The sequence below is a fragment of the Panthera onca genome, chromosome B4, assembly GCF_046562875.1.
Source record: "Panthera onca isolate mPanOnc1 chromosome B4, mPanOnc1 haplotype 2, whole genome shotgun sequence".
NCBI classification, from domain to species: Eukaryota; Metazoa; Chordata; class Mammalia; order Carnivora; family Felidae; genus Panthera; species Panthera onca.
Genome location: NC_138345.1, coordinates 122,955,245 through 123,099,423, shown reverse-complemented (window position 1 = coordinate 123,099,423; position 144,179 = coordinate 122,955,245). Strand labels below are relative to the sequence as shown.

General features: G+C 41.2%; 1 protein-coding gene and 1 long non-coding RNA gene across 2 annotated transcripts; both read left to right on the top strand.

Moving 5' to 3' along the window:
- Positions 1-26,523: 26,523 nt before the first annotated feature.
- Positions 26,524-108,416, top strand: CB4H12orf42 (chromosome B4 C12orf42 homolog). Its single transcript, XM_078449209.2, has 7 exons — positions 26,524-26,626; positions 45,679-45,763; positions 46,729-46,796; positions 103,603-103,890; positions 107,793-107,902; positions 107,947-108,159; positions 108,226-108,416. Exons 1-7 carry the CDS (start codon positions 26,524-26,526, stop codon positions 108,262-108,264), a joined length of 906 nt encoding a protein of 301 aa, XP_078305335.2. The 3' UTR covers positions 108,265-108,416.
- A 23,102-nt stretch (positions 108,417-131,518) lies between these two features.
- On the top strand, positions 131,519-143,478 carry LOC132695455 (uncharacterized). Its single transcript, XR_009617823.3, has 3 exons — positions 131,519-131,591; positions 136,565-136,665; positions 142,958-143,478. It is a non-coding gene; the product is annotated as an uncharacterized LOC132695455 (long non-coding RNA).
- Positions 143,479-144,179: the final 701 nt, after the last annotated feature.

The window sequence follows — 144,179 nt, the reverse complement described above, 5'->3', positions numbered from 1 at the left end:
CAGGATGATTGGAACACAAGTGTCTTTTCTATTGTTACAGTTACAGTCCTGCTTGTGTGAGAGCAGGTTTTCAACCATCAAATACCCACCTGCCAGAGCAGCCTAAAATATTCCATTTTGTTCCCTTTATTTTTGCTTTAAAATATTTCTGTGCTTTCTATGACCATTCTACAGGTTTCTTAGGCGTGTGCTAAGTGTTTTCTTACATAATGTGGACGTTTGCATTGAGGTATCATTTTAAAAGGAAAATCTCACACAAAAGGCTTAGAAATAAGAGCCCAGCGGGAGACTCAGAACCTCTAATGAATGAACTGCCACCAGTAAAAAGCCCCAAATCCTACCCCACACTTTTCCTCTGTGGCGTGTGTCCAGTCCATCATTTCATATTCTCAACTCATAGACCAGAGTCGTTACCTTGAGGAAAAGAATGAACTGGGATATTGCTTTTGCTGAACAATAATTGGCTGTTATATTAACACGATGCTCAGTAAAATGGAATTGTTGGCCAATTCTCTTCCATTTCAGAAGGTTGTTTCATGAAAGTACTGCAAATCTCTCCTTGATTAGCCTCTTTCAATCAGTTTTGGGTTTCTTTTTTTGAGTCATGACCTTCACAGGACTCAAATTCATTTCTCTCAGTTTAAAGAGATTTGAATAGAACAAGGGATCTTTTAAAAAATAGAGTTTTCTCCCAGATTTATTCCATTCTTGCCTCTCAGAGCAACACCTTTTTTTTTCTTTAAGAACTGATTTAATAATTCAATACCGACTCTAATCAAATTCAATACTTCATTATACATATATTTATCTCTCTGGCTCCATTGAATATATTTCAGATACAAATGGCATAATTCCTGACCATCTTATTTCCCTCTTTGGAAGATGATCGTACCGGGTGGATAGGACCAGAGAATAGGACTGAAGCTTTTTGTGATTAGTCATTCCTTCTGGAAAGCTCTTCTCTCGACAATTTTAGCAATTTATGTGTACCTTGCACAGACATCCTTGTGAACATTCAGGCAGCAAGCACCCTTCAGTTATGAGAGGGAATCATACCCCAGTGCTGTTTACTGGCACAGTTGTTTGGGAACAGCACTGAGACAATTCGACTGTATGCGAATATTTGCTTTCTCAAGTTGTTTTTACATCGTTCTTTCGTTATTTCTGATTGTCTGTTGATATTAGTACATCTTGTTTTCTAAAGCATTTTAAAGTTCGTGTGTATTTGGTCTTACGCTGCTTGTTGCCTCTTTACCTCTCTCTACATTCTTTCCCTCCCTTCTGTCTTTTTCTCATTTTATATCAGTCTCTGGATCCGGCCCCCCCCCCCCATGCCTTTATGTTTTTGTTTATGGTGATAACAACCATGTAAATGGGTGCGTATGAAGTACAGTGCACCTTTTCGCCTTTCCAACTTTTCCTTTGATTTCTAAAAAATGCAGTTGTGGACGAAATATATATCTGTATATAAATTTTGCACAGCTCTTCATAATTATGGAAGCTTTTGTTGCAGAAAACTCTCCACAAGTTCAGTTTTGTGCCGGAAAACCCCTTGGGTAAAATCCCTGCTCGGGGGACGCTGCAGAGATTTGACATCAAGTTTGGGCTCTAGGAGGCAGAGCTTGGGCAGTGCATCCCCAGAGGAGGCCCAAAATGGAAATCACCAAAAGTTGATTCTCAGATAAGGTTCTCTGAAAATGCAAAGGTCAGGCCAGAGAAGCCAAGTTCAGCGAAAGGGGTGGACATAAACACATCCAGAGGACTAGTGTGGGCAGAATTGGAGAATTTGGGGGTCCAGCCTGGAGGACTCTGGGCAGGGGCCATTCCAAGAGGTGGGGTCACTGGGATACTTGTCATCAATGGCAAGATCTCCTAAGTCTTACTCTGCCTCTAGTCTTTTTTATCTCATAAAATTTCCACATTTGGGACCTCTCTAAATGTGATCTCTCTAAAATGTATCTTTGCTTGAAAAGTCACACCTTGGCTTCAAAGCTTCTACAGCCCCCCCCCCCCCCCACCAACTGAGTACAGAATAAATTCCAAACTTCTTTACAAATATATAAATATAAATAAGTTCTTTTGCCATCTAATCCCTGCTTCCCCTCTAGGTTTTTTTTCTGCCACTAACCTTCCTTTCTTCTCTCTGCTGCCATTTCTCTGAATTATTTCTCTGAATTGCGTGTGGTTCTGTGCACATGCCGTCATCTTTCTGCCATCATATGTGTTGCCTCCCCACTTGTCAGTCTGGGCTAGGTTTGGATGGCACTTCCTTTAGGAAGTCTTCTGTGGTTTCCCAGGACCGGATAAATGACTCTCCTCTAGTGCAGCTGTCTGGGACGCATCTATTGAATTCTCTGTTTCACTGATGGGTTCAGAGAACCAGAAGCACATGTAGAAAAAACTCCGGACTTTTGTCAACAGTAGACACTGTGATATACAGTAAGTTATATAATATGGCTACCAAAACAAAAAACAAAAAACACCCAAAACCCCAAACCAAAAACTTAATGGGATGTTGCATATAGGAAACGAGCTTCTTGGATCAGTTTTAAGAAGTTTTCCTGCACTCTGCTTGGCAGTTGGCGGTAAATCATCAGTTTTTACTGCAGTACATACGTGGGTTGATGCCAGATCCTCTTGCTGTATCCAAGTAGCGGCTTGCAGTCTGGGGCTTGTTGGAGATCAAATCATCTTGGTAACATTGTGTTTTGTCTAAGAGTCTATAGGCTTTGAGCGAAGGCTGCACACCCCTGTCTAAGCAGAGCACGTGCCTGCTGATATCAGGCTTTTCCCATCCTTGCTTTGGAATCTCAAAGACCCGTGCCTAGATGTTGATTATTCTAGAAACCTGATTTTTACAGGTGTGAAGATTATTTTATTGAGAAAACAAAATGTTTTGCCAGTCAGTGAAAGGAGAATCTGGTTAGGTAGTACTTTAGAAATAGATCTGGATTGAGATTAATTTAAATACCATTCCCGTGCTAACTATATAAATAGCTATTCCAAATAGCTCTTGGCTGTAAGGGCAGAGTAGCAAAGTTATCTTTTAAAAATGTCTTTGACAACAAAGTTGGATGAGACCAGAATCAGAGTTCAATTCCACAAATTTGTTAGTGTCAAGTGACTTTATTAGATGTTTTTTTTTTCTCTTACTTGGATCTCATGTAATAAGATACAGTCCATGAGTTCATTCAGCCAACCATTGGCTCATCTATCCTTTTATCCACTTACCTCCTCAGGCCTCCCACCCACCTATCAATCTGACCATCTTTCCTCCTATCCATCTCTGCATGCGTCCATTTATCTACCCGGTAAATATTTGTAAGCATCTACCCAGAATAAGGCCTTCTTAGTTACAGAGGGGACTGAAAAACAAGCAAGACAGTCTCTGTTCTCAAAGTACTTAAAGGTTACTCATGGGCTCTTAGATCATTACAATGGGGACCTGGATAGAGATAAGGAGAGAGAGTGTGTCAAGACAGAGGACAGACTATGAATGCTGCTTGGAGCTGGGAGTGTGTGAAGCATGGTGGGATAAGTGAGGTGTGTGTATGCGGTAGGGGTGGGGGTCTGGGGGGGTTGTCTAGGGGAGAATGGTGGCTCTGGCTGGGAAGGTGGTCTGCGTAAAGACACAGAGGGACTTAAATGCCAAACAAAAGAGTGTGGAGAACCTTTGGTGATTTCTTACCAGGGAAAATAACGTGAAGAGTAAGTAGTCTTTAGGAAGATCCATCTGGTCAATTTGGGAGAGGGACTGGAAGAGAGAAATAAGAGAGAGATAAGAGGCAGAGAGACCTTTTAGTGCTTCCAGATAATTAAGTTTACTTTGATTTGGGTCACTTATAACACATGGACTGGGCCACAGTTAAGTTAGGGGACTTTCCCATTAAAACTACTCAGGTACCGGTCATATTTCAGGGATAGAAGATAGAAGTTATGTTTATGTTACTCTTTTTAGCTGACGTTTAATGTTGACTTTCTCCTCAATGTTGAGGAGGGTGATTTATTTAGTCACAAGAATTGTTCTGGAACATTGAGCTGGAACATTCAGGTAGCTTTTGCTTAGGAGGAAGACACAATTATCAGGCACAAGTTTGCGAGTGGGGGAAGGAAAAGTCCTTTCTCTTAGTAAAATAACATCGACATTAGAAACCAATCTTTTGTCCTTGCACATACTAGTTGTAATATCTTTTATGTAACTACTGTGATAACAAATATTTGACTCATTAGTGATGTAGTTTTGAAACACAATGCTCTGTGTAGGGAAGGCTAAAAGAGAAATGAAGAATTTTGAATCCGTTCTCAAGGTCACCAATATAAAAGAAAACAAAATCAGAACCATGCAAAGTACGGAACAGTAGATTCTTCTTACCGAGTGGCTAGGATGTTTGTAAAGTTACTTCAGGGCAAAATATCTTTGCTGTCTCGGGAGCAAACTGTTTCAGCTCCCTGCATACAGCAGTAAACGGCATGTGTGTGAATAAACTTGCTCCTTTTTGGGGAGAGGACAATTTTAATGCTTTCTCCAGTATCAAGAAAATGTCTTGTCCCCACGAATTTATTATTCCTGCATAGCCCCATTGAAGACAATCTAAAACCTCACTGCAGAAATGTTACCAATGGATTTCCAGCCTCCCAAGAAAGTTGTCCTAGTATGTTGAGCTCGGCCCAGGTCTGTGTGTCATCCCCTAAAATGCACTGAACCTTTTGGTTCATAGAATTCTCTCTCAGATCTTGAGGGCTTGCCCAGCTCCTCACATCGACTGAAAAACTCTGCGAGTCAAAACCCTTTTCCTACATTGCATTTATATCAACTTCTGTATTACCTTATATAAATGTACATGCCTTTATTGAAGAGCACACACGTTAATTATAAAAGAACCAGCAACCCAAATGATACCCCAGCTACACACATGAACACACACTCAGTTGCAAAAAGGCTGGTAAGAAACATGTTGGGAGTGCCTAGGTGGCTCAGTCGGTTATGCGTCCAACTTCTGCTCAGGTCATGATCTTACAGTTCTTGAGTTCGAGCCCCACGTCGGGCTCTGTGCTATCAGCACAGGCACACTTCGGATGCCTTGTCCTCCTCTCTCTTTGCCCCTCCCCAGCTCGTTCTCTCTCTCTCTCTCCCTCCAAATAAATAAAAACTAAAAAAAATAAAAATAAAAAAAACACTTTGAAACAAAGACAAAGGTGTCTCAGTCATTACCACAAAGTCATCAGGACCCATCAGAAGAACAAGAATACTTGCAAGAGAAGACAGAGGGGGTTTTCTCTTCCTGGAAACGGGCGAAAAATGAATAAAATTTGGCACTTTCTCAGTGTAACAGCTGTGCCTGTCTCCACAGAAAAACACCATCAAGCAATTCGTGAATTCATGTTAAATAATTGCTCTTCACGTAAGGTGACCATTGTGTTCTGTCCCTCATTATGAATATCTTGTGGTCTGATTTTCAGCACATTTAATCCTGTTCAAAACCAAATTAAACTCTGAAAGCATATGTTACTGTAAAGTATGAGTCACAGACTGTCATGATATTTTGCAGAAGATTATTCAGCAGCTGTCTTAAAAATAAAAAAAGCAAAGAGCTACATCTACGCGATGCTTGCTATGTGCCAGAGGCTGTATTAACTGATTTGGGGCCAACGTTAGGGGAGTGTGGCTGGGGACACATGAGGTCTGCATTCAAGGGGTCTGGGATTCGAACCCACAGCATCACCTCCTATCAGAGAGGCGCGCTCACCTGATGGAGGACCTGCTTCACTCTCCAGAAAATGCAGGCAAGAGACCATCTGGCTGACCCCCTGGGGAGGCCCCACATTCCTGGGCAGTGCTGGGAAGAGGGGAGACCATCAAGAATAGCCCACCTAGGGGCACCCGGGTGGCTCAGTCCCTTAAGCCCCTGTCTTCAGCTCAGGTCATGATCTTGTGGTTCGTGGGATCCAGCCCCCTATCAGGCTGTCTGCTGTCAGCATGGAGGCAGCTTCAGATCCTCTGTCTCCCTCTCTCTCTGCCCCTCCCCACTCACTCTCTCTCTCTCTTTCAAAAAAAAAAAAAAAAAAAAAGAACAGGCCACCTAATGGCTGTGGTGTTTCAGTCTGTGGTTTTCTACCAGGAGCAGGGTTGAGTGGGTTGAGGGACATGTGAGACAACGTGAATGTGAGGTTATAGAACGTATTAATTTCATTGACCAGAATCTACAAGAAAGGAAAGGGGTCCCTGACACCCAGGCATTTTTAGACACACATGCTTGAATTTACAATTTAAACAATTACTCCCCTGTAAATATTGATTTGTTTTTATTGCTTCTTCTTGATTTCCATAAAGTAACCCCCGCCTCATTCAGGGGAGTCTCACAGGGCTGTCTAACTCTTTGACCGAAGGAGGTGGATTCATCACCGTTTTTATAACCACTATCATTATGGTGCCTGGACTACCTTCGTTGCTGGCCATGCAGCCCTCTCTCGGGTGACACCGGGTACATACAACTCCAGTGTGCTCCTGACATCTTATAGAGCCATTCGGTCTGACATTCGTAGGTTTCCACTGCCCTTGTATATTGTGCTTGGTGAAGCCTGGCGTTTCCTCAGATTATTAAAGTTAATTTCTCAGATACATCTTTTTTTTTTTTTTTTTTTTTACATTTTTTATTTATTTTTGGGACAGAGAGAGACAGAGCATGAACGGGGGAGGGGCAGAGAGAGAGGGAGACACAGAATCGGAAACAGGCTCCAGGCTCCGAGCCATCAGCCCAGAGCCTGACGCGGGGCTCGAACTCACGGACCGTGAGATCGTGACCTGGCTGAAGTCGGACGCTTAACCGACTGCGCCACCCAGGCGCCCCTCAGATACATCTTTAACTTGATCACATTCACATATGTCATGGTAAGTTTTATTTACCACATGAATTCCCTAACATCTACTTCATCAGACTGTGATTAAAAGAGCTAACTGGTGTAGATGCTTGGCACAGCGTAGGTGTTTGATAAATGCTCGCTTTTGTTATTAGTCACTGGAGATCACAGCGCCAGCAAAGGAAGGAAGAGACAAATGAAACATGTCAGGCTCCAGAGCCCAGGCTTTCCCCGCCTCACACACAACTCGGCCACTCCTGTGAACAGAAAAGCCAAGTTCACTCTTTGATATGGAAGATTAGTATCTCTCAAATTTTGTTCTGGCTCATCTGATAAACACCACAGCACGTGTTTGTATTACAATCATATTTATTTGGTTATCACTGTTTAGTTGAGGGAAAAGAACCTCAGTGTTTAGCTTCAAGGCTCTTAATAATAAAGGGCTTGATGTTCAAAGTATTCTCATTTTGATTCTGACGTACGACATTTTACTCGTGCTCATTCAAAGGTTGAAAATTTGGACCTAGTTAAAATGTTAGTGAGCAGAAAGAGTTCCAGAACATGCGCTTTATAAAGCTGGGGTATCAGATGGCGTTTGCTGCCTTGGTAACAAGTCCAGTTGTGGCACCTGTGTTTCTGTGTCATCTACTTAATTATGCTCTACAAACTCAGAGCACCCTAGTTAGTTGTGAGGTCTCATTGCATTGGTCATTCAGGCCGTTACCAGGGGAAACACTATTGGGCTCCTCCATGACTTATATTTAGAGTAGGAGTAGGGTATGGAATTCCAACAATCAGTTTTATGTCTCTCTCTCTCTCTTTCCAATTGTGCTTATCAGAAATTTACTTTCTGTAATTTTACTTTTGGATAGAACTCCATTTTATAGTACCTGGTGGTGCTATATCAGATGGAAGAAAATTAGAGGGTTCTGTGAAGAATATACTGCTATAGTTTTGCATAATAAAATCGACAAGTAAGTCTTCCTTGATCATTAGTTTGCTTATTGGGGCAGTCGGTTAAGCGCCTTGGCTCTGATCACGATCTCACGGATTTGTGGTCTGTGTGCTGATGGCCTGCATTCGTCTTCTAGCTGATGGCACAGAGCCCGCTTGGGATTCTGTGTCTCCTTCTCTCTGCCCCTCCCCTGCTGGTGATCTCGCTCGCTCTCTCTCTCTCAAAATAAATAAATAAATTTAAAATAAATAAATAAAGTGTTTGCTTATTAAGAAAGATTAATAGGGTCCAATATATATCCTTGTTAGAATAGCGTTATTACTATAAAAGATTGATTTAAAAAAATTTTTTTTAATGTTTATCTTTGAGAGAGACATTGAGAGTGAGTGGAAGAGGGACAGAGAGAGAGGGAGACACAGAATCCAAAGTAGGCTCCAGGCTCCCAGCTGTCAGCACAGAGCCCAACTTAGGGCTTGAACTCATGAACTGTGACATCATGACCAGAGCCAAAGTCAAATCGTTGACCGTCTGAGCCAGTCAGGTGCCCCAAGATTGATGTTTTATTTTTAGGTATGTAGCAAGTTGATTAGTTGTGTATTCACTTGATATAATGGATACAACTGGTAAAGGAATCTGTAGTTGTGCAATGCACTAGAATAGACGGGAGAGTATGGGAGTGACACAGCAGAGTATTTTTCTGTACTTCTATCTTGAAGGGAAATAAAACAATAGTGAAAGCTAGTGGGGGTATATTTTGAGGAAAAATCTTAATTCAAATATGCCTGATTTAGTAGCTGAGTATCCCTGGGACTGCCAGCTAATCTTTCTGTTTTCTCACCTGGAGACAGACTGTCATACCTACTCTGTAGGGTTGTTGAGATGTGTTCAGTCACTGCTGATCCTACTTTCTCCTTAACCTGGTGCTTCACTTTCAAGACAGGGAATGGATATGAGCTTAGAGGCTCTTTTACTTTTAGCCCTGATTTGCTGATCAAAGGTTGCTCTGAACTCTAAGAACAAGAACTTCTCTGGGAATAATTCTCACGTGCCCTGGTCTCCCAGCTGTTCTTGCTGGACAAAGTTACGACCCCAGATGTCCTCCTCATAGCTCTTTTCTAGGCATTACTTAGGGCTAATATGGTAAACACGGGCATATGTTTCCCCATCCACCCTGGAACTTGCTTGTGCCCATGATAATCATGGTGCTCTTTCCCAAGAACCCTGGGAAAGCTCAACATCCTGGTAACATTCCAGGGAGCCGCTGCCAGTTGATCTGAGCTGATGTTCAAGTTGAAGCTGATTTTTTGTGCTGACCAAACAGCCCTGCAGGAAAAAATTTACAGCATACAAATTTGAGCACAAGGATCTTGACTCAGAGATGGGCACACAGATATTTTTACCTTTTATTTACACAAGCATGGAGAGATTAAATGAGTTGCTCAAAATCCCAAGATGGTTGAAGAACCAGGATTAAAATTGGGGGGCTCTTGATCTCAAAATTAAGGCTCCTCTCAGTCTAAATTTTCACATTTTTGCTTATTAAATTAAATTAAATTAATAAAATAAAATAAAATTAAATGAGTTGCTCAAAATCCCAAGATGGTTGAAGAACCAGGATTAAAATTGGGGGGCTCTTGATCTCAAAATTAAGGCTCCTCTCAGTCTAAATTTTCACATTTTTGCTTATTAAAAGGTTGTCCCACTGCAAATGAATGGCTGCAGGAAACAGTGATTCGGAAGTCTTTGTGGGATGTCCAGCTATAGCCTGGATGACAGAGAAGGGGAGTGTTAGAGGGGGGCTCAGAGATCAGCTGGGATGTTGGATTAAATGATCCTTAATATGTCTTCCGGGCCCCAGATTCCAAGATTCTCCTAACAGGGTCCCTGAAGAATGCAATTTCCTAAACATGAAACATTTCAGGAAGTAACTTCCATGTCTGGGGCTCATTTGTAATTAGCCATGCAAGACTCTAAATAAAATTTGGGTTAATTAGCTTTTGTCTGGTTGCATGAATCACAGTTAGCACTTCTGACCATGTCAGTGCATTTGCTCATGGAAACGTTGTTAGCAGACTTGTGAAAACGGAGATTTGGAAAATAAGGATTGCTATGTCAGTACCTCATGGTTTTAAAGTCAGGGAGCTCCTGAATGCATGACCAGATATCACTTTCTTTTTGGTAGGGAAGAAATCTTACTCACTTAAATACCATTTTTAAATAGGCTGTATAAGAAAGTTGGCAACTTGAGATAATCCTAGAATACGAAATTTCAGAAGTGTACATCTGTCCATTTCTGACAACAATGAATGTTAAGTAGATTTTCAAGGTTTTTTTTTTTTAATGGATAACACAGTCTTGTTCTTATTGAACCTTAAAAGCCATAGTGAGCCTCTCTTGTCTCCCACCTTCCCTTTCCTGTGCTGTAAATCTAACTTCCGCCTGTCCTATTGTTCAGAAAAAAGCAGCCATATTGTGCTGATTGCTATAAAATTAAAGCAGAAAGAGAGAGGCACAAATGTGGGAGCCCATCTTACCAGCAGGGATACCGCTATCTTTTATTTTGCATTTTGGGAGGGTCAGAAAGTCATGACAGGCATCTGACCTCTGATAACCTCTTCAGTGCTTCTGTGTGCAGTTTTTGGGGGAAGAACTTAATTAAATACAATTGAATTTCCCTGCTAACATTGCCACTGAAAAGACTCCTTTTAAATGGCTTGGTGTTTGCTGGTGAGGAACAAACAAAGATGCTTCTTTTGTTCCTCAAAGAAAAGTTAGCATATGTTAGTTAAGGATTTGTGATTTTCTTTTGACTAGCCTGGCGGGTTCCTAAAAAATTCAATGAGTCTTCTGAAATGGGACCCACAATAAAAGATAAAGCATATGAAGAGCTAAAACCCTAACTCTTCTTATTCCTGATAATTATTGTGAAGGTTAATGCTTTTAAGACTTTACTAGGTTTGTTTATGCTCAAATAAAAATGATGATCTTAGATTTATAATGTAGTTGCTAATACTTGGCCACAAAAAATATAACTTGTCCATCTCCCGCATTCTCCAGCTACCAGAGGAAGAGAAGAACTGCCAGCAGATGTATTTCTAGTACTTTCTGTTAGGAAACTGTTACAAGAGGTGTTGAGAAAGAACAGTTTTTGGTTACAAGCAATTTCTCATGTATAGTAATTGTTGATAAGAAGCTCATCTGCAAGTTACACATCAATAAAAAGCAATAACTACATAAATATGTGGCTTAAAATCCATTTTCCCATTGTTATTCTTGGGCTTCTGAAACCAAAGGAATTGGAGAATCAATTTTATAATCATGACCTACAGAAAGAGTAAACTATTTTATTCAAGTTGCGTCTTGGTGCTTATTTTGAGAGGAATCAGGTTTATGTCTTAGATTCAAAGAATCTTTTAATCCCACATGATTTTGTTTTCCTTGAAGAGAGGATTAGAATGAGGAATTGGTGCTTTTGAATTTAAAGTTGACTATTGTGTGTGTTAAGCCCACTTCCTCAACTCACACCCCCTTCCTCTGTTTCTGAGCTTTCTCAGGTCTCTCTAATTATTTAGGGGGTGAAGGAAGTCACCACTTGACCCCGCTGACCTGTCTGGCTTCTGTATCATCTCTTGTTTAATACCCTTGGTTGAACTCCTGAAAGTAGTATGTGTTATACCCATGGCTTTTCTTTCCAGATCACTGTGTCTCCAGAATCTAGTTTCTGTGTTCACCCATGTCCCATGTACTATGTACCCCAGCTGCAGTCACCAACACTGGGGCTACCATGTAAGTTTGGAAGTGAGTATCCTACACAAGCTTTCCAGGACAAGGGGCTAAGTGGAGGCTGAAATCCAGAGACATTTCCTGGCCACACCAAACCCTGTCATAGGGATGTAACAGTCCAGAGGGGTCAGCGTTTTATTTTCTGTTTTTTTTTTTGTACTTTGCCCAAAGGCTCCATGGTGCTAGCTGTGGCTTTGTCAACAATTCCCTTGACCCCAGTCTCAGCCTTTCCTGTCTGATCTTATTCTTCCAAATCTAGGCCTTTAAAAAGATAATAAATAAGTATCTGATCAAGAGTGAAATCATTAGCAAACTGGTGGGGCCACTCTAGAAAACAGTATGGAGATTTCCTCAAAAAATTATAAATAGAACCACCCTACGGCTCAGAAATTGTACTACTAAGTATTTACCCAAAGGATACAGGAATGCTGTTTTGAAGGGGCACATACACCCCAATGTTTAGAGCAGCACTATCAACAATAGCCAAAGTATGGAAAAAGCCCAAATGTCTATCGACAGATGAACAGATAAAGAAGATGGCATATATACAATGGAATATTACTCGGTGATCAAAAAGAATGAAATCTTGCCATTTGCAACAACGTGGATGGAACCAGAGTCTATTATGCTAAGCAAAATAAGTCAGAGAAAGACAAGTATCATATAATTTCACTCATATGTGGAATTTAAGATACAAAACAGATGAACGTAAGGGAAGGGAAACAAAAATAAGATAAAAGCAGGGAGGAAGACAAACCATAAGAGACTCTTAAATACAGAGAAAAAACTGAGGATCGTCGGAGGGGTGTTGCGTTGGGGGGATGGGCTAAATGGGCAAGGAGCATTAAGGAGGACACTTGCTGGGATGAGCGCTGGGTGTTATATATAAGTGATGAATTACTAAATTCTATTCCTAAAAAAAAAAGTAAAGGTACAAAGCTCAAAAAAAAAAAAAAAAAAAAAAAAAAGAAAAGAAAAGAAAGAAAAAGAAAGTTCAACCTTGTGCAATATTTGGTTGCATGTTAGCAACGGGTTTGTGAGATGCCATAGTCCTGTATGTGACCTGCCAGTTAGAACCATGGATCCAGCTAGTAGTGGTGATTTCTGTGAAGAAGACAGTCTGTGTTACCTTTGTTAAGAGAAAATTATCCAAAACTTGGAAATAAAGTAGAAGAATGAATATACAAAGAAAAAAAGAGAGAGAGTGAAATCATTAGTTTTTTAAGGGGACAAAATTTGTTTGTAAACTGGATCCTGCCCAAGGTTGTTAAAATCTTAAATCACCATGGGATTGGATGGGTCATTTTTCTGTTTATTGAGCAAAATTCTAGTTGAGGGAAGGAAAAATCAAGGCTGGAATCCTTAAAAAAAATGCCATGTCAATTCCTTATCAGATCAATCCTGCCTCCCATTCCACAGCCCAGTTGCTGAAGTCCTCAGAGCACAGGCAAAGAACAAAGCCTGTACGACCAGGCAGACCCATGTTGGAATCCCAGGGCCACCACTTAGTGATATGGCCTTGGGCTGTCATAAATCCTCTGGGCTTCAGAGTTCTCCTCTACAAAATAATGATAAGAATAGGCGCCTCTCCGTAGTTCTTTGGTGGAGGATTAGGGGAGCTATTGGAGGGACTCACCTCCCATCTTGTGGGGAGTTGGGATATTCTCACAATGGAGACGTTTCCCCATGCTGATTATCTGCTAGTGATACTCTTACTTCCTCTTCTTCAACTAGATTTTTTTTTTTTTGCTCAAGCTTCAGGATTCATCCTCTCTTCCAAGAATTGTCTCCTGATATTTTCGACCTGACTAAACATTCTTCTTAGCTCTGGGTTAGTTGCTCCTCTGGTATCTTAAGCATCTTTTTTATCATAGATTTTATCCTGCTGTGTTGTAATCTCCCTGGGGGACACTTGTGGAGGTTATGCTTCATTTACGTTTACATCCTGGGTGCTTAATGTAGTGCATAGCATTTCGATAATTATTTGGTAAACTCAGTTGTCTGGATTTCAACAGCTGGAGAAATGTTAAAAAAACAGCTATGGCAGCTGGGAAGCGCATAGTATGGAGTAGTGGGGACTGAACCATTTTCCTTGCATATTTCATTTCTAACAAGTATTCGTTCCTCATTCTTAATTTCTGGACAATTAAACTTTCCAGGTTTCTTCTTGGAGAGGAACTGACCTATTTCCAAGGCTTCAGTTACCTCTGGTCCTGATCCTACAAACTTTTCAAACCAGTTACCTACTACAAAGCTGAGTAGATCAGCACCTTGCTGAATGGAACTCAACATCGCCTGGGAGCTTACTATAAAGGCAGAGGCTGAGGCTCCACTCTAGACCTCCTGAGTCAGGATCTGCATTTTAACTAGTTTCCCAAGTGATTTCAATATGCTATAAAATGTAAGAAGCGCTCGATTGGTAGCAAGTGCCTTTAAGAACAGTGTATTCCTTGAATATCCTTTATATAAACGTATTTGTCTATGAAGAATCAGGAAAAGGTATTAGGATTGTTGGAAAGAGTATGAGATAGGACACTGATAGATCAATGAGCTCTTGGTCAAAACCAGGAAGTAATTCTGTGACGAAGAAAACCTCAAATAAAACACTCCATATTAGATCAGAACAAGGCAGACAATCTAAATATTTTAAATGGTTTCAAATAAGTGAGAAATGAATTTTTCAGCTTAATGTCTTGATCTTATGCTTGGAAATAACATGTTTATATTTTTAAAGAAAGGCCACATTTCTAGGGAGAAACATACACACCCCATTGTGGCAAACACATTTTTTTTTTTTTTGGTAGCAGTTAAATGATCTAAGTGAAGATTTCAGAGCTCTCTCCTAGTTTCCGTTTTCTGTTCCAATCCCTAGGCAAAGCAAGTATTTGCTTTTAGCATAGTTGATACCCAAGCACTTTGCAAATGTTTCCACAAAGCCAGCTGCCCTTTATAGATCCCCCTGGGAACCTTTCTTTTGGTTACTAACCCTCAAGCGCCCACAACCCCTGTTTGCGAAGGTATTTGTCATATGGGAAGGGCTCATGAATCTTCAGATCTTTTGCGTGAACATGTTCAAGACTCCAGTCTGGAAAACTTTTTGCTTTGGCTCAGATCTTTGGGCTCATCTGAAGACTAGGTCCTCCAGCCTAGTCATCGATTGTAGCCCTTGGAAAGAAAAAACTAAACCAAACAACACCTCTGTAGTATGTCTTGGCTAACTCTTATAGGATCGAAAGTTCTGAGAAAATTCATCTTGAAAGCTTTATTGGATTCCAAATATAGTTTTGGAGCAAAGTTTCTCATTATGAGTGTTGGGGCCACATGGAATCTTGGGTTTACTTGCTTTGTCTCTTCCCTAGTTCAGTCCTGATTTTCCCCTGGGGCGGTTCATTCATTATACCTACCATTGAACCTCATTTTTCTTCTCTTTCCTGAGTGCATTCAACGATGGACCTTTAAATTGAATAAAGGACTATAGTCAAACGCTGGGGGAATCAAGTTGCAAGATTGTCAGTGACAGAGACCTGGTAACTCCTGAGATGTAGTGGCTGTCCAAGAACCTGACTGTGGATTCAGGTTTTACTGTTCACACATCAAATAGCTATTTCAATTATGTAGACGGTGTGTGGGTGTACGTGTGCATCGATGTGCATGCCTCTGTGCGCAAACAGAACAAAAACTTGAACTCTCCAGCACGTACCACCTGTTTTCACATCATTGTTGTTACGAAAGGGTTTTCTTTCTTTCTTTTAATTAGCTGAGCTGTCCTATTTTTCAGTAACTTGCCTCTTCCCTAACATATGGGCTGTAACCGTATTTCTTTTCATTAGACCTGGGCCTTGTTTGTCATTTATACCATACTTTTGCCTTTCTCTTTCATTTTGAAAGAAAGAGAGGTTTTTCTATTATTTTAGAGCAAAGCACCTCTGGTTTATGTGGCGACTCTTGTGGCTTTCTAAATGCACTTGATTTAGCTTTCAATGTGTAATTACTGCCAAACAAGTTAATTGCTTTATAACTGTCCAAAATTCCCTGGTTTAATTTTGCTTTCATTTTCCAACCTTCATTATACATCCACTGTTCAACATAAACACAAATGATTGTTAATGAATGCCTAATGCCATATTCATTAGAAAATCAGGTTAATGACTGGCAATGAATATCCCAGCTCCTTTATTCTTTCAAGACATTTTTTTTTTGCTTGTTGATTACAATAGTGTTTTTGTTTACAAAGAAATCCTACCTGCATTATAGGCTTGCTTAAAACTTTAAGATAAAGCTTTTCTAAGAAATCAGATAACCCCAATCCCTGATTCTTCTTTCTGCTTATGGGTGCCTTTACCCTTTAGAAGGAGTCTCCTATAAAATGGAACAGTCAGAATGCACATGATTTCCTTGGACTGTCATAGATAGCCTGTTGGTTATCATGAAGCCTTATTGTTTGGAGAGCAAAAATCTCAGGATTACTGTGTATAGGTGTTTAGGTGGTGCACTGAACAACCTTAAGAGGTATCGTTTGCTTTACACTCTGAATGATGCCACCTACTTGTGCTACCATATAACTCAGAGCAGTGATACAAGAAATCTCCACTGAAATAAGAAGTGTGCATAGTAGTGTGGTTTGGGGCAGCATTTAGTGCTTGGTGCTGACCACCGTGGACAAGGGTTATCTCTACTCAGAAGACTACCAGATAGGGTTGGAATGAGTGGTAAGAAGTCCACTGAGGAGGAGAATGGAGGTACACATTGTGGAGATGGGCCTTACTCTCCACCTGGTGATTCTTGTTTTGTGAGACCCCTTCCTTTCCCCACAGATGTGGGGTTACTTTCCTAAGAAAACTTGACTTCTGGGTTTTGACGGCCATTTGTGTGCTGATTACTGAACGGGGGATTACATGTGGACCTAAACACAGAGCCCAGACTTTTGTCTCTACGTGCTTAGATGGACTCGTGTGGTTTCCTCATCTGTCAAATAAGGATGTTGGGGATGTAGTATTCCTTCTAGCTCTTGTGCTCTGTGACTCCTTTTGGGATCGTAATAAAGTCCATCTGCATTCTTTAAAACGATTGATTGGATGCTTCCCGTGTGCCTGGCACAGAGCTGATGCCAGGGATCCTGGCTTTGTGGGAAGACAAACAAGTGTGGCCCGATGCCCCCCATTACACCTGCCAGGAAGTACAAGTGTGACACACAGTACCAGTCATTGTCAGTGCTCTGGAATCTTGTGATGCTCCCCAGTCTCTTTCAATCTTCTTTCTTTCTTCTTCCATCTGGAACCTTCTTCTACTTCTCTTGTCACCTTCCTTTAGTCGTGGTCCTTTGATCTCAGAGACATCCCTGTCTCTTTCGGTTTTGTCTCTTTTTGAGGTTCTGCTCTCCACCAGCCAGATCTGCATAATCCACACTCCTTGGCTGCACGCATGTCTGTACTCCACGTGGCTCTCCTTCATCACATCCAGTAGTATTGAAATTTTGTGTGGTTCTTTGGGTTCTAGCTTCTGCCTTGGACTCTAATCTCCTCAAGGAAAGGAAGTGGTGGACTATTGCTTTTATGGTGTCTAGACATTTGCCAGTGTCCTGGTAATAGGTCTGTTAAGGTATTGTTGTCATGACAACAGGCTCCTCAGGCCAATAAAAGACTGAGGCACAATTTTAGCAATTATTAACTACCAAAAAAAAGTCAAGAACCCTGAAGATTGTGACTAATTCAACAAAAATAGTATCAAATTGAAGAGCAAAAGTATGAAAATGAATCCTGATGTTATCTTATTAAGGTTTGGTATTTTAATATTAAAATTACAAGATTCCCTACCTTTGTCACATCCTCGGGGGTACCTCTTCTGACTCCTAAGTGGACCTATTGCGAGTATATTTGTATCAGTCAGGTTTCTGCTCTGATCATTCTGCATAACAAACAACTCCAAAATCAGCGATTTTTCAGCATGAGGCATTTGTTTCTTATTTATGTTCACTGGTCTGCATGTTGGGCTTGGCTCTGTTGGGCTCAGCTGGGATCGCCTCAGGGCTGTGGGTTGGGGTCTAGTCTGTTACATTTGTCTCCTGGGTCTAGGAAGAGTAACTACTTCGGGCATGTTTTTTTTTCTCGGTAAGACGGAAACACAAGAGGCCAAGGCAAACTCTGCATGTGCATTTAAAGCCTCTGCTCATCTCACTGGCTAGAGCAAGTCACAGGGCTTAGCTCCACATCAATGAGACAAAGAAACATTCTTCATTTACTCAAGCGGGAAGTACTTCAAAGCCTCCCGGCAAAGAATGTAAATGTTTAAATCTATTTCATACTAATACAGTATAATGTTCTTAAAATACTTTGTCTTTCTCATTCATGCATTTGTCACAGTTGAAAATTTGCATTTATTTGTATTATTCTTTAGCCACTACCTGTGTTCACTTCTGGACTTTTGAAGGTAGGGATTTGTGTCTGTCTGCCTTCATGGTTGATCCCCTAGCCCCTAGCACAGTGTTCTGGACATATCAAGTACTCAACAAATGAAGAACCATTGTTCAAATGAATTAGCTTATGATCTACCTAAAAATCATCTCAGAAATGGAAATATATCTTTGTGAAAATTACTGAAGTGATACTAAGTGCCTTGTAGCAAATCTTTCAGAAATCCTCTTTTGCTATATTCCCATGGTGAGACGTGCAACCCTCTCCCATGCAGATGTGAGTTAGCAGAGGGGGACTGTGGAGTTTAATTGTTTGGGGTTCAGTTGCTTGATACATGGGAAAATATGTTCCTTTATATCTGTTTTTTTTCTTTTTTTCTTTTTTTCTTTTTTTTTACTTTTTAGCTGGGAAGGATTTTTTTTTTTTATTTCAAAATAAGGAGAATATTGAAACACATCCTATGGAACTTTGGATCTCTGTCTGGGATTTACACTACCTTTTTATCCTGTATACACAGATATGTATCCTGAGAAAATAACATTCATTTGATAAACAACTGGCTTGTGTCAAACAACTAGGAATCACAGCGCATCAGGTGTATGTGCAGTGCTTGTCCGTGGCACAGTGTGCGGAAACTAGGACAAGAGTTCTATCTAAAATAAGCAATAAAAATAAACAATTGAGTTCATTCATCATGCAAAAGGCTGACTGGTCAGTGATGTTCTCCCCCATCCCACCTTGTACCCACTGGTTCCTAGCGCTCTCCTCACGGTGAGAGCCACAGTGAGTGTTGCTACAGCGTGCCTATGCATGTCTATAAATGACTGCAGTGTGCACATGGAGATGGTCGCCATGGCTGGCCTGTCCAGTTGTCACGGAGCTGTGGTAGCTTCCCAGGTTTCATCCTACCAGAGCTGTGTTTACAAAAGCAGGATTGGGAGAGAAAGAACCTTTCAGCCAACACTTAAATTTGCATCCTAGGGGCTCCAGTTGCCTTCCTTTCCTTCCTATTTATCATGGAGGGAATGGCAATGTCTTTTGGAGAAGACCACAGAGCTCACTGACACTGATGACATCCCAAGCTCCGAATTCCTGCTTGCTGAAAAGTAGCATATGGGGACTGCAAATAGGATTCAAGGGCAGAAATCCAGGGATGCGGGACATCATATTTTAGGAGTAAGGAAAAAGACCAGAGGGAAGGGGAGAAACATAACCTAGTTGAAAAACATGCCCTGGTTTTCTAACTGTTCTTATACACCACTAAACTGCAAGCACAGGGATCTAGACAAATAAGGCAGCTGAAGTATGCCGTTTCATCCCTTATTTTTCCTTTTGAATTTCAGGCAGTTGACCTCTTAAGAATCTTTGCAACTAAAGGATTTCATGAGTCCCACTGTGTTGAGGACGGAAGAGACCCCGAGAGAGTCCCTGCGCTGCTGTCACTCCACCACTAGTACCTTAAGGCTCCAAGAAGGCAAAGCTTTGTGGGAGGGGACCAGGGGCCCATTCACTTGACAAGCAGTGACGCAAGTCACAGTGAGGATCGGAGGTTGTTAATTAGCTTATAGTACAGACACGTAATGCCTCTCAAGCTTACAGACAGGTGCCACCTGGGCACATACCGCCCTCTTCTTCCTGCAGCTGAAGTGAGCACCGGGCCACCGTGAGGTCAGGGACTTGGCACCAGCTGGATCCTCTTTCAGATTGTTTTATCCCCTCTTTTTCTCTTCCCCTTTTTTCTTTCCACGTTTGTGTGATTTCAGAGGAATACTAGAATAGGACTAGAACATTTTAAGATTTGTGTCTTTAAAAGATTTTCCTATTATTTGTCACTGTCTGTTTTATATTGACTATTATATGCTTTATTACCTATTATATATTATGTGTTCTATATTGTGCGTTGCACATTATATATTATATATAACATACCTTATATAATAGGTTGGGCATCCTGTCTAATATATGGCCATATATTATAGATCAAATGGTCCATATTGTATATGTGTGTATTCTAATTTTACACATTATATATTACATATACTGGCTGCCTTTGGTCAGGAGTCTGTTCTGAAAGCAACAGTAAAGAAAAACTCTTTACCTTCTAAGAGCCTGTCAGATAAGGAGGAATATAACCAATGGAAAATTAGCAAACAAACAAACAAAAATAAATCAAGTAATTGCAGGGAGTGAAAACTGCAATGCTGTGAAGAAGGTAAATTGGGGTAATCACGTCAAAGATTAAATGGGTGGCAGGGAGGATGTGGCCTTAGCGAGGGTAAGGTGGTCTGGGTAGACTTTGCAAAGAGGTGATATTTGAGCCTCGTCCAGAACTATGAGAGAGAGACACCCAGGTGACATCCTGGTTGGCAGAAAGTTCTTGGAGGCACACTATTTAAAGCAGAAAGAGCAACCCGAGACAGACTGGGCTTAGCACATTGAAGAGTGGACAGGATGTGAACGCACTGTAGTGGAGAGCAAAGGAGTGGATGAGATGGTAACAGGAGCCACTAGATCACACGGGGCCTCACGGCCGATGAAAGGAGTTTGTCTTCTATATGCAAGGCAGAAGCCATAATGAGAGTTTATTTTATAGCAGGAAAAGAAATAATCTGAACTTCTTAAAGTTCACGGGGCACTGAACACAGGTTGAATTTTAGGGAAATAAGAGACCTTGAATCCAATAAAGAAGTTACTGGAATATTCCAGAGAGGGGAGATGGTGACTAGGACTAGGTTTGTAGCAGTTGAATGAGTTGGAGGAGGTGGTTAGACTTGAGAAATATTTTGGTAGTGGAGCTAATAAGACATATGATCGAATGTGGGGTGTGAAGAAGAGAATAATCAGGGAAGGCTTTTGGATTTTTGCCTCAAAAAAAGGATGCATGATAGTGGAGGTGGTAGGAATCTTGAGAATAGATTTTTGGTGGCAATCATCAGTGGTTGCATTTGGAGAATGCTAAGCTTGAGATGCTTAGTAGTTAATGTCATATTAGTTAGAACTTAGTCTCATGGTCAGACCTCACTGCAAGAGAGGTGAAGGAATGTCCACTAACTGGGCACATTGTGGCTTCAAACTAGTGCTCTATTACAGAGGGAGAGCAGAGAAAGAATGTGAGGGTAGGTGCCTAACAGTATCTGCCCCAGAAATAAGTAATAAAAATATGACCCACAATATGGCTTCCAAAAATAATTATGTCGGAATGATTCATAGGTCAAAGAAGAAATAATGACGGAAAAGAAGGAAACTACTCAGGATTGAATGATAATAATTTTAAAAACGTGAGATGTAGCTAAAGTGGTTCTTAGGGGATAGATTTATGCCTTAAATGTCATGTTAGAGAAGAATGGAGGTTGAAAATTAAAGAGTGAGGCATTCAACTTAAGAGTTACTCAGACAACAAAATGAATTCAAAGGGAGCAGAAAGAAGGAACTAATCAAAGTAAGAAGAAAAAATCACCAAAATAGAAAACAAATGCAACTAAAGATAATTTAAAAAGCCAAAAGACTGTTATTTATTGGAAGGGGTGTATAAATGAGATAATCCAAGCAAGACTGGTCTAGAAAAAAAAGAGAAACAATATTATGAATGAAAAGGCAGATATAAGTACAAATACAATGGAGACTTATAAAATCCAGAGTCAATACTATATAAATAACTTGTGTCAACAATTAAAAACACACTACTGAGTCAATATTCAGAAATTTCCATAGCCTCAAAAATAGCATGCTAAGAGTTTTGTAGCTGAATTTTATTAAAATTTCAAATGTGAGATCATCCTTATTTGGAGAAAGAAAAAAAGCCCCCTAAGTTAATTTTTAAAGTTAGCAAAACATTTAAAATAAAATGGAATAAACTATGGCTCAATCTCATTTATGAAGAATATTAAATTAAGAACTAGCCAAATTATATTCAGCAATGTATACAATAAAATACCAAGTAGAATTTATTCTAGGGATGCAAGAATAGTTTCATGTCAAAGCATCAATTCGTGAAATATATATTAATAGATTTACAGAGTAAAGTCATAGAACCATCCCAGTAGATACTTCAGCATTAATTTATGAGAGGAAAAAAATCTTTTTAGAATACTGGAAATAGAAGGGAACCTCCCTAACTCGAAAAAAAATCTATAAAAATCTACAGAAAAATTAATTAGATTTAATGGTGTGTTTTTGGAAACATCTACATTAAAGTAAGGGAAAACAAGGGGCTCCTGGGTGGCTCAGTTGGTTAAGCATCCAACTTCAGCTCAGGTCATGATTTCACTGATCGTGAATTTGAGCCCCTTGTCAGACTCTGTGTTGACAGCTCAGAGCCTGAAGCCTGCTTCTGATTCTGTGTCTCCCTCTCCCTCTCGGGCTCTGTCTCTTTCTCTCAAAAATAAATAAACGTTAAAAAAAATTAATTAAAAAAAAGTAAGGGAAAACAAGAATGTTTACTATCTTTGCTTCTATTCAAAAATGTCCTGGGGGCCCACGGCAATGAAATACAAGAAAAAAAAAAAAAAAGAGGTGTAAGACTTTTTTGGAAAAAAAGATAATATCTATTATTTACCCTCAAAATCTAAAATTATACTCATATTACTAAAACTTATAAATTATTAAAACCAAAAGTATAAATTACTTTGGAAAAAACCTAACAAAATGTTTGTAAGACATACAAGGATGAAAGTACAAAGCATTACTTAAGGATATACAATGGAGGGTCTGAATACAGGAAGGGATGCTATGCTAATGAATGAAAAGATTATCACGGTACTTTGATGAAGTTAAAGAGCTGATCCTACAAGTTACATGAAAGATAAAAGACTAAGAGAAGAAAGAATTATGAAGAATAAGATATGGGAGCTTATCTGACCAGATATCAAAATTTTTTATAAAGCTACAATAAGACAATGAGCTATTGGCTCAAGAATAAGTTGATGGAATATAATAGAATACATAATTCTGATGTGTGAAAGAAGGGACATTAGAGACTAATGGAGAATGGAAGTGCTACCTAATTAATGGATCTGGACAACTGACCATTCCTACACAAAAAAAGTGAAATTAAATCCCTACTTCACACTATATAGCAAAGTAAATTTGGAGGGTTCCTGGGTGACTCAGTCAGTTGAGCATCTGACTCTTGATTTCGGCTCAGGTCATTATCCCAGGGTCATGAGATTGAGCCCTGTGTAGGGCTCCGTACTGAACATGAAGCTTGTTTGGGATTCTCTTGGGATTTTTGATAATGGAAGATTGAAAGGACATACATGTCCATTAACAGGAGAATGGATAAATACATTGTGGTCTATTTATACAGTAGACTATTGCAAGTAGCTTAGAGGAATGAATGAAAACTACATATATCATCAAGGATAAATCTCAATAACCTAATGCTGAGTGGAAAAATCAAGTTATAGAATTAACTCCATGTTTAGTGTGATAGATACTGTCATTTAGGGGATAAATTTATACGTCTTTGCTGTCCCTTCCCCGTTCAGAGTCATTTGAGATGTAGACTCACAAATCAGACAGATGGTGGTAAAAATATATTCCAGGTCAAAGATGGACTTAAGGACTTATTAATGTTTCCCAAAATATAAACAGATCATATCATCTTCTGTTCACAAATGGCAAATGGTCTTCGATTTCACTTCCAATAAAATCCAAAGTCTTTATTATGACTCCAAGACGCTATGCAGTCTGGGACCCACTACCCTTCTGACCTTGTCACTTACCCTTTTCTCTCCAGCCATTCACGACTTCAGCCCTTCATGGATACTTCCCTCCTAGTCCCTTTGCACTTATTGTTCTGTCTACCTGGAATGCACTTTGCTCCCTCCCTTCTTTCAGGGCTTGGCCCCACTTGCCTCAGAACCAGCAGAGCCTGGTCTGGAGGGACATGCAGGGCTGGTGCTCTCCTCGGTGAATGGATTTGAAATTACCCACCTGCTAGTCTGTGCCCAAGGATCTAAAATAACTGTGTCCAAATTCTAATTGCAAACTCTTAGCAATGAAAGAAAAGTTCCCATTTCCAATATATTTATATTTATTTATGTAACATATTCTACTCCATTCATTGGAATGTTATAACTATATTATAAATATATTATAAAATACGTATCCCATCAAATTTAAAAATAAATGGGACCAAAGTCAAAGCGAATATTATTTTTTCATGTCTGATCATGATCATTTCATACTACTTTTAATTAATATGCCAAGAAATATTATACACAAGGGTCATTGTTAAAACAGGATATAGAATCTTTATATAAAGTCTTCAGTAAGTCTTCTTACTAAATTTCAAATATTTTGGCCAACTTCTTGACAACCCATTTGAGATCATCATTTTTTTTTACCCTGTAATGTGGTGGATGAAGACATTATACTAGAAAAAAGAGAAGTGCTAACACAGCCATTTTCTTCAACTGATTAATTCAACAAATATTGATTCAAGGCCTGCTATATGCTAGAATGTAAACTTTGTAAGGGCAGGGTGTAGACTATTTGTTTTACTTTTGGTTGTATCTCCTTACTTTTGGTTGGACGCCTGATACGTATTAGATGCTCAGTTGGTATTTGCCGAATAAATGAGTGAATGAGCTGAGCACTCTGCTGGCGCTGGAGATAGTCTGGTGAGCCTTGGTCCCTGATTTTCTACTGCTGTGTTTAGCTGTTGTTTCTAGCATGACCTTGCTTTGCTTTGCAAGCTCCCCCATCTGTACCACCACTTCCACTGGTCTTGTTTCCCAGCATGTAACCCCACACTGGATGGGATTGTTCTACAGGGTTTGGAGTCAGCCTCAGTTGTTGCGTCCCTCCTCAAGGCATGGGGATGGAAAGGGGATTCCATCCAAAGAGCTTCCCACCAACTCCATCCTTCCAATGCTTGCTTTTCCTCATAGCATTGTTGGGATACAACTGTTGGTACTTGTGGAAAAAATTGCATTGCCTTCTGGAAAGTATGGTTTCAAGTGATTCCACATTTTCAACATTTAGCCAAATCAGTGATTGCACGCTAAGCACATATTTTAAAGTTATGTGCAATTCAAGGCTTGAATACAAGCTGTGGTGGTTTCGAATGGGAAAACATGGAGGAGAGTTGGTCATAAACAGGTTAGTAACTTGGAATGCATCGTTTCCATTGCAAGTATTAGGAATGAGCCAGGAAGTAGGTATGCTGTGGATGAGCTGAGGGCTGCAAGAAGTAAGGTAAATGTAGGGCAGGTCATGACACTTGTGACCTAGAAAAGAGCATCAGTTTCTCAGCAGGTGTGAGTCAGATTTGCACAGGAAGACATTTTCAGATCTTCTGTGAATGAGTAATTTGAGAAGTGGAGTGTCTTCATCTCAGCATGCCATGGTAGCAAGCTTGTTCTCTATCTCCTGTGTGATTTCGGCAGGAAATTCATCCTGCTGTGTCTGAGATGGTCTGGGAACACCTTTTATATTCAACTAAGTGCTTCTCCAGACGTTTAAGTGTGGCCCCTGGATGATTTTAGAAATGTTTGGCTTTTCTAATATCCACTATGAAAGTCTGAAAGGAAAAGAGAGGAATGTCCATTCACTTAGACCCAAAACCAATAGTAATTGGCCCAGATGATAACTGGCAAGTCAGTGCCCTACAGAAATGACACAAGGAGCTTATCTGCATCCCTGGAGGAGGTCCCACTAGAGACTCTGCTGGTGTCCAGGAACTGTCTCTGCCTGGATTCATAGGGTACGAGTTGTGTTGCAGGGTGGAATCATTGGCATAGAAACTGAATGAACACCCTCAGTTTTGCCTTTTAACAGACCTGAGTTGTTGTCAGTGTTAAATGAGTTGACAAGAGTTAGATGTTTCATTCATCCAACAAATTGCATTAAGTGAAATATGTACCAGGCATGGTTTTAGGCAGCTAGCAGTGAACAAAATAAAAGACTTTGACCTCATGGAGATTCCATTTCAGTGTGAAAGTCAGATAGTACATCAACAGGTCAGACAGTGGTAAGTACTATAGAGAAAAAGTAGGACCAGAGAATGGGTGCATGGGCCATTGTTGATAGTGTATCAGATAGGATTCTTATCTGCACTCAAGAAAAGCTAACTCTGGCCAATTAATCAGAAAAGGGAGTGAGCAAAATGAAACTGGGTGGTTTACAGGATCTTCAGGAGGGCTACGGAACCAGATCCAAGGGTGAGCTTCCAGGAACAGTGACTCCAAGTCCACTGCGCAGAACTGAGCTGATAATCTGCTGTCACCTCCACGCCTCCACAGCTGAGAACCAGATGCCCAGACCGCACTGCCGTCACTTCCATGCAACACTCTAACTTGCAGCAGAAGGAGAAAGAGCTTCCTACCCTTTCTTTGCATGTTACTAGCTCGTGAGTCTGGCTGCTGCTGTCAGTGTCTGTGCCTTGACAGTGTCGGTTAGTCAGATTTATTTCAAGATCAAAAGAGTTAGGGCTTTCTCTGCCCGACCACCGCTGCACCGCCATCAGGGTCATGAGCCGTGTGCAGCCTATCAAGTTGGCCTGGGTCACCAAGGATGTGTGGCAGGACCGGCTTCCAGGGACAGTGCACGCAGGTGCACATGCAGTTCATGGACGACAGGAGACACTCCATCATCTGCAACATGAAAGGCCCCATGTGTGAGGGATATGGGCTCACCCTTTTGGAGCCAGAGTGAGCAGCTCAGAGGTTGCACGAACCTGTGGCTGGGTCCTGGATGTCTGGGTTGACCACTTGGCTCACAGGGATGATCTGTGATTGTTAATAAAGTGTTTATGTTGTACGTTAAAAAAAAAAAGGATCAAATAAGTTAGGGTTAATAAACAACTTCAGCCAGGCTGCAGGACACAAAATCAACCAAAAAACCGGTTGTGTTTCTGCACGCTAGCAATAAACAATCTGAAAAGGAAATTAAAACAATTCTATTTATGTATGTATCCATTTACATACTTAGGAATAAGTTTAACCAAGGAAGCTTAGGTTTTATATGTTCAAAATTACTAGAAAATGCTGAAAGAAATTAAAGAAGACCCAAATAAATGGAGAGGCATCTGCATTCATAGATCAAAAGGCTTAGCATTACTAATATGATACCACTATCCAAAGCGATCGAGAAATGTAATGCGACCCTATCAAAATCTCAACTTTTTCTTTTAAGAAATAGAAAAAAGTCATCCTAAAATCCATGGAATCTCAAGGGACCCCAAATAGCCAAAACAATGTTGAAAAAGTACAAATTAGGAGAGCTCACACTTCTTGATTTCAAAACTTACTACAAAGCTACAATAATCTAAACAGTGTGGTACTGTCATAAAGACAGACATAAAGACCAAAGGAATAGAACTGACAGCCCAGAAATAAACCCTCCCAGATATGGTCAATTGATATTTGACAACTATGCTAAGACCATTCAATGTGGAAAGGTCAGTCTTTTCAAGAAATTGTGCTAGAATAACTGGATATTCACATGCAAAAGAATGCAATTGGACCTTACACAATATATAAAAATTAGCTCAGAGTGGATCAAAGACCTAAACGTAAGAGCTAAAAAGGTAAAGCTCTTAGAATAAAACAGGGAAAAATCCTCATTATTCACCCTCATTGCCATATTTATGGCCATGACTTCTTAAATACGATATTATGACAGGCGATAAAAGAAAAAATGAGTTGGACTTCATCAGATTAAATACTTTTATGCATCAAAGGACACTATCAAGAGAATGAAAAGACAACCCACAAAATAGGAGAACATATTTGCAAATTTTTATCTGATAAGGGATTAATATCCAGAATATGTAAAGAATTCCTACAACTCAATTACAAAAAACAAATAATCTGATTAAAAAATCGGCAAAGGACTTGAATAAACACTTCTCTGAAGAACTTATACAAATGGCTAATAAACATAAAAAAGATATTCAACATCATTAGCCATTAGGGAAATGCAAAAACAAAACCACAGTAAGATATTACTTTATACCCATTAGATGACCATTATTAGAAAAACAGAAAATATCAAATGTTGGCAAGAATACAAAAAAATTGGAACCCCCTGTGCATTGCTGGCAGGAATGTAAAATGGTATAGCTGCTGTGGGAATATGTCCAAATGAACTGAAAACAGAGATTCAAACAGATATGTGTGTGACAATCAGAGCAGCCCATTCACAATAGCCAAAACATAGAAGCAACTCAGGATCATCAACAGATAAAGGAATAAACATACTGTGATGTATACAAACAATGGAATATTATTCAACCATTAAAAGGAATGAAGTTTTGATACATGCTAACACACGGATGAAACTTGGAAGCATTTTGCTAAGTGAAAAGTTTTTGTTTTAATTTATTTATTTTGAGACAGAGAGAGAGAGAGAGAGAGAGAGGGTGAGTAAGGGGAGGGGCAGAGAGAGAGGGAGAAAGAGAATCCCAAGTAGGCTCCATGCTGCCAGTGCAGAGCTTAATGTGGGGCTCGATCCCATGAACCATAAGATCATGACCTGAGCCAAAATCAAGAGTTGGGTGTTCAACTGACTGAGCCACCCATGCATCCCCTGAGTGAAAATTATTGTATGATTACACTTACATGCAACACGTTGCCCCAAGGTCAGGAACTAATTGGGTGGCTTGTTGAATGAACACATAAACATTGGGTAGAAAGAAGAGGGGAACTCAAGGGCAGTTCTGTGGTTTTCACTCATGGAAAGAGAAAGAATGGAGCTGGTAAACAGGTCCTTGGACAGTCAAGTTAAGAAGGTCACTACATAAAGAGTAAGCATGTTCCAGGCAGAAAGAATGACAAGTGTAAAGTCCTGAGACAATAACAAGTCTAGGATATTGAGGGAATAGCAAAGCATCTGGGGTAGAGTCCCGAGGGGAGAGTAGTAGATGAAGTAAGAGAGGTAACAAGGACTTCACTCTTTGCCCGGCAGAGTCCAGGTTTATGCCTGTTGTTTCAGGATAATTATTAGTAGGCTCCCCTTTTATGCTAAAAAACACACTGAATTGGTCAAAGTCATTATGTGTGCGCCAGATCCTGTTCAGATTGTCTGTATGTGTGTGTGCAGGTACCAGTCCTAGTAAGTTCAGTAAGAAGCCATTGGGGATTGTACTCTGAATGAGGTGAGGAGCCGCTGGGGGGCTGTGAGTGGCAGGATATGATTTCCCTTTAACAGGACCGTTCATCTGACTTCTGGAAGTGACAGACAAACTAGCAGGTGTGGATTTCCCCCCAAGAGAGGGGGCTTCTGCAGGAAGCATTCCCAGGGAGCTGTCCAGACTCTCAAGACATCCTCCCAGGTCTAATACCTGGAGCCTCAGTCAACACTCCAGGGTACCTACTTGAGGGTGTTCAACCCACTTCAAAGATGCGTTGCTTTTGAGGGAAGGAGGGTGACTTCAGTCGGCTCTGTGTCTTTTAAGCAATCCCATAGTACAGGATGGGTTGCTATAATTGGGATCATGTCAACTCTCTTCTGTGATACACTTTATGCCTGAGGATCAAGGGCTCACATTAACAACAATTTCAGGAAGACTGTGAGTGGCAGCCTCCCTCACTAATGGTGGATGTCACATTGTTCAGATGATTTTGGGGTTTTAGAGTGTTGAGAAAGGATGAAATAAGCCAGAGATAACCAGGGGGCAGGACAAGATGGGTTTCCAAAAGGCCAATTCACTTCCAGAGTAGAGTTTGGAATTACCATCGAGCTCTTGCCTGTATTCCAGGTTCCTTAGCAATGTGATGCTGAGGATGCTGGCACCTGCTTTCAGATGGCTATTGCTAGACTGGGTGGCAAATGGAAAAAATGGTGAAGGGTGGTGATTATACAAGCAAACCCTGGGGTCAGTCTTGGCTTTGCTGCTTTCTGCTCTGTGAGGTAGGTCTTGCCTTCCTATGTCTTAGCTTCCTCATCTGCAAGATGGGATGATATTAGCACCAACCTCGAATGTTGTTGTGGGAATTGAATTCAACGTATCTCTCAAAATCAAATAAATGTTAAAAAAAAAAATAAACCTGTTGTCCTTTTGTTTTTTGACTCACGCTAACTGATAATGAGTCTTATAGACTAATGTATTGAAGGCTGGTTTTTTGAGACTGGCCCATCTCGATCACTGTGATGGGGGTTGCTGTCGTCTTTCTGTTTGGGGAAGTAGGTGGGTTGTTTCCTGGGGAGGGCTCTGAACGTCTATCAGCCAACACTGTTGGTTTTAAATAAAGCCAAGCTTAGCCTTTGTCTCAAATTTTCATTTTCATTTCAAATTTGAGGAAAATAAAACCAAACTTGTCAAATTTCAAGGTAAAACTTTTTTAAATCTGACAAGACAGGTAAAATTTAGAACCTCGGTAAACAGAAATGATGACATCAATTATCCTAAGAAAAATAAGGCAAAGATTCTCTAATATAGAAGGTGACATCATTACAGTTCATTATAATCATTAAAAAACTTTATTGAGTATGATCTGGATGTATTTATGAATCCCGTTTCGTCTGAGTAGTTTGCATGTTCTGTTAATGGGTTACTTATCACACAAGAAAGAGTACATCTCGAGGAAAGATATATTTGGATCCATTACTCATCATAAGTATAATTATTGTTTAACAATATTATGGAGGGCTAATGATGAGATGCAGGTGTTTAAACACGCAGTGCCAATAGATTTGACACGGTATTCAGTTCTAGGCATATACATTTTTAAAGGCTCCTATTCACCAGGGGGGACAATAAAACTCCACACAATGGTAAGTGTGTTTGCTAAAAACATGACGTGACTGGTTAAGTTTTAGTCTTTAGATTTTAAAATGGATTTTTTTTTCAGTGATACTTGTTTCTTAACTCGCTGGTCTATACTTTAAAATTCAGAGTAAAAAACAAAACAGAGCTATAATGATAAAGGCCACTTCTCTGGGCCCTTCCAATCATATCTGGAAGGTGTTGGGAGGTTGGAGGACCCACGTGCAGTTCACCCTCAGTCTGAGCAAATAAACTCCAAAGTGGTGTTCTGAAGTTTTGACAAGTACTATTTACCTGGAATTATTGGTACCTTAGAAAGGATGCAGCTTCACCTTCTAGCTCCCCAAGTGAGAAGACTGAGTCTGGAAAAGGTCATGATTTGTCCAAGGAAACACGGCTGGCAGACCACACTTTGTAGACTCAAACCCGAGCCTTGAATTGTTGTGCCAGAACTTTTCCTAGTGTGCTATGTTGCCTCTTGTCAAACGTGAGACTCTAATTATATGAATTCTTGATTAGTACACCCGATTGATAGACATTTTTAAGTATTCACTATGTGCCTAATTGAGGCTCTGGGATCTCTGAAATTCTCAGACTTGGTTTTGATGTAACTATTTTGCTCTTTATTTTCTTATGTGCTAATATTGTCTTCATTAAGTTCTGTGAGGGTGTTAATATGTTTTTGGCTTGTCTTGAATCTTTAGCCCTTAATTGGGAAGGAATAGAAGAAACCAACACTTACTACACGGTGCTTTACACTTGATATGTGTTACTTTTATGAAAAACTTACAAAGTTGACATTGCACCCTAGAAAAAGAGACGCTAAGTCATTTTTTAAAAACCTTTTTTCTTAATGTTTATTTATTTTTGAGAGAGAGAGAGACAGAGACAGAGCGTGAGTGGGGGAGGAGCAGAGAGAAAGGGAGACACAGGATCCAAAGCAGGCTCCAGGCTCTGAGTTGTCAGCACAGAGCCCAAGGCTGGGCTCGAACCCATGAACTGTGAGATCATGACCTGAGCGGAAGTTGGATCCTTAACTGACTGAGCCACCCAGGCACCCTGGGAAGCTAAGTCATTTGATAAGGTTTAAATATCTTTTAAGTGACAATGAAAGAGATTTGTTTACTTAAAAGTTAGGATAAGTGTCTGCCATTCAAACCACTTAAATTTTGTTGAATGAATGAATGATTGAATGAATGATTGAATGCTGGGCTTTGAACTCAGGTCTATGTGGCTCCAAAGATCTTTCCACAATATTTAGTTGCCTTCTTTGTATCCCCTAAGGTCAAGAATACAATGGCTTAAATATCAGCTAGCATATAAGCAATGGTTTAATAAATGTTTTTGCTTATGATGGCATATCAATTCCCTAAGGCTTAAAATACTTTATAGCTGTCATTATAGATTTCTTCTAAGAATAGAAACTATACACCTAAAAAAATTAATTTTTGAAATTGTCATTGGAAGATCAAAGGACATAACAATGGCCATAACAGGGCTGTGAATACTACTCAAAATCCTGGAGGCATGAACATGTCCTCCAGGGATTGAGGCAGCTCTTTCTGCACCAAACACTTCTGGTGATTTTCCGTATCCATGAAAGGGTCACGGCACCCAGACTCCATTTAAACATTTTATGTGGACATATGATGTTAGTTCAATAATAGCTTACATTGGCCTGGGTTCAGCAGCTTTTTGATGTCATTTAATCTAATCATTCAACAGTATTTAAAAGCATGTCCCCATTTTACAGGTGAAGAAAGTTGCATTCAAGAATGGCTAAGTAGAGATTATATCCTATAGTATAAGCCCACTGGTATGTCATTTACCTTGGTTGTGGTTTATTATCACATTCCTAGCTATTTGCTGACTTATTAATTAATTAATTCATTCATTCATTAACTCATTCATTTAAAGAATGAGTATTAGTTGTTATTACATCATAGGAAGTGGAGCCAGAGAAACACAAGTCAAATTGTTGTCAAGAGCACATCTACACTCCCTCATGTATCAAGAAATATGTGAACAAGAAATATGTGAACAATTATTCATTGCAGTCTTCCTTAAGGTAGTCTCAAATCAGAAACAGCATATATATTTACCAGCAGGGACTGGTTAAATGCATTCTCAACACTATATGATACCATGTCCTTTGAAAAAGAATGAGGCAGAACACCATGGGCTGAAGAGAAAGCATGCCTGTGATGAATTCATAAGTCGAAGAAGCAAACTGTAGACAGTATCATATCGTGACAAGGGGGACAAGGGCAAGATGTGTGTGTGTATTCACAACCTTGACCTCTCCACTGGTTTTTGGAAGAGAAAAGTGCCTTTGCTGCTTGGGCCCACTAGCCATGTCCAACTTTTCATTGGATTCATCCAGTATTGGCTCTAGAGAAGAACTAAAAGAATCCTAGGAAGACTATTGATTTTGGAATGAGCTAAAGCTATGAAGGGATAAAAGTATATTCAGGGGAGGAAGGAGGAAAGGGGGAAAAACTAAAGCTAGCATGGATTAAAATTTGAAGAGTTTCTGTTTTTGTTTTTTGTTTTTTGATTTTGTTTTGAGTAGGGGGGACAAAGGGTGTGAGAGAGGGGAAAAGGCAGAGGGGGTGGGTGGGAAGGAGGGAGAGAGAAATAGAGAGAGAGAGAGAGAGAGAGAGAGAGAGAGAGAGAGAGAGAGAGAAAGCTATCATGGTGTGAAGAGCAGGACCTTAGGGAGAAAGGGGAAGATGTGAGACACAATTTCAGAACACATTGCTATTTGCCATGCAAGGCAATACTTCTTTTATTTACTGATTGTTTATAATACTGATGTGAAGATTTTAACTTGCTTTCCTACTAGTTTTTGGATGTAGGGCCTGGCCTTGCTTTCTTTTGAGTGTGGCACCCATGCTGAAGTGGATGGACCACGACAAAACAGATTTATCTGGGTTCCATCGTGCTCTCATTTGTGTAAAAAAAATGTATGTGTATAATGGCACTCTATATGCATCAAAACTTTCTGAAAGCAACCCAAGAACATTTTTGTAATTTTAATGACTTCTTGAGAGTAGAGGGATCGTCATACTCATCTGTACTGTTTAAGATTTTTAGAGGGAGCACTCATTACTTTTATAATTTTAAAAAATATGTGTATTTTAGTGATACCACTTTATTTCTGGTAAATGGAATAGCAATATTAAGAGGAGGCGCTGCCCCAAGCAACAGTTATATTTCTTGCCTCTAAAGGCTTTAAATATGTAAGATTGTGGAGAAAACTGCTTCTGATGCCTATCTTAAGTTTAAAAAATTGCACCAAGACTTATTGGAAGGGGAGCAGTGCACAGACCAAAAGGAAGATGTAGCTAAACCACTAAGGGTTTAATTCTTCACAATGGCTCTAGGGAGTGTATCAGGGAGAATCTTTCTATTTTCAAATTGCAGAAAGGACCTGAGGGGTTCATAGCATCTAAGTGGATCTAGAAGCTGAGTTTGGAAAACAGCATGAAGGCATTTCTATAGGTTGAGAAACAAAGATATTTGCCAAGGGTTGAGGAGATGATGGAAGGTCTGTCTCTTCAATTTCTGCTGGGTGCTGCCTCCTGACATAGCGAAGAATTGGTTTGATGCTGAATAGACCAGGAAACAAAACAACCACCACCACCACAACCGCCAACAACAACAACAACAACAACAACAACAAACCAGACACGTGTTTATATTGGGGTCTAAGGGATCAATACACAGCTCTCATTTTTTCTTTGCATAATTTTGAACCAGGGAGAGACAGAGTAGCTGGCTGATAGACATCGAAATATCAAATAGGTTAGGAATGTGATTTAGGTGTGTGGCCAAAATGGGCTTTCTATTCAGACCCCCAGAATGGCAGCCTTGCCTGAACCAAGATGAGAGCTCTCAGAAATGGCAGCACTCCCCTGAAGGGTGGGAGACAACGGACACTTCCTGACAAGCTTCACTCATGACTAAAGGCAGACTGGAGTCAACCGATTTCTGTAGACCCCAGAGACGAAGGAGAGTGAACGGAGTCAACCACGCTCAATTCTTTCCTCCAAACTCCTCCATCAAGTAGGTCACTGCACCTGTAGAGAGCGATGAAAAGGCAGGGGTGATTTTTCAGGCAGAGTCTTCTCTCCAGTATAAAACTGAAGCATATTTTTTTTCTAAAAAAAAATCCTGAGAGGTTTAATGGGGGAGGACCTGGACGCTTCATATAAGAACTGGTGTCTTAGCATGAAGCCCTCTTGGGGCACCTGGGTGACTCCGTTGGTTAAGCGACTGACTTTGGCTCAGGTCATGATCTCATGGTTCATGGGTTTGAACCCCACATTAGGCTCTCTGCTGTCAGCACAGTGCCTACTTCTGATCCTCTGTCTCCCTCTCTCTCTGCCCCTCCTACACTTGCTCTCTCTCTCACTCTCTCTCTCTCTCTCAAAAATAAATAAACTTAAAAAAAAAAGAATAAAACCCTCTCATTCTGTTTGGAGGAGCCCCAGCCAGCCCACCCACCCACCCAGAAGTGAAGCCAGTCAGTTCACATGTCTTGGCTGCCTCTACCAAGCTCATGGTTATGGGAAGAAACCCCGAATTCTCTAATAAGAGAAGCACATTTGCACAAACAGAAAGAAAATTCATCAACTAGGCTTTTATTCACAATACAGGCATACCTTGCAGATATTGAGGGTTCAGTCCGAGACCACTGCAATAAAGTGAATATCACAATAAAGTAAGTCAAATGAATTTTTTTGTTTACAGTGCATATAAAAGTTATGTTTACACTATACTATACTCTGTTAAGTGTGCAAAAGCATTATGTCTAAAAAAAACCCCATGTTTATACCTTAATTAATACTTTATTGCTACAAAATGCTAACCATCTGAGCTTTCAGTGAGTTGTAATCGTCAGTCACAGATCACTATAACAAACATAAGAATAATTAAAAAGTTTGAAATATTATGAGAATTGCCAAAATGTGACACGAACACAGGAAGTGAGCAAATGCTGTTGGAAAAATGGTGCCCATAGATTGTTGTATGCAGAGTTTCCACAAAACTTCAATTTGTAAAAAATATAATATCTGTGAAGCATAATAAAGCAAAATGCTATAAAGTGAGGTATGCCTTTACCAAGAACTACCAGAATTTAAGGAAAGCCAATTGCACAAAAAGGACCAAGAAGACCCAATACAGAAATTGACATTCGAAGAAACTGACATAATTGAGAAGCCAGAAGAAACTTTTCACTTTAGGAGATACCTAATTAGCGCCTTCTGGGGAATGCTGAGGAAATCTATAAAATAAGAACAGCTCTGTCCTTGAAAAAGAAGCACGGAGCAAGTAGAAAGAGCTCATGGAATCAAACATATGCCGGCTAAAAGTAAGTAGTTTAACAGAAGACTGCAAGAAGAAGTTGCAAAATATTTCCCAGAGTGTAAGGCAAAAAGAAAAAAATAAGAAAAATTCAAGAGGAAAAGTTAAGGCATGGGGAATCAATCAAAAAGTGATCAAAGCAAACATAGAAAATAGGAAGTCCACAGGGTGGACCCAGCCTGAAGCACCAATGATTCCTTACTGGTGGATCTGTGAGTCTGGCAGCAGGAGGCTGTAGGGCCGCCAGGCCCAGGTACCGACACTTGTCTCCTTCCGTCAAGTTCTCTTATCATCCCCTCTCCTACTTCCATTGTTCCCATTTGACTTCTGTTTAACAGAGAGCTTAGTGATCCGCCCCAGGTCGGAGGCTCATTGTTAAGGCCTGAGCCCACAGAACTACCCTGACCAGTCAGTCCTAAGGAAACTTTGGCTTCAGGATGGTGTCAGAGGGAGCACTGCTGTAATACAAGTAGCCTGGGTATAAATCACACAGAATAAATTCTGGAAGCCCCAGGGGAAAAATTATTTGAGCTAAAGTTTAGAAGTTTAATATCTAAAACCAAATCCAATTATGAAGATGACTAAAATTGCGATTTTGTTAGATATACTTGTATGTGTGTGTTTGGAACAGTGGGAGCCATTTGGGCAGTTATTGCACCTCTGTGTGATTCATTTTCCTCCTCTGTGAAATGGGGAGAGGAAAGTACTGGCTTCATCGGGTTGCCATAAGGATTTGATGAATTCCTATGTCTAAAGTATTTAAAGCAATGCCTGGTCTATACCAGGTACTCAATAAAATGTTTGTTGCTACTGGTTTATAATGAGTAGTAGATCATTAATAAAAGCTACTCCTAAAAAAATAAAAATCTATAGAGAAGGACAAGCATGCTTTTTCTTCTAAAAAGCAGGTGACTCTTCATGTTTTGGAGGATCTCAACATTCTTGTCTGAAATTTTAGAAATTTAGAAATTTTTGAAATTTCCGAAATTTCACAACTTGATTTTCTTTTCATCCTCTTCATTAGATATGGGTTTATATATCAAACCTCTAACCCCTATTTCAAATAACTATTTCCCTCTGAGTTCCCCAAATTTATTCTGCATGATATATGCTCAGGTTGCTTGCTTGTATTACAGCAATGCTCACTCTGACACGATCAGCTTTGCCAAGAAGTGCTTTTCAGTCTTCAGGTTTTTGGTATTGTTTGGTAGGAAGGATTGTATTTATTTTCAACAGCACAGGATTAAGAAATAACACCTTACGAAAGAAAAAAAAAAAATCTCACGGCAGAAGCTTACCATCTGTTTGTGCAATGACCTCAATAGGTAACTCTGAATCCCCTTTGGTAAACTTCCTATTAGAATTCTGGCTGGTCTACTTCTTATTTGTTAGAAATAACTTTCACCAGAGGAAATTGGGCCAAAAACCTTGCCAGCGTATTTAACTCTTGTCCTTTAAGAAATTATACTTTGATTTTCGAGGTTTGACTTTGCTAGATAATGAAATTATCATGGTGGAACAAGCCATAGAAATAATAAATACAGTAATTCTTCTTTGCCTATTGTGTGTCTTTGCTATTCATAAATTTTAGGGCCTTAGATATTAGATACACTTACGTAAGGCCTCACGAACGGTAATTATCTTTTGGCCAAAGAAAAAGCCCAAACGAATGCTAAGCTGCATTATCGCTTGGCTTCTGACATGAGCTGATAATCAGATTTTCTTGCTTAAATCCATGGTGCTCGAACAATGCTACCCACTGTCTGTGCTTCCCGATATTACCCTTAATTAGAAAGAACAGAAACACAAATCTGAATTATTTCAAAATCTGGTTTCCATGGTCAGTGGTTTGAAGGGCTTAACTTTATTATCAATAAACCTGGCTTTATTGGCTAATGAAATCTGAAATGTGAAGCCTGGGATACAGGGAGTGTAATACTCTGATGTTTACACATCAAAATATCCAGTGTGGGCAAAGTGTTTTGTAATAAATCTTTGGATAATTGAATTATGATTCCTTTGTCCGAGTACAATCTAAAACAGCACTGAGGTCCTTCTATGCAATAAAAGTTCTAGGAATTAGCTTCCCACTTGGCTCCTTAGGGCCAAGCCTAAGGAGAACCTGAAAGGAACTTCAGTTTACGTTTCCTTAAGATGTGACACCTTTAGGCTTAATAATGTATGTACCCATAGCTGTCAAGGAGGTGTTGACCTTTTATTTATTTTCTTCCACTTTAGTAGGTTTTGTTTGACAAGTTAGGGCACATAGTTGTAAGTGTGTGATGGTCTGGCCTTGTACACATACACATACCTCCCTCAATGTATTAGTTTTAAATATTCACGTTGGGCCCTTTGTGCTACGTAGAATAGTGTTTGGGCTGGCATCTGAGGATAAAATGAGAGATCGGTTGTATTTTTATTTATGGTCATGTAAAAAGAAGGCCAGGATGCCTGACCCTGTTTGAAGGGCTAATCAGTAACTAAGTGAAGATGGTGACTTTGTTAGTTTCCTGGAAAACAGCATCAGGAAGCTAATTCCCAGAACTTCTATTGCATAGAAGGACCTCAGTGCTGTTGACAAATGTGTACACACATACACATCCCACGCACATATATACACATATGTCCTATTTTATACATAGCATATCTCTCTATATCCTGCTTCTCTGTGGCTGGTGGGGTCCTAAGTATCAGCGTGTTTGTAGACTGTGGCCTTGATCCCTTTCATTCTCCGTTTAATGGTATTTTTTTCCAAGACCTTATCTTTTCTTCTTTGTGAATATTATGCTTTTCCTTTCAACCCCTCATTAATATTTTCTCCCCACTCATCCCTTCATGACCTCTGTGCTATAGGTGCTTTGTAGTTGCTTCATCACCTAAACATTCATGGCAGCAGGAATTACTTTTCCATCTGTTTTCCAGAGGAAGATATTGAAGCTTAGAAAGATAGAATAATTTTCCTAGGATCACATATCCAGTAGATGGTGGAGGCAGGATTCCAACACAGATACCATTAATTCCAAATCCCATGATCTTGAGTACTCTGTTGTACTGTCCCACCAAATGGTATGTATGTTAGTTTCTTTTGATTTATTTCCTTTGTCTTCATTGCAGTTCTATTTCATTGGCTGGGCTAGATGCCCTCTTTCTCCAGTTACCAGGGACCAGACTGGATTGGATTTGTCTAGAGTTCAGGCTCCTGTGATTTAAGAGTTATCATGGAGCTAGGTATTTGCTTTAGATGGAGGTATTGGGGTAAGAAGCATCGCTTTTACTACTTCCTGGGATAGCAATCCTAAGTGCCTATGGCGCTCCTGGCAGGAAGTATCAGGAAGATGCCATTTGGAAAAGCTAGATGGATCCTCCAGGACTATGAAATGGATGACCACAGGGGGAAAAATACCATCTAACCTGGATAATATAGGAGACTGAGCAGTGAGGGGTGGCTGGTTAAACATGGTAGACTGACCACATCTACTTATCTCCTCTCCCTCTCTCCAAACGCCGCAGAATTAGCAACAGAACAAAGCCTCTCAGATGGTATGCTGCAAATGGGTCACACGTGGGCAGAGATATTAATCTATTTAGTCCTCTTGATAGTGTTATGAGGGCTGGGATAGCAAGTAAAGTCAGACCAGTTGGCCTTGGCCTTGAATAGTCTTATCCATTTACCCCAGTGTTCCCTACAAATGCCATCTACTTTTTGTCTTATGTGATTTTGAAAATAATTGGGAACCACTGCTTTTAAACAAAATGCATTCACTCACCAGAAAGAAAAACAAAGAGAGGAGATAACATCAAGTGAACAATTTGAACAATTCTTTTGAAAGCTGTGAAGTTGGCTAAAATGTGGTCGCTGACCTAAGAGAATGGAGTGATTCCCAACACAAGTCTACATGGGGGTCCTACAAGGAGAAGTGAATCAATTCATTCTACCACCAAGAAACCTGGGACTTGAAGGTTTCACATAGCGTCTAAAGCAGGAAAGGAGCAAGGGGCTTAAAACAAGGGGCTGGTGGCAGTCTGGATCCAGAACTCCACTTTTCCTTTGCTCACCCTTGCAGAGTCAGACAAGGATTTATTCTCTGGCAAAATTAAGGTAGAGTGGCTCTCAACCCAGGGACAGTGGGCTCAGAGATGAGGTGGACTCTCCAAATAGGGGTTTCTTGAAATTTTAGGTGGTAGTCTGTGGGACCTTCAGACCCTTTTTCCTGGTCTATCCCCAGAATTCGATCAACCAGACAAATATTTCCTGGAGCATTCTTCTGTGGAGAAACCAGAGAAATGCCCTTCACATTCTGACCTTGAGGGATCTGTCATGGGAAAGTCAAGCTCACTGCTTGTGATGCAACAGTGAAGCCGGGTAATCAACAAGTGAATCTAGAGTTTGCAGATAGCTTGTAGTGCCTTACTATTAAATATCAATGGATAGCCAAAATTGCAAATAAGTTTTTATAATTTTTAATTTTCAGAAGAATTTTTATGCTGATGCAACTGTTACTCAAGCTGTTAAGAGTATTTTTAGAGATGGTGACAACTTTGGGACACATTTATGATAAATTGTTTTGAAATATAAATTTTAGTATGTCTAGAGTTGATTTTTGCAGACAATTTTTCTAAAAATATTTAACTCTTCATACAAATCTGTTTTGTGTAAATCTGAATTTAATTTTAAATTTAAATTTATACAATGGTATTTTCAGGTTTCCTCTGGACATTTCTGTAATTTGTGAAGGTCTTACAAGAAACTAAAAGTGGCTTGATGTTTTTCATATAATTCAAAACACTTGTTATGCAAGTCCATGTAGATCTTCCTACCTCACTGCACATAAGGAGGCTGGTTTTAGCTCCTTACACTGTGGTTCAGTCCATATATCGACAACAGAAAAATACCCCTTTATTTTAGTTGTAAGGGTTTGTAGCAAATATCATCTTTTTCATTTGGGGGCTAAGGAAATGACCTAGGATTTTTGGGCCCAGCTAATTGGAGAATGATGTCAACTAAGGCAAAGTGGGCCTCATCCTTATCAGTATCAGTACTGTCTTTATCAGAATTGATCAGTTTTACCAAGAGTGAAATAAACCATTCCATGACCACAGAATCCTCATATCACAAACAGGTCCCCTGGGCACCAGGCAGAACAGTCAAGAGAGTACACTTCACCCAACTCAAGCCGTCCTATGCAAAAAGCTATTCAAAGCCAACATGTGCTTGCCTCATTGGTAAGGTGGTGGTGGTGGCCCCAGAGTCTGTAGTGTCCCACTGTCAAACCTTGATACTGGAAGTCTCAACAAAACCTCATGATATCCCATTGGTTCTGAATTTCAATCCCTGCAGCCAACAAAATGTAACGGGCTATTGTAATCAGATGTGGACATTTGCTTTATCCCTGAAGTCTGGGGGGAATCACTCAATGTAAACCACACGGATCAAGATTTGAAGTCATGTAGGGGTGCCTGGGTGGCTCAGTCAGGTGGCTCAGTCGGTTCAGCATCCCATTCTTGGTTTTGGCTCAGGTCATGATCTCATGGTTTGTGAGTTCAAGCCCTGCATTGGGCTGGGTTTCTCTCTCCCTCTCTTTCTGCCTCCGCTTGCTCTCTTTGTCTCTCAAAATAAATAAATAAACTTAAAAAAAAAAATTTGGAGTCACATGGATGCCTAAATACTTGTTCCTAGAAGTAGAAAAAAAGTATGTAGAGTCTGAAAAGTAACAAATGCCTTCCCCAGGGGTGATGGTAATGGAGGCTGTACCCCTCTCATTGAGTGAGAAGTCAGCTTTGGGCTAGAGAAAGCGCCAAAGTTTTAAACGTAGACTGTCCTTACACTCAGTTTTTCATCGACGTTGGCCCGTCACAGTGACTGGCTGCAGTGCATTTTACTCTAATGCTGAGTGGGAAGAGATTAAGAGCAGTGATTAAGACCACACAGGGCATGATCCTACTTCACCAAGTGGTGGGTAATGCTTCACATAGAAGAAATAATCTTTTTATTCTATATTTATATTTAGACCCCCGGGGTAATATTCTAAGTGGCTATTTTCAATCATAATTCGAATTTCCTCTTGCTGAAATCCCATCCTTATTTCTTACTGTGGGTCTTCACGTTCAGTTAAAGGAAGGTTTTGGATTTCCCAAAATCAAGTTTAAGCACTCTCTGCCAAATACTACGGTATTGAGGAAATCCAAACCTTTCTTTCCGGACTGCAGCGGTGGTCCATTTTCATTATCATGTGGGGACACATACTCAGACAGAGAAGCCCCAATTTCTTTTTTTTTTTTTCTAAATTTTTTTTCAACGTTTTTTATTATTTTATTTTTGGGACAGAGAGAGACAGAGCATGAACGGGGGAGGGGCAGAGAGAGAGGGAGACACCGAATCGGAAACAGGCTCCAGGCTCCGAGCCATCAGCCCAGAGCCTGACGCGGGGCTCGAACTCACAGACCGCGAGATCGTGACCTGGCTGAAGCCGGACGCTTAACCGACTGCGCCACCCAGGCGCCCCAGAGAAGCCCCAATTTCTGTTCCTCTCTTCCCGTGTCTCTAATTACAGTTGCTGCTAGGTGTCCTGAAGTTGATGCTTCCCCTATAGATTTTGCCAGGAGAGAAAGAAAAGTCACCGTCATTGGCTACTGTACTTAGAATGGTTCCTAAGCCCAAGCAAGAAAACCACAGTGATGTTGGCAAGCAAACAATTGAACAGTACAGGTGCTGGCAGTAGGCACTGCCCCAAAATCAACATGACTTGGGAGGAGAGGGGGTTGGAGAACAATGAAAGGTGCTTTTCATTCAGAGAAATTTATTTCTTTTAAATATTTGCAATCTGCGGCCGATAGCACAGGAGGCCACTTGGCATTATTCCCCCACAAAGGGGAGGGCTGGGTGGTAATGAGCAGATGCTCGAGAGGCCTGTGGCGTGAGGTGCACCATCCGTCAAGAAGATCAATATTGACTGTTCTTGTATCTTTGTGGGGAAAGTTTGCTCTTCTTAAACAAAACAAAACACAAAAAAAGTGGGGGCTGTGCCTTAATATATAGAGCATGGATTTGACTTCAGGCAGTAAATCAACTGCGAATAGCAAGGACTTCAGAGGTGGAACTGAGTACTCCCCTCCCCCGCCCAGTGACGACACGTTCAGCGTTTTAAGGAATAAAATGTATCTGGCTCGTGACACTGATCGTCTTTGCTCCCTCCATTCTTTTTCACTCCAGTTAAATCAGACCTTGACGAAGATACAATATGGCTGTAATACTGTACTTCGAAATCTGTTTAAAAATATGCGTTAATGTAGTTCACTTTGACTCCATGTGTATCAATAAAGCAGCATGTCTTTTGCCGCAGGGAGTGTGCTATGCACTGGGGTGACCAAGGTGAAGAAGACAACTGCTTTTGGTGCCTCAGTTTCCCCAGTGTGTCAAACTTAGATCACAGCAAGAATGCTGGTCATGACTGGCCTCTCATACCATGGAAAAGATTTTATATTTGATTCTTTAGATCAACGTGTAGTCTACTTCTTTAATATGCATACAAATCAGGGCTGCCTAGATGGCTTAGTCAGTTGAGCGTCTGACTTCAGCTCAGATCGTGATCTCAAGGTTCGTGGGTTCAAGCCCCACATTGGGCTCCCTGCTGTCAGCGTGGAGCTCACTTCGGATCCTCTTTCCCCCTCTCTCTCTGCACCTCCCCCTCTGTCTCCTTCTCTCTCTCTCTCTCAAAAATAAACAAAATAAAACATAAAAAAAAAACCATGCATACAAATCAGCTGGGAACTTTGTTAAAATTCAGATTCTGATTCTAAGGCCAGGCCACAGAGTCTCCCTTTTTTTTTTTTTTTTTTTTAACGTTTATTTATTTTTGGGACAGAGAGAGACAGAGCATGAACTGGGGAGAGGCAGAGAGAGAGGGAGACACAGAATCTGAAGCAGGCTCCAGGCTCTGAGCCATCAGCCCAGAGCCTGACGCGGGGCTCGAACTCACGGACCACGAGATCGTGACCTGAGCTGAAGTCGGACGCTTAACCGACTGAGCCACCCAGGCGCCCCCAGAGTCTCCATTTCTAACAAGCTCCCAGATGATGTTAATAATGCTGGTCCATGGACACACTTTGAGTAAGAAGAATCCACATATTATTGTACCAATCACCTGTGTGACACCTGTTTGCCATGTACATTCCTGGGCCCCCTTCTCAACTTTTTGAATCAAAATCTGCACCTTATTTACTTTTGAGTTTATTTATTTTGCAAGAGAGAGAGAGAGAGACAGAGACAGAGAGAGAGCGAGAGAGGGAGAAAGAGAATCCCAAGCAGACTTTGAGCTGTCAGCACAGAGCCTGACGCGGGGCTTGATCTCACAAACTGTGTGATCATGACCTGCGCTAAGATCAAGAGTCAGAGGCTTCACCGACTGAGCCACCCAGGCACCCCGATCAAAATCTGCATTAACATGTTCTCCAGGTGATATTTATGCATACTAAAGTTAGTTGATCATCAATTAGTTGATGGGAAACCATTGAACAGTTAGGAAGCTGAGTGCTTTATTATTGTATTTATTATGTTGGATTGTAGAAGAGAAGGTGTAAAGGGAATCCCAGTGAGGTGAACCACAGGCAGGAAATGGGTGGAGAAGCTAAGACAGGACTGTAGGGGGGATGGGTCTGAAGGATACTGAGAGTGTAAGGCTGACAGGATTCACGCTTGATCTTAGCCAAAAGGCCGAGAAGCGATGAGGCTGACAGGATTCAGTTATGAGTGGATCTACGGGTCAAGAAAGTTGGGGGAGGCCACAGTGACCTTCTAGGTTCTGGTTTGGATGTCTAAATTGCTGGTTGTGCCAATAAGATGGGGAAGCAATGGGGTGCGGGGTTAAGAACATGGGCTGGGGAGTGGGAAAGAGTAGATTTGATGCTGTCTTTAACGCTGACTACTTACAGACTTGGCAAGTTCATTTTTCATCAGCAAAACATGGACGATGGTGTTTGTGAGGTAATATTAGGCCCATTTTGCAAAGGTAGAAATGGAGGAGTGGGGAGGGTGAGTTGTCCCAGCTCCCCTGGGTAGAGAGGAGTGGAGGTGAGGTTTCCATATGGACCTTCACTGTTTCGCAGTCCCTGCTCTGAACGTTTAGCTCCAAGGTTTGTCCACGGAGAGATGCTCTCAGGTAGTCAGAGGTACTCACCCAGCTATGAAAAGTTCCTTCTCATTTCACGTTCTCTCGAGGTTTCTTACTTCACCCCTGAGCTACCCCTGCCTCTCTACAACTGTAGAAAGCCCTTCCCTTTCATTTCCCTTAGCTCATCTAAGATGATTTTCAGAAAGACTTAAGATGGAACAAATACTGCTAGAAAAAATGCTGGCAGTGGAGGAAATTTATAAGCTACAGGTTTCTGAGCTTGCCTCAGTTAATCTCTCACACCCTGTTGCTGGGGCAGCTGGCCTGGGGTACTCGGTTCCTGGCCCTCTTCCCACCTTTTAACAGATTATGTGTCCTCTTAAGTTTCATCCCCGCAGGTCTGTCCTGCTCCTTGGTTTGTCGTCATGGCCAAGGGAGAGTTCTTACTCATTTCTTCCTAAGATCCTCCTTCTCGGTGTAAAGGTTCTGGCTTGCAATACAAGCCTTTTCCTCAGGGAATGGATGGGCTGGGGGAGTATGGGTGTGGGGTGAAAACTTCACCTTTCAGGTAAGATCCTATTCCTCATGCAAGAGTGGTTTGGACTCATAGATCCACTGGGTTAACACCACCTTAAACATACAGCATCCAAGCAATAATACCCAATCATATCCAAGCAACCAATCTCACACACAAACATTAATAGGAAGTTAGAACTGACTACATGTTTGCTGAATTGTTTTATTTAAAATTGAATCAGATTGTCCTAATTTATGACCTTATTCATGTTAGTTATCTGATACCTTTCTCCTCTTTATTTTCCATTTTTATTTTTTATAATATTATTTCAAGATGGCAAAGCCCAACCTGAAACCTCCTTTTGCTTCAATCTTCTGTTTTCCTTCCCTATGGCCTGTGTCTCCCTGTGCCCTGTGACTGTAGTTGGAATTACCCCCATCAAGAAATCACATGGCTACCCTGTCTCTGCTTTCGAATCTTTGCTTTAAAGCCCCCTTGTCCAAGAAAGCATCTCTTATTTCTGTATATAAATTAGTACACTATCCTTAACGTTTTTCCATCCCCCTTACCTTGTCTTGCTTTTCTTCTTAGCAATAAAACAATTGTCATCAGATATATTATACATGTATTTATTTTTATGTCATCTCCACTAGAATGTCACTTTTATGAGGACAGAGACTTCATCTATTACCAGTTTCTAGAATAATGTCTAGTATGTAGTATAACTCAGTAAAAATGTGTTGAATGGACAGATAAGTAAGTTAATTAGCTGCATGAATAAAATATATGGGAAGGATGTGCATGTATAGGTAATGGAAGTTCATTGCTTTCAGGATCATCTTATTTAAAGGATAAAGAAGCAAAAAAAAAATTAAAATATCACTTACTTATGGAAGTAAGAATGGCAGATGGCATGGATTATTTTAGGAACCAGAGACCTAATTTTATTTTGTATATTTCCCCTCTACCTTATAGCCCAGAACTTCTCATGAGAGAACTTGCTTACCTTCCTTCAGATTCACTGATCACATGAAGAATTTCTCTGAATCTCTTAAACTTAGAAGTTTATGTTTTCTGCATTTTCAGGTAAATTAAGAAACAATCCCAAGAAAGACCAGAGTTTCTTTAGAAACTCTAGAATATGTACAAATAAAAGCATAAAGACTTTGTTGAGGAGCATTTGAAATGTTTCAAATAGCAACAATGAAGAATTCATTGGCTTATGAAGTTGGTAAATCCACGGGACGGACTGGCTCAAAGCATGGCTGGATCCACTCTTCACTGATATTATCATAATTTTCTTTCTTTCTTTCTTTTTTAAATCTCCATTTGATATAATTCTCACTTTGGGTTTATTTTCAGAATGGATAGCAATAATGGGTCCTGGCAGCTACAGGCTTATAAAATCCTTAGAGCTTCTAATTTGAAAAGCAGAGAAACCTTCTTTTGCTCTGCATCTTTAACAATCCCCACCTCCCACCCAGTGATTCTGCTTGGCCAGACTTGAGTCTCATGTTCATTTCTGGAGCAATCAGGTTTGTGGGAGAATAGAGCACACCGGTCAACTTTTGGTACTTTGGCATTTAACCTTGACGGCTGCATTAATTACACAAAATACATGTGTGTGTGAGGGGTGGGTGGGTGGAGAGGACAGTGGGAGGCATAGTTTCCCCCAAATAAATTGATACAGGACATTTTACTTTGACATTTTGTGTCAAGCCAAAATGATACATACATGCATTAATTATATTCTATACAATGCGGCCACCTGAAGTATTATGACAACTTTGGACCATTTCGCTGACCTGAAAAGATAAATGAATTTACATGTCCAGTTTCCTACCTAAGAGAAAATAAGTTTTTAGGGCAATTGATAAGGCTGATAATTGTTACACTCTCATTTGGACAATGTATCATTTTAGAATGTATTTATTTATTTACTTGTATTTATATAGCAACAAGTCTGTTGCTTATGTGTAGATACCAGGATTATTTGAAAGGTTTTGTTTATTTAATGATAGTTTCAAAGACCCGGAGTAATGCAATTTGAATGAGATCTGTTGAGAATCATACTGTGATGCCCACTCAAACTCTTTTTTTTTTTTTTTTTTTAACAACACGTTAGGAAACTGAGTGGAAGGCAGACATATATTCACCTGGTTCAAAACCCCAAATATAAAAAGGTATTGTTCCCCTTTGCTGCAGTCTGCCTCATTCCCCTTCCCCCACAGGAAGCCACTTTTCCTGGTTTCTTGGGAATCCTTCCACATTTTCTCTAAGCAAATAAACGTGTATATATGAGCAAATAAAAGCGTGCAGGTAAGCTGCAGCAGTCTGGACTTTGCTGTCTTCACTTAACATAATAACTTGGGGGCTCTATACATAGCAGTACACTGAGAGTTTACTTTTTCTTTTTCTTACAATTTCAGAGTAACATATTTGAAGAATATACCTTAATTTAGCCAGTCTCCTTGATGGACCCTGGTGATTCCCCCTCATTCTCTCCCCTCCCCAATTCCCCAATCCCAATGAAATAATTAGGATTTCATATTTTGGAGCCTTGATGGCATGTATTAAAATTTATAAAAAAATAAAATATAAAATAAAATTAAAAATTATTTAGATTTTTGACCCAGTCCACTTTTGTTAGTTTTATAGAGAGTAATTTGGGCTTAGTGCCAGCCAACTGATGTAATTCAATTCCAACCTCTTAATTATTTTCAAAATACAATGAAAGGATGGAAAATAATTGCCACTACTGGTCTCTGAAAAGTGTGTGGCTTCAAGAGTCGGTATACTAGAATTGGATGGTTTTGATGGGCAACCATACCTTTGAGAAACATCATGGTTAACAATTACATGGCTTGCTCTGAAAGCTCTAAATTCCTTGCCATGTTGATATTTGTCTTAAATTTGGGGACATGAAGTCTTCAGGCATGCTGGGATTGAAGGGACACCCCCTTGAGGGGTATATGAAGACAGCAGGGACTCTGCAGAGACAAGGGGCTTACTTGGCTGTAAACAGCACAGATGAGCAGCAGCCTTTGGTCCTGGGAACCATATCTAGATAGGAGCAGAGCCCTATAAGTAGCAAGGAGGGCAGTTTGTGTTAGGCACCTGGGAGCAGAGGAGGGTTGAGCTAGTTTGGTTCGGTTGCGGTTGCGAGGCAATGGGGAAGCATTTCTTTTTTCTTTCTTAAACAAAGGGGTGATGTCATTCAATTGTACCTAGCAGCAGCCATAGGCAATGATTGAGGGGGCGAGCTTGCAGCCAGGAAAACCATTTTTGAGGCGATTACAATCATCTAAGTGAGGAACAAGGAGAGCAGAAACACAGCAGGGGAGTTAGAGGAAAGGGAGTGACCAAGAGAGACATTTAAGAGGTAACATCCATAGGACGTGACCATGGATTACAGATGAAGACTGAGGGAGAGGGCCAAGTTGGGGAGGGTTATATATTCATTAAGCCTTTCAACAAAGGAAGATTGAGCACCTATTTGGTGACTGGCCCCATGCTAGCTTCTGGAGACATACAAGGTTTCCGTCCTGTTGGGATGTGTCTTTTCAGAAAGGCAGAAATTACCAAGTAAACAAATAAGCAAGATGGGTGAGTTGCCTCATGCCTCTTCACAATCAGCTTCTCCTCTACCCCAGTCTGAGACAACCACTGATTTATTTAATGTTCCTATAGTTTTGCCTTTTCTAGAATGCCATATGCATAACTGTGAAAATGGTTACAAATTTGTATGTGTTTGATGAAACTCATACAGCTGGACACTAAAAAGAATGAGGTCTACTCTATATAAATCACGCCTCAGTAAAACCCACATGAAAAAAGCCTGTATACCAAAAATGTAAAAAAATAAGAAAAAGATAAGGAAAAATGGATTAATGGATAAGAATAACCGGCATGGCAGAGGGCTGGGGGTATTTAAAATATGGAGGTCAGGAAAGCTGTCTATGAAGAGTTTACATTCTGCCCACGATTTGTATATTTCATGTGTTCAGCCGGGGGGGGGGGGGGAGAAAAAGAGACCATTGTGGCTAGAATATAGTTAATAAAGAAGAGAGTTGCATAAACTGAGATTAAGAGGCAAGCAAAGTGCAGATTGTGAAGAGCTTTTTAGGTCGCAGTGAGGAGCTTTGGATATTATCCTAAATGTAATGGGAGGCCATTGAAGATTTTGGGTGGAGCTGTACCATCTTCTGATTTCCTTTTTTAAATGATCTCAGTGTTGTCATTTGGGTAATTAACTATAAAGGGAACAAGTGCGAAAGCAGGGAGACCAATTAGGAGACTACAGTAAAAGTCCAAGTGAAAGATGAAGGGGAACCAGATGGCCACTATGGCAGTAAGATGGGAGCAGGTGGGTGGGAGTTAGAAATAAGTTGTAGATGGATAAAACCAATAATCCTGCTGATGGTTAGGATATGAGGATAAGGGGATCCAGAGTGATTCTTATTTCTTTGGTTTGAGCCAACTGGATGATGGTTCTGTCACTTACCTGGTTGGAGAATTAGTGAGGATTCATTTTAGGGAGGAGAGTAAAGAGTAGAATAAGATCTTATTTCCCTCATAGACACAAAGAGAGTCACAAAGTTTGGGAGATTTTGGAGATTGCCATCTTGATTAGTCTAGATCAATCACATTCACCCTTGAAATGGCTTCTCCCAGATTTTGCCTCTCAACGCACTGTTCCTTGAATAACCCCAGTAATCTCACATCCCTGGATCTTTCAAGTTTCTATTCTTGTGGACTAAGGACAATCCACAAAATTACAAAAATGGCTACAATAATTCATTGCACCCCCAAAAGTATGCCTCTTTAAAATGTTTTTTTTTTTTTTTCAATCCTCCTATCAAGAGGTAAAGCTCATTTCTCCACTCCTTGAATCTGTGCTTGGCCAAATGACTTATTCTGGCCATTGGAACCTTAGAAAACATGACATAAATAGAATGTTGAAAAGTACTTGTACATTGAGGCTTGTCTGTCTTACTGAAGGAAACTCTTCCATCTTTCCATGAATGAGTTCAGCCTAACTTCCTGGATGATGCGAAACTTGAAGTTGTCACTCCAGCTAACGTTATCAATAGAACATTAGCCTTGGACTTTCCTTCCTGGCCTATGATCACAATGTCAGATGCCAGGCCCAGGATGGTGGCAATGGTCAAAGAAGGAGTTTCTGGAGTCCCAACTGGCCTACTAAGCAACCAGGATCTTCCCTTCAGCAGACAGATGGAATGTTCCTCTTGTAACACACCTAACCTTTTGGTTAAAAGCAACAAATGCACATTTACTTAAGTAACAAGAAGGAATTAGAGTGCTATTTTTGCTCTAAATGAACCAAACCCAAGTGGCATGAAGAGAAAAAGGAAGCTAAACCTATTTTCTTATCAGCTGAGCAGAAGTTAGCGAAGGAGACCGTTCTATCTAATGGAACTGAACAGACACATTCAAATGGGCATATTTATAGATGTTTTATTTGTTTGTGACTTAGAATAAAGCTCTGAACTCGAGGAAAATATTGTGAAGTCCTGAGAAGGTTGTAAGGAAGTCTTGGGAGCAGATGACCTGATTAAGAAAGGGAAGAAAATCTGGGGGCTGAGATCAGAACTCGAAGAAATAGTATTTAAGGAGTATGCACGGGAGGGGAATTGAGAAGGCAAGATCTAGAATGGTGAGGAAGAAGCAGAAGCCAACAAGAGGCATGGCGATTTGAAGTACCCAATTGATATTTAGATTTTTGAGTTTGAATTCCAGAGTAACCAATGACTAGCTGTGTAATGTTGGGCAAGTTTCTTAACCTCTCTTTTCTTTAACTTTCCTAAGTTAAAATGGGGGGATACTAATATATTTAACTCCTAAGGTTTATTCCTAAGGTTTATTGTGTGGGATAAATATCACAATATAGTTAGAGTTTTTGGAACAGTGCCTGGCCCATAGTACATACCCAGTAATCATTAGCATTATTGTTATGACGCTTAAAGGAGGCAATGGGTTTCAACAAGGAGTGAGAAACTATCTGTCATCAAATACTAAGGAAAGACGAGTAAGAAACACACTAAGAATGTTTATTTGATCTAATAACTAGATGTGTTGGGAACACTGGCAAGAATAGTTTTCCCAGAGTCATAGAGCTCAAAGTAGGCTGCTGAGACTTGAGGCTCAAGGAGGAAATGAGACTTCTGGTGATCCAGGCTTGGCTCCATCGTTGGCTGTGTGACCTTGCACAAGCTTCCTAAACTCTCTGGATCAGTCTTCTCTGCTATAAAGCAGCAGGAGGAGGAGACTTGGTGATCTGTTCTCCATTTTGAAATGTTGTCAGTCAACCAATGGGAATTCAGATGGTCAGTCAGCAAAATGTTCTAGAAGTGATTTTTAAAAAATTTTTCAGATGGGAGGTCGAAGACCAGCCAAAGTTTATGGCTCCCCACTTCTCATTTTCCTTGGTGCTGCTCCTTTCAGAGCCAAACATACATGCCAATATAGTAATAAATGCAGACGAGAGTGCATTCATGTATGTGTGCACCAACAAACACAAATTGTGGTCCTGAGACCCATACAACAAGACTATACATAAGCAGATTATGTCACAGACCACAGATTCGACCCTCCACCTACTAAAAACTTACCATGTTCTGGGTTTTCTGCTAGATATTGGGGGACACATGGATAAATCCATTAGGATGGTTGTCATTGAAGAGCTTATAATTTAATGGGATGATTAGGAATTTACCAAAGACAAGGTAGCTGACTGGTAATAAGATCTATGATACAATTCAACAAATATTTATTGAATGCTCTGTCAACAACTGTGCTGGGTACTGGGGAGAGAGGCCTGAGAAAAATAAGGAGAGTGTAAAATTATTTCTAATCAGGAGTCTCATAAACTTTCTGTTTTTTTTTGTTTTTTTTTTTTTTTTCTATGAGGTACGTTGATTGATAGTTACCAGGTGATCTCAACATGTCACCTGGGAGGTCTGCTGCTGGCCTCAGTCTTTGCAGTAGAGTAAGGGAACCATGGGAAGATGGGGGTTGGAATGGGGGGAACAAGCTGGGATCTTGCTTTCCTACACTCACCCAGTTTCACTGGGAAGCCACCATTCTCTTTTCAGAACTGAGAGGGTAGCACTTCCCACATCCAAAAGTGTGCTTTGGGAAGGTTTCTGTGATCACTACCCTGCTCCACTATTCTGTTGGCAGTGATATCAGCCTCAGCACAATTCACTGTCTGGAAAAGTCTCACCAAGTTTGGAGACCCCTGTGTTGGAGACCACAGAGGCTTCCTGGGGAAGACTCATTTCTGCTCTTCCCATAAGAGAGGAAATGGCTTCAAAATAAGGAGACATATCTCCTGCCAGTTCTCAGAATCACATTATAGCCCACTAAGGGCAGATGAAGCTGATTGGGTCTTGCAGGGTCTGTGTCCCTGAAGCTCTCTTGCTCTTTCTTTGTCATATCCAGAGGCTCTCATTCCTCTCCTACTAAAACTTGTGAGAAAACTCTCCGATTCTGACAGGACTCTTTCAGGTCACTTGCCCTCGTGAGGAAATGGTGGCTCCCACTGGAACCTTAAATGTACGGTTCTCACCACTTTCTTGCAAAGAGCTTGGGGTGAGACTTGCCATCCACCCATCCCTTGGTGAAAACCACTTTTCATGGGTTGACAGAAATCTGCATTTGGGGGCAATTTCCAGTCATTTGGCTTTTGAGAGGAAACGGTGCAAATACAAATCCAGGGATTAGTTCTTGGGAAATTCAGGAAGTGTTTTGCAGAAAGGGAGGGAGAGAAGGACATTTGTCAAAGTGCCTGTGCTGCTAGTCCTCATATAAATGCTCTCTCTCCTTTGTGCCTACCGGACTCTGAAGAATACAACTCAAGCACAAAGCAAAGGAGGCACTGGCAAGTGAATGCAACAGTGTTTTCTAATCTGTGTGGATGAAAATCACACAAATTTTGATTCTCTAAAGAGTCTTCCTTAGCATGCTGGATTAATCGCATGGATTAATAAAACACAGTCGCCTCCACTCACTGGTGCCTCCTGGCCTTTGTACTTGCCTTTCCCCCACTGCCTTGCTTTTTAAAATTCTATGGAAAAAAAAATCCTATGGAACTTTGAAGGAACAAAAGGCATTTTCTATAAGTAAATTTCTCATTTTCTATGAGGCATTTTCTATGCTGGCCATTGGTCCATCGGTTCAACCCGCCTAGAAGGTAGGCTCTCTGAGTTTCTCAGTGTGCAGAACCCTTGTTTGAGCTTGTATACGGACCTCTGTGCCTTGGGGAAAACCCAGGGTGTCTTTTGGACTCTACACTTTGCATAGTTTGCTGTGAGTGAAGAGTAGCACATTACAGAACAATGACTAAATTAAAGGCACGTAGTGCATGGTGAAGGATACTAGATAAGGGCTCGGTTAGGAATGTGTATGCTGGTCTCGACTCTGTTTTAACCTATTTAACTTTCATAAACCCAAGCCGCCTTGTTTTCTGGGATAAGAGCATTCAGCCCAGGTCTAAATGAACAACAACTAATTTTCGATGAGTGGGACTGTGGTACCAGACGTTGTTTTACGCCTACACCTGAAGTACTCGTTTAATCCTCAGAGACCTTATGAGGTGCCATGGTATTATTTCTATATTCTGAAACAGTAATTGGGACCAGCGATGTCCAGTATCTGACTGGAGTTCATGCCACTGCTGCGGGGTGGAACTGAGACAAGGCTGAGATCCAGCATTCTCCCAAGCTGAGATCCTAACCAGTGGTACTTCCTTGCGTAGAGCTGTTCGTTTAAGCCTTGTTTAATGGTGCCTTCATCCAGTAGATAGATTTCTATGGTTCGTCTGAACATTTCTTTAAAAATTTTTTTAATGTTAATTTTTATTTTTGAGAGAGAGAGACAGAGAAAGAGAGAGAGCGCGCATGTGCACACACACACACACACACACACACATGCATGAGTGGGGGAGGGCAGAGAGAGAGAGGGAGACACAGAATCTGAAGCAGGTTCCAGGCTCTGAGCTGTCAGCACAGAGCCCGATGCAGGGCCCAAACCCACAAATGGTGAGATCATGACCTGAGCTGAAGTCCAAAGCTTAACCAACTGAGCCACCCAGGTGCTCCCTTTTTAAAAAAATTTTTTAAATGTTTTATAAATTTATTTTATTGGGTCATCTAGGCACACCGAAGCAAGAGGGGGCCACAGGTGGGCTCCCCCTTTAGGAGCTACCTGCTACCCGTCTTAGAATCTCCGGGTGGTGGGTACATGTGCCATCTTTTTCTTGGTCCAGCTTCAGCGCCCTCACTAAGATACGGGGGGCATGCCCGTTGTCTCTCTTTGTGCATATATGGGGTAGCTGGTCTCTTTACTTTTGATTCAAAATCGTATTTGCCGAGTGCCCACTCTGTGCCAACCAGTAGCAAGCAAGACACGGTCTTTGACATTTCAGAACTGGCTTTGTAGGAGAGGATGCAGCAAATGAAGCCACTAAAATGTATAAGCAAGATAATTATGGATTGTGCAAAAACACACAGTAGAAGTAAACTTGGCACAACTCCCTGCAAAAGTGACGGTTAAGTCTGGATCAGAAAAATAAGGAGGACCTAGTTACATGAAGAGCTCGGGGAAGAAAAGTATGTTACTAATTTTTAGGGCAAGACCTAGGAAGTATATTTTTAATAAGATTTCCTCGCATCTCTCTTTAAATAAAAATAAAGTCTTCGGAAAGATCAATAGAATGTATCCAAGCTGAACAGAAGAGAGAAAACAGACTGCAAAGAAAAGAACGTTCTAGTGGTTATGTGGAACAGGTACCAAAGTGTTTATTGTTGGAAGCCCAGAAAGGGGGGAGGAAGTGAGGCTGAAGAATAATTTGAAGCAATAATGTCTGGAAATGTGCTAAATTTGGTGAAAAATGTAAACACACACATTCAAGAAGCTATGAGAATTGCAAATAGATAAACTCAAATCCACATAAAGACACATCCAAATTCAACTTCTGAAAACTAAAGATAAAATCACCATGATCTGTTACCCTTAAATGCCTGGTGTAAATTTTTAAAATTTACAGATTTGGGGGCACCTGGGTGGCTCAGTCAGTTAAGCATCTGGCTCTTCATTTCTGCTCAGGTCATGGTCTCATGGTTTGTGAGTTTGAGCCCTGCACCAGGCTGACAGTAGGGAGCCTGCTTAGGATTCTCTCTGCCTCTCTCTCTCTCTCTCTCTCAAAATAAATAAATAAATAATTTTTTAAGAAGTGAAAAGTTAGTGTTTTAAGGGCACAGAAAAAGTGATAACTGGTTGTATTAGTAAGGGCACAGCAAGAAATATTTGGCACACATTCAAGGGTTTCACAGATAATAATTCAGTGAAAGGGACAATAGGCAGAGAGGGGTCTTGCCCATCTTGAGAGGAATGGCACATTCATTTATCCTTTCTTCTGAGGGAAGATTTTATTCATTTATTTTTAATTTAAAACCATTTTTTTTTTAATGTTTATCTTAGAGAGAGAGACAGAGCATGAGCAGGGGAGGGGCAGAGAGAGAGGGAGACACAGAATGTGAAGCAGGCTCCAGACTCCGAACTGTCAGCACAGAGCCTGATGCGGGGCTCAAACTCACAAACTGTGAGATCATGACCTGAGCTGAAGTCGGACGCTTAACCGACTGAGCCCCCTAGATGCCCCTGAGGGAAGATTTTAATCTGTCTGTACCTTTTCCTCCTACTATAACACTCAGATTATAATAGGGTCTTATGTTAGCGGCAATCTTTAATATTTTATGAAATATTCTTCGATATGTATTTCTGGGATGGAAAATGTATGCAAAAAGTGTATTTTGACTTTTCCTTCATAAGCAAGGAATTTAGCAAGCCATGCTTATTCCCAGTGCCCCTTAACTTCCCAGTCTGTAGTTATGTCATTTAGAACTTGGATTACTATCTACTAAAGTAAATCTTTCATTTAATTAATTATAAGTACATTGATTTTAATTCAACTATATAGCTCCCCTGATGTGTTTGAACCATATTATTTACCATAATCATTTAAAACCAATTTTTATGCTTACATTTTGTTTTCTGTGTTCACCCTCAGCCTTCTGCTAACTCTGATTTTTAATTTTTTTTAAAGTTTATTCATTTTTGAGAGAGAGAGAGAGAGAGAGAGAGACAGAGCATGGGCAGGAGAGGGGCAGAGAGAGAGAGAGAGAGAGAGAGAAGAGACACAGAAAATCCAAAGCAGGCTCCAGGCTCTGAGCTGTCAACACAGAGCCCTACACCAGGCTTGAACCCACGAACTGTGAGATCATGACCTGAGCCAAAGTTGGAAGCTTAACATACTGAGCCACCCCAGCGCCCCACCTTTCATTTTTAATTCTTACTCTTGATTAACTTTTCAGGTTATTAGGGACACTATCAAGTAAAATTTTAAAGGAGTATACTTATTTGGTTTGTTCTTTTTAAAATTTTTTTAAATGTTTATTTATTTTTGAAAGAGAGACAGAGTGCAAGCAGGGGAGGGGCAGAGAGAGAGGGAGACACAGAATCCGAAGCAGGTTCCAGGCTCTGAGCTGTCAGCACAAAGCCCGACATGGGGCTTGAACTCACGAGCCATGAGATCGTGACCTGAGCCAAAGTTGGATGTTTAACGGACTGAGCTACCCAGGTGCCCCTGGTTTGTTCTTTTTTTATTTCACAAGGCGTGAGCTTCCTGTTTGTCCTCCATACCAGAATTCTTTTAAATCCAACCAGCAGAAGCCTGCCAAGCGCAGTGTGGGGGCCTGCTTTCAAATTAGTTCCCCTCCCACTAGTAAGACAGACTTACCTTCTAGAAGAAGAGCTGTCTTCCGGGTGCGGTCATCTTCTTGAGCAAACTCCTCTACGGAGCCCCCAGCCGACTTGCCTGCAGGTCTCATCACATTTAACTAAGTCACGTGTCCTCCTCTAAGCCAATCACGGTGAACAGAATGAGATTATCATTAACAGAGATTTTTCCTCAAACTCGGGGTCAGGCTACTTCTCAGAGGTGTGGCTACCCGAAAGAAAGGTGGCTTCTGTTTGCAGACAACCTGGTGTCATGCATGCTGTAGCTGTTTTCACAACAGCGTCTGCTGCATTTTCCTTACTATTAATTTGGGGGTTTTGTTTTGTTTTGTTTTTGTAATGTTGGTGATTCCGTTTAGTCGTCCCAAGAAGATCTTGATGTTGTTATTGGACACTTAATTTACTTGGAAGTGGTCCTTATCTCAGCCTGCTCTGTCTTGTCTCTGCTTACTAGCTTTGCCTGGCATCCTGTTGTTTTTTAGTCACCGAGTGCTCCTGTGCTTTCGTCTCATCCTGGTCTTTTGCAGGTTTCTGATCTTATTCAGTAAGGCTATGTTCTTCCCATTAAGGACGCTGAGCTCTGTTTTGTTGGTTTGTTCATTTGTTTTTTTCCTGACTCAAACCCTACTTAATCTTTCTCCATCAGACACTTTTATTTTCCTTCCGAATTCGCAGCTCCCCTCTCTGGAAATCTCTTCCGCTCTCCAGCGCACAACGGTGCCTCCCCTTCACGTTCATTTCCTGCCCTGAACCTAAGACCGTCCAAGCAGTTTGACAGCGATGTACCATCTCATCTTCCGTCGTTGAACTGGGCAAGCGCAGACGTCTTCCAGCCAGCCCTGAAAGCCCGCCTCCATAGAGCCTTCGAAACCCTTCACGTCATCGCTCTCTTCCTCAAGGTCTCTCGGTGACTTCCAGTCTCACGTTCCAGTTTGTGAAAGGAGGTCCTGCTTGCAGGACTCTGCCTCTTGCCGGCCAGGAAGACCAGTCTGTGTCTACATCTCCAAGCTCTGTTTTTTCAAATTCCCCAAATGATTGGTTGCAGGAGGTGTTTTTGTGAGCCTTCAGGATGATTCATTCTCGCCTTCTTTTTGCCGTATGTAACTACATTTCCATTTTATACAGCAGTATATAAAGTCATATTTTTTCATCTTTGAGTGAGCAGCCGTCTGGGGTCCTTGGTGCTTTCTAGAAGACATGATGTACAAGTGCCATTTGCCTCTGTTCATTATCCACCCGGAAGCTGTTAGAATCTTTTTCAGGCCTACTGCTGACAAGTAGGTTGATGGTACAGGGCCGGACCTGTTCCCAGGGTTTAGCCTCCATCGTACCCCTAACCACACCTCCACCTGGTGTTGCTTTCCCAAGGTGAGGTGGGACCTCCCACCCACTGCCTGCTTTTCTGGTACTCCTAGATTGTAAGAGGGATTACAACTCCAGCAAGCATCGTTACCACGAAGCTAGCCTCTGTCCTAACACTTGACTATAGGATCTATATCTTTTGGGATAGGCTGTGCATCTGCTACTCTCCTCTGTCCCTTGTAGATTCAAGCACGGTGTTAGGGCATGGATCAGAGAAATACATGGCCTGCCTCAAAATCTCGGTGTGCAGTACATAGAGGTGACTATTTGTTTTTATTTTTTTTCTGGCCCACAGACCCTTGATATCTGGGCTGGGCTGGGTGGACAACTGGGTGGGGGAAATATCTCCCTCCTATTTTCCCATTAGCTGGGGCTCCTTTGTTAATCTTCCAAAGTAAGGCTATGGCATTGGCAGTTGCTCTCTTTCCTCCATCTCATTCTTCATAAAAATGCTCTTAGAATTCATCATACAGTGTCTCACAGGCTTAGCTTTTCATAAAATGTGAGGAGAGGCTGTACCGGGGAATGATGGCCAGAAGTTCACACTGTTCTTCCAATAATGGATTTTTACTTGGAAATGTTGAGATGATAGAACTTTTGCTGTGTAACCTCATTTTATAGCATCCACAAAAGTGGTAATTACATGGCACAGGCTGTCCGTGACTCCGTGATGTCAGCTCTGAGATGGGCTGACAACAGCTCCTCCATACTTCTCATGGCTTGGTAAATCACTTCATTTTTCACACTGAGCTTCTCGCCCCTTTCTCTCACCATTAAGGCTTGGAATGAGACTACACAGATAAGCAAGAATGCATTTTTGACGTTATGTAGTGAAACTTGTCTTCATTCATAAATACCTTGTGAGCTAGTCTTCGCTTCAACCCGTGACCCTACCAAGATTCTACCTGACATGACAACAGATCTCACAGGAGCAATGTCACAGAGCATCTGGACACAGGAGGCCTACTTAGTGAAACCATGTCAAATGCTGAGGGATTCTGCCCAGGATGGCCAAGCCACTGGAAACCGATGCATTTGTGTAGGAGTGCCTCCTGAAGTCACACGGAGGCTTCTAGAAGGAATGAAAATTCTTCTTTGCTAACTACATCTGTTAGAGGCTTACTTGGTTTCAACATTTTCTAGCATGGCATTGAGATGATTTATAAAAAGAAAGCTCTTTTGTACATTTGAGTCTTGAGCAACATAAGTTTAAACCACATAGGTCCACTTATATGTGATTTTTAAAAACATAATATACAGTACTGTAAAAATATTTTCTCTGCCTTATGATTTCCTTAATAACATTTTCTTTGCACTAGTTTATTTTATTGTAAGAATGTAGTATATAATACATATAACATACAAAATATGTGCTGATCGGCTGCTTATGTTATTGGTAAGACTTCTGGCCAACAGTAGGCTATCAACAGTTAAGTTTTTGGGGAGTCAAAAGTTACTGCTCAAGGGCTGGTGCTCTTAACCCCAAGTTGTCCGAGGGTTAACTGTATATAGTTAAGTGCTAGTGTTTATAATGTTTATCCACTCATGCACCACAGTTATATGCTGCAATGAATTAAGGTGAGTTAGCCCACAGTTACATCAGCAATAACATATTATTTATTTAAAGATTTAAACTTTGACAAATTTTAATTTAACATTTAATGGAGTGTAATTAAGGAAAGTGATCACTGTCAAAACTATGGAGGAATGGGTACCTGGGTGGCACATTTAAATTAAACATCCAACTCTCGATCTAAACTCAGGTCATGATCTCACAGTTTGTGGATTCAAGCCCCACATCAGGCTCTGTGGTGATGGCATGGAGTCTGCTTGGGATTCTGTCTCTCCTTCTCTCTGCCCTTCTCCTGCTTGTGCTCTCTCTCTCTCTCTCTCAAAATAGTAAACTTAAAAAAAATTCAAAAAAAGCAACACATTAAAAAAAAACTAGGGAGGATTATCATAAGCTTCCTCTATATTTGAAAACAACAGGACTTGTTTTCTATGACTTTTTCATCATTAAATGTTGGAAGAATCTAATTAATAGATCACAATATAATTATTTATATTATTATGAAAAAGTCATTGCAGAAAGTATGGCCAAAGCAGTGAGTTTTCAGATCCTCCTGACTTGACAAAACTTATCATTGTTTCAAAGACTTATTTAGACTTTTCCCATATGTGTAGGTATTACCAGAACTTCAATCATAGAAAATGTAAAGCTGTATATATTCTGCCCTAATTTACCATCACATCATTTTTCTCTAATGCCTCATCGTGTTGTCCAACAAACATTTTTTCATATTTTTTTAAAAAAATATTTATTTTGAGAGAGAGAGAGAGAACAAGCAGAGGAAGGAGAGAGAGAGGGGCAGAGAGAATCCCAAGCAGGCTCCATGCTGTCAGCACAGAGCCTGATGCAGGACTCAATCCCATGAACCTTGAGATCATGATCTGAGCCGAAATCAAGAGTCGGATGCTCAGCCAACTGAGCCACCCATGCGCCCCCATTTTTACCCATTCTTTTAATGGTTCAACAATGCTATACCCAGTTGGCTTTCCATCATTGAATTAAGCCTCTCTCCCTTATGGGACAAACAGGTTGCTTTTATTCATTTTTTTCCTTTCATGAATAACTTTGAAATGCTTGCCTGGATAGAATTCAAGAACCACATTAACATAAACTATTGCTCTGTGTCAGCATATTTAATAGGAGTGTCAGCAAGAATAGCCCTAATGAAGCATCCAAGATTTACAAAGTCCTGAACGGAGGCAAGAATAATTCTATCATTTGCTGATGAACTAGCTTAATCTGCAAAAATGGTGATGTTGAAAGCACTGCCGGGTTCTGCAAAGCACTGGGATGACAGTAATAATAGCAGTAGTAATTAACAACAATGTCAACAATGCTAATAATGACAAATAAAATTTATGAGCCTTCACTTTATGCCAGGCGCTCTTCTCTGTGCTTTCTGTGTTCTTACAGCAACGCTGTGAGTTAGATATCGTTATTATTTTTATTTTGTAGAAGTGGAAACATACACAGAGAGGTTAATAATTCCTTATTATTGTAGAGCTGGTAGTTCTTGGATACCTTATGTCATTGACTCTACTAACTGCTTTACATGTAACCTTTTATTTATTCCTCCCCAAATCCTTATTAGGGGTAAAATTTCAATTTTCCATGTGAAGTATTTGAAGTCAAAGAGGACAAGTCAGGTGACTGAGGTCACAGTGCTTGTGAAGATCGAAGCACAGATTTAAACCCAACTTTGCCAGACCCCAAAGTTGCTGAAGAGAGCTTAGCTGTGAGCTATACTGTCAGCATGGAACCAGAATTGAGCAAAGTCAAATGATTTATATGGAGCTACCTCATGAACAGCAGAAGATCCTGGGTTGGAAGGCATCTGCTTTCTCCTAGGCAAATGCCCTTTCCCGCACCCTGTTGTGATTTCTATTGTCTTTTCTCATCCCCTTTTCCGGGGTTGCTCACGTGCACTCGCTTTCTCTCTCTCTCTCTCTCCTTCTTACTCCACGCACACCTGCTTCACTCTGCTTCTGTAGACCACCTTCCTCTGCCGCACTTATACTTGAACTATCACAGGCAGCCCCAAGTGTGCCCTTGTCCCCAGGTCTACCAGACTTTTCGGCCAGTTGATTTAGTCCCTGGGTCTGGATTTCAGATTTCTGAGACTGGAGGGTCTGTTTGGTCCAATCTGGCCCAGGATTATCCAACCACCCACGCTGGGTGAGTGTGGGTCACATGGTACAAGGCTGTGGTGGGCCTGTTTCTCTCAGGAGGGGTACGGGCAGCAAAGCAGAGGGTGACGTATTTGTTACTGATTGGAATCAGGTAGGCAAAACTCAGAGCTTCCCAAGGAGACGACAAGGGCTGCCTTGCCACCTACTGGTGCTTTTGTTGATCAGCCCACAGAGTTCTCACACACAGTGAAGACTCCTGGAAGACTTCAGTGTCCATTGGCCACGCTCTGGCATCATCACGACCATTTCAGCAGTGGCCCCCTTTGTGCCATGAGAACACAGCTTGGGGACATTTGATTAGATTAATTTTCGCCTTTGTGGATGAGGTCTGGCAGATTTCTTTATTTTGATCCAAGACCCAGCTGCCCCACCTTCCCTATTTATTTGTATAACAAAGATGAAAACCACCGAAAAACAATTTAGTTTTTTTAGAGAGAGAAAGAGAGAGAGAGTACAAGCGGGGGAGGAGCAGAGGAAGGGTGAGAAACAGAATATTAAGCAGCCTCTACACTCAGCACAGAGCCCAGTGTGGGGTTTGATCTCATGACCCTGGGATCACGATCCGAGCTGAAATCAAGAGTCTGACGCTTAACTGACTGAAGGAGAGGCTTCAGATGCATGGCCTTTCTCTATTGTGGTCACATCAGCTGGTAACATGCTTGAACTTGGCCACTACTTCTTGTCCAGATTTAAAGATGAAAAAGATAAAAACATTTCCTTCTGGATATGTACATTCAGGGCACATAGATATACTAATTGGTAGTGCTTATTGTGGTGCCAGTTCAATAAGTTTGTACCATTAAAACCAGCAGCCCTGGAGAAAAATGTTGGACTTTCTCCCCATGATTCTATTCAAGCATTACTACAATTCTGGTTTCTGAAATGCCATTAAAACGCATCTCAGGAAGTATTCCTTAGCTGACCCTACTGCTTCTGTTAAGATGTTCAACTACATGATGACTTTTATAAATATTGTGTTTCAAATGGAGAACTTTGTCCACAGTCTGATTTGAAAAAGATCTTTGATTTTTCCCTTTTTAAAGCAAAGTTTTAATTTTGCAGCACTGAATCTTCCCCCAACCCCTCACAGGGTAAAAAGAAGTCAACTCGAATTGATTTTGTGCTTCAAATGCCTATATGGAAACAAATTAAAAGAAGGTATTAAATATCTCCTTTTTTTTACAGGAAGTTATTTGGTGGAATCATTGTGTGTCTGCTGGAATATAGAAGAGCCTTGCTTTCATTCATGAGCATTAGAACTTCATTTTGTTATATAACGTTGGCCACAAACATTGAAATTTTGAAAGTGGATCACTGTATTTGGATTTGTACTAAAATTCTAACAGTTATGTATTTTCCTTTTATTTTTTTCAATATTACAACATCTCTGACAGGTTTTTAAAGCTCTCTTCCCTCTGGACGCAGAGTAGGAGTTGTAAACAGGGGAGCAGGCAAAGTGTTCTCAAGCAGTGCCCTTGAATCTGTCCCCGGTGCTTGTCTGGTTATTTTCTTTCTGGCATCTGGAAGGGTGGCAGAGACCTGGTGACAGGACAATGAAGTTTTCCTATCAATGCTGACCCTCAGAAACTGACGTCATCTCTGTAATTTAATTCATCCAGCTGTCTCTGCATTCTGTAGCCTCTATCGTGGAGTTTTGTTCAAGAGTGGGCTTGTTTTTATAGAAAGATAGAGGAAAATGCGTATGTGGTCTTTGAATTTGCATTTTTTTTTATCTTCAAAGAACAAGGGTGTTTTCTAGTTAACAAGTTTTCAGATTAACTTCGCTCAAGTTTCTTAAGAAGCATGTATTATGAGGTAATAATACTCAGGTACATTTGAGGACTGGAGATTGTATATATAGAATACCTAGTTCGGTGCCCAGTACAGTAGGTTCTCAATATATATTCATTTTTCTCTGTCACCTCTGTATTTGAGCATCATTTGTAATGGGATCCGGTAAGGCATCCTTCCTTGTCTAGATCTCCATAATCCCAGACTACACGGGATGAGAGATGAAGTGTGACACCACTGCTTGATCTCTTTACAAGCTTTTCAGTCTTAGGAGATTGTTTCTTCTGTTAAAAGGTTGAGAAGGCCCATAAGTGTTTTGAGTATCGACTGAGTCTTGAGGTTCATCATGTGCCAGAGGTATCCAACCCAGTACCCTTCTAGCCGGGAGATCTGTAGAAATGCAAACATGCTTGCAAATTGATCAGTTTGGTGTAGATGTTTTATCCATCTGTCCAGCCAGCCAGCCAGCCATTTCTTCCTTTATCTTCTTCCTTTTTTTCTTTCTCCCTTCCTTTCATCCTTCCTTCCTTCCTTCCTTCGTCTCTTTCTCTCTTTTTCTTTCTTTCTTTCTTTCAATCTTTCTTTCTTTCTTTCTTTCTTTCTTTCTTTCTTTCTTCTTTCTTCCTTCTTTCCTCTCCTTTCTTTCTTTCTTTCTTTCTTTCTTTCTTTCTTTCTTTCTTTCTTCTTTCTTTCTTCCTTCTTTCCTCTTCTTTCTTTCTTTCTTTCTTTCTTTCTTTCTTTCTTTCTTTCTTCTAGTTTTTATTCTTTCTCCTCTTCCTCTTCTTCTTTATCATCATCATCTATTTATTTATTTGAAGTATTGATTATACTAGCATGGTAGGTAGTGAATATCATAGACTAGGAAGAAACTGAAAGATGATGGGCCTATAACACCAAAGTGCATTCCCTCTAGTTAAGGGAACTTTTCTCTCTTTCTTTTTAAAATGTAAAATGGACTTAAGCTAGGCAATCTTTTAATCAAGGCATAATTGGCATAAAATAAACTGCACATATTTAAGGTACACAAATATAATAAATTTTGACCTATGTATACACCTGTGAAACCTCCAGCTCACTTCATGACAGTGAACATATCCATCACCCCCCAAGTTTCCTCATTTTTCTTTTGCAATCCCTCCTTCCCATCCCTCCATGCTTTCCTTCCCCAGGCAACCACTCATTGGTCTGCTTTCTGTCACTAAAGGCTAGTTTGCATTTTCTAGAATTTTATGACAGTGGTGTAACAAGCAGTATGTGCTGTGTTTTTTTGTTTGTTTGTTTGGTTGGTTGGTTTTTTTGCGGGGGAGGGGACCTGTCGTCTTTCAGTGTCATTATTTTGAGATTCATCCATGGTGTTGCACATACCGGGGGTTTGTTCCTCATCCTTGCTCAGGAGTGTAGCGTTTTGTAGTACACACGGTTTATTCATTCACCTGTTGAAAGGGATTGGGTTGTTTCCAGTTCAGAACTATTACAAATAAAGTTAGTGCAAATGTTTGTGTACAAACCTTCATATGGACATAGGTTTTCATTTCTCCTGGGTAAATACCTATTAGGGGAATGGTTCGATTGTCTGGTAGTTTAACTTTATTTCTTCATGTTGATCTTTGTAAAGTTCCAGCAGCAGTGGTGAAAGTTCCAGTTGCTCCATAATCTCCCCCAAGGGTTCAATGGTTTTGATTCCCATTCACACAGGTGAGTAATGGCTTAAATTTGCATGTTAATGACTAATGTTGAGAATCTTTTCACATGTAATTTGTTATCCACAGATCTTCTTGGGTGAAGTGACTGTTCAAATTGTTTGCCAAGGTTCCCCTATTGGGTGCCACCAGGGTGCCAAGGCTCAGGGCTCTGTGAAGGTGGTAAGCTGGACAGTCTCAAGGATCACCTCCGCCTCTGTCACCCCTCCAGTGTCACTGTGCTTTCTGATTTACTTGTAAATTTTTTTCCCAACAGCTTTTAAGAAGTCTTCTCTGCTTCCCAAGAAACACTGTTCAATGCATTTTATAATGTGATGATAGTTTATTTTACTTAAATTCCAATGGAATTATTTGAGTGCAGTGGATCTTTTGAATATCACTTGCAGTTCTGAAATAAATATCCTTGCTAGAGAAGCACGAAGATGAAATGTAAAGTCAAATACTATGTATATTTGAATTTACCCAATAATATATGGATCTCAGTATGTCATCCTACCTTAGAGACCCAAAATGGAAAAAAATATTTATGTCTTAAATTATTCTTATTGTGAAAGTTAAGAAAAGAGAAGTCTTCTAAATGTAATCTGTTTGGAGTTTAAAAATCAGGAAAATGATGAAACTTGGGCATATTTACATTAATTAATTCAAACAAATATTCCAGATGGCTCTTCTCAAAATGTGCTTTTCTGGGGCACCTGGGTGGCTCAGTGGGTTAAGCGTCCGACTTCGGCTCAGGTCATAATCTTGAGGTTTGTGAGTTCGAGCCCCACGTCGGGCTCTGTGCTGACACCTCGGAGCCTGGAGTCTGCTTCAGATTCTGTGTCTCCCTCTCTCTCTGCCCCTCCCCTGCTCATGCTCTGTCTCTCTCTGTCTTAAAAATACATAAAACATTAAAAAAAATTAAAAACGTGCTTTTATATCAATCTTTACCGTAAAAGAGACAGAAGTTCGTGCCCTGAGACTAGGTGGCTTAACAGAATTGGATTCAGCTAATAATTTGGTAAAAGTGTTGAACAGTTAGTCACAATGTCTCCTGTCATTGTCCTCCTCTCTGGTCCCCACTCCTGCCACCCTGCTTCCCATTCCAACCTCTCTGTCTGCAAATGGATATATCACCAGCCTTCATGAACTGAGAATCAGCCAGAGGATCCACCAAGCACCTCTGTTTTTGGACACGTGCCAAGGACCCAAGAACTATAGGCAACGAGGTGAAGCTGTGGTCTGAAAACTGAAAGGAGTAAAGTGTTGGAAGAAAATAGAAACACATGAAGAAGCTCTTACCTTGAGAAAGGGCTTTATGAAGCTCTACAATCTGGAAGGACAGGATTCTAAAGATTAAATGCAACAGAGCAATCCCAAGTGACCAGGAAACACTGCTTCAGTCCTCATTAGAACAGCTTGCTGTACAGAAGCCAGACGCTACTCTGAACTTTGCCAGGATGACATCAGTTTCAAGTGCGTCAATATAGCAGTAAAACACAGAATCTGAAATGTCGAGTTCCAGGTGTTGGTCAGAGAGTTGTTAATAGATTTTCAAAGGCAACCAGGAAACATGGGGCTGTTTCTTTGTCCTGTTTGAGAGTATGGTTGTCCTCTGAAGAGAAGAGATAGGGCAAGATACAAGGGAGGGTAAAGTCTCTAAGGAAGGATATACCAAAGAAGAGACAGAACTTTGTGGCTGTGCTGCTTAAGATACTAGCCACTAGTAACATCTAGCAATTTAAATGCAACTTAAGTAAAATAAGATGTAAAATTTAGTTCTTCAATTGCACTAACCACATGTCCTGTATTATCAGCCACATCTGGCTAGTGGCTGCTGCATTGGACAGAATATTTCCATCTGTGCAGAAAGTTCTCATACAGTGCTGCTTTAGGAGATGCTTATGTTTTAGACAGGTGGAGGGTTAGACAGAGATGGAAGGAGAGCCAGTAGACAGAAAATGAGAAAATCAGAAATATGGAGGGTGAAGCAGAGAAGGCAATGTCTATAGAGAAAGGACAGTCGTGGAAGCAAGAAACATACAAAATGGCAAAATGCTGCAAAAAAAAAATACAGTGAAATGCTGCCTGGTGGACAAGAAGGAAGAGGACAGAGAAGTGGTTGCTGGGCTGGGGGACTGTGGTGTGGTGATGGACATCAGGAGAACAGTGTCAGGAGTGGAGGCAGAATTCAAATAGAAGGATTAAGGACTAAGTTGGGGGTGAGAAAATGGAGGCATTCGGAATGGAGAGGACGCCCTTTCCCCAAAAGTTTTGGTAGTACAGGAAAAAAGAAAGATCAGATAGCAGTATCAGAGCTAAAAGATCTGAGTTGTCTATAGGTACAGAAGAGATGGAGATTTCCAACAGGAATGGGGACAGTCGACACAATGAGGTGATGGGAGAGGTAGCAGGGGATGAAAGGAAGAGGCCAGGTAGAGGCTCACCTGTGTCCTGACAAGGAGGAGAGGACAAAGAGTGGCTAGGTAGAGGCAGACAGAGGAAGTCCATAAAGGGGTTCATGGTAGAAGGCTTAGTCTACTGGGTGGGGTAAGGCTCAGGCTGGGGATGAGGTTCTGGGTTTGAGGAAAGCAGAGGAAGTTTGCATGGCTACCATGGCAAGTCCACAGAGATGAAGTAGAGTGAGAAGGAACCCATGCAGCATCCCCTTCCAAATAAAATGTTGGCTTTCTAATGGAGAACTTCTAGAGGCAATATCTTAACCCCAAGACCATGAGTATTTAAGAGTAAGAATTCCAGGGTAACCTAGTGAGCCCAAGTAAAGACACATGTTGGGAAGGGCAAGGGGACCTTAGAGCACAGGTCAGCTCACTGCATGTGGGTCGGGACCCACTCCAAACTCTGTAGTATTAACCCCGATTGTCACCTCCCATGTACCCAATCAGCTCGTTCGAAGCAGGGCAGTCTTCCTCAGGGGAATATTCAGAGAATCATTTTTACACAGCAGTCATTTAACCATGGATTAGGGAGGCTGGGTAGCATGAGCATGGAGAGGGAAGAAGAGACTGGGCTTGGACTGGTGGGGGGGGGGGGGCATGGTGCGTGTGGCTTACTAGAGGAGACCCAGCTAGGGGGACACAGTCCAAGGGAGAAACCACATCTTACATTAAAATTCCCTGGCCCTCCCAGGTTCCTGTCTGCTCCTCTGCATGGTCCCAGACCCTCGTCCCCAGCCCTACACCAGGGACTCCTAAGCTGCCGGCTCGGAACAAACTTTTCAGCTGTGCACAAAGGAGCAGACAGCACGAGGACAGAGGAGGTCTGCCAGCAGTGATCTTCTCAGTTACAGTGGACTTGACACTTTTGGCTTTGGTTTCTCCTTGAATACCTTTCTCGGCTATAGACTGATCAGAACAGCAACTCTGCTTTAATAAGTTTCCAGCTCATTTCACTGTAACTTTGCAGGATCACGTTTTTGGTTATGCAGCAGAAGTATTTCCATTAAGAGCAGTTTCATTGGCGAAGCACCCCAACTTTCCCTCAAGGGCTGAACTTTGAACCAGGTTTGATGCCCACCAGCAGGATGAAGGTAGGATGCCAGAGATTTGAGAATCCTTTGTCTGACCAAGGTTTTGTGAATTCTCTTCAAGATGGAAGCAGAAGGGGGCTTGTTTCTAATGCCCTGTGTGAGCCATGAAGAGGGCTACTTTAAGCTGTTTCTTTCCCCAGTGATGCATTTTTAGTGTTTTATGAGTTGATAACTTACGGGCGGGGGGGTGGTGGGGAGGCTTGGCTCAAAATAAGAGAGTAGACCCATAATAAACTCCTTTCATGTTCCAAGTTAGCATTTATTAGCGGTTCCTTCAAATAAGAAACTCTGGGATCAGACAGATTTGATGTTTTGAGAATAAATTCATTGATTGTGAACTCAAAAATAGCCAAGCTTTGTAATCTATATGTTCAGCACCACCCTAAGTAGTTTGCATAACTTACATTTTAATCCACAAAATGCCACAAAGGAGGTATTATTTTATTTGTTTCCTACCACCTTTTATCAACAGATAGAGAAACTGAGGCTTGGAGGAATCAAGAGGGAGTTAGTCAAAGGTGAAGTGTGGAGTGAAGCGTGAGATATATGACTTTCAAATTATGCTGTTGCCCCTAGATTTTCTGGCCAAAAAATGTATAGAAAACACTATATCAGCTGCTCTCTGACCAAAATAGAGCATGTTTTTTAATTTTATTTCTTTTTTTTTTTTTTTACAATTAGAGTTTTAGAGCAGAAACACAGGAAGACTATAATTATAGGCCAGTGGCAGTCAGAAGGACAATACCATTAAATAGATGTAATGTTCAGTATCAACTTACTGTGCCCACTGGCAGAGTTCCAACTGTGATCTATAAAATGCTCATGGGTCCTAGACTCGTCTGGTGTCATATTCAAGATGATTTAAAGTATTGGGGCGCCTGGGTGGCTCAGTCAGTTAAGTGTCCGACTTTGGCTCAGGTCATGATCTCATGGTTCGTGGGTTCAAACCCTGCCTCGGGCTCTGTGCTGACAGCTCAGAACCTGGAGCCTGCTTCAGATTCTGTGTCTCTTTCTCTCTCTGCCCCTCCCCTGCTCATGCTCTGCCTCTCTCTCTCAAAAATAAATAAACAGTAAAAAAAAGATGATTTAAAATATTGAAAGTGTTTATTCAACGATTGCTTATTGAAAACGTATCCATTGTAACCCCAACCATCTAGCTGGTACTGAGCTCTAGCTACTAAGAATACAGCAACGAGCAAAAAGAAGCAATCTATGTCTCCAATAAGTTTATAGTTTAGAAGAGGGTGCAGGTATTATTCTAAGAGATCACAAACATAAAAAGAGAATGACAGTAGTCATTCACTGTGTCTGGCACTGATTCACAGTTTGCTTGTGAGATTCCTCTCAACTGTCTCATTAAGTCAGTACCCCTCTGGTGATTTATTCCAGCAAGGCCTTTCTTTTTTTACCTGCAAATAAGAGGGAGGATCTTTTGGAACTTCTGCCATGGTACAATGGTCTGCAAACTGAAGATATTTGAGAACCACTGACCTATAGCCGGACTCTGAGAATTGCATTAGAGAACATGTCAATTGCCTATCTTCTTTTTTCTCATGGTTTGTAATGTTTGCATGCAGAGAATGTGAAGGCCAAGGTCAGAAAGCAGTCAGATTCAAAAGGAAAAAAAACACAAACAACTTGTCAGGGGTAAATCCATGTTGTTGCCCTAGAAAATGCAAAAATGGGTGCAAACTTAGGTATTTTTGTCTTGCAGCATCTATACTAAATGCATGTTTATTTTCTGACTGTACAAAGATCTTTTTCTCTTGAGAGAAATTATCTGCCTACTCAGGCTTTTACTCTTGGGGTAGTGAACTTGAAATCTTAACTGGGTTCTTAAATCTTCCCACTAAAGAACATCAAGTGCATTTTCTGTTGGAGTAAGGAGGTAGGTGTTTATTTAAAGAGGCCAAAAAGTGCATCCTGCTTGAGACAGCACTAATGGCATTCAACCTCTTATGCATCAAGGGCAAAAAGCATGCGGGTACTCGGCTTTGACGTCCCAATCTTTATATGGACCGCATTCGTCACTTTTTAAAAAAGTAGAAAGCCATTTGATTAAAAGAAAGATTTTTGGTTTTGAAATCTAGGCTTCTCCCATTGGGTTGTGGAGTCTCATTAAAAAAAAAAAAATTACAGTTTGCTCCTAGACTGTCACCTACTTGAAAGGAAGCAGAGCGAAAGAGACAGAGCTTGAAGCTGGAAAAGAAAAAAAAAACCCAACTTTTGTTAATGTATAGGCATTCAGCTCCCACTGTTCATTAACACACATATTGCTAATGCTTGGCAATGAAGCGGACATTTTTCTTGAGTGGGGTCGAAAAACTCATTATTCGCCATATGGTGGTTGGCCAGCAACAATTGCTGAAGCCGTGGAAGCAAAGGGAAGTTGGCCGAGCGATTTCTTTGGGCAGTTTGCACAGCTCTGACTCTCTTGACATATGCCATTCATGTGGCCTCTGGAGAACAGATGGACCAGGGCTGGGAACGGAGGGGAAATCATGGCTGGGATCTGGTGGCAGCCCGTCTCTTTATCCTTCAGAATGACTTGGAGTCACATGGCATGTGAAAATAACAAGCAGGGGATTGTACTCAGAGGATTTCCCTGCCTTCTTTTATAAAGCCACAGCGTAATTTTGACTGCCTTTTCGTATTTTGTTTATTAAAGGGATCAGGGTTTTAGATGAAAGAGATTCCTTGGTTGTGGGTAGGGTCTGGCCTATGCCAATGACACTTGCTCATTGTCAGCAGGAAAAATGCTGGCAGTTTGATAAGGGATAAGAAAATAGAGGGTTTTTTAAATTAAAATTTAAATTACTCTTTATTTGTTCTCTTCCCGTTTGTAAATCTCACATAGGCAAGTTAAGATAAGAGCTGGTTTAGATTCGGGATACTCAAACCTCCTGAAAGGAGTTAGTGTGGGCTATTTTTTTTTTTTTTTCCCTCTCCTGAGGATCGAGTGCAGCAGGAAAGCCAGGGGTAATGTGGACATCGTGCAGGCACAGCTTGGGTGCTTTCTGGATTTTACATTGTCCAAAACAAACCAGACGGGAGAAGGAGAAGATGTTGCCAGTTAGAGATTAACTGGGCATTTACATGCGTAAAAACAGCTTTACCTAAAAATTGTTCACTCAGCAACTGAAATTTTAATTAAGAGACACTTGCGGTTAGAGCAGCAAAGTTACGGCCCCAGGAAAGTATTTACTGCTATTCTTATTTTCAGTTATAGCCCTGCTACCTCCTAAATATGAGGAATTATTCTTGGTCTTAATTCTGGAGATTGACTTCCCAAGCGAATTCCTCAGAGACACATCCTGATTGTCAACTACAGTGGTTTACAATTTGTGAGCAAAATCACTTGGTGATTTGAAATGGAAGAATTATAGGTCTTTTTTTTTGTTTGTTTTTTTCTTTTGACTTTTTAACATTTTGAATGTCTAGCATGGCACGTTTGGCTCTAAGACAACAAGATAATAGGGAAAGAGGACACTGGGAGTTTTTCAACTCATCCGGGAAGTTGTTCTGAGTTCTTACAGTGAGAGCACAGTGTACCTGCTTAGAGCTGAACAAGGAAAAATGGGTTTTGTTCTTCCTTACGTTTCTTCCCTGTTTCCAAAATTTATTTTTAACCTTTGGTAAGGTTTGGGCAAAAGGCCATTACTCTGTTCTCGAATTTGTGTACTTTTCCTTTGTGGCCCAATGAGACAAGCATTTTATGGTTTCGTTTCTTGCCATCTGAAATCCCTCTCTTTGTTGTCTTCAAGCTCCGTGTTATGCAGTTTGGAGTGGCTTCCTGACTATTTGATTCTCAAAACAGAAGCAGACCTTTTAATCCAAGGTCAGCAAATTTTTCTGTGAAGGTCAAGATAGTAAGCAATTTGAGATCTGCAGGACACAGGTGGGCCAGATTTGGTCCGTAGGCCATAGATTGTGGATTTATGCACTGTTGCTGGCCAAGTGTTCTAGTTCGCTCAAGTATTAACATATTTTCAGCCAGGTCATTTTTCATTTCGGGCTTCTTTTGCTTGCTGAATCCATCCTTGAGATTGCCTTAAAAACAAATGTTTTCTAGCCCCTCCCTCACTGCTCAAAGTATGGTCTGAGGACCAGCAGCTTGGGCATCACCACTCAGGAGTTTGTTGGAAATGCAGCCTCTTACCCAGATCTCCTGAAACAGAGTCTGCTTTTTAAAGGTAAGAGGAAGCACTGGTAGACAACAGGGCCTGCTCAGAGATGTCAAATAACTACCCAAAGTCACACAGCCAATAAGAAACCAAGCCCAGATTTTTCTTAGGCCTGTCTCATTCAATGTTTTACTTTTAACCATTCTGGTATACTGCCTACAGATCTAAAACTCTTGAAGTTGAGGATCCACAATGGGAATCTTCCCAAATTGGAGTGAATCCTTTCAAGAATGACTTTTCAACTTTGAAACAGAAACTCAGACTCGTTCCTTCATAACGAGTCCTGTTGATGCTTCCAATGTACCTCCTTCCCATTCTTTCCATCCATTCCCGCATTCAACTCTCAATTCTTTCAACTTGTATCACCTCACAGTTCATTCATTTAAATTAAAAAAATTTTTTAACGTTTATTTATTTATTGAGAGACAGAGAGAGAGCGGGAAAGGGACAGAGAGAGAAGGAGTCATAGATTCCAAAGCAGGCTCCAGGCTCTGAGCTGTCAGCATAGAGCCTGATGCGGGGCTTGAACTCACAAACCATGAGATCATGACCTGAGCAGAAGTCAGATGCTTAACCTGGATGCTTAACTGACTGAGCCACCCAGGCGCCCCTATTCATTTCGAAGACAGTTGTCAAGTGCTGTATTCATTTCCTAGGGCTGCTATAAAAAAGTAGCCCAAACCAGGTGACTTACCCAAAGTTCATTCCCTCACAGTTCTGGAGGCTGGAAGCTTGAGGTCAAGGTGTCACAGGGCATTGCGCTCGCACCAGGCTCTGGTGTCTGGTGCTCTCTAGCAGTCCTAGGTGTTCACTCCTTTATTTGCAGGTGAGTGGCTCTAATCTTCCTGTCATCAAACCACCTTCTGTCTGTGTGTCTCTGGGTCTCTTCTCCCCGTCTTAGAAGGACACTGGTCATTGTAAATTAAAAGCCCTCCCTATTTCAGTGTGAGCTCATCTTTTTTTTTTAATTTTTTTTTTTAACGTTTTATTTATTTTTGAGACAGAGACAGAGCATGAACAGGGGAGGGTCAGAGACACGGAAACACAGAATCCGAAACAGGCTCCAGGCTCCGAGCTGTCAGCACAGAGCCCGACACGGGGCTCGAACTCACGGACCGAGAGACCATGACCCGAGCTGAAGTCGGCCGCCTAACCGACTGAGCCACTCAGGCGCCCCCAGTGTGAGCTCATCTTAACTTACATCTTGATTACATCTCTAGAGACTTTTTTTTTTAAGTTTTATTTATCCATTTTGAGAGAGAGAGCAAGAGAGTATGTACTTTCATGAGCAGAGGAGGAGGGGCAGAGAGAGAGGGAGAGAGAGAATCCCAAGCAGGCTCTGTGCTGTCAGTGAAGAGCCCAATGTGATGCTTGATCTCATGCCCATGAGATCATGACTTGAGCAGAAACCAAGAGTGGGACGCTTAACCAACTGAGCCACCCAGGCTCCCTGACTCATTTGTTATAGTTGTGTTTTTTTTTTTAATGTTTATTTATTTTCGAGAGAGAGAGAGAGAGAGAGAGAGAGAGTGTGTGTGTGTGTGTGTGTGTGTGTGTGTGTGTATGTGTGTGTGTGTGAACAGGGGGAGGGGCAGAGAGGGAGACACAGAATATGAAGCAGGCTCCAGACTCTTAGCTGTCAGCACAGAGCCCGATGTGGGGCTCAAACCCACAGACCGCGAGATCATGACCTGAGCTGAAGTTGGATGTTTAACCTACTGAGCCACCCAGGTGTCCCAACTCCTTTCTTTTAAGGTAATTAATTTATTTTTAGAGAGAGAGTGAGACAGAGTGTGCATGCACGCATAAGCAGGGGAGGGTCAGAGAGAGAGGGAGAAAGAATCCCAGTCTGGCTCTGTGCCCAATGTGGGGCTTAAACTCACAAACCGTGAGATCATGACATGACCTGAAATCAAAAGTCGGACACTTAACCAACTGAGCCACCCAGGGACCCCTAAAGACTCTTTTCAAATAAAGTCACATTCCCAGGTGCCAGTGGTTAGGACTTCAACATCTGCTTTCTGGGGACACAATTCAAACCACAAGTGCCCACCATGGGACAGGCATTACTGAGGATAAGTGACAAATCAGCCACACAGAGTCCTGCCTTTAAGGACGCTCCATGAACTAGAAAGATAAGCACATAAAATATTTTCAGATAGGGATGAGTGCTATTTAGAAAATCAAACAGGGGAGGCACCTGGGTGGCTCAGTTGGTTGAGTGGATGACTTTGGCTCAGGTCAGAATCTCATGGTTCGTGAGTTCGAGCCCCACGTCAGGCTTGCTGCTATCAGCACAGAGCCCACTTCAGATCCTCTGTCTCTCCTCTCTGCCTCTCCCCTGCTTGCACTCTCTCAAAAATAAATAAACATTAAAAAAGAAATAAAGAAAATCAAACAAATATAAGAACTCAAGTGACTTTTTTTAGTTGGGGAAGTCAGTTAAGGCCTCCTTTGTTCCCCCAGATTTATTGAGGTATGATTGACAAAAATTATATATATTTAAGGTATATATATATAAGTATATATACTTACAGTATAAGATGCTGTTTTGATATATGTATACACTGTGAAATGATTACCGAAATCTAGCTACTGAACACAGCTATCATTTCACATAGCTTCTATCTCTGTATCTATGTATCTAACTATCATCGATCAATCTATTTATCTATCTATCTATCTAGTTGTGGTTTAGTGTGTGTATGTGTGGTGAGGACACTTAAATCATACTCTTGTAGCAAATTTCAAGGATGCAATGCAATATTATCCACTATAGTGGCCATGCTGTGCGTGAAATCTCCAGAACTTTTAATCTTGTAATTGAAAGTTAGTACCCTTGGACCAAGGTCTCCCCATTTCTTCTACCCCCCGCCCCGGGCCCCTGGGAAGCACTTTTCTACTCTGTTTCTATGAGTTCAGCTTTTGAGATTCTACATATGAGTGAGATTGCGCATTATTTGCCTTTCTGTGTCTGGCTCATGTTACCCGGCATGATGTTCTCCACACTGCCAGGTGTATCCATGTTGTTGCAGATGACAGACTTCCTTCTTTTTAAGACAGAAGGTGGTTGTACATACATACCCCATTTTCATTGTCCATTCATCCACCGATGCACACGTTGCATCCGTACCTTAGCTGTTCTGAATAAGGTTGCAGTGCGCATCGGAGTGCAGGTATCTTCTCAGACATCTTCACCCCATCTTCATCTTTTGGAAATATCCTCAGAAGTGGGATTGCTGGACCATATGGTATCTTATTTTAAGTTTTTTGAAGAACATGTATATTGTTTTCCATGAGTGTACCAATTTATATTCCCACCAACAGCGTAGAGGGGTTCCCTCGTCTCTACGTCCTTGCCAACGTTTGTGATCGTACGACTTTTTGATAATAGGCATTGTAACAGGTGTGGGATGGTATCTCATTGTGGTTTTGATTTGCATCTCCCTGGCGATTAGTAATACTGAGCACCTTTTCATGAGCACCTGTTGGCTATTTGTAGGTCTTCTTTGGAAAAATGATTATTCAGGTCCTGTGCTCAATTTTTAATCAGTTTGTTTCAGTTTGTTTTTGTGCTGTTGGGTTGTATGGATTCCCTTTTATACTTTAAATGTTAACTCCTTATCGGATACATGGTTTGCAAATATTTTCTATTATTCCATAGATTGCCTTTCGTTGACTGTTTCTTTTGCTGTGCAGATGCTTTTAGTTTAATGTAGTCTCCTTTGTTTATTTTTGCTTTTGTTTCCTATGCTTCATGATCCTTTCAGTTTGCTAGTACTTCGTTGAGGGTTTTGCATCTATGTTCTTCAGGGATATTGGCCTGTGATTTCATCTTCTTGTAGTGTCCTTGTCTGGTTTTGTATAAGGGTATGCTGGACTTGTAAAATGAGTTTTGAAGTGTTCCCTCCTCTTAAGTTGTTTTGAAAATTTTGAGTACTGGTATTGATTCTTCTTTAAATGTTTGGTAGAGTTCACCAGGACCAAAATCATCTGGTCCTGGGCTCTTTTTTTTTCGGGGAGAGGGGAGAGATTTTTGATAGTTAAGGACTCTTAAATGTCAGCAACCTCCCCATACTGTCCTTCATCTCACACTTCAAATTCACCTTGCACTTCATTGCTCAGGGAATTTGCCCCAAAACACTGATTTCACCATTCTGACTTATTACGTCTGGAATAAATTGGTGTGGTGAATGAGCCAGAGAGGTCACCACTTACTTTATGACCTTAAAGTAACTTTTGAAGAAAGCTTCAGTACTGTTATCAGTGAAATGGTAATATTGTGAAAGTTAAATGAGCCAGCTTGCATATGGTACCAAGCCCAGAGCCTAGCTCTCAGGAGCTTGATAAACAATTTCTCCACAGGGTACAATTTTTCATTTTCTTCTTTTACCTCTCCTTTATACTTCCTTTTGCACAAATTGCTTTCATTGTCATTCTCTTAATTTCTGTATCTGTATGTCTTTCCTAGAATTCTCCCCTCCCAATTTCTATTAACTGAAATCCTCTCCATTTTCCAGAGCCCATCTCAAATGCTGGGCATCTTTTTCTGTACTCCCCACTGTGGGGAGTCAGAACCCTTCTCTATTCTAACTCTCCATAGGACTTCATGCCTCATAGCCTATCCTGCTACACGGTATCTTAACCTGCCTTCCTCTGTGGGCAAGAACTATCTCTACCTCCAACTCATGTATTTAATTCTAAATGTCTAGGCTAGTGACGCATTTGCCAAGACCCTACACGACTTAGCCCTGCTCACCTCCTCAGCATCCTTGTTCTTCACGGTGTACTCCCATACTGGGCTCCCCTCACGGCCCTGTTTTTCACTCCTACATTATCTCTTGCCTTCCATCTTTCACAGTGCAGTTCCCTCTGTAATGTGACGGCTTCCACCCCTTTACAATCAGTGAACTGGGCCACATGCTCCTCCTATGTTCCCCTTTGGCTCCCTGGGCTTACCTTATCTTCATACTTTCTACATTGTATGAGAATTGCTGTATTTCCACCACACATAAAGAAGAAATAGCCTTCCATAGTCTCCTTCCATATAACAATTGCTCAAACATTTTATGAAGAAATGAGTGATTACTTCCTTGCTGTTGAAGTAGCTAATGCTTTCATCAAGGTTATCATGAACTCTTATGTCATATTATACATAAGACATTATACATTATACATACACATATATTACATCTTACATGTTGACAATTTGCTTGTTTTTTAACAAAGACCCACTAGTTAGCAGATGTGAGTCTTATATATATTATACTTGGTTGTTGCCCATACTTTTTTATAAGATAAATAGTACTTATTTGATAATGGACTTGAACATCATGAATGTCATAAGAGATTTTCTGAAAGTTAGAACTGTTGAGGGGATGCCTGGGTGGCTCAGTCAGTTAAGCATCTGACTCTTAATTTTGACTCAGGTCATGATCTCATGGTTTGTAAGACTGAGCCCCACATCGGGCTCTGCTCTGACAGTGTGGAGTCTGCTTTCATTTCTCTCTCTCCCTCTCTCTACCCCTTGCATGCTTGTGCTCTCTCTTTCTTTCTTTCTCTCTCTCTCTCTCTCTCTAAATAAATAAATAAATAAATATTAAAAAAGTAACTTTACTTGAAGCTGTGGATTGGATATATTAGTCGGATTCTCTTTCCATAAAAAATATGCAGTTGATGGCGGTGGTTCTACAGGCCAAATTTGGCCAATAGATATGTCTGGTTTTCCTTGTAAAGCAGCTTAAAATAGAAGGAAAGAAAGAAGAGACGGAAGGAAAGGGAAAGAGAGGGAAGGAAAGGAAAGGAAAAGAAAAGAAAAGAAAAGGGAAAGAAAAGAAAGGAAGAAAGAGAACAATACCGGAAAGAAAGTGTAACTAGGAGGGTATTAAGGTTTTTTAGTTTTTGTTTTCAGAACAAGTAACTTACATGTTTCTATTATTTTTTTAAAAAATGTTTGAGAGGGGCGCCTGGGTGGCTCAGTCGGTTAAGCAGCCGACTTCGGCTCAGGTCACGATCTCGCGGTCCGTGAGTTCGAGCCCCGCGTCGGGCTCTGTGCCGACAGCTCAGAACCTGGAGCCTGTTTCGGATTCTGTGTCTCCCTCTCTCTCTGACCCTCCCCGTTCATGCTCTGTCTCTCTCTGTCTCAAAAATAAATAAACGTTAAAAAAAAATTAAAAAAAAATGTTTGAGAGAGAGAGAGCGCGCGAGCATGAGCAGGGAAGGGGCAGAGAGAGGGAGACACAGAATCTGAAGCAGGCTCCAAGCTCCAAGCTCCCATCACAGGGCCCGACGAGGGACTGGAACTCACGAACTGCGAGATCATGACCTGAGCCAAAGTCAGACGCTTAACCCACTGAGCCACCCGGGGGCCCCATACTTACATGTTTCTGTTTGTAACTCCTTGTCTATAGGTAGGAACATGAATATGAACATGAATTGAAGCAATATGTTAGAACAAGAGCAATGTGTTCGATAGTTTACCAGAAACTTTCTTACACATTGTCACCTCCTTCTCACATCAAGTTCCTGAGATAGATGGCAATAGTTATTTTTGTTTTATGTGTGATATTATTAAGGTTAGGAGAGTTTTGTTTCAGTTCACCTGTCATGAATAAGCTAGTATTCACCTCCAGGTCTTCTGTTGCTAGGTTTAGTTGTACCCCTACAGTCCTGAATACAGGTAGTAGGTTGTTGTTTAAAACATTTACTGTCCTGAATTGTGGGAGGTTCATGCTTCTCTGCCTCACTGACGTCAGGACTGGCTATGTGATTGTTCCAGTGAAGTATGAACAGAAGTGTGTCACTTCTGAGCAGAAGCTGTCAGAGCCACGGCCTCTTTCCCCTGTGTTATGATACAAGCAGTATCCCACACAGAGACTGCTCCTTCTACATGACACCAGAATGACACCAATGTGGAACAGAGCTGAAGCCAACTTGCTAATGAACATGAATTGTGAATTAACGAGAATAAATTTTTTTCTGTGAAGCACTGAGACTTGAGGGTTGTTATTGCAGCATACCCTAGCCTTAACCTGACTGATAAATAGAACCTGAAATCATATGCTAGGTAATTTCCCATGAGCCATAAGGTCTAGAAGAGAGGTTCAGAGAATCATAGTATCAACATGGGGTGAAGCAATCTGACAGAGGCCTTAGGTAATAATGGATGACGTCCTCAATCATCTTAGCTTCATTTCCTTTCCAGGATAAATGAAGTCCTATGATTCCGCAGAGGTACCATTCCGTAGTGCAAATGCAGTGGACCAGAGCTTTCTCTAGCTCTGCGTAATGATCTTGTGTCATTTAACTTTGGGGAGCTTAGTGTTTCTGAGCCTCAGTTATCTCATCTGTAAAATGGGAATATTAATGTCTGCTGACTCTGTATTCCAGGGCTACAATGAGAGGCTCCTATCCTACTGGTGCAGGCTTCCATGACAGCCTTTGTCACACCATGTGGTGATTATTTAGTTATCTTGCTGTCTCTAGGCTGGAGCCTCTGGAGGGTAGAGATTGGGCTTCATTTATTTATCGGTTTAAGACCAACATGTAGCACAATGCCTTGCATGTAGTAGATGACAACAGTGCCTTGTTAGGTGAACTTTGAAAGTTGTAAGTCCTCTTTGTGAGTGAGTGTGGCATGGGGTCAAGGCCTTTCCATGAGGTGATGTGTGTGTGTGGTACAGGAAGCTGATTGCACTCTCACTGAAGCCATGTCTGCCTTTGTGTATTTCCATAGAGTGGGAGTGATAGAGGTTTGGAGGTAGGCAGTCACTAATCTCTCCCCGTCAAATTGGCAATTGACACAGGAGCCAGAATAGGACCAAAGCCTCAGTTTGATCAATGAACGGTAAACCCGGGTGGGAGAATGTGGCAGTTTGGCCCGGTGTGCTTATAGCATGGGTAATGGAGGCACCAGTGAGCCTGCTGCACACACGAGCAGGCATAGAAGAAAATAGGAGTGTGGCAGGAGGCATAAATCCTATTTTCCTGCTTTGGGGTACAGTGATCCCTATAGCTGATAATCTGTCCAGTCTTGAAAAAGGGAGAAAGAGAGAGGACTGGTAAGACCTTGACATTGAGTTCCTCCTACACTTAAGTTTAGATGCATCGAAACAAAATAGATGAGGAAGACATAAATAATCCTTGCAAACAAAAGAATCAGGTAAGGACACCGATGCCTGTAGTTCAAGATAATACAGGTGATGAGAAATAAAGCCCCATGGGGAGTTAGAGCACAGAAAGATCACAAAAAAATACAATTGCAAAGCAGAAGATGAGGATTTGGGAACAGTGGTGACAGTGGACAAATGGCCTTCATCCTTCCCCACAGAATCATGCTTGTCTTGGCCAACTGTCTGAAATAAATTCAGATCCAAATAGTGTTTCTATGTTGTGGCCTGAGCAGCCAACTACATCAGTTTAAAGTTAATGGTTACAGATTATCCACACTTTGACACCAAGGGATTTATTGAGACTAATGGGTCTAATCCTATTAGAACTCCCTGTGCCCTCCTGGGTGCAATTCCTTTACCTCCAATGGAACTACCTCCTCATTTTTGAATTTACAAAATAAGATAAGATAATCTGAAAATCATTACTTATATTTAACACACATGGACATCTGTGAAGTCAAGAACCACAGCCTCTGTATATAGGTCCATCTGGAATAAGATTGACTCATTAAATTCTTTTCAATGGAGTATTAAAAGTAACTGATATTCATCCCAACCCACCACTATAAATATAATAAAGAATGCTTTGATGCTGGTCTAAATGTGAAGGAAGACATTATGAAATCACATGAGAGTTATTTGTTAATTATATTTCATAACTGCTTCTATACTTGGAGAGGTAAATGAGCAAAGGAAGTCCAATGACATTTTTATCTCTCTTAAAGTTTATGGCACTTCAATTTTCTTAAATTTTTTGGAGTTGTAAATCTCAGGCTGTTTTGAATTTGACGTCTTTGCCTGCCAAAATGAGTCATTTCACTTGACAATTTCTTTTTATTGCTTCTGTCAAAAAGACTGTCCAAAAGGAATGGTGATATTATCATACAGCAATATTATAGAGTCATAAAAAAGTCTTCAAAGGAAATTTATTGGCATTGGAAGTGTCTAATGATGGAGGGTTAAGTTAAAAATAGAATATAAAATCATCTATATTACTATTGGTGTCATATATATCTCCATGGACATACACATCCATTATACATTTTATATATACCACATTAATACATGTATATTACAATGGTCTATTTTTAGACAGAGAAAGGAGGAAGATTGGATAAAAATAGCATAAGAGTGCTAATAGTGGTTATGTATTTTTCCCCTTTTCCCATGTCTTTTCTTTATTTGCCAAATTTTGTACAATGAATATGTATGCTTTTATTAGCAAACTAAAAGCCTTTATGTTTTATAAAGAGCGATGCGATGGCTCATCATTTAGTCTCTTTTGGACTATCTTAGTAACCATTGAAATGGCAAGGTGACAAACTAAAAGATGTTGCAAATCCTCGCACACAAACATATGGCCCCTGCATTATGAAAAGCATAGAGATGAGAGCCCTCCATGTGGCCCCCTTGTGTTAAGTACCATCTCCTGTGCTGCCATAGCCTTGAATGCATATCTGCCTCACTATACTCATCACATCATTTTATCATCTCTGCATTTTGTTTTCTCTCCCTCACTAGGTCAGGATAGTCTGAAGTACATGAACCATGCTTTAGTTACTTTTGTCTTCCTGGTTTGGGGACACAGTAGCGGAGACATACTAGCTGCTCAACAATCATTTTCAATTCAGAAACTTTCAAGAAATACAAAGGAGGTCCATCTCTCTCTCTCTCTCCTTCCAAGGTACTGAGTTCCTAGTGTTGGACTGGTCTGTGAAACTGACCCACCCTCACCTAGAACAGGCTGCCTTCCTCTATGACTTGCACAACCCTGGAGGTGGGAAACCACTGCCCTTAGAGGCAACCTATACCACCATCGTCTACCTGTATTTATTAGAAAGGTTGTCTTTCTAAAGAATTGAAATGTTTCCTGTTCAAGAACTGTTTTCACTCAGTGGAACTGAACAGTGGGAAGGGGGCTGATTTGGGGAGGTGGGGAGACGCATCTTCCTAGTGTGAAGGAAGAACTTGTTGAAATTGTGAAGGCATAGCTGGAGCAGGATGACTTTAATAAAAGGGTGTTAGCATGTGTCATGCTATTAATATCACCGATGTAGACTGAACTTGAAATATGGGACTCTCTGGTATTTTATCTGCCCAGCATCCAATACCCTTTTTTTTTTTCTGGTAACACCACCCTTCTCCCCCACTTTCAGTCCCTATAATTTGGGTGGGGCTGACCCTACTCCCAATTTCATGAGCACATGACCTCAAGAGTCTCATCAGAGCACTTGATTCTCCTGGGCACAGTAATATTGGTTTGAGGGTTGGCATCTGACCCAAAGCAGGCCATGAGATGATGTCCTTGCAATTTTGCTGAAATTACTAAGAAGAAGAATCCCTTTCTCCTGATTAGATTGCTGACATGCTAGGATGTTGGCCTGGAACACAGGTGATCATTTTATCACCATGAAAGAGGAGATTGCCTGAGAAGGAAGCCAATGCAGGGCAAAACAGTGCTGAGACATGGATCTGAATCCTGATGACATAATTCCTACACTCCTGAATTCACTCATTCCTGAATCAAGAATGTCCTTTTTTTTTTTTTTTTTTTCAGTGCAAAATAACAAACCCAGTTTTTTGCTTAAGCCCATTTGTGTTGGATTTTGGTTACTTTCAATGAATGGAGTCCCGTCTAATACAGAGGAAGTCTGTCTGGTCTCGTCCCTTCTGGCCTACTGAATTCTTAGTGTTGGAGCAGACTTTGGAACCAATCCACACTCACCCAGAACAGACTCCTTTTATCAACATTCATTCAAGTCTTTCAACAGTATGGCTTGCACACTCCTGGAGGTGGAAAACCACTGCCATGAGAGGCAATCCGTTCCACCATTGCCCACCTGTACTTACTGAAAAGATGGTGCCAACATCTGGTCTTAGTTCTATCCTCTAGAGTCACAGAGACTAAAGATCTTTTTCTCCTCAGATATTTGAACATCCTTGCGAATCATATCTCTTTCTCAATCAAAATTATTTTCTCCAGACTGAATATCATCACTTCCTTTACCACATGGTTTTTCTCTAAGTGTGACACATAATGTTTTCAGATAGAATGTAGGACACTCAGTTTATCCTCCAGATTAATTTTTAGTATAAGCATGTCCCCTGCAATACATTGCTTATCGGTTAAGTAGGCATCCTATGGGTTATTTGCTAAATCTGACAACCTTATCCACATATCACCTGAATAAGATTCATCTAGGAGCTTCCCACGTTAGCGATTCTGACACTAAAGTGCATTGTTTTTCCCTGGAGTTTGAGGACCACTTCTTTAGCCATTTCTTACACTCCTACCTGTCCTGCTTTGAGCATACTTGTGTTGGCTAGTGTTCCAAATTTTAGAGAGTTTTGCCATCTTAAGCAACATCAAGGCTCTGGGATAATTTGTAGAATGTATTGAGTGTTTTTTATATGGCAGCATTGGTCTAGGCAATAAACAACACTAAGGATCCTACTTTACAGAATGTACATTCTGGTGGGACAGCCAGACTACAAACAAGCGAACAAATAAATATTTCATAACATAATTTCAGGAACTGGTAAGTCCTGTGAAGACAAAATGAAAACAATAGAAATAAGAGACGCCATTTTATTTATTTATTTATTTATTTATTTATTTATTTATTCATTCATTCATTTATTTATTTATTTTTATTTATTTTTATTTATTTATTTTTAAGAGATGCCATTTTAGAGGAAATGATTCAAGAAGACCTCTCAGAGGGGGCAGAGAGCCTGGAGGAGACAAGAGGTTGAGCCAATACCAAGGTCTAGAGAAATAACATTCTAAAGGACAGGCACCAGCAAAGGCATGGAACCTGGGTGGGAACAAGTTTGGAGTGGTCAAGAAGCTGGAATGGAGTTGAAAAGATGGAGAGTAGCAAGGTATGTGGGCAGAGAGATGAGAGGGGCCTACATTGTGTAAGGCTTTGTGACTGTGATAAGACATTTTGATTTCTTAGATAAGTGCAATGGGATGCGATTGGAAGGGTTTTAGTGAGGAAAACAGGATCTGATTTAACTTTTCAAAGGATCCTTCTGGTGGCTCTAACGAGAATAAACTGAAGAGCACAAGAATGGACACTGGACCCTGGTTGCGAGGCTATTGGCAAAGTTTTGGTTCTTGCCTTTGACAACCTCTTCTTGTCTTGCTGATCTTTCTCCAGTTTTTTCAAGAGCACCACAGTATAATGGTGAAAGAATATGGGCTCCGAAGCCAAATGGCCTCGGGTTTGAATCCCAACTCGGTCAATTACTATCTGTGGGATGTTGGCCAAGATTTTTAACTACCCTGGGCCTTGTTTTCTTAATTTGAATAAAATGAGGGCAATAATTACACCTACCTCATTAAGTTGTTGTGGGGAATTAAATTAGTTGATACAAGGAAAATGTTTTGAACAGTTCCTGGCACATCATGAGCGCCCAATAAATGTTAGACACCATTATTGAGCATAACATGCTCTTTTTTGCCTTAGGACACTATTGTCCATTTCCCCTCCATCAGGCTAATTTCTGCTCATCCATCATGCTTTGAGTTGGCACAGGAAGCCTTTCCTAACTTTAACCACATCCTTGTGGGCAAAATGAGTCACATGACCAGCCCAGATTAAGGGGTGGGGAGACACACTCTATCCTGACATGGGGCAAAGTCATGCTGCGGAGGAAGGGTGGAGAATTAGGGCCATTTGTGCAATCTACCACCAGACATGCTGAGAGAACTATTGTCAAATGCTGCCAGGTCACTCACGTGCCCAAAGGACCTGCCTCAAGACGGTTTCAGCATCATGTTGTGACCTTCAACCTTGGCGTGGCAAGACTCAGCTTTCCTGCTGTCCAGAATGCTGGCTATTCTCTTGGCTGTAGTCGCTACCTTCTGGATGGAGAAGTTGTCGACAGCAGTGTGGGTGCATGAGAGCGTGATGGGAGGTGTGGAAGAGAGAGCCTGTGTCCCAGCAGCTGCCTGCTCTTCGGCCAGCTGATTCCTCAGTGGAGAACCCTCCAGCTTGATGCCAGATCTCAAGGGCTCAGGGCCATGGGGCCTTGAGGTCTGTAAACATCAGATGCTTTTAACGCTGCCATTCTTGCTTTGCCACAGGAGCGGCGCTCAAAAAGGGAGTCCCTCCCTCTGTCCATGAATAAGGCCTGCCTGCCAACACCAATTCCAGCTGTGAACATGTAATCAGCTCTTCTATGGCCCAAAAAGGGGAGTCCCAGAGGCCTAAATTTAATTTTCATGCATATTTGTCTTCTCCCTCTACTTTATGCAAACACTATTTTGTCGCCAGCACAGGCGCCAACTGTTTTGTTTGGATAATTGCTCGAAGTCAACCCCAAACTACAGGGAGCTCGGTTTTTTCAGAGAGCGCATTTTGGTTAATTTTCGGTTAACTAAACGATCTCTTCCTTCAGCTCTGCCTTCAGGGTTCCGGCGACGATTTCTGTAAACATTTTATTCATTTCGAAGCAGTTCACCACCAGCGTCAGGTCTATTATCCTCTGTCCTGGGTCGGTTGGAAGGAGCAAAGAAACAGGAGTTCCGCAGCCCCACGGATCATCTGCTACTGCTGTTTTTCTTTCAAATAATTCTCTATTCATCTTGCCACAATCAGCGGGTCCTAGAGTGGCTGTAATAACCCAAGTAGAGGTTCGTGGCTATAATAGGGATGAGGGGAGAGGGAAAAATGAACTCTTGTAAAACAAAGATCTTATTTTTATGGAAATGAATAGAAACTCTAAGTAAGGATGAGACATATGGAAAAGCATAAAATATGAACAGAACGTTTTAAAATAGAAGGTCTTCAGAAATGCTCCATATGGCCCAGCAGTATTTAAGGTAACAGAAAATAGCTCATGTTGCAGCTGCTGGCGTTCATTCCTGGGGTTCAGGACTCAGTCCACAAAACTGTACTTTCCAATTTGTCTTGAAGAATGCTTCCTTTGTCTAACTCCTGGGGCTAATTCTTTTAGGGTTTGGGGGAGAGTTAAATGCAGTAAGTTATTAATTAAGACCTACCATTTTAATTCATTGTATTTCATTCTTGACGAAGGGAGAAATTACTCATATGTTATGTCTCTTTCTACCTTACGTGATAATCAATAGTTAAGAAATAGTTATGAAAACTTCATGCAGTTTTAGAGCCTGTTTGGAGCTTAGGGGATGTAGATACTAGAGCACAGTGATAACACAGCCCTCGTAATGGAAACATCATTCTAAAAGTGACACAGGACATTAAAATGACATCTCCTAAAAGCCCAGCCCGCATACAGCACTAATACTGAGTAGTCAACAATTACTACCTAAAGAGTCAACCAAAACAGTTACGCGCTTTACTGAGGATTGTCAGATTGTTGCCATGGTATTAAAAATGACTTGGGAAAATCAGTGCGGGAACATCAAATGAGTTTTGTTATTCAGAATTCTCCACAGATAATATGCATCTCAGTATACTTCTTGCCCGGTCGAAAATGAAGGGAATATTTACTTCACCAGATATGAAACGGAATCACATTGAGTGATTGCATCATGATATGTCATATGCCAGACTTACTGTAGGAAAGCGCTTCTTTTTAATATCCTGGACTAATATGTGACTCAGATCTGTGGATACTGGCTTGGATTTTTCTTGATTTCCATCTTCAACTGGAATGTGGAAAATGAAATAGAAATAACAGAGGAAACAGAGGAACGTAAAACTCCACGCAAAATTAAGGAGTCTATTTTTGTTTGTTCAGTAAGACCTTTTCATTTTTCTGACAGCTTCAGCAGTCTCACTCTTACTTTTCTTGCCTTTAAGTTTGTAAATTCTGCCAGGACGTTTACCATGCTATTGTAGGGCCATTTGTTTCTCGTTTTATTTTGTCTGCACAGTCCTGATCAACTAATTTCATTTTTTCCTGCCGCTAAACCATTTTTTTTTTTGGGCTGAATTGACTGGATGTTTGGCTTTGTGTAGACACAGCCTCACTGTAAGTTGGCCCCCTAATTCAATAATTCACCATGAAGACTGGTTTTCATCCTCAGTGTGTTGAACAGGCATCTAATCAACCATTAATTTCCTTTTTGTTGGATGAACATAGTAACTATTTCTTTCCCTCTGATGAGAAGCAGAGGCAGAGAGGATTAGAGGTTGCCCTAAGTCAGAAAGGGAGGTTGTAGAAGTCAGCCTCAGGAATACCTACAGTCTTCAGGAGTGATGTGGTGGAGAAAGGCCAGAATTGGGAAGAAAAATTGATGGAGAAGAACTGATGGATAGGTGCACCTGTCGGTTGCTAGACATGGCGTTTGGCACTTTAAATGGAGCCTAGAAGGTTCTTCTACCAGTGAAGAATTGGACAAACTTGCACACGTCTCTCAGCTTCTCTAAAACTCTTTCTTTGTCATCCTCGAGTGGAACAGAGCAAATTTAATTTTCTTATAGTGCATCATGGCAGTATTTCCAATGGGAAGTGGGAAATTATGCAGATCATTACCTGGTACCTTGTCAATATCACTCTGATCTTTTGAATTTATTAAGAGATGGTAATAAATTTTACTATATTTATGAGCATGAAAAGTCTTCATAACTTATCTATCTTTTTGTAAGCATTCCACTTATTTAAGAGAACTATCAGATGAGCTTAATAGCTTTCTTATGAATTGAGACACTTGTGATGGAGACCAGTTCAAACTTAAAAAGAAGTGCAGTTATAATTAATGTGATATGGTTATACTGGCTAGTTTTATTCAAGGTATTTTGAGTAGACATGGATATCAATCTGAATTACATTGATCTTATTTTTCTAAAGTAAATGGAATTTGGGGTGAAGCCTCAGGGATGATCTGAACCAGGGAATCTGAGAGTCTCTAGGACCCTCCATCATGTACCTGTCATTCTTCCTGCATGTTGCCTTTGTTTCCTCAGAGTAGCTCCTTCAATGAGGATGAAAACATGGTCTCTAATAACTCACAGCTCATATTTCAGAGTATCTCTCTTTGGGAAGGAGTAGAGATGTGGTCTTTTAGGTCCTAAGAACAAAACTCTGTTGAGAGAATCTGATTGTCCAAGCTTGAGGCAGTTGCACAAAACCATGTGCAGGGAGTGTGGCACCAACTTGGATGATTTTCCCATTGTAGTTAAGAAGGGAATATTCTAAAAATAAGGAAGCTCTTCTTTAAACTGCTTTGACTCCTAGGATCATTGGCCTAAAGCAAGTGTGTGTGTGTGTGTGTGTGTGTGTGTGTGTGTGAGCAGACAGAATAAAACATGATTACTAAATAAATTTAATAACGCATTGTCAACAGAAATTCTTCTTTATGAATTTGCTTAAATACTTAGAACAATGACTTTTGTATGTTAATGCATTTATTTAGAAAACACCTCTTGAACCCTCACAGAGTACAACATTCTATAGGCACTGGGCTGGACTCAGAGAAGCATAAATATGCAGATTCTTTCCTGAAATAATTTACAACTTGTTTTGGTTAAAAATGGCATACTCACCTAAGACTTTGAATTACAATGTGCTCGTGTCCAGTGAGAATACAGGAAGAGGTTAGTGTCCAGTGAGAATACAGGAAAAACTAGAACCACTTTCTCTGAGTATTGGCAAAGGACTGTGAGCCTGCACAGCAAGCGAAGGCTTCATAAAAGGAGTGGTACTCCTCCTGGGCCTTGAAGACTAATAGGATGTAGACAGGTAGACAGTATTCCAAGTGGAAGACATTCTAAGTGGAGTCAATGTACAGGGGTGGAAAGGAGGACTCAATGGCAAGGCGAGGGGCTGAGTGTTTTGAAACACCATGATTCTGCATAACTTTGTACCTGATACATTATGTACACAGTTATTTTGCTTAGAAAATGCCCCATATAAAGATAGTTCAAAAGTTGACTTCCTTTTATTCCTTATCTGCTTATCCCTGTTCTGATGAATTTGTGAAGCTGTATTGCAGTTAGTGGGTGTCTTGTCTACAGTACAATAAAGGAGAATTGCTCCAGTGCTGAATCCTTCCTTCCTTCATGAGCATGAAAATTTCTTTTATTTAACAGAAACTTCTGAGCCAAGAGGTGGTATGTTGAGAGTTTGATCCTATTTTATTATTGAAAGTTGCTATTTACGTACAAGTTTTATGGAGCACCTACAGTGATGAAATTGACATATCCAGTCTCTCTCCTTACGAAGGTTGGAGTCATTTTGAAGACAAGATAATTCAATAAGCAATTTCAGGTGTTGATTGTTATTATAAAGCTAGTCCAAGGAACTATGAGAACATAAGAAGAAGGAGCTAAGCAGTTCAGAAGTCAGGGGAAAGAAAAAAAAGAAAGAGAGAAGTAGAAATTGGTCAGAGAAACAGGGTCTGTGGAAGAAATGCCAGATAGAAAAAAAATGTCTGAATGTCAGGAGACAGTGTCAGAAGTATGATGTATCCAAGGAACTAAAAAGAACTCTCTGTCGTCTTTCTCTTTCCCTTTCTTGTCTCTCCTTTCTGACTCCCATCATGATTATGATTAAGGTCAGAGAGACAGAGCTGAGAGATATATGCTTATTCACTATTTTTTTCTCTTACACTGTTTTCAGATCTCTTGAAATAAATTCCAGTTCCTTCCTAAGATGGAGCTTAATAACCAGAACCCCATATTTCTAATATTGAACATAAAACTGATTCTGACCAAGACTGTCAAATAAGAAAACTAGCAATGTGCTCTTGGGTTTAGTAATAAATGCATGTGATACAATTAGCTTTATTCAATTCTGCCATCACGCTTCACTTTGGATCGCCTTTAACCAAGACTCAGTGTTGTCAATGACCCAGATCTTTGAGTTCTTTTGTGCCAACTTTATCAAATCTCACTGATAGAAATTTCATGGACTTGTTGGTGTTTACTATTAAGAAGACCATTCAAGACCCTGAGATGTTAAAATAAGTGATTTCTCTTTTCAGTGTGGAAGGTTATGCCTGTCAGGAGGAGATGCCATTCGGTCTTAATGATTACATGTTATTAAATTAATATTTTAATTGGGTTGCCTGGTTATTCTAATCCCCTATGGCCTCAAGGTATATTTCTTTAACGTGATCTCTCACCATAATTATCTTCTGCTGATTCAAAGAAGTGGAAGGATACTTGTTAAAAGAGGAGATCATCACTCAAAATCACTTGCCTTGCTGGTGTCAGCCATCAGGCTAATACATTTATTTGGACAACAGTGGGTTCTGACAGAACTTAGAAAGTTCTCTTTCTCGGTTGTGAGATATGATGGATGTGCCATACCGGTGACCTTTACACAGGGCCACATGTTAATATTCACGACCTCCCTTTTGTTGGCCTCAAACAATGGCTGTCATTAAGAAAGCTTGGTTTGCCAATATGCCCTCTGTTAGGATGCTGGACCACTCCTGATTGGTCACTGGGAAGTATCATGTGCCTTTGATGGAAATGACATGGAAGATGTATGGTCAAAGTGCTGTGCTCAGCACCACTGCTGTGCAGGGGAGAAAACCACTATGACCCAAATAGCCCTGCACTCAAACAATGTCGCACCAACCAAAGACAACATATTGGGAAGAAAAATGCTTGTAAACTGTGTGTGTTGGAAGATGTATTGGCCAGACGGCCATAGGGCAATCTTTGAACCATTGAAATCTTTAGAAATATTGTTTGGTTCTGAAACAATACTTACAAACCTAATTAATCAAGCATAGATGGTTTATTTTCAGGCTTTCCACAGTGTGTTGCTTTAATGCAAGAATAGGGTCTGTCGGATTCTTTTTGCTGTTTCACAGAGGCACGCAGAAACTCAGCATGGGCATTCATGTTCATACAAGTTGAAGCTCTAAATTTCAAAATAATATCTACATAGATCTCTGGTGAGCCCGTCAACAAAGGCCGGGGTTAGGGGTAGCCTGGATTCCTTTTTCAATTGTTCCTGATTCCATGTGTGACTTTTTCCCCCCACCTTTCTCCTTCATTTTATTTGTCAGAATTATTTATTCACAGAATCACTGAAGAAAGATCACCATTTCTGTGGCATTTTCTAGCTTGAGGGGAAAACACTTTTACTTTTTATTTTTTTTTATTAGCAGAATAACTGTCATGAAGGTTGCCTTTCCTGAATATGTGCTACTGAATCACCATTCTTTTCCAGTCTTAGTATCACATTTTAAAAGGGTCATTGGGAAACCACACATCCCCCGGGGGAAGGGTGAAAGATGTGAAAAACATTTCATGTTAGAAAGTAAGGTGCCATCTGGAGCGATACCACAGGCAGGTAGCACAAGCCTTTTGTGTCTCAAGCAAGCTGTGGCTGAGATAAGCTCATCACTCAGATGAAAGAATTGTCCAAGTACTTAGTTGCATGCAAAATCGTGCCGGGCCAGAGTTTTAGTAAGACATGAAATATTACACTGGGTCATGGCAGTTGAATTGTGTGAGTACAATCCCCGAGGGTCAATGCCTGGTTATTTATTTAGGGCAGGTTATCAAGTTGGTGGATTATCCAAGTGATCCCCACTGTGTCCTCCAGGGCCATGTCACTGTTCACCAGCTGGCTAGAATTTGAAGAGCAGGAGAAGGCAAAGGGGCTGAAACTCAACCCATGATTATAAAGCTTGCAAGCAATTCAGATGAAAGATTTGGCGGGAGGAGAGATGTTCAAGCTCATTATTTATCAGGAAAATACAGGCTAACACCTCAACACAGTACTGTTTTGTACCTGCCAGAATGGCAAAGATTGAAAAACATAATCAAGTAGTAGCAAGTGTTGGCAAGGTTGTGGAACAATAAGAAGCTGGTGAGAATGTAAATTGGTAAAAAACACTCTGAAAAACAGTGGGTATTATATAATAAGGTGGAAGATGTGCATACCCTGTAACTTGGCTATTCCACTCCTAGAGAAACTAGAATACACGCAGCAGAGACGTGTGCAAAAATGTTCACGGCAGCCTTGTTTGTAATATTGGAAAACAAGACAAGACTGGATTTCACCCGAACACCCATCAGTGTGAAAATGGATGAATAAATAGTGGATATTTATATAATGAAATTGGGTTGGTCTGTGGCTATTTGTTTTCTTTAAACTATGTGTATATGTCACATATACTCTTGTGGGCATATTGAGTGGTAAAATATGAAATGGCCTACATTTGGCCATTTTTGTCCTACAAAATAGCAATTGCATATGGTAACACAGTGTTCTAAAAATAAAGAAGAACATTTTTAGTGTAGTTCAGAGACTCATAGGACTGGAAGCCTGGAAGATAATTTATAGATCATTTTAATTCATCTATAGGTGAGGAAACCAGGGTCTGGAAACATTCATTCAATGAATCCATCAGCAACCAAGTGCGTTGACTCTCAAATTATACTCCATGTTTGAAAGGATCTGTAGTCTAACTTAGACGTTTAAAGACAAAACGTTCCACTCCACTTCTATGTCCCTAGGTTGAAAAGTTTCTGTGATTCTGTGTACTTAAAAACCGAGTAAGCCTGAAGTATCATGGGAAAAGAGGCGGTGTCATGGGAGGACAGTGAGTTCCGTCTGAATGCCCTTCAGTCACTTTCTGATGTGTGGTGAGAGGTGGAAGGTGGACTCTGTGTCCTTTCACTAGAGCGACACCAGGACAAGGACCATCCCTCCTCCAGAATGCAGGGACAGGCACCTGCACACTCAGCAGAGTACCTGAGCTGTGACAGGTGCCTGCTCCTCCAGTAGCCACTTCATTGTCCCACATCCACGGTGGGTATCAGCAACTTCCCCATGAACCAAGGCACAGACCTGGAACTCCCTTTAAAAACTGACTGGGCTTCTGGTGTTTGAGATGAAACTTGTTTGCCCTTTCGATTGGGGACAAGGCTCTGGAGCTGGTGACTGTGGTGAACTCTCTCTCTGAGAGAAACAGGCTTGCTGGGTGCTTACTTATGTGCCCTTTCTTTCCCCGAGGAAAGAAAAGGGAAGTGGTTACCCTCATACAGGTCTACTGAAGGGGAGGATGGAGGGTGATCTGCACGTGGAGAAGGGTAATGCTATAACGCTAAAGAGCATCCATTGGAGGGGTGAGCAATTCATTCACTCATTTGTTTTTTCTAGGAGAGGTTTCTGAGTGTGCACTATCTGCCTAGTGTTTGAAATACTGTGGAAAACGATTCAGAGATGGTACTTGCCCTCATAAAGCTTACATTCTAGCCAGGAAGATTGGCAGAAACTTGAAAACAATTAGATATATAAACTATTGTTATACTGAATAAAAATCAAACAGGGAAAGGAGACATGATGGAAGTCGGGAGGCCATCTTGGAATGAAATGGGGAGTAAGCTTCTTTTAGAAGCAGTTACCTTTTAGATCAATTAAAATAAAAAAAAATTTAAGATATTTATTCTTCTCTGAGTTCTTCCTTTCTTTATGTAGATCTGAGTTCATGACCTCTATTGTTTTCCTTCTCAATGAGAACTGATTTTAGCATTTCTTGTAAGGCAAGTCTGTAGACAATAAATTTTCTCCACTTTTAAATTATTATTTGAGAAAGTTATTTCTCCTTAAGTGTTGAAGTATAATTTTGCTGGATATAGAACTCTAGGTTGGTGTGTGTGTGTGTTTGTGTGTGTGTGTGTGTGTGTGTGTGTCCTCCAATATTTTGTTAACGTTTCATTCTACTCTCTTCCTGCTCATAGTTTCTGATGAGAAATCCACTTTGATTCTCGTCATTATTCTTCTAGAAGGTGCTCCCTGCCTCCCCCACCCCCTGTTCTTTCAAGATCTTCTCTTTGTGTTTGGTTTTCTACAGTTTGAACATGACATAGTTAGATGTAATTTTTTTTTCTTTTTTGGCATTTATCTTGCTTAATATTCTTTGGGCAGCCTGGATCTATGGTTTGGTGTCTGTCATTAAGTTTGGAAAGTTCTCAGCCATTACTTTAAATATTTCTTCGGTCTCACTGTCTTTTTTTTTCTCCTTATGGTATTCCAAATAGGATATGTATGTTATATCCTATAAAATTGTCCCCTACTTCCTGTATGTTCTGTTCTTTTTTAAAAAAAAATTAAATTTTTAATTTTTTCGCCCATTCCTTTCTCTCTGAATTTTCGTTCAGAAGTTCTCACTGACCTCTCTTCATGCTCACTGACTCTTTCCTTGGCCATGTTCATTGCACTGATGAGCCCATTAAGTATGTTTCTTATTTCTGTAACAGTGTTTTGTATTTGCAACATTTCTTTTTTTGTTGCATTTTTGTTTTTTTTTATTTTTTAATAAAAATTGTATATATTTATAGTGTACAACATGATGATTTGATGCGTGCACACACACACACACACACACACGCACACACAGTGAAATGATTACTGCTTTAAAACTAACATGCCATCTCCTTACATAGTTGCCTTCTTTTTTTTTTTTTGGTGTGTAATGATAGCACCCTAAATCTACTCCCTTGGCAAATTTCCAGTATTCCAGTATTGTTAACTATACTTACCAAGCTGCACACTAGATCTCTACATGTGTTCATCCTATATAACTGCAACTTTGTACCCTTGGACTAACATCTCCTCGTTTCCCCCACTTCTCTGTCCCTGATAACCAGTATTCTGCTCTCTGCTTCGGTGTGTTGAACTTTGTTGGATTCCACAGTTAAGTGAAATCAAGTAGCATTTCTTTTTGATCCTTTATTAGCATTTCTGTCTCTCTGAGAGAAACAGGCTTGCTGGGTACTTACTTATGTGCTCTTTCTTGTTTTCTTCTCTCTCTATTAGAGCCCATCACATATTAATTGCAGTTATTCTAAATTCCTTCTCTGATAATTCCGACAGCTGTGTCATAGCTGAGTCTGATTCTTTTGCTTGCTTTGTCTCTTCAACTGCGTTTTCTGTTCTTGCCTTTGGGCATGCCTTATGATTTTTTATTGAAAGCCAATCTTGATAGATGAGGAAATAGGAACTGAGATAAACTGATCTTTGTTGGTGGTGGGGGGGTGTTTATGTTAATCGGGCTGGGGGGTGGGCCACGTTTAATGTTTGTTGTAGCTGTAGATGCTAGAGGCTCCATACTTCTTCAGTGTTCTTGCTTCTGTCTCCCCTCTGGACTTGGGCTTTCCCTCACTATTCTTCCTCAGAGAGAGTCTTCATCTTCAGCTTTTCCAGCTGTAATACACTATTATTGCACTGGAGACCTAGTGGTGCAATGATAAGGTGTGGGTGGGGAGAAGTATTTTATGATTTTATGATTAAATCTCAGCCTTTTGGTGGGTCTGTGTTTTTGGGTTGTGACCTTCCCAAGTATTTCTTGGCTTTTCTTTTCTCCCCCTTATGTGAGGCAAGATGGCCAAATGGGGCTATAGTGGGACAAATGCCCTTCCCTTGGCTGGGATAAGGCTCTGGTATGCCTTTCTTATGGAGAGTGCTCTGGGCATATTTTGCAGTGACTTTTCTTCCCTTTTCCTGTGTCAGAATTGTGAAGGAATCTTTCTCAGATCCTCAGCTTGAGAAACTGGGGTGGGGAGACAGGATTCTTAGGCAAAACCTACTGAAGTCTAGAGACCCCATAAAACTGTAGCCCTCAGGAGTTTCTCGCTTTCAAGCTGCTCTACGCTTAGCCTCCAGCTTCATCAAAATTGCCATTTAAATGATCCTACCACTTACGGCTTCAGAGGCTTCTACTCTAGGTATATTGATCTTGGTTTGATTCTCTGGGTTCACCTGTGTCTCCAGGTGGGGTGCCAGTTTATCCTGCAAACTCAGTTCTCTGGGTTCAAGTGAAGTTGTTGATTTTTATTTTGTTTAGCTCTTTTCCTGTTGCAAGGATAAGAATGTCAATTTCCAAGCTGTTTCCATGCTGGAGCTGAAACTGGAAGTCCATTTCTTGTATTTTCCCCCATTTTTATGATCATCATCCCCATTTTACAGATGAGACAGACCTAACACCGACTGGCTAGCTCTGAACTGCTATATAAACTACCATTCACGTCCAAGTTGCCATCCCTGCAACCTTTGGCTGATTGTCAGCTGCCTTCTGACTGGCTTCCACTCTTGTTCCCTCCTGCCCACCTTCCCTTAGAGATCTTTCCAAAGGTGAGTGTGGCTGTCATGGCTCATCTATGTGACACCGTTAGTAGCTTTCCATCGTACATTGTGCAGCCTCCAGACCTCGCCTGCTCCTTTGCTCCCGCTGACTTCCATTCAGCCACTGGGGCTGGCAGTGTTGGGAGCACAACTCAGTCCTTGTCAGGCTGAAATGCTCTTTTCCCCACTCCTGAACAACTAAGTCCTTTTCAACCTTCGGGTCAGTGTCAGAGTAAATGTTGCCTTCGTGAGTCCCCACCCATGTTTCTCTCTGTCAGCCCCTTGTATTTTCTATGCCTTCACTCACTACAATTTGTAATCGCTTAGTTGTGACCTATTTTTGGCATCTTCCCCAGGAGCTTGCAAACTCCATGAGGTCAGGGGCCACGTTTGTCTTATTCTGCTGTGTTCCCAGGATCAAGCACAGGGCAAGACACAGAGAAGGCATTCAATAAATATTTTTGAACAAATAAAATGAGGCAAACTCTGGATGGATGGAAAAGATATTGTTTTATCCTTCGAGTCCTTATTGCTGAAACAGGCCATTCAGGAGCTATAGAAGGAGAGATGAAGGGACATTGTCAATAACAACAACAATAATAATAAGAGCTAAGGCTTGCTGGGTACATCCTGTGTGGCAGGCACTGCTCTGAGCTGTTTATTAACCTACTCTGCATCTGAACCCCATATGGTAGGTGTTCTCATTACTGCTATTTTATGAGTGTGGAAACGAGGACAGAGGGCAGTGGGGCAGCTTGGCCTGGTAACACAGAGATTTCTTTGACCCAAGGAGTCTGGGCACAGAACTTGTACACTTGGCCTCTGAGCTCTACCACTGCTCAGGGCTTGATGCTTCACAGACTCCTACCGCGGGCTCAACCCCATTGGCTTAAAAATGACTCAGTCCACAGCTAGAAGACATGCTGAGTGTAAGGTGGTGTATTCCATTAAAGTTCACGACATGGTCAAAAATCCTTTTAAAGAGTGTATCGCTGGAGTTCTCAGCATTAATTAAAGACCTGTTTAAGGGTTGTGTTTGATTTTAGATACATAGGAGATGACATCAATTAGCTTTAGCCCCAGTTGGTGCCAACAGTTAAGGGCAAAATGAACCTTGGGGAATTAATGGTCCCTGGGTTTCAGTAATCCTTCCAGGACAGCTGCCTCTAGTTTTCCCATGACATGAACACGCCAGTGAGGAGCCCAAGAAAGTGAAGAGACTGAGGGGGAGGATATAGACACATAGAAGTCATATGCTGAGGGATAGCTGCCGGGCATGGGCACAAAGTGGGGCAGCACCTTCCTTGTTGGCATCTAGAGGGGCTGAACATGCGGGAGTTACCACATTTGTCATTTTCTTTTCTTTTCTTTTCTTTTCTTTTCTTTTCTTTTCTTTTTTAACTTTTTTATGTTTATTTATTTTTGAGAGAGAGACAGACAGAGTGTGAGTGGGGAAGGGGCAGAGAGAGAGGGAGACATAGAATCCGAAGCAGGCTCCAGGCTCCGAGCCGTCAGCACAGAGCCCGACGCGGGGCTCGTACTCACTAACCTCAAGATCGTGACCTGGGGTGAAGTCAGACGCTCAACCGACTGAGCCACCCGGGCGCCCCACCATATTTGTCGTTTTCTAAATTTTTTTTTTTTTTTCAACGTTTTTTATTTATTTTTGGGACAGAGAGAGACAGAGCATGAACGGGGGAGGGGCAGAGAGAGAGGGAGACACAGAATCGGAAACAGGCTCCAGGCTCCGAGCCATCAGCCCAGAGCCTGACGCGGGGCTCGAACTCACAGACCGCGAGATCGTGACCTGGCTGAAGTCGGACGCTTAACCGACTGCGCCACCCAGGCGCCCCTATATTTGTCGTTTTCTAATGAACAGAAAATGGATAAAATGAATAAATCAGAATCTGTCATGACTTATCATGAACTACTTTGCTGCCTGAGAGAAAGATAAATTGCTTCTGTGAAATACATTCAGCTCTGAGGCTTATTTTATTGTACCTTGAAATCTCCTGTCTGCCACGATATTACTTCAAATGAAATTAGCAACGGATGGAAGACCTGAGCTGCGAGATGACAGGCAGAGTCGCCTACACATGAAAAGAACTTGTAAAACTGGGATATTGGGAAGAATTTTTTTTTTAAACAAACAACACTCCAGAAAACAAAGACCCCAAGTATAGGAAAAGTTGGAAGGGCAGCCTGGGAGAGCGGCTAGAATGTGGGCTTTCATGGAAGCTGATTCCAGTCATTGGGCCACAGGCAGATGCCCTTTCTTCCTCTGCACGTTAGAAGCACTGCCGATAGCATTTACATATGGGCCAAGGCATGGGTCCCAAGGCAGTGCCAAGTCCATGGTCAAGTGCTACAGCTTGCTAGCTGTTATGGTGGGCATTTATATTCCTTCCTTCACCAAACCCACTTCATGACAGTTTGCTCTGGCAATGCTGACACTGATTGGGTAGTAGAAAAACAAAAATCCCCTCAAAATCTAAGACCTGAGTCCCCAACCCTAGCTTCTCTGATGTTTGGCTAGTGATGTGGACAAGGTGTTTACTCTCTGACCTCAGTTTCCTCCTCGGGAAAATGAGGAAGCAGGAGGGTTATTGTCAGGCTCAAGTGGGATTACTGATGGGAAAACATAACATATAAAGGAATATACAAGTTGCAAAGTGATACAGAATGCTGGTTTCTGAAATGAAGACTTGTCCACAGAGAGAGCGGAGAGAGACACTTTCGACTTCACGCTTTGGCACGTTCATGATTGTTTGGACTGAATAATATTTATAACAGTACCTGAAATTTCTGATGAGTGAATTAGACAAGTGTTTCCCTGATTGCTTAATATAATACCTGCGGGGTTTACGAAGCCACAGGTCCTGGGGTCCTGGGACCACGTATCTGTATTTTTTAAAGCATGCCCAACATTGGCTAATGTGCAGTCAGAATTGGGAAATACTGCATTAGACTCAAGAGATGTGTAACCTAACAAAGAGCCCTGGACTTTAAATCATGAACAGTGGATTTTGGCTCCAGTTCTGTCACTATCTTGGTAGATAAATTTGAAAACTTTTTTTTTTTTAAAGACTGGAAACCACTGGAGTTTGCGAAAGGGCCTTCCATTTTCCACAGTCTCCGGTTGTTTAATGCTAAAACAACTGGTTGTTCTATGTGATTCAGGCAACCTGGTAGTTGTGTCATAGAGGAAACTTGAAATTTGCTCTGGTGTCCATAAACCTGAGAGGCTCTGGGTTTCTGTGCTGAAATCCATTTTGCTATATATCAGCTGGTCAATTTAGTCTCAAAATGATCAATTCTGTTGGCCTGAGTAAACTTTTGTCATTGGATTAGTATCTGGTACATGACAGGAGCTCAATAAATATTGGTTATTCAATTAAATAAGCATAGTCACCACCTGTCCCAACATCATCCAAGGTGACTTTAATATTATTCCTCATATGTAGTATTATATATAACCATGTGTGTGTGTATATATATATATATATATATATATATATATATATATATGCTTATCATATAGCAAATACAGTGTTACTTATTTGCCCTTCTAATAAGATGAAATCCCTGATGCAGAGATAGTGAGATTCAGGCTCCTAGAGGTATTTAAGCAGAGATGGTTGATGAGGGTGGTGGGGTTGAACTTTAGATAATCTATAAAGTCTCTTTCCACTCATAACTTTTAGGATGTGAAGGTGTGTAGAGAGCCTTTGAGACTTCCCTCCTGTTCTTGATGGTTGAACAACAGAACAAGGGCAGATCAAATGCCACTGGTTCTAGCTTTGTAGGTTTTCCTTTGGGATCGAGAGTCCCGGAGCTACTGTTTTGAAATATTCTAGTTGGTTCTTTGCATTCGGGAAAGCCTGACGGATTTGCGCACCATTTCAAATTCTGGACTTCAAAATGAAATGAGGCAATCGATTAAAATGAAAATAAAAGCTCAATCTTCCTAAAGTGTTGGAGGTAGACAAAACGTCTAGAACCCTCAAATCTGCTTATGCACAAAGCTTGCATACGCATTCCCATGGTGCCTAGCTGAATACTTATAAAATCATATTCTGAAATATGAATATGAATTCTGAACAGAAGCAAATGATACCGTGACTTTTATAGGGCTGGCCATAGGCCAAAGATGCAAATTGATGGCCTGTGGTGATTCAGAGAGCAGATGTGTTTTGTGGAGCCCACGCTGCGTTTTTTAAAAAACTTGAGTGAGTTACCAACACTTAAAAATCAGAAGTTTTTACATAAATAAAAAATATACTTCTGCTTCTCCTGAAAATCCAGAACAATCCGTCTAGACTGGGCTCACATGCCCTCATGGCCACATAAAACAAGGTCTGAGAAGTGGCCAGCCCCTGTGGAAGTATGGCATGTACTTCCAGGGTACCCCCTCCTTGGCCCTTTCTCCCCTTTCTGTTATCTGGAAGTCCCCTTGCAGGGACATTTGCTTTGATTCCTCCTTCTGCAGACAAGGCTGTGGTTTAAGAGGAGGGCTTCCTGGTACCTAACACGGCCAGCGCCCTCTTTGCCACTTGACAAACACCTTGAGAACAGGGAATAGGAATCTTGTAAAAACTTGTGTGCCCTGGCACCATTTCTGCCACACAGAAGAACTCGTGGAAATAGACTCGCTTCCCTTTCCCATTCCACACCTCCTGGCTTTTCCTCTTTTCTACCTTCTACTCCCCAAATCTGAATACCTTATTTTTTCCCCCCAGACTGTTAATAACTCTTCAGGGGCAACGTGGGTAAATTGGAACTATTGTGGATCCCCAAGTTTCCTAGACCTGATGTAAGAAATAACTACAAACTGGATGGCTTAAAATTGCTTTCTCACAGTTCTGGCAGCCAGAAGTCAGAAATCCAGGGGTCAGCAAGATTGGCACCTTCTGAAGGTTCTGAGGGAGAATTTACTCCATGCCTTTCTCTTAGCTGTGGGTGGTTGCCGTAACCCTTGACGTGCTTTGGCTTGGAGATACCGTATTCCAGTCTCTGCCTCCGTCATGACGTGGTGTTCTTCCTGTGTGCCTGTGTCTGATAAGGACACTGGTCATATTGGGTTGAGGCCTCGCTCTAACAGCCTCAACTTGATTGCATCTGCAAAGACTCTATTTCCAAATAAGGTCACATTCACAGGTGCAGAGGGTTGGGGCTTCAATATACCTTCTTGGGAGACACAGTTCAACCCATTAGCCTCAAACTAGTTTTCTAACCTGTAAAATGGAGTAATAATAGCATCTGTGAGACATGGTTCTTGTGAGGACTGATTCATCTTGTCCAGGTCTTCACATGGTGCTTACAGCAAAAGCATGTTCAGCCTTTTGCCTCATTTGCTGTATCTTTTCCCTCCTCCACTTCTTCCACTTTGGTACCCTGGCCTTTGGATTCTCTGTCATTTCTGTTTGTTCAGTATAGAAACAGCAAACAAAAAAACAAAATCAAATATTGCTTAATTTCATCCTTCCCATCATTAATTTAGTAGGTAATACTGAAGTCCATTCTTTTAAATGAATGTGTTTGTTTTTTGCAGTGTTTCCAGGAAAGGTTCAGACTCCAGGGGCATGTAGAAGACTACTTTGTGCTCAACAGTACAGTATACCCAGGTCTCCTGCTGTAAGTACAGCTTTTTCTGAAGAGGAAAGCCATGGAGAGGCCAGTTTCTCCCAAACACCATCCAGTGAATGGGATGAGACCCGATTGATCTTTGCTGTCAGACAAGAAATGAAAAAGAGAGCCAGAGGAGCACCCAATGCGGCCTGGAGTCGTCCACTTTTGGAAAAGTCCATGACAAAAAAACCTATTAGACCCAGTCACAGTCACTCCTGTGCATCTAGAGGCTGCAGGAACACACAGGAATAGACACATGAGGCTTCAGAATCAGCCCTCCTTCGATTCCAGGGGCGATTCCACCCCACTTGGTAAGGATCACCTTGTGGCTTTTAATTCCTTTTTTTTCTTTCAATTGGTCACATTTTGTTTTTAACCTCATACAAACAGCAAAGCTACTGACCCAATGGCAGGTCTTATTCTAGAAGGTTCTATAAGAACTGTATCAGTCAGTCTTGAATGGAAGTCTTCTTGTTGCCGAGTATCATATTGGAGGAGAGAACAAGTGTGATTTGATGACAAGTAATGTGATGATTCAGGTGTTGCACTTGATAATGATAATGATAGTGATAATGACAATGACAATTATTACTATCACGATCGCTTCATCCCCCATTTAACAAGCTCTCACCATGTGCCGTATACTGTGCTGAGCATTTCACATTATTTTATGAAAGCCTCATATAACACCTTTAGGCAGGTATTGTTATTATCCCCATTTTACAGATAATGAAACTGTGAATTCATAGCACAGGATAATGTATATTATCCTGTCAAAAATTCTCATGGGAGTAATGATTAAAAGTAAGGAAACAGACCAGAAGGAATGAGCTTCGAAACCTTGGAGACATGGGCTCCAAACTCTGCTTTGTCCCATTTCAGTTCTGTAGCCATGATCAAGTCCTATAAATGTTCTTTGAGCCCAGTATTTTCATCTGTTAACTAACGACAATTACTTCCTTGAGGAGATGTAATTAGAGGATTGCTCTAAATGAAGTTCACTGAACACAGCAGGGACTGAATGGTGGTGGTGATGGTGGTGGTGGCATCTATGGGGCTGTTGTTCAGATAGGAGGTGAGAAAATGTGAGGAAACAATGTATATTCTAGACACTCTAGAACTGTCATGTAGAAGGATTATAGTAGTCTTACATAGCTTTTTTTTTTTTTTTTTGAAAATCTTTTTGGTATATTTCGCTTCAAATGTTTATAGTTTGCTGGAATTGACCAATGGAAGAAAGAAACAGATTTTGACTCAGTACAAAGAAGAACTTTCTTTGAACTAGAGGATAATGTACTGCTTGGGCTCAAAGTGGTAAAGGAGGCACTGGTAGACCTTCTACCAAAGATGCTGATTCAAAGATTTCTTCATTTCTGGGAAGCTGGGCTTGCGCATGGGATGCTTAGGATACTGGTTGGTTAACATGTTTTTCTCTTATTACGTGTAAGGCAATGTGCTAAACTCTGAACATATGTCTTCAATTTTGATCCATATGGCCAGCCTCTGAGATAGGAACTGCTATTTTCCCATGCTTTGGATGCAGAATCTGAGGCCCGTGGAGATTCTGTAACTTTAGGGCTGGAGTCAGGATTCAAGCCCTCCAGTTTGACTCCAGGTCAGAGTATACCTCTGTTGATTTTGAATATGGCAATAATAGCTCTTGGGGATTGAGCACTTACTACGTCCTAGATGCTTTAATTTTAGCATGTTCTTCTCTTGGATACTTAACAAGTTTGCTTTTTCACTTCCTTCAAGTGTTTATTGAAGCTGTCACCTACATGTGACATTTCTTAACCCCCTTTCCCGCATTATTTCTCTGCTTTGGCTTTATTACCAGCTGATACTTACACATTTCTTCATTTGCTTATTAAGTAGTCCACTTCCCCGTCCCCACCCCCTCTCCCCATAGCTAGGATGCAAGTTCTATAAGTGCAGGGATGTTTCCTGCTTTATTCTTTTCTGTATCTCTAATGTTTAGAATACTGGCAGGCATATAACAGACGAGTCTTAGTGAATGAACAAATGAATGAACAAATTTAATCCTATTAGTGACCTTTTGAAGTAGGTAATACAACCCTTATGGTTCAGGTAAGGACAAAGAGGCTTAGGGCAAGTGATGTGCCAGGATTTGGATCTATGATGGTCTGACACCAAAGGCTTGCTTCTTCTATGACACCACACTTCTCTGTAAGACAGTTTGTTACAAAATGCATCATTACCGCATTGCATTCAGGGAAGGAATTCCTATTCTTTGCTTACGACCGAGCCTTGATGTGTCTTGACCTGTCTAGGTTATATTCTATTGCGCAAAGTTCCAGAGCCACATCCACGTTCTTCTGTGGAATTCCCTTGCACTGATTTTTGAAGGCAACGAATTAGTCATCTGCCAAGGCTGCAAGTCCAAATCTGCAAATGGTTATTAAGCATCTAGTTTTCGGAAAGTGGTATGTCCGGCATTCTAAAAGCTTTTACTTACCTGGAGATAGAGAAATGCCATTTCACCTTTATTTCCAGGAAATAATTCTCACACTGAAAAATCCAATTCACTAGAAGTTTTTCAGTGTTTGGCTTAGGTATGTTGAGTGTATAGTGGGAGGTGCCCAATACATACCGGGCACAGTATGTGACGAACTAATTGAATTGCCGAGAGATGGACTGGCTCTTGGACACCCGCTGTAAGGAAGGTACTGTGCACTTTAATCTCATGCATATTTTTTGAAATGTGAATGATCCCGTAGGTGGTTCCAAATACTCTGTACATCTGCACGCTATTCAATGTCCTTTAAAAACTTGTGGGAAGTGGTTTAAAACCCATAACTTGTCTCACTGTACTACTGAAGAATTAAGCTATTAGGAAAATGGGCAGAATTTCTCAGGGAAAAACCCTACATAGGAAAAAATAGATATACATGGAAATCAGATGGAATATGTATATATTCTTTTTCAGTATTGGCTGTATTGTAAACATATCTCATCTTTTACATAAAAAGTATTTGGTTGGGCAAAGAAAATCACTGAATTTATTATTAATATTAGTGTGTATGTAGGTGTTGTATAGATCTGGATCAGCGAATTCCTGGATTGTTTTAATTTTCAGCTGGTTTGAAACTTCTTTTTTTTTAATTTTTAAATGTTTTTATTTATTTTGGAGAGAGAATGAGCAGGGGAGGGGCAGAGAGAGAGGGAGACACAGAATCTGAAGCAGGCTCCAGGCTCTGAGCGGTCAGCACAGAGCCCAACGTGGGGCTGGAAGTCACGAACCACAAGATCTTGACCTGAGCCCCACGAGATCATGACCTGAGCCGAAGTCGGACACTTAACCGACTGAGTCACCCAGGAGCCCCATGGTTTGAAACTTCTAATAAAACTTAGGGAGTATTGCCTTTTGGATGTTTAAATTACTAGTTGGAAGTCTACATGGGCTGTGGATCCACTGGTTTTGTATGTTCTCTGATGCCACTTAGTTTTCCATGCAAAAACTTTTCCCTGATTCCGAATTGGAGGCTCTATTTTAGTCATGGATTCTTCTGTTTCCCCTCTCTTTAGCAGTTTTGAACAGTTTTCCTTGAACTAAAAAGGTTTATGAGGATCTTGTAAAAATTATTTTTTGGAGGAGGTGCTTTTAAAAAAAATTTAATGTTTATTTTTGAGAGAGATAGAGGCACTGAGCTGGAGCAAGGGAGGGGCATAGAGACTGGGAGACACAGAAACTGAAGCCGGCTTCAGGCTCTGAGCTGTCGGCACAGAGCCTGACACCAGGCTCCAGGCAGGGCTCAGACTCAAGACCCTTGAGATCCTGACCTGAGCCAAGGTCTGATGCTCAACCAACTAAGCCACCGTGCTCCCCTGGAGGGGTGCTTTCAAACAGCAGGAAAGGAATAGATGGCATTTTGTTTTCTTAAAGCAATGTGGGGAACCATGTAAGGTAATGCCAGGGATCTCTCTCTCTCTCTCTCTCTCGCTCTCGCTCTCGCTCTCTCACTCGCTCTCAGCACATTGCAAATGTTGATTTCTCAAACATCCAGTCATCAGCGGAGACCTTCTCCAAGTCCCGGCGGGGCGGGTGAATTCCACCCATTTCAGTGCCACTCCTCCCTGTCTGCCTTCCAGGTTCCCCTGCGAGGCCTCCCGGCGCCACAGGCCTCTGCAGGAGAAGCCAGGCCCCGTCGGCCTCCTCGGGGGTCTCCCAGAGTCCCCCAGAGCCCAAGCTGGAGGACAGGGTGGCAGACGCAGTCTTCGCTCTGGCTGACCCACCCCTCCAAAGCCGGCCCTGGGGCGCGTCCGGAAGTCCGGGGGGGGGGGGCGGTTGCTATGGCACCGGAGATGCTCCCCAAGCATCCTCATCCGGGGGAAGGGGGGGAGGGGGGAGAAAAGGGGACCCAAGGCGGACGCCTCCCTCCACGGCAATCTGGCAGAGACGCCCGTTCCTCTGCCCGCCGGTGCTCCCACCCACCTTCCCTCCAAGAGGTTAATCAAGGTTTGCTCTTCTCCCCCCCCCCCCCCCCGCCGCCCACCCCAGCGTTTCCATACGGCTTGTTCACAGGCCCCTCCTAGGCCGAGGGTGAATGCTCCCTTACACTGACCGCTGCGAGGGAATTGTCCGCGAGTGCTGCCCATCTTGGAATCAATGCCTGCCCAGAACAACAGAAAGGGCCTCAGATGTACTGGTTTCCACAGAACCATTGTTCGGCTTTTGTGGAGCAGTTTTGAACCTAATAAATAATGTCAGAAGTCTCTATCGCCGCCCAAAATGTTCCTTTTGAAGCATTTCTAACAGTATTTCTGTTCTGCGGCGTCTCCCGGTGTCACAAAGACTTTGTGCCTCACGACGGGGATGGGGTACGCGGCGCGCCACCTCGCACCGCGCCTGCGGGGACTGTGAGGACCCCTCTCTGTTCGGCTCTCGCAGGTAAACGGCTTCATTTGCCAACTCGAGCTGTGGTTTAGGCATGTTTCCTAAGGGCCTTTTGAATTTCCAAACAGAGGGTTGGGACACCTAATTGAATGTCTGTAATTTAATAGTTAACACGAAATTTGATTACTCCTGAGGTGCCTAGGGGAATTCTTCAGACCATATTAAGGTCTTTATGGCAGAAACCCGAAGCTGGATCCTCCCTTGAGGTCCCGAGACTCTTGGAACTAAGTTTAATGCAAAAGACATACTGAGTTCTCTTACTGGTGATAAAGAAACACTGGAGAACCTTAGCTAACATTCGATCAAATCGGTCATTTTAGGCACTACTTTTTACTTCGGTTAACTTAGGTTAAACACAGCGTCTTTTCACCATGATTTAATGCGGAGACTGACTCTATCAAATGATTTTCATTTTACTTCAGTTTTTTACATGTAGTATTCTTTTTCTCAGCATTGAAAGAGAAACGCAAATCAATGAGACCAATACATCCCTATGGAGATTTGCACTCAAGTTCCTTGCTGTTTTCCTCCCCCAGGCTTGTATTCAGAGAGTCTGATAAGTGGAGTTCATAAATCCTCCTGCATTCTGACCCCCCTTCATTTCAACTTAGTATGTAGAATATGCCTATATTCAAGACTTATCAAATCTAACGTCCAAATTTACGTCTCAAATTTTAATAGGAATGAAATGTAATAACCAGTAACGGCTTAACATTTAGAAGTCTGTTCACTCCTTTGAGGAAGATTTGATTTCCTGGCATTCGCTAGGGGTAATGCGCTTTAAAGGAAAAAAAGGATCCCCGAACTTTAGAGCTTACCTTCTTCCAGACTATGGTTTTATAATAAATACATTTTTTATTTTTAGTATTTATGTATTAACATGACCTTATTGTAAGAGAGCATATGGGTTATCAGTGGTGGTTGCTATTGTTTCCTGAGGGGATAGTGGCACCTGCTCACCAGAGTTCACATGACAATTATAAGTTCAACTTCATGCCATTTGGTTGGAGAGAAATGTGTGGTTAACTCCTGGGTGTATGTAAAATTTTGATTTTGGGATATTTTTTATTATTTTTTTTTTAATATTTATTTATTTTTGTTACAGAAACAGAGCACGAGTCGGGGAGGGGCAGAGAGAGAGAGAGAGACACACACACACACAGAATCCCAAGCAGGCTCCAGGCTCTGAGCTGTCAGCACAGAGCCCAATGCAGGGCTCAGATCCACGAACTGTAAGATCATGACCTGAGCCGAAATTGGACACCCAACCGACTGACCCATCCAGGCATCCCTTGATTCTGGGATATTTTAATTTGCTATCTAATGATGAGTTAGTACAACTTTTTCAGATCAAGAAACTATTGCTTTAAGTGATTGTAAAACAGTTAACCAAGAAAATTTTTTTAAAGTTTATTTACTTATTGAGAGAGAGAGAGAGAGAGAGAGAGAGAGAGAGAGGGAGTGGGGGAAGGGCAGAGAGGGGAGAGAGAGAATCCCAAGCAGGCTCTGCACTATTAATGCAGAGCCCGACTGGGGGCTCGAATTCATAAACTGTGAAATCATGACCTGAGCCGAAACCAAGAGTCGGTTGCTTAACCAACTGAGCCACCCAGGTGCCCCAATTAACCAAAAATTTATAATCGTTAATTACAAGGGTGGAGAATGTTTTTGATATCATCAATAGATTCACTTGTGGAAGTGAAAAAATGAATTTACTAAAAATACAATACAGAGGAAGCAATTCTATTCATAATTGAGAAAAGGGATACAAGCAAAAGATGTGAAATATGTGGTATACCATATTGTAAAGAGGTTTCTCAAAGTGTGTTCCATGGAACACTGGAATTACAAAGACGCTTTGTGAGATGGGGAGTCTATAGATAAATACGTGTGAGGGATGTTGTCCAGCATGCTCCCTCTTGGAGAAGCACAGTAACATATTAAGGATCCCCAGAAATTAGCATGATAAAAAAATCTGATAACTCTGTTTAGCCCAGTGTTTTTCAATTTACTTTGGTCAGCAAATCCTGATTTATGTGTGCATTTGTGTGTATACACACACACACACACACACACACACACACACACACACACATTTTTAATGTTTATTTATTTTTGAGAGAGAAAGAGACAGAACCCAAGCACAGGAGGGTAGAGAGAGAGGGAGACAGAATCCGAAGCAGGCTCCAGGCTCTGAGCCAAAGTTAGATGCTTAAGCTACTGAGCCACCCATGTGCCCCAATATATATATTTTTAAATAGCACCTATCGATATCTTGTAGCACTTGTGTCCTATGGAACACAGGTGGGAAAACTTTGCTTAAACTCTATTCTAAATATACCAGAATTCATGTAAACTGGTAAGGTTCAGATTAAGGATTTCTTTTCAAGGTAGTAAAGAAAGTATCAGAACTAAAGAAAGAACCCCTTGGGGTGCCTGGGTGGCTCAGTTGGTTAAGCATCAGACTTCGGCTCAGGTCGTGAGTTCAAGCCCCATGCCGGGCTCTGTGCTAACAGCCTGGAGCCTGCTTCAGATTCTGTGTGTGTGTGTGTGTGTGTGTGTGTGTGTGTGTGTGTGTCCCTCCCCAGCTCACATTCTGTCTCTCAAAAATAAATTAATTAAAAAAAAAAAAAAAGAAAGAAAGCATCCCTTAATAAATACCTCCAGGAACACATTCTTCCTTGGAGGAATGTAACAAACTGTTTCCAGTTATTTTTTTCTCATTTTGGATACACATGGTTGGGAGAAGTTTGGTCAGTCCATCCATGACCATGCTTTGATAGTGATGGATGAGGGACATTTTCAATTTGACTGTGACACTCATGGGCTGTGGGTGTTCCAGTTCTGAATGGTGACTACTTTTTTTTTTTTTTTAATTTTTTTTTTCAACGTTTTTTATTTATTTTTGGGACAGAGAGAGACAGAGCATGAACGGGGGAGGGGCAGAGAGAGAGGGAGACACAGAATCGGAAACAGGCTCCAGGCTCGGAGCCATCAGCCCAGAGCCTGACGCGGGGCTCGAACTCACAGACCGCGAGATCGTGACCTGGCTGAAGTCGGACCCTTAACCGACTGCGCCACCCAGGCGCCCCTGGTGACTACTTTTTTATTAGAACTTAGACACAAATGCCCCAATGTAAATGCAGTTAAATCTTTCTCAATGCCATTATTTCTGAAAACAATGCTGAATTAAACAACCATAATTGAGGATGAATTGCTTTTAGGATATAAATAGTATGTATTTATTTATAGTACTATCACTGAGGAATAGAAAAAAGTCCTATAGTTTAAAATAATTGTTACTAAGGTTCTGAATTACAACTTGCTTATATTTCTTCAGGGGTATGTGATTCAACTTATGGTACATTTTACCATATAGTGTAAGTGTCTTGTAAGGAAGATGATATGCCACTTTAGCAAAAAATGTTTTACTGAAATTTGCATTAGAAAATAGATATTGATGGGGCATCTGGGTAGCTCAGTTGGCTGAGCATCCAATTCTTCGTTTCAGCTCAGGTCATGATCTCACAGTTTGGGAGTTTGAGCCCGACGTTGGGCTCCATACTGGCAGTATGGAGTCTGCTTGGAATTCTCTCTCTCCTCTCTCTCTCTCTCTCTCTGCCCTTCCCTGCTTGCTCTTGCTCTTTCTTTAAAATAAATAAATAAATGAACTTAAAAAAAAGAAAATAGATATTGATTAATTTTTTAAATTGGTGCATTGAAGAAACTAAATATTTAACACACTCTTCAGTGAATAATGTTTACAAACGAGGAATCCTTTGATAATATATAAAGTAAATAATTATAATGACAGGTGGCATTTATTAAGTGTTTATTATGTATTAGGGACTGTTGTAAGTGTTTAGCATATATTAATTCATCTAGTCACGATGGCTTTATGAAGTACTCATTATTATATCTGTTTCATGGGTAAAGGAAGCTTTATTTTTAGCAGTTGTAAGATACATATATATGTATGTGTAGGTATATAAACACATATATGCACGCACACACACACACACACACACACACACACACACATATATATATATATATATATATATATATATATATATATATATAAGCTTTGCAGGGCACCTGGCACTTGGGTGGCTCAGTCAGTTGAGCATCCAACTCTTGATTTTAGCTCAGGTCATGATCCTAGGGTGGTGGGGTCGAGCCCCACAGCAAGTCCCACGTCAGGAATCAGGCTCCACACTGAGTGTGGAGCCTGCTTAAGATTCTCTCTCTCTCTCTCTCTCTCTCTCTCTCTCCCCCCCCCCACCCCTCTCCCCGGCTCATGAGCTCGCTCTCTGTTGCTAAAATAAATTTTAAAAAATAAAAATAAATAAATAAAAACTATATTAATGTTATATATTATGCAATTTATTTCATATACAAAGTTACATTATTATATAGTGTATTATTAAAGTTGACATATATGTGCATATGTGTGTGTATTCCACTTACAACAGACAGCATCTATAAATCTGTAAATATACCATGATAGGGGTGCCTAAGTGAGGTAACTATAGAAAGTCTATGCTTATCCCTTTCCTCCTGATAACAAGGTACAGAGTGGGAGTTGGTAACTATGGGTTGATGACATATAATATGTTTCAACACTTTGAAGAGCAAAGTGGGGTCTGAGACTATTATCACATTGCTCTTTTTGTTTGAAACACCATCTCTGTGAACGAAGGCTCAGAAAATAAAAGAAGAGAAGGTGGTTTTGAGGCTCATTAAAGATGGCAGAACTTTTTCAAGGCTACTGGAGCTGACATCAGATTTGTGGAAGGGATGGGGTGCTGCAGAGTGGGGAGTTAAGGAAGAGCTAAGGTGCTGAGATCCCCCTGGATCCAGAGAACCAAGAATGCATTCTGGCATACGTGAACCTGAACTCAGTGTCACTCCATCCTTTGGCAGGACTTTCGTCACTGTGAATTTGGGATGACGTTTTGTTTACAGCAAAGGTGATTTTGGTAGTTAAATTTTCTATCAAATCAAGGCATTTTGAAAAGTAAGAACATTATGCAAACGCAAGTCCTTCTTTGGTGACCAATACCAACAATAACTGGCACAACACTATCATTGGTTATGCAGGGCTGATTTTTTTTTAATGTTTATTTTTGAGAGAGAAAGACAGAGTGTGAGCGGGGGAGGGGCAGAGAGAGAAGGAGACACAGAATCCGAAGCAGGCTCCAGGCTCCAAGCTGTCAGCACAGATTCCAAGGTGGGGCTTGAACTCATGAAGGGTGAGATCAAGACCTGAGCCAAAGTCAGCCGCCCAACCGACGGAGCCACCCAGGCGCCCTCTGCAGGGCTAATTTAAGGACTTTCCATCCAACGTCTGCTCACACTGCCAGGGAGTACTATTTCTGGTGATCATGTGATCGTGTCCCTCTACGAAGTACTGTACCTTCATCACAGCGCTTGGGGTAAGTCATAGTATCCCATTTACTGGTGGGGAAACTGAAACAGAGAAGCCAATTCGCCGCAATGATGACTGCCTCCAGTACCCACGCTTATAGACATTGTGCATTAAAAAACAATATATGTAGGGGCGCTTCGGTGGCTCAGTCGGTTGAGCGGCCGACTTCGGCTCAGGTCATGATCTCACGTTCCGTTGAGTTCGAGCCCCGCGTCAGGCTCTGTGCTGACAGAGCCTGGAGCCTGTTTCGGAATCTGTGTCTCCTTCTCTCTGACCCTCCCCCATTCATGCTCTGTCTCTCTGTCTCAAAAATAGATAAACGTTAAGAAAAAAAAAACAATATATGTAGTTGATAAATTAACAAACCATTCCATTTAGAACCTCCAATTTAGAAAAGTGCAGTTTAAAAAAAAAAACTTTTTTTAAGGTTTATTTATTTTTGAGACAGAGAGAGACAGAGCATGAACAGGGGAGGGGCAGAGAGAGAGGGAGACACAGACATTGTATAGCTTTGTCTCACTGGAGTGAATAGTAACGTATATTGACAAAGATGCATTAATATATTTGATTAGGGGGGTTACCTTGGACCTGATGGGTAGTGTTACATAAAACACAATTTATACACCATTACATAATATATAGGGCATTTTATACACTATCACGTACAAAAACATTTAAATTCCTGAACGCAACCTGGAGGGTTTTGGAAAAAGGATTTTGAAGTTGTCTAATGGATAAAAGCAGTGGCAACTTAGAGAAGGGAGAAGTCAGTCTGAGTTGGAGCAGTCATAGAAGGCTTCCTGTGACAGGATTTGAACTTTGATTTTGGAGAAGGAACAAAGAAATGAATGGAATGGGAAGTAACAATCAGGAACAGATTCCCTTTTATGGGGCCTATAGCTTCCACATTTTGAGGGGGGCTTTTTAAGGAATAGAATATAAAGTTATGGATATTATTGGGTAGACAGCCTGGGAAGAACCTTTGCAGATGGAAGGCCCTGAAGCTTAAGTGTTGTTTGTTTCTTAGTAAATCTATCTCTGAGCAAGGCCAAAAGCATAGATCATTTATTTTACAAAATGAAATACACCTGTAGATCTATGTTGGTGAGGAAGAAAGAAGACTTGAATTCTCATAGGAGAAAGGAGTGAATTTGACCATTTTCATCCTTTTGAATTGTTTGAGATTTTGAAAATTGATAACCACAATAAACTCTTTTTTTTTAATCAAGGCGTAATATGCATGGCCTTTGAAAAATGGTCCAAAGAGGTTTTTTTTTTCCTTAAAGAATGAATCCAATTATGAGTGTATTTCAGAATGAATGACCTTTCTCAATTTTCCCATGTTTGATTCTGTAGCTAGTCAACTTCTAAAGCTACAAGAAGATTTGACAATCATAAATAATTTAATATACTTAAATGGCAGGCTCTTTAAAGGAGAGAAAAAGCTGCGTTTCACTTGAAAAAAAATTTTTAAATAGACTAGGCATAGATTGTCTTTAGATCTTAGGGGATACACTTGCATTTACAAAAAAACCTTCAGAGATGAGTAATTTAAGATTAAATTGGAAATGTCAGTCTATTAGTCAGACTACATAGCAATACTCTTTTCCAAAGCTATACACAATGATTCATATTTATTCATACAAATAATACTGATAGTCAATGTTTTGTGCAAACTCACTATGGACCAAGTGCTATGCTGATTTCTTTATCACAGGGTATCTCCACCCTCCTCTCTTGTGTTTTGTTTTTGCCGTGAAGATCTGACGGTCATTCCTGCTTGGCTCCTTTTATTTGTTTATTTATTTTTAATAGCTTTCTTAAGATATAATTCACATATCATGCAAATCATCTGCTTATAGTGTACATTTTACCGGTTGTTAGTATATTCACGGATCTGTGCAGCCGTGATCACAGCTAGTGATCACATGAAAATGTGCTCCCATAGAAACTCTATACCCCTCAGCTATTATCTTCCACCCCTCCTCTTTGCCCCTGCTCTAAATGATCACTAATCTTTCTGTCCCTATAAATGTCCCTATTCTGGGAACTCAGTATGAATGGGATTATATAATATGTGGCGTTTTGCGGCTGGCTTTTTCCATTTAGTGTGATTTGTCACGATTCATCCATGTTGTAAGCAGGTGTCGTATATCATTCCTTTTCACGGCCAAACAATATTCCCTCATGTGGCTCTGCCACACTGCATTTATTCATTCTTCAGTTGGTGGACATTGGGGTTGTTCCCACTTCTTGGTTATCACGAGTCATGCTGCTATAAACATTTGTGTGCAAGTTTTTGGGGAGACATATGTGTTCATTCCTCCTGGAGGCTTTAATCCTCTCGGCGCTCCTGTGGCTTATCGTTGTTACCCCCTTAGGCACAGGTGGAAACAGAATTGTGAGGTTCGGGCTGTTGTCCAAAGTCACGTGACCTATGCAGGCCATAAACCTAGCGCTTCTCTCTAGACCAGCTCTTCTCAGAGGGGTTTCTGGGCTTTCCTTTTAAGGATGTCTAAGAAATTGTACAAAAGTAATAACCTCCATTTAAATATACACACCACCCCCCCCCCCGCCATTTACCTGTCATCCAACTAAACGCTACGCATATTTCCTAAAGAGCATCCATAAAATATCATTCTGACAAACATAGCCTGCTTGGAATTAGCACCCCTTGCACATTTTGTATCATTTTTTTAAAAACTCACATTTTTGTCACTTTGCCCCAAATTATACTTCTATTTCTAATACGTATTGTGGGTAGAGGTTTGGAATGGCAAAGGCCATCCCCAAACTATTAACAAGTCCTCTCCCCTCTCTCTAATTTTTCTTTGGGATGAAATCAGTATTGCAAGTTAGTGCCTTCCTTCCCACACCTCCTCTAGGTTAAAGTTGAATTCTTTGAGATTGCGATTTTGTGTGTGTGTGACTTTAACAATATTCTCTTCACATGTCCTTGCGTAAGCCCAACAATTGCTTGTTGACCCATTTTAACCTCTTTTGAGCGTCATCTTCAAAGTGTAACTGTCCTTGACAATGAAAGAGACCTTCCTATTGTCCGGTCCTTCCAGGCAATCTTTAGCATGGCGCTAAATGGCTTTCAGATGGAGGAGTTGGCCAGAGGAAGGAGACAAAGTAAGCTGTTGTTCCTGAGTGACTTTGCTAAAGTTTCCCTTTTCTTTCGCAGAATGGTGCATTTCTATAGAAGATGACAGACGTTTTGACAGGTGCAATATGCTTTGAACTGTTGTGTCCGATAATTCTTTTGTCTTGGGTTTTCCCAGCGGAGTGGTACATCTTAGGATGCTGATATGCATACTGTTTGCCTTTCATTTAGTGTGCTGAGCCTTCCTCCTCACTTCCCTCCGCTTCACCCTTTAGGCCCTTTGCATGCAGATGGGGAGGCTGGCCTTGGTGCAGGAACCTCTCCCCTAACCTCTCCCCAGCTTTTTTTTTCTCAAAATGGAAATCACTTCTTGCATAGTTTTATCATTATTGTTAAAAAGGAAAGAATGGCAAAAGAAATTACTTGGAGTGGGAAAAAAACACAGTGGCACATCAGAGGCAATGGCTGGCAGAGCTAAAAGCCTAATAATAATAATACCTAATATGTATCGGCACTCTCCATGTGTCAGATACGATGCTCAGACTTTGACATGCCTGGTCTGTTGTGGAAAAAGTGGAAGTTATCTATGACCTAATAACCCAATGACCACCATTGTTTACATTTTGGAGCATATCCTTTCATATCTTTTTCTTAGCTTATTACATTTTTTGCACTTTTTTTTTTTTTGGAAAAATTAGACCATACTGCACACACTGTCTGGATTTTTTCCCTATCGCAATGAATGCGGGTATCTTTGCCAAATCAACAAATAGTTGTTATCATACCATTTTAAATGCCTACACGGAATTTCATTGTACCATCATAATTTAATTAACCAATTCATTATGTTAGGACATTTTTGGGACTTCCCAACTTCACTACTGCAGATACTTTTTGTGATGAATACGATGAATATATTTTACATATCCTTATATGTACTTTTCTGGTTATTTTTGTAATGACGATTCCTAAAAGTGGAATTGTTGTTCAAAATACATGCAGGATTTAACTTTTCATTATCTTTTGCCCTGTCCAGAAAGATTGCTAAGTGTTTCATCTGACATGCTCTCTGACTTCCAGAACTTCAAGAAGAGGTGATGTTACAAAAGATTTAGCCTAAACAAAGATAGACACCAGAGATCCTAAATTAAATCATTTTGCCTCTTCACCTTTTGTCACGGTGAATTAGATCTGCATAGATTTTTCTTTATTGAGGGAACGTTTTTTACAAAATTGAAGATTTCTCTCACTTCAGAAACTAAAACTGGGAGCTTCCAAATATATAATGAAACAGCACTAATGTTCCATATCTGAACTGATATGGAAGCAGAAACTTAACATCGTCCAGTTTGTTTCTCTGGATGTTCTCTTGTGTATTTCCATTAAATGTGGCCGTTGCCAAGGACTGTGTCCCACATATGACTAAAAAGAACACGGTGAACCATGATAGGAGGGAATCATTTATAAAATAAAATGAAATAAAATGAAATAAAATGAAATAAAATAAAATAAAATAAAAATTGCCCTGTTCCTTGTAATAAGTAATTTTACTTTTCGTTCTAATTCATATTTTTCTTTGTTTTTTATTTTATTTTTTCATATTTTTCTTTAGTATTAAGAAAATGTCAGAATCGGAGGAAGAATGAACTAACGGGGAGCTCGGATTTGAGGTTTTGCTAACGTTAGAAATAGTTAGAGATGCTGAGATGTTTATGTATTTACCTTCAGAACCATCTAAAGATACTTATAAATAAAGTGCCTTACCTATAAGCAGCATCAAACAGAAGTCAATGAAGAGCAAGTTCTGTCACAAGTCTGGCATAATGGCGTCTGGTTTAGAAAATGCCTGAAAACTCAAAATACCGTGCTCTGTGCAAAATGATGAACTCTAGCATCTGTGGTTTGGGTTGAAAAAAAGAAGGCAGGATTAAATTTGAATGTGTATTGAAAATAATGAGTGAAAGTACCGAGAACTCTCATAAGGACACGTTAAATGAAATTGCATGGAGTGCTAAATGTAATGTGTATTTCCAATTTTTTTTCTTGTAAGCTGTATGGCCAAGTCCCCCGCCTGACTCTGCGACGCCCCAACCCTGACCTTTTAGCCCCCACCTCTAGCTTTCTACTTCGTTTTACTCCGTGGCTCTCTGCAGTCTGAACTGAAGGGTGGAGATGAGAAATCAGTGTGGGTTGTGAATTCCGCGAAGCGGGAATAGTTACAAAGTCACTCCTCCTTTCGTTGGAGCAGCAGGACACTGGCCGTTTGGCAGGCCGTGGGTCATGTGATCTGCTGACCTCTATCTGGGCTCCGTGACTCTGCCTAGTAACAATTGATTAATGGTGTATGGTAACTCGGAGAGCAGGGCTCATCCGTTCCCCTGAGTTTGAAGACTTCCTCATTATCTTAGGCTTTTCACTGCTGCCCTTAGGAAATTTTACTCACAAATTAGGTGGAACAAAGTCTTCTCAAAGAAAATTATTTTCGGTGTTTGGTCATCAGGGAGCAGAAGGCTTGATGGTCATTTACTGCATTGACAAAGGGTATGGGAGGCAAGTGGCGATTATAGGGCTGGACACCGTTCAGGCCCCCTTCCTCTGTACTCCGGGGCTGGGTTTTCAGAAGAGGCAGTGTAACAAAAACGATCACTCAAGTGACAAGTTGGCCTCAAACATTTTTGGGGTGGGGACAGAATATCTGATTTTTGTGCTGGCACAGAGGTTATGTACACATGTATTTATTGAGCTTTAGTATTCAATAGCCATCCGGATTTGTGACAGGCACTGCTAATTGTCTACCCAATATTCATTCTCTGCTTCTTAGTAACAGAACCCCAGTTTTATTTAGGGCAACAATACGCTAGGTTAAAAGTATTCTCATCTCCGCATTTCCTTGTAGCTAGAGTAGTTGTGTTAACCTGTTCTGGTCAATTCGTTAGAAACAGAAGTCTCCTGGAAAGACCACCATTTTCCTGAAGAAAAGGGAACAGATTCAGCCGGCATGTCCTTTGTCCCTTGCTTTTCTCCCTCTTTCTTCATGACAGATGCGATACCCAGAGATGGAGCAGCCATCCATCTCCTGACCCCGAGGACAAGAGCCACAAGCTAAGGATGGTACAGCTGAAAGCTAGAAGGAAACTGAGCTGGAGTGTGAGCCCTGAATTCTCTACCCTTGGACTTCTACTTATGTAGGAAGATTATACTCATTTGCTTAAGCTACTGAAGTCTGGTTTCTACGGTATAGAATTGGATATACTTAAATCCTGGCCTATCATTTCCACTTGGGTGATGCCCTCTGAACTTCAGTTGCCTCATCTACCAGGTGGGGTCGTCAAAAGCCGTCCCCACCTTATAGGGTCATCCTGAAGATTAAACTCGATAGACAATGCACATCAAAGTCTTAGCAGAATATCTGACACGTGGAAGGTGTTGATCCTGTATTAGCTATTATTATTATTACTAAGGATTTAGCTCTGGCTGCCATTGCCTCTGATGTGCCTTTGTGTTTTGTCTCTCTCTGATATTCAAGTTTATCCCATCATTTTTAGGATCCAAAAAATGATCAGATATTTATGTATTCATGTTGAGATAGCATTTGACACATCACTTACTTCTCATCTATTGTATATGTATCCAGACCATGGACAAATTGCTAACTCAGGAAACAAAGCCAATATATACTATTAAATATCATTGGATTATGATTTGAGTGGCTGTTTCTCTTTCCAGAGGGACAAAGAGACTGGACTTTTTCAAGGGAAAACAAGCCATGATTGGAACCCAGACCACCTATTTGAGTACTGAATTCAAGATTCCTCTTTGTTACCAGGGGCAAGGAATCAAAAGTCCAGTTTGTCATTAAAGCACATGCTATAGATTAGGAAGTCTTTTGAAAGCAAGTTATGTCCCCTGGGCTTTTGTGTCACTCAACTAACCGAAGAAACTTTGGAATTCTCTGTTGTTAACTGTCAGAAAACTTCTGCTTATTAACCCCTCCTGGGTCAGGGTGGAGGGATAAAAATATGGCAGATTGACAGCAATTGATCCCACAAATAATTTGAGTCTGTTTTAGGTATTTTTTTCTCTGTTACCCCGAGAACGCCTTTTCATTACATTTTTTTTTAAGCCTCAGCTTTAGGAGACCTGATTTCTAATTTAAATTCTGTATTACCTTGAATAAGTTATTTCACTTCTCTGGGCCCTGGGTTCCTCATCTGAAAAATGAGAAGGACTTTCAGAGCTGATTTTCTATGATTCTGTGCATTCTCCAGCTTTGTCCACCTCCCTCGACTCTACCTTCTCCATCCTGTTTTAACTACGTCCATTTATTCGGCACCACCCTTCCTACTTGCTATCCCATAGAATACTTGATTTTATTCCAATTCACTCCCATACTCGCGGATCCATTTATTTTTCTTCTCTATGTCAGACCTCAGAAAAGAGGGGCAAACATCTAGAAGTTGAGTCTTAATCATAAAGAGAAACTACAGATGGTTTGCCTCTTTATTCCAAAGTAATAGTAATAATAATACTGATAATGATGAATGGCTGAAGTGTACTGATTACTTAGTATGTGCTAAGCACTTTATCCACACCTCTGACCAGTGGAGCATAAAAGAAATCTGTTGGGCTGCTCAGGAAAGGTCTACTCATCATTGTTAAAGGAGAGGCATGTGAGAAGTCCCAGTTCAGGGCAGCGGCAGCCATCTTTACTCTGGATAGGCAGGTCAAGAGAGTTCCAGAGATGCTGGATAATGTCCCTGTTATTGCTAAACAGGTGATGGGCAGCCCACCTCCAGACTTCTTGTCAACAGAATTACAAGCGTTTACATGATTTCAGCCACCACTAGTCGGGTTTTCTGCCCCTTATAAGCAAAAGCATTCCATTGGACGTGAATCATTGTGGCCAGGTATTGCTAAGCCTTTTATGACCATTATCTTTTTAATCCCACAGCAATTCTAAGAGGTAGGTGCTGTCACTTGCAGGTGAGGAAATAGATGGAGAGGGCTCAGGAACCAGACCCAAATCACAGATGGTTAGCGCCTCTGTGATGATGCCCATGTTCCCCATAAAGCCCTGAGCCACCTGTGGTTGGGAAGTGTTGGTCACTTCTCCTTGCATCTCTAGGCGGCAGGTGGATCTCCAGAAAGCCAGTGGAATGATTACTGAATGAATGCTCTATGCTTCAATTTTAGTTCACTCTACCCTTTCCTTCAGATTTGTCTCAAGCCAGTACAAGATCATGGTCAAAAGATGATGGTGCTCGTGAGCAAAACATTCTGTTTCCCTATGCATCCAAATAGGCATGATGGAATAAAAAACACAAACTCCAAATAGTTATTTATATCTACAGCAGTTTTGAAATTTTTGAAAGGTAAGAAGCCCTTGCCATGTCATTTAATGTTCTCAGGGGACAGCTTTGATTAGGACCACTCAGGGGTCAGAACTCAGGAAAGATTCATATACTCTGTCACAAGTTTTTTTTTTCTTTCTTTTTTTAATGTTATTTATTTTTGAGAGAGAGAGAGGGAGAGAGAACACGAGTGGGGGAGGGACAGAGAGAGAGAAAGGGAGACAGAGATTCCCAAGCAGGCTCTGTACTGTCAGCGCAGAGCCTGACATGGGGCTCAAACTCACGAACTTTGAGATTATGACCTGAGCTGAAATCAAGAGTTGGATGCTTAACTGACTGAGTCACCCAGGTGCCGCTGTCCCAAGGTTTAGACGCGACTCTGCCACTCAAATTTCTTCTTTATCCCCAAAGTTACCTAAATTGTGCCTTAGATGAAGTTGGCACAAATGTTCCAGGCTAACTTTTTTTTCCATCCTAATAATTAGAATGGACTTTTAAGAAAATATGCGTTGCATTTGAAAATTCTTGCAAGTTACTTATTCTCTCTTGGCTTTAGTTTACTGGACCTGAAGGAAGACGAATTCCTAGCTCATTCATTCTGTCATTTATAAAGCATTTATTGAGCAGCTACTACATGTCAAGGAAGGTGTGAGGCACGAGAAACAGACTGGTACAGAGCAGACATTACCTTTCTCCTGAAGGAGCTCAGCACCAGTGGGTGGGAGACACACAATGCTGTTGGCTTCAGAGAAAATTGACTTCTTCAGGGGGTTGAAACAAGAAGTTAAAGGGAAACAAGGTTAAAGGGAAGAACATTTCAGGAAGGACATTAGCTGGTCCAAGAATGGAGAGGAGATAAACTAGCATGTGTGAGGCCAGTTTGTCTGGGACACAGAGAGTGAGGAGACTGTGGTCAGAGATGAGGTTGGACACACTGATGGGGGCCAGACCATGAGGGCTTTGGACTTGCTTTTGAGAATGTTGATTTTCTACTGAGGGCGATAAGCCAGATGGCGGTTGAGGACACGAACAAGTGCACAGATTCTGTTGGTACCAGCCACTGACTCTTGTGTTCTCTGTCAGCACCTCACTCCATGCCCACAGATTATGATGGTGACACGCCGAGGCACAGGATGGAATGCTGGGGAACCTTGTCAATTTCAGACGTCAGTTTGAGATGTTGTTTTATATTACATTAAAAAGGATAGGGGAAAAAATGAAACATTCATATGACATTTTAAAGCCCAAATGGAAGACTTCAAAGACATTTTCGTTTTGGGCCAAGATCCTTTGGGCTCTGCCTCCTGGTTTCCGTGTATGGGTCTGTGCACTCACTCACGCACACGTCATTTGCCTCTGATAATAAAGGTGTTTCTATGGAATAACTTGAAAACCATTGTCATGAGGTGTCATCAGACCCTCCTCCCCAGGGTGTCTTCCCCACATAGAGCCTTTGTGAAATGTCCATGTTGCTAATGTGAACAGCCAAAGAAGGGTTTGTCTCGTCTACCTGTCTTTGCCTGCTGTTTTGAATCAGTACGTACCAAGAGGTCATGGGGCATCTCACTCATGCTGATGACAGATACAACGCGCCCAGCCAGAGCCAAGTGGGTGAGCAGAGACAAGCCATCCAGCGTCCCCAAAACTCCCTCCAGTGCTCCCTTTGCCTTCCTTCCAGATGACGGTGCAGGCTTCATTTCTGCAAATCCCATAATGCTTCGTCTGTGATATTACCACTTGGACTGTTTTTGCTTCCTCTTTTTTCTTAGTGGAGAATAAAAGAGATGATTTTTTTAAAGCCTGTTTTTGTCCAGTGGAGGGGAAAAAATGATTTCTAGAAGTATATCTTGAAAATAGCTATTTTCAATTTCATTTACCATTTAAAATTTTTTAAATGTTTATTTATTTTTGGGAGAGAGAGAGCACGAGTAGAGGAGAGGCAGAGAAAGAGGGAGACACAGAATCCAAAGCAGGCTCCAGGCTCTGAGCTGTCGGCACAGAGCCCAACGCAGGGCTTGAACTTACCAACCGTGAGATCATGACCTGAACCAAAGTCGGATGTTCAACAGACTGAGTTATCCAGGTGCCCCCATTTTCCTTTATTGTAAAAAGATCCAATCAATAATCAAAAATGCTTCTGAGGCTTCCCATAGAAAATATTTCCCACTTTTACATTTGTTAACATAATGATTAATTTTATGTATTAACTTGGCTAGGCCATGGTACCCAGATATTGGGTCAAACATCTAGATATTGATTTAAAGGTATTTTTTACATGAGATTAACATTTAAATCAATAGACTTTGAACAAAGTGGATTATACTCTATCTTAGTTCAGGCTGCTATAACAAAGTATACTGGGTGGCTTGTAAGCAACAGAAATTTATTTCTCACAGTTCTGGAGGCTGGAAGTCTATGATCAAGGTGCCACCAATGGTCAAGTTCTAGTGAGGGCCCTTCTCTGGGTTGCATCTGGGCCATCTTCTTGCTGGGTCCCCACATGGCAGAAAGAAGGTGAGAGAAATCACTGTCAGGTTCCTCCCCTGTAAAGTCACTCTTTTTATTACCTTTCCATACTGTCCTCTTTGGAAGGAAGTTGCTATGCGCAGCCCAAACATCAAAGATGGGGAGTGATGGCCCACCTCTTTGAGAGATGAGTATCATTCGTGTGTTTTTGCTGGTATTAAGTTATTGATGCTTTGGTTGATTTTATATCCAGCAACCTCCTTGGACTTTTATGAGGGCACTAATCCCATTCATGAGAGCGCCACTGTGATGACCAATCACCGTCCCAAGAAAAGCCCTCCCCCACAGCACCATCACATTGGAGGTTAGGATTTCAACATATGAATTTTGGAGGGACATGAGCATTTGGACCATAACACCCTCCATAATGCAAATGGGCTTCATCCAATCGATCGAGGGCTATAAGGAAAAGACTGACCTCCCCAGAGAAGGAGGGGACTCTGCTAGCAGACTGCCTACAGAATGAAGCTGCAACAGATACATAGATGATAGATAGATGATAGATAGATAGATAGATAGATAGATAGATAGATATTATACACACACACACGAGTGTGCACACATGCACCCTGTTCGTTGTTTTTCTGGAGAACCCTGACTAATACAGGCAAAAACAAACACCCTAAATAACAATTAATGGTGCTACATTTATAACCTTTTGACTCTTAAATGGATTTTCTATAATCTACATGAGCCCGGGTTAGTTGATCCCTCTGAAGGCAGTAAGTTAACAAATCAGATATTTCCAACATGGCAGAGTGCTGTATATGACAGTAATAAAAATAGCAGGTATGACTTTTGTTAAGAGATGAATATTAAAATCCTTAAGATTTAAGCTTCTGGATCAGAATAGAGGCATAAAAATATTTGAATGGGTGAGCATTATGTACAGCAACCTTTCAAGAGTATAAACTTTCGTCAACAAATAAGCTTCTAGAAAGTAATGACCAAGTTAAGATTTTTGTTTTGTATTTTCCTCACTGCTTTACATACCTCAGCATATTGGTGTTGCCCTCAGTACAGCAAGATCTTGGGCAGAGCAGCTACTGGCAGCAGAAAGGGTGAATCAGTGGAAATGGCCAACCATTATTTACTTTTCATTGAGACTCTATTGAGTAAGGTTATTGTTGATGTTACTGCTATAATTGCATTGAGCTATTATTTAGAATCCTCCTTGTTTTCCTAGGAAGTGGGTTGTGATCACCAGAGAGCTTCTTGCTTGCCCAGCACCCAGACAAAGAATATAAAAGTTTGGAAGGCATGGGATGCAACTCATTTTCCCAGTTTAAGACAGGGCTATACTGGGGGGGGAGGTGGGGTGGGGTTGGGGAATCCTAGAAAGTGAGAAGAAGGAAAGCAAGGTATGAAGACTGGGCAGGGTGTTGAGCAAAACAATGTAGAATATCTATTTGGGAGAGCAGGTGGGGGTCCTGGGAGAAAAGACAAGTCAGTTATTTTTGAGGTTGTGCTCCCCTGTGGAATGTATGATGTCAAAGATTTTACTGTTTTTCATTACAATCTTGAGTAAAATCTCTATCAATCACTTGTACTTTTGGGCAGTGGATTCTGTCTGGGAAAGTAAAGAGGGGCTGAGATTTACATTTTGCTAGGGATTGGAATAGCACATAATAGCACATCCCACGTGGATGTCTGGGTTACACAGGGGTAATAATCAACACCTGACCCTATGGCTTTCAAACTCAAATCTGTAAGAATGAAAGACAAAATGAAAATGGTTTGGCCTATTTTCTTTTCTTTTCTGGCAACGATAAAAGACAACAATTATAGTTATGAACTTTGCTAGTGTAATTAAAAGTTGTGGTTTGCTCTTGAAAAGTGATCTTGCATAGAAATATGTTTGGTCTTTCAATGAATAAATATTATCTTAAGTATGTTACACAAATTAGTTGATGCAGTATTGATACATTTTAAGACTCCTGGTGAAAGACAACACTGAATTCAAGTCAATTCTTGGGCAAGTGGTGATGTCCATCAGAGCCAAGGGGAGTCTCACATGTGGGAGCTGGCCCTGGTGATCAGGAGGAAAACTGTCCCCTCATTTGCTGATACATCTGAAGATGAACTGAACCAACTTTTCTGAGAGATTATTTCCCCCGTGTGTCCATTGAGTGGGGTCACTTTGGAGGGACCCATGGAACAGCTAAAGAAAGGCCTTTAAAGTGAATGCTTGCTGAGCCAATGCAAACCTTCTGGAATTCCAATGAGAATTCCCTCTTCATCAGGTCATATTGTTGATGGAGTACTGCTTAAGCCGTGTGGGTCCTCTCCAGCATCTACTGAGTGGAGCCAGTTGGGTGTCCCACGCCCTCAGCTGAGGGATGTGACTGGATTTCACAGCTTTGTTTGAGTCAGAAATCTGAGGAGATCAGAGTCATGTTCTGATGCCCTGTCTCTAATATTACATGACTTTTTCGAAGAAGAAATGTTTATTTAGTTTTTAAAGTTTATTTTATTTTATTTTATTTTATTTTATTTTATTTTTTATTTTATTTTATTTTTGAGAGAGACAGAGAGAGAGAGAGAACGGGCATGTGCAAACAAGTGGGGAGAGGGCAGAGAGAGAGGGAGAGAGAAAATTCAAGCAGGTTCCATGCTGTCAGTGCAGGGCCCAACATGGGGCTCAGACTCACAAACCGTGAGATCATGACCTGAGCCGAAATCAAGAGTTGGACGCTTAACCAACTGAGCCACCCAGGCTCCCTGTAAAAGAAGAAATGTTTAAACTGGAAAACCATTTTATCTTATCCATCCCAATGGTACTGCACTAGAGAATTCCTGCTCCCACTGTTCAATTTCTGTCTTTGGAGGCCAAGGCTGGTGGTAATGACACTGTAATTTAAATACTGTTGTTCCATAGCAACCCCTTCAGTCAATATCTTTTATCATTTACTCTTAGTTTCACAACTTTGTAGAATTACATTCTGATAAGATGAGAACAAAGCACTTTAACATAAAAATTAGTAGTTTTCAATAAAACTACATGGTCTTACAAAATTTTTTTGCTCTCCTTAAAAATTTGTTATTTGTGTACCTCTATTTTAATATTTTCATTTTTGAATGAGTTCATTAAATTCCCTCACCCACTTCACCCCCCACCCCAAAAATCTTGCTGGAATTTTTGGTATTCATTGAGCAATTTTGAGACAGAAATTTACTTTAAACAATGTTGTCAATCTACCCATGAAAGTGATTTATTTTCCATCTTATTCAGGCCTTTGTTGTATCCCTTAAAAGAGTTAAAAATTATCCTGATCAGGGTCAGATGTGTTTATTTATCACTGGTTGTCCAGTATGGTCGGAAAGCTTCTAGTGGTCCCTGTAACCCTTTCAAGGAGTCTGCAAGATAAAAATGATTTTCATAATTATAGTAAGAAAGTTTTTTTAAGTTTATTTTTTAAAATTTATTTATTTATTTTGAGAGAGAGAGAGAGAGTGTGTGTGTGTGTGTGCACACACGCGCACGAGCATGCACACACAAGCAGGGGAAGGGCAGAAAGAGAGAGAAGTGAATCCCATTCAGGCTCTGCACTGTCAGTGTGGAGCCCGACAATGAACTCGAACTCACAAACCGTGAGATCATGCCCTGAACAGATATCAAAAGTTGGACACTTAATTGACTGAGCCACCCAGGCACTGCAAAGAGTTATTTATTTTTTTACTTTCATTTTCCAGAAGCTAAATGACATGTGATATAATAAATTGAATGCTAGAACTTTATTTTGAGGGGAGAGAAAGGATTTTATGCATATGATTTCATTATCTTTAATAGGTGGGGCATTCAAGGTTTCTGTTTCTTCTGGTGTCAGTACAGACTTTTTACATTTTTTCCAAAAATTAATGCGTTTAATATAGATTTCAAAATTATTGGCGTAAGGTTTTTCATGATATTCTTTTACAGTATAAAAGATAACTATTATATCTTTTTCCCCTAATTCCATCAACTTTTTTTCTTTCATCTTAAATGATTTTTAATTTTCAATGAATTTATTTTCAATCAAATTATTATCCCAATGTTTCTAGATGAATTATTCCCAGAAATAAGGGTCTTCTTTTCCAGAAGCCAGTCATAGGAAAATGGAGATATAGGATACACCAATGAAAATGCAGAATTGGTAATTAAGGATTAAAATTCAGCTGAACTTAGGTAAGGCATTCACTTAAGTCTTTTAAATAAGCCATAGATGAGAAAAAAAGGAGTGATTTTTTTCTCCAAATGTTGTCTCTTTTCTCACAAAAGGAAACTCTGAAATGTCCTAACTGTACATAGAACCAAGTAGTTAAGATATCGGGAGGAAAGAGACTTCGATTCTGGCATATCAGTCAGGACCTTGGAAACTAAAGGAAACAAATTTCAAATTGAGCATGGAGTGTTTGGCTAGCTCGAAAAAATAACAGCTGGAAACTTCTGCTTATTAAATCTGAACAAGCTGTATTTCTGGGGCTTTTTTTCCCAGTAGCAAATGCTAAAACTTGAGAAGGATTCATTTATTCAGTACATATGAAAATATGGTTTTACACAGTGTGCATGCGTGCACACACACACACACACATACACTGACAAACCTCAGACAAACAAATACCTATTTCTTTTAATGTTTACTTATTTTTGAGAGAGACAGAGAGAGGATGTGCATGAGCAGGGGAGGGACAGAGAGAGAGAGGGCAACAGAGGATCTGAAATGGGCTCTGTGCTGTCAGCAGAGAGCCCAACGTGGAGCTTGAACGCACGAACTGCGTGCGATATCATGACCTGAGCCGAAATTGGACGCTTAATTGACTGAACCACCCAGACGCTCGAACCAATACCTGTTTCTATGCCCAGATGAGTCTTGGTTTAAACATGCACCCGAGGTTAACCATCTCATATGTGAGGGCCCAAGAGGGTCTGATTCCAGACAGCCACGTATACATTTGCGAGCACAGACACCGCAGCCACACTGTCTGACTTTGAACCCTGCTCTACCACTTGACAGCTGTGTGGCCTTGGGTATGCTACTCAACCTCTCTGTGTCTCAAATTCCCGGTCTGTAAAACAGAGTTACTAACAGTACCTACGTCCTAGGGTTGTTGCTAGGATTAAATGGAGGAATGCATGTAAAGCACTCGGAATGATTTCTGTCCCCGAATAAGGCCTCGGTAATACCCTGTTGTGAATCTGGAAAGGGGACAAAATGGGGAAGCAGGGGAGGGCATAGGGATGCTCTTGGGAGGATTTTTCTTGACCCTAGACAGCACACTGAGTACTTAACAATTCTGCTTTCCCTTCTTGGACTTTAACTAGAAAGTAAAAGAACCAGTATCGGGAGACATTGCACAAGTGTGTCAATTCTGAAACTGTGGACATGTCAATGCTGCCTCAGACCAATTCAGAAATCAAGTATACACTGGGGCTTCTATTCTTTTCCTTCCCACTCCCTCCCTCTGCCTCTGCCTCCACCCCCTTCCCCTCTTCTCTTTTACTTTTCCCCAGTTTCTGGTTTTTTCATTTACTGGTCCTATTCCCATACCACCTCCTTATTCTTACTCCTTAGACCTTTATTATTTATTTATTTATTTATTTATTTAAATTTTTTTGTTAACGTTTATTTATTTTTGAGACAGAGAGAGAGCATGAATGGGGGACGGTCAGAGAGAGGGAGACACAGAATCAAAGCAGGCTCTAGGCTCTGAGCTGTCAGCACAGAGCCGGACGCGGGGCTCAAACTCACGGACCGTGAGATCATGACCTGAGCCAAAGTCGGCCGCTTAACCGCCTGAGCCACCCAGGCGCCCCACTCCTTAGACCTTTAGACACAGCATCCTGCATATTAACAAACTTGACAGATTTTCCAGTCATGAAATTAGGAATTAAAGAGTCTAGACCTGGGGCGCCTGGGTGGCTCAGTCAGTTAAGTTCGGACTCTCGATCTCAGCTCAGGTCTTGACCTCAGGGTTGTGAGTTCAAGCCCATCATTGGGCTCTTCGCTAGCATGAAGCTTATTTAAATAGATGAAGAATCCAGACCTTTGATTTAATCGATGAGAACATGCGCCAGGAGAGTTCAGTGATGTGCCGAAGACAACAGAAGTGGTGAAGCTAAAATGACGACACGGAGACGTGTCCCCAGAGGTTTCCTGCCCTCCATTACGGCAGGACGTGGCCAATATTCAATGATGTGTCTGCTTTTAAAATAATTCCTAAAAGCAATCGTTACAGCCATCAACATTTTATTTATCGTTTCACTAGGTAGTAAATTATGTACATGCAACACATTCTTATTCTTTTATTACCTTTTTTTTTTTTTAACCTCAGTGGCTAAAAGGTTAAAAAGGCTTCACCCGCTGGGTCCCTGGAGGATCCAGGCTGGAAACATGAGTTTGAGCTGTCAGATGCTCCGAGACTGAGTCACGCCAGCATAGAAAGAGTGACTAATATCCTGACAGCTAAACATCAGCAGGTGTTAAGATGTAAGAAAGAAAACAACCTGCATTAAAAATACTCTTCTGCTTTGTGTCTAACAGGGAACACACGGGGAGCTTAAGAATAAGCTGGAACAAGTGAGCAAAACTCGACTTCATGTGTGAGTATGATGAACTTGTGATTTTGTGGAAGCGGAAAGCGTGATCAAATAGTGAGCAGAAAGTACGCTTGGGTGACAGTCAAGAAACAGAGAAAGGCAGGTCCCAGGCCAGTCAGGAGGCCTGAGTGGTTCTGCCTCTCACCAGCCGCGTGTCCGGGGCTATTTTCTCCTGGGTGTAAGGAAAGGTTCAGATGGACCGGTCCCTAAATTCTCTCTAAAGAAAGAGACCAACAGTTCCAAGTGGAGAGTTCTATCTCGTTTTGATCTTACGCTGCTTTCTACGAGCCTACGTTCTGTAGGAAACAGAAACCACTGCAGTCCCCCCAGTATGTGTCCCAAGTTGTTCATTAGAAAAGAAGAGTGCTCCTGTTGGTGGGAATGCAAATTGGTGCAGTCGCTCTGGAAAGCAGTGTGGAGATTCCTCAGAAAATTAAAACTAGACCTACCCTATGACCCAGCAATAGCACTGCTAGGAATTTACCCAAGGGATACAGGACTGCTGATGCATAGGGGCACTTGTACCCCAATGTTTATAGCAGCACTCTCAACAATAGCCAAATTGTGGAAAGAGCCTAAATGGCCATCAACTGATGAATGGATAAAGAAATTGTGGTTTATATACACAATGGAGTACTACGTGGCAATGAGAAAGAATGAAATATGGCCCTTTGTAGCAACGTGGATGGAACTGGAGAGTGTGATGCTAAGTGAAATAAGCCATACAGAGAAAGACAGATACCATATGGTTTCATTCTTATGTGGATCCTGAGAAACTTAACAGAAACCCATGGGGGAGGGGAAGGAAAAAAAAAAAGAGGTTATAGTGGGAGACAGCCAAAGCATAAGAGACTCTTAAAACCTGAGAACAAACTGAGGGTTGAGGGGGGGGTGGGAGGGCGGGGAGGGTGGGTGATGGGTATTGAGGAGGACACCTTTTGGGATGAGCACTGGGTGTTGTATGGAAACCAATTTGACAATAAATTTCATATATTGAAAAAAAAAAGAAAAGAAGAGTGCTCTTTCCACATGTTCACTGGCTGATGAATGGATAAGGAAGGTGTGGTGTGTGTGTGTGTGTATATATATATATACACACACACACACACATACTCGGCACAATGCAATGTTACTCGGCGATCAAAAGGAATGAGATCTTGCCATTTGCAAAAACATGGAGCTAGAGGTATTATGCTAAGTGAAATACATCAGTCAGAGAAAGACAAATACATGATTTCACTCATATGTGGAATTTAAGAAACACAACAGATGAACATAGGGGAAGGGAAGGAAAAACAAGATAAGAACAGAGAGGGAGGCAAATCATAAGAGACCCTTAAATACAGAGAACAAACTGGGGGTTGTTGGAGGGGTATGGGGGAGATGGGCTAAAAGGGTGATGGGCATTAAGGAGGACACTTGTTGGGATGAGCACTGGGTGTTGTATGTAAGTGATGAATCACCGGGTTCTACTCCTGAAACCATTATGACACTATGTTGACTAACTTGGATTTAAATAAATACATTTTTTAAAAAAAGAAAAAAATGAAAGAAAACAAAAGTGCTCTTTATGTAAAATGTAGTAAATGAAATCCAGTTTTCCCACCGGGGCAATTCAACCTAATGACTGGTGCATAAGCATCGGAGGCAGACCCCTGGTACCATCACCGATTAGCCGCTTCCCAGTTATCAAGGTGTGAAATCGCTGTGGTCCTTGGTCATTTGGCTCAGGGGGGCCGTGGGGAGGGTGCAGAGATTTCACACAGTGCTGGGCACATAGTAGGCACTGAGTGTTCTGGTCATTTCCTTACTCGTTCTAAACATGTTCAGCTCAGCAGACTGCATGAGTGTCTCTTTAAGGTCAACACCGTTGAGTCAGTGCTGAAGAAGGAGAAATAACACAGTCACAGTCAATGTTACGGCCCAGGACAGCGTGTTCCTCTTCCATGGCGCTAACGTCATGCTTAATTTAGTCATCCAATTTCACACCACCTCTTTATTCTCACCTCTTAGGGCTTTAGTCACCGCGTTCTGTATACTGGTAAAGTTGACAGATGGACAGACATGAAATTAAAGAGTGCTCATCTTTCATTTCATAGATGAGAAAATGTGCCAGGACAGTTCAGAGATGCGCCCAACATCACAGAGTTGGTGGTGGAGCCAAAATTATGTTGGTCATAGCAGTGTGGCCAACATCAGTGCTGTGTTTATTTCTGAAATAATAATCAAAAGCTAGCAACATGGCAGAAATAAGTGAGACCATTAAAGGAACCTCCTGGAAGGAAGTGTCAGTTGAAGCCTGCCAGTGGCGAAGACTGGCTCAGAGTGACTGACTCCTTCGATGGCTAGTGCCCTCGTTCTTACTCATCGTGGTGTGAGCAATCCAGCCTCACCGTCATCCACCCAGAGTTTCTATTTACTCCACAGTCTCTAAAATGCTGGTCATAGTTCTTTATCTCCTCATAAAAACCCAGGGAAATAGGCATCAGTGTCTCCATTTCACAGAAGAGTAAACTAAGACTCAAACGGAGTGTCTTGCTGAGTCCCACAAGTGGCACAGAGGCAGACCCAGGATCACAGAGGATGGGTCTCTGCTCCTCTGTGATTCACTTTCCTGCTCTCCCTCGGATTCAAAGCCACTCTCTAGGGCTGCCTGTGAGACACAGTCAGTCTCAGCGCTGTGTGAAAGTTGCATCTGAACATTGTATTTTCCCAAGGACGATGATTTCAAAGTGGCTTGTTTGTCTGGTTGCTGTGGTTAGGCTATTAGTGTACTCAATGTAGTAACAAGTGATTTCCAACTTCGAGTGCAGACCCCGAGGGTAGGTGCTGAGCCCTCCAGCGGAGAGGAGTATTTCCAACGCCCTCCCTCCCCCTCTGCAGGGGAGGCCACTGGGGCTGGTGAAAGTTACACAGCCCTTTGTGACACACAACAAGGTACCCTCTGGCTAATTTAGAGCTGAGAAAAAAACAAACACTTACAGAATTATTGCTTTGTCCCCAGCAGAGGAAACAACAGGATCCACATTTCTGGGTTCTTGCTTTTGTCCTCTATTTCACAATTCTTTCCTACCCTACTCCAGGAAACTGTCAAAATGATCTCACTTTTGCTACTGCTGTAACTAAAGCAATAGGCTCAGTTTGAATAAAGTGAGTACTGGTTACAGCTCCTTTTACGTATCAAGCCGACATGTTTGGGATTTTGCTTTCATTTTTAAGACCTAAATTTTGTAAGATTATTGAGAACAGAAAACCAAGAATCATAATCTAATCGGAGGTTTCTTTAGTTTTTCACAGCTCTCTAGAAATTTTCCTTTCCTTCCTTCCTTCCTTCCTTCCTTCCTTCCTTCCTTCCTTCTTTCCTTCCTTCCTTCCTTCCTTCCCTCCCTCCCTCTCTCCCCACCTCCTTCTTTCCTTCTTCCTTCCTTCCTTCCTTCCTTCCCTCTCTCTCTCCCCACCTCCTTCTTTCCTTCTTCCTTCCTTTCTTCCTTCCTCTCTTCCTCCCTCCCTCCTTCCTTCCTTTTCTCCTTCCCTCCCTCCCTCCCTTTCTCTCTCTCTCTCTCTCTTAATCTTTCCCCAACACCCCCACCCCAATCTACTGGAAATGCTTTCCATTCCCTTTGTGTCTGGTATACTCCTACTGGTCCACTAAAACCCATCTGAAGTGTAACTACTTTGCCCTACCTCTCTCCACCCCCAGGGCAAAGAGCTGCTTTTTTATGTTTGCATAGTACTTCGATCGTGTTTCTCTCACAGTGCCCACCATATTATATTATAAATATTTGCTGCCAAATGCTTATGGGCCACATGGCTCCTCTGCTCAAATCCTTTAGGGACTTCTTCTTAATTTCAGTATAAAGTCTAAAGTCCTTAGTCTGAAATCCAGAATCCTTTGTCATGAAACCCTGAGAAGCTCTCATTTCGTAGCTCACCATCCACACTTTTATCCTGAGCTGCAGACATAAAGCTGAGATGCTAAAAAGGGTTATGCTGTTCATGTCGACATCTCTAGCTCATTCTTTCCCCAGCACCCAGAGGACCTCCCCTCCTCCACCCTTTGCCAGGGGACGTCTGAACGTCACCACTCTTGGGAGCCCTTTCCTGAGCTCACTTGGTTCCCAAGGTACAACTTCCGTGCTTTCCCATGACACCCTGGTACCATTACAACCGTGCTGAGCATATTGCATTGACTTTGTCTCTCCCCCACCACACCATTACTTCAGGGGAAGTTCTGGGTCTTCTGTCCATGTATCTCCAGCACCCAGCTGAGCGCCAGGCACTTTTTAGAGGCTCAATAAATCCTTGTTGAATTTAACCAACGAAGAACAGCCATTGCCCGTGGTGATTCCAATAGTCATTGCATGAATATTAAAAACTGGTTTATAAACTTGTCATAGGATAACAGAAAAGATAACCTGTGGGCGGACAGATGCGAATGGAGCAGACTGATTCCGAAGACCATGATTGCGATTGCTACTTACTGTTCTTAATTTTTTTCTGAGTTTCGGAAGATGAAACACAAAATGAGCGTGCCCCTCTTCAGTGCAACTGGTGGGAGCAGCCACACCAGAGGCTTCCCCCGAGGCCAGCCCAGATGCTTGCTCTCAAACAAAGCTCCAGCCACACTTCACCTTCGCTTTACCCTGTCATTTGCCTACTTAGGACATTTATTTGCTTTCACTGACCGGTTCTCTCTCAACTCTGATTTTTTATTTGACTTTGGCAGGTGTAACATAGCATTTTGTGGTAGCGTATGATTGTTTTAAAACAGCCCTTCATTTGCAGGTTACAAAGCTAACAGAGACCCTTGAAATACCACAAAGATCATGAAGACAGAAAGTAAACACCTATGGAGTTGTAGTCAGAAGTCATTTCCCTCCTAGTTTCTGGTTACTTTCCTCTTAATTCCTGGCAGCCTGCAATCATAGGGCTCTGGTCGCAGGCACCAAATGGTAATTTATCATCTTTCTTGGCAGGCTTCCTGCTTCATCCTGCACCTGCCTTCTTGAAAGAAAACAAGACATCAGATACTTATTCAAATAATGGAAGAGCTGATCAACTAGGTCTCCACACAATAGTGAGTTATCCATGATAAAAGGACAACTTTTTCATGCAGTGTATGTGACATATGCATCCCTTCTCTTAAGATTTATGAACCCATGACTATTAGTATTGTTAATATAATCAAACCTTTTACAGCCTCACTCCAAAGCTTAAACGTATTATCAGTTGGCTGCTAGGGGGAGTCAATCAATTTCATAAATGCTTAAACACCTGCACTCTCTTCGGATCAGGGGAAAAAATCAATACCAAGTCTTCGTTTTTCTCCAACTATAATGCCACGCAATGTTGCTTACAAGTTTGGGAGGACTTATAATTAAGACAGCCACGCTTAAAAGATATGGTGAGCTTGATCCCTACTGGTGGTTTTTGTGGTGTGTGAGTGTGTGTGTGTGTGTGTGTGTGTGTGTATTTTGCAACAAACATTTATTACATACCTGTTAACAAATCATGGTGCCAGTCCTTGAATATACAAGGGTGACTGAGACAGGAGACCTGCATTCAGGATGCTCAAGATTACAATCAGGATTACAAGACCTGTAAACTACTTGCTGTAATGGTTATATAAATCAGAGTAATGTATTTGCTGAATGTAGGGACAAAGAAGGGGAAAAGCAAAGGAAAGGAAATGAAAAAGAAAACAAAAAGAAAAGACAGCTTATTAGATGCTAATCACCAATACTAATGCAGGCTACAAACTCCACTTCTCGATGACATTTAATTCTTGCAGTACATGGTGACAACAGGGAGGGAAGTGTAAGCATTCTTAAAATGCTATCAATTCCCTTTTTGTCATAGTTTTTTCCTTCTTTGTTATTTGAAAGATTTTTTTTTCAAAATGCAGAAAAGCAGTATCACATAGAGGAACTGTTTACTCATCACCAAGAATTAACTGAAGTTCACTTTTTGTCCCTTCAGCTTCAGATTTCATTTAAATAGAAGAAATGGAACGTTGCTGACAAACTTCAAGTCACCTGGGTTCCTTTTGCCCACCTCACGCCTCATCTTTCCTCCCTCCCTAGAGGCAGCCCCTTGCTGAATTTGCTGTACCTTCCAGGTCATGTGTTTATAGCTTTATGCCAGTTACTGATTCTTTGCATTTGTCATCTGTACAAAGAAGTCATTAAGGGGCACCTCAGTTGGTTAAGTGTCCGACTTTGGCTCAGGTCATGATGTCACAGTTTGAGAGTTTGAGCCCCATGTCAGTCTCTATGCTGACAGCTCAGACCCTACATCCTGCTTCGGATTCTGTGTCTCCCTCTCTCTGCTCCTCGTCTGCTTGTGTTCCTCTCTCTCTGTCTCAAAAATAAATTTAAAAAATTTAAAAAAAAGAAGTCATTAAAACTAGCTGTCCTCCCCATCCAAAGGGACTTCTTTGAGCATCCGATAATATCCTGATGTGAAGGTGCTTCGTAGACTGTAAATTATGATTGAAATGTCATTTGTTATTATTTTTTAATAACTCGAATCCAATTTATGAACAATTGTGATACTGCTTATGTGCTTGTAACTTGCATAAATTCACACACACACACACACACACACACACACACACACACACACTACAACTCCTCTTTTCCCTCCTCAGTACCTGGTTTTGATATGTACCATGTTAATGTGTATCACGGGAATAGGGCCTGGCCCACAGTAGGCACTCAATGAATGTTTGTTGAATGTGTGTTGTCTATCTTTTCATTAGACGCTCAGTAATATGAGGCCAGTGTCTATTTTCATTGTTGCCGATCCCTTACTACCTGAAACAGTGTTGGTGAATTGACTGGAACCAAGGACAGTTTCTGGAAGTGAAAACATTCTATCTGAGACTGGAAGTCTTTCCACAGGCGAGTAAACGATGGACGGGCCCTGCCTCTGAGAATAACCTTAGAAAAAAGCTGGGGACGCTGGAAACAGGCACTGTGTGCTTCTACTCTGCTCTCTATATGCTTCTCCCTGGGTTTGGATTAGAAGGTGCTCCTAATTAGCATATATCTTTTTAATAGTCATATTTTCTTTGTAGTTAAGTTGCAAAGCGAAATGGCTGCCAGGGGTTAGGATAATAACTGTCTGGTCTTTCTTGGAATTTTCCCCAGATACCCTAGAATGTTATTTTTCCACTTTTTACACCTGCTGTTTGATAGTGTGACACCTGGTGACTGGAATTTTCTAGCTCCCCACCTGTTCACAAAATATGTTATTTCTTTAATCTAAAAATACTCTACTTTTTTTTTTTTAAAAAAAGATGAAGAACAGAAAAGAACCAACTTAGAAAGTTTAAATAGTCAAGGTAAGCAAGAAACATTCAAGACTAACCTGGGTTCCGACTGACTGATGTTTTTACACCCCAAATCTATACAGGAATGGAAGAGATGCCCCACTTTTGCACACGCTTACCTTAACCAAGTTGACGTTCCTTTGCTTTCCTTTATATTATTTTTTTAAATTTCTTTAGAATTTAAAAACCACAAAGAGATACAAACACAGCCACTTTGACAACAGACAAAAAGAACTTTGCAGAAGGGGCTGCTCAGACTAGATAATCTAATAGAAATTTCCCCTCCCTGACTTCTCTGGTAACACAGTGCATGCACGTTCTCTTGAATAATAGCACTCAGCTGGACGGTCCAGGACTAGGCCATCTGCCCTGCAACATGAAAGATACACACATAAATACAACCAGCCCTGCAGATTGAGTTTTATAAGATTTCTTCCTTCTATTTTGGATGTCTAGTTTTCAGAGCTTTGGCATCATTTCCAAATGAAAATATATTTTTGTATTCAATTATGGTGATTTGATCTTAAAGAGACCTCTTCAGTAATCACTTGTTTGGTGCTTTTAGAAGCTTCTGGTGGGAGTTAATAGAAGGAAGACACAGTGCCTGTACTCAAGGAGCGTGAACTCAGAGGATGTTGGCAAACTTGTCTGGACAAACATGCTGTTCTCTGCTTGTAAAGCTGATGGATTACACCCTACCAGGGGTCTCCCACCAAAAGTCAGCGAGAGGATATCTGTTTAGGGTGATCAAAGGTAGGGGCCCATACGGGGGCTCTGTCGGTTGAGCGTCTGAGTCTTGATTTCCACTCAGGTCATGATTGCAGGGTGGTGGGCTAATGTGAAGGCTGTTTGGGAATCTCTCTCTGTCTCTCCCTCTCTTCTGCCCCTCCCTCGTTTGTGCTCTCTCTCTGTCTCTCTAAAATTAAAAAAAATAAAACGAAATATTAAAAAAGGATGATCAAAGGTAGCTTTGGTCAACAGACCTTCCAAGGCAAGATGTTCAGGCATGGAGGTCAATAGCATGTGACAATGGCATGAGTCCTGTAAAAGTCAAACAAACAAATCAACTAACAAACCAGTCTAAGAAATTTTGAAGGGTGATGGCAGGCAGTGCGTCTGGACTGTATTTTCTCTAGCAGATGCTAACCCCTGTCTTCTCCCTTTCCCACTTGCCATGCCCCCCACCCGATGTGTGTTTCAGTTTCTATGTACCCTCGGAATGACTCCAGCTAATATCATTCTGTTCAATGCTTTGCCTGTGTCATCTGTAAAATGGTGTCAGTAAAACTAGCCTCCCCTTTCCTACTCCATGGGACTTTTTTTGAGCGTCAAATAAGATACTGGGTGTAAAACTACTTTGTTAATGTTCAATTATTGTTAAAATGGTTTTTATCACTTTTTAATGTAACTCTAAATCTATTAAAATGGAACAGGATGAAATAGAATCAAAATAGGGGCTCCTGGGTGCTCAGTCAGTTAAGCATCCAACTCTTGATTTCGGCTCAAGGCATGATCTCATAGTTCATGAGATTGAACCCCACTTTGGGCTCTGTTCTGAAAGTATGGAGCCTGCTTGGGATTCTCTCTCTCTCTCTCTCTCTCTCTCTCTCTCTCTCTCTCACACACACACACACACACACACACACACAAACACAACACAAACACATGCACACACACTCTCTCTCTCAAAATAAATTAATTAGTTAAAAAAATAAGAAATAGAATCAAAATATTGTGAGGCACTTATCTGCCACTGTGGTAAAAGGTAAACAGGTCAGGGACATAATCAGTTTTATTTATTGTCACATCCCTGACACTTCCCATAGCACCTGCCACATGAAGCTCACTTGATAAGTATTTGCTGGAGGACAGCAAGTACTGTAGAGAGAACGAGTGGCAATGTTCTTGGTTCCGTGTGCCCAGGTAGCCAGATAAATAAAGGAGAGGAGGAGAAACATAAGAGATGGAGACAGTCATCCAATCGGATGAAAGTACCATATGATCAGGGTGTGCTTTTGCTTTAGACTTTAATTTGGGAGTTATAAGTAAACAATCATTTCTTAGCTCTTAAGTCCATCTGTTTTCTATTCTTTGGGACAGACCCTACCCAGTCCAGTCTTGAAGTAAACTAGTTGCACACAAAGATCACATGACCTGCTAAGTTGTGAATTAGTGAACGGGAAATGTCAGCCTTTAGGAATTTGTAGGCTAAACTAGTTTAAATTGTGTGGAGTGGCACTGAAATCCATTGTTGAGTCAGCTGATAAGCATGTGTGGAGGGTCTGCTGTGTGCCTGGGCCATCGGGAACTGCGGGGGCCGAGGTCCCCAGGGCTCTCTCTTTGGCTCACTCCTGATGGGACAGCCGCTCATTTCCTTTCTGAATCCTCTGGGACACAGTAGTCAGTGGGGCAGTCTGCTCTGCATTAAACCCTTTCCTCTTTCAACCATTTCAACAGTATGATTGGTTTCATTTTACCCCGGCTACGATGGCACAACTTGATGTACGGTGGCACTAACTCTGGGACCTACAGTGTGGGGAGGCCTCATGTGTGGGTTCACTCGATGTACATGTTTTAGAAGCGTTGTCATGCCATCGGGTTTGAAACTAACAATGCCGCGCATTAAAGAAATATATTCCCAAGACAGGGTACATGTTGATGGCTGAACTCCACCGGAATTGGTATTTTGGAGGGGAGGGGGGGTGGAGGGCGACAATGTTTCACAAGCCACAGTGAGAAACACAGAGGTAACTCACCCTCCAGCCGGTGGTAGAGAATGAGAAAACAGCCCCTCTCTGGGGCGCCTGGGTGGCTCAGTCAGTTAAGTGTCCGACTTTGGCTCAGGTCATGATCTCACGGTTAGTGGGTTTGAGCCTCGTGTTAGGTTCTGTGCTGACAGCTTGGAGCCTGGAGCCTGCTTCAGATTCTGTCTTCCTCTCTCTCTCTGCCCCTCCCCTGCATGTGCTTTGTCTCTCTGTCAAAAATAAGTATTCAAAAAAATTAAAAGGAAAACACCAGTCCCTCTCAACTAAAGGATGGCTCCAGGGGACAGTCAGGCTTCAGTTAAAGAACAAAAGTGAAGGAGACGCTCAAAGAAGAGGTGGCCAATGTAGGGCATGCTGCCGCTGACCAAACAGCCTTTCCCAGGCTGCAGTAGAAGCGTCTGGAGTCATGAAGGAGCACGCGAGATTGGGTCAGATTAGGGGATGCACAGAGATGCATAGGGGTGAGAGTCAGGGTGGCACGGGAGGACCTGGGGTCATAACCAGGTATGCAAGGGCATGATGGGATTAGCCTCGTGGTCTCAAGGCCAGGGCGGGCAGGCGGAGAGCGTGTGGAGCAGGAAGGGCACAGCTGCCTGCAGGGACCACGTGGCCAGGCTGCCAAGGGTTATCTTCTTGGAGGCTTTATGGTTCTGTGGGTGCCCCCTGCCCCCGTTTCTATCCAGATAGGAAAGACAGCCTTACAGCAGACCAGCCATGAAGAGACCATCCAAAAGTTTGAAATAGAGGGGTATCATGGCTTCACTTAACTCAAATTTGTTTTCTTGTAGGTGGCTGTTCAGCTTGGCCACTGGCCAGTGTACCTTGAATAGAAGGTATTCTTAAGATAACATTTCTTTTCCCTCTACTTTTATACGTGCATATGTGTTTGTTTTATAAAATTAGATATGCAGAAAAAATAAAAGAAGAAAATTAAAAACACTGGTAATTTTATTACTCAAAAAACAGACCCAACTCATCAGTGTGGTTATAATCACACTTACAAGTTTGGTCTACTTTTTTCAGACCGAAAGGTACCACCTCGCACATCCAATTTCATTTTATTAAACTGAAATTAGACTGTAGGCAATGTACCTTTTCAAAACTTAACATTATACTAAGTGAATTTTGCCCCACGACCCCACATCCTTTGAAACTGCATTGTTTTCTACCGGATAGGTGTCACATAACTTACGGTGGGACATTTTGATAAAAGGCCTGCAATAATAAACTTGCACATGAATCTTTGTGTGTATCTCTCATTATTTCCCTAGGATACACCCCTAAAAGTAGAATTATTGAATCAACGCGTGCACGCAATTTCAAGTTTCTCGGCTGTGATCATAAACATTCTTCGTGCGGATTTATTTCTCTTCTGTTGAAGTAGAGGCACTGTGACCAGAAATAACCAGTAACCATTTCCAGGCACAGTACATGGCACGCTCTGATGGCCTTCTCGTCTACAAACATCCTAGAAATTCTAAGAAGTCACTCATGACAGGGGAAGTCCTGGCACCGAAGTCAAGAGATCTGGGGGTCAGTCCCATCGCGGCACCAACCCGCTAATTTCCCTTAGGCTCCACACTATTTTTGCAAACTTACTTTTGCAATCTCTTGCGAAATCCCCTCATCTTCTCTAAAATCGGTGTGTTGAATGAGTAACCCGAGGCACCTCCCATCTGTGAAATTCTGTGATCTTGTTTTTTGTAATTCTGTGAAAAAATTGCTTTACGAAGAATAGAATATTAACGTGTTCCCAGCACACGGTACAGACTCAATAAACATTTGTTGAATGAGGGGAAAAATCAAAATTACAGAATTTAGTATATAAAGCAGAGTTAAATCTTAAAAAAATAAACAAATTTATTTCCACTCAAAGACTATTTTACTGCAAGTCTCCCCTGGATAGTAATCACTGTCAAGTTTTACGAAAGACAGGAATATAAGCAGACAAGTTTTGTAGCGCTTTTGCATAAAGAATCATAAATGAATTTTGATGGGGAGATAATTTACAAATAAATCAGAATTATGACAGTTACTCTTAGGGTTATATAATTTCATACACAGAGACAGAGTTTGTGACCCTAGTGAAATACATTGAATAAAGTGGTAATAAAATGCTAAAGGTATAAATGATACAGTTAAGAAATGTTGTAGGAAGTGTTCTGTGTATCCTAAGTGTGACACTCTTAAATTTCTTCAAGGAAAATATCAGATGAAATAATGTTCTATTTTTAGGAAAAAATGTCCTCAATTTTGTTAAACTGAGAATTCAAGGGACCCCTAAGATGAACACAAAAACTAGCTGAGTATGGGCACCCCTGGAAATGGTTTCGGAAAAAGTCGTACAAGAACAGCTATGCACTTGCATGGTATCCTAATTGCGAGTTTCACCTGTTGGCAAGGTTCTCAAGATGTCTTTGTCCACATTTAGTAAGGACCACATGATATTCAGCAAATTAATTTCCTGGCTATTTTTATTTGGGCTCTTGTGGT

Excerpts from the sequence above, each read along its gene's own strand:
- CB4H12orf42 (XM_078449209.2), top strand. The coding sequence starts at position 26,524 with ATGTGTGGCAGGACCGGCTTCCAGGGACAGTGCACGCAGGTGCACATG. Across the intron at positions 46,797-103,602 it reads TTTATGTTTTCTGCATTTTC|CAGTGTTTCCAGGAAAGGTT; the intron begins AGGTAAATTAAG and ends GTTTGTTTTTTG. Across the intron at positions 108,160-108,225 it reads CCTCCAAGAGGTTAATCAAG|GCCCCTCCTAGGCCGAGGGT; the intron begins GTTTGCTCTTCT and ends GCTTGTTCACAG.